At 36.1% G+C, this 143,068-nt stretch overlaps 11 protein-coding genes and 5 long non-coding RNA genes across 33 annotated transcripts in view; 7 read left to right on the forward strand and 9 right to left on the reverse strand.

Moving 5' to 3' along the window:
* Nucleotides 1–2,909: 2,909 nt before the first annotated feature.
* LOC147549529 (S-type anion channel SLAH1-like) lies at nt 2,910–5,423 on the forward strand. Its single transcript, XM_086667493.1, has 2 exons — nt 2,910–3,874; nt 4,861–5,423. The coding sequence occupies exons 1-2, from the start codon at nt 2,957–2,959 to the stop codon at nt 5,092–5,094; spliced, it is 1,152 nt and encodes a 383-aa protein (XP_086523619.1). The 5' UTR covers nt 2,910–2,956; the 3' UTR covers nt 5,095–5,423.
* Nucleotides 5,424–6,905: 1,482 nt separating this feature from the next.
* On the reverse strand, nt 6,906–8,752 carry LOC147549530 (uncharacterized). Its single transcript, XM_086670583.1, has 2 exons — nt 8,467–8,752; nt 6,906–7,647 (listed from the first exon to the last, which is right to left on the reverse strand). The coding sequence occupies exons 1-2, from the start codon at nt 8,750–8,752 to the stop codon at nt 7,271–7,273; spliced, it is 663 nt and encodes a 220-aa protein (XP_086526709.1). The 3' UTR covers nt 6,906–7,270.
* A 6,525-nt stretch (nt 8,753–15,277) lies between these two features.
* LOC147549531 (uncharacterized) lies at nt 15,278–16,123 on the reverse strand. The gene has a single exon (XM_086667494.1). The coding sequence runs from the start codon at nt 15,998–16,000 to the stop codon at nt 15,407–15,409; it is 594 nt and encodes a 197-aa protein (XP_086523620.1). The 5' UTR covers nt 16,001–16,123; the 3' UTR covers nt 15,278–15,406.
* A 144-nt stretch (nt 16,124–16,267) lies between these two features.
* Nucleotides 16,268–22,617, reverse strand: LOC147549532 (protein SKU5 SIMILAR 14-like). Of its 2 annotated transcripts, XM_086667491.1 has the most exons (7): nt 22,163–22,617; nt 21,952–22,061; nt 18,470–18,740; nt 18,081–18,183; nt 17,641–17,986; nt 16,893–17,258; nt 16,268–16,784 (listed from the first exon to the last, which is right to left on the reverse strand). In XM_086667491.1, exons 1-7 carry the CDS (start codon nt 22,301–22,303, stop codon nt 16,493–16,495), a joined length of 1,629 nt encoding a protein of 542 aa, XP_086523617.1. In that variant the 5' UTR covers nt 22,304–22,617; the 3' UTR covers nt 16,268–16,492. The 2 variants fall into 2 exon arrangements, with proteins under 2 accessions (XP_086523617.1, XP_086523618.1); XM_086667492.1 differs by lacking the exon at nt 16,268–16,784 and having other exon boundaries at nt 16,889–17,258; nt 22,163–22,537.
* Nucleotides 22,618–47,146: 24,529 nt separating this feature from the next.
* LOC147549533 (uncharacterized) lies at nt 47,147–48,680 on the reverse strand. The gene is made up of 4 exons (XR_015238362.1): nt 48,605–48,680; nt 48,392–48,417; nt 48,190–48,283; nt 47,147–47,402 (listed from the first exon to the last, which is right to left on the reverse strand). It is a non-coding gene; the product is annotated as an uncharacterized LOC147549533 (long non-coding RNA).
* Nucleotides 48,681–58,927: 10,247 nt separating this feature from the next.
* On the forward strand, nt 58,928–64,880 carry LOC147549534 (uncharacterized). Its single transcript, XM_086667934.1, has 9 exons — nt 58,928–60,221; nt 60,583–60,628; nt 60,720–60,774; nt 60,859–60,904; nt 61,017–61,115; nt 61,945–62,013; nt 62,098–62,557; nt 62,735–62,880; nt 62,957–64,880. Exons 1-9 carry the CDS (start codon nt 59,703–59,705, stop codon nt 64,340–64,342), a joined length of 2,826 nt encoding a protein of 941 aa, XP_086524060.1. The 5' UTR covers nt 58,928–59,702; the 3' UTR covers nt 64,343–64,880.
* A 4,874-nt stretch (nt 64,881–69,754) lies between these two features.
* LOC147549535 (F-box/WD-40 repeat-containing protein 1-like) lies at nt 69,755–71,733 on the reverse strand. Its single transcript, XM_086669566.1, has one exon. It carries the CDS (start codon nt 71,020–71,022, stop codon nt 69,835–69,837), a length of 1,188 nt encoding a protein of 395 aa, XP_086525692.1. The 5' UTR covers nt 71,023–71,733; the 3' UTR covers nt 69,755–69,834.
* Nucleotides 71,734–75,202: 3,469 nt separating this feature from the next.
* On the reverse strand, nt 75,203–77,621 carry LOC147549536 (uncharacterized). Its single transcript, XR_015237342.1, has 6 exons — nt 76,816–77,621; nt 76,598–76,696; nt 76,103–76,448; nt 75,921–75,966; nt 75,693–75,779; nt 75,203–75,592 (listed from the first exon to the last, which is right to left on the reverse strand). It is a non-coding gene; the product is annotated as an uncharacterized LOC147549536 (long non-coding RNA).
* A 15-nt stretch (nt 77,622–77,636) lies between these two features.
* Nucleotides 77,637–80,273, forward strand: LOC147549537 (uncharacterized). Of its 5 annotated transcripts, none has more exons than XR_015237346.1 (5): nt 77,637–78,227; nt 78,649–78,769; nt 78,932–79,579; nt 80,028–80,143; nt 80,251–80,273. It is a non-coding gene; the product is annotated as an uncharacterized LOC147549537 (long non-coding RNA). The 5 variants fall into 5 exon arrangements; XR_015237345.1 differs by having other exon boundaries at nt 77,637–78,223; XR_015237347.1 differs by lacking the exon at nt 77,637–78,227 and having other exon boundaries at nt 78,234–78,769; nt 78,893–79,579.
* A 640-nt stretch (nt 80,274–80,913) lies between these two features.
* Nucleotides 80,914–82,458, forward strand: LOC147549538 (uncharacterized). 2 transcript variants are annotated; one of them, XR_015237348.1, is made up of 2 exons: nt 80,914–81,548; nt 82,120–82,458. It is a non-coding gene; the product is annotated as an uncharacterized LOC147549538 (long non-coding RNA). The 2 variants fall into 2 exon arrangements; XR_015237349.1 differs by having other exon boundaries at nt 82,144–82,458.
* A 3,388-nt stretch (nt 82,459–85,846) lies between these two features.
* On the forward strand, nt 85,847–86,639 carry LOC147549539 (uncharacterized). Its single transcript, XR_015237656.1, has 2 exons — nt 85,847–86,118; nt 86,245–86,639. It is a non-coding gene; the product is annotated as an uncharacterized LOC147549539 (long non-coding RNA).
* Nucleotides 86,640–87,726: 1,087 nt separating this feature from the next.
* Nucleotides 87,727–89,527, reverse strand: LOC147549540 (autophagy-related protein 8C-like). Its single transcript, XM_086667935.1, has 5 exons — nt 89,393–89,527; nt 88,751–88,806; nt 88,609–88,661; nt 88,004–88,122; nt 87,727–87,895 (listed from the first exon to the last, which is right to left on the reverse strand). The coding sequence occupies exons 1-5, from the start codon at nt 89,517–89,519 to the stop codon at nt 87,801–87,803; spliced, it is 450 nt and encodes a 149-aa protein (XP_086524061.1). The 5' UTR covers nt 89,520–89,527; the 3' UTR covers nt 87,727–87,800.
* A 2,264-nt stretch (nt 89,528–91,791) lies between these two features.
* On the forward strand, nt 91,792–95,093 carry LOC147549541 (iron-sulfur assembly protein IscA-like 2, mitochondrial). 3 transcript variants are annotated; one of them, XM_086670931.1, is made up of 5 exons: nt 91,792–92,191; nt 92,335–92,740; nt 93,783–93,913; nt 94,234–94,342; nt 94,813–95,093. In XM_086670931.1, the coding sequence occupies exons 2-5, from the start codon at nt 92,564–92,566 to the stop codon at nt 94,873–94,875; spliced, it is 480 nt and encodes a 159-aa protein (XP_086527057.1). In that variant the 5' UTR covers nt 91,792–92,191; nt 92,335–92,563; the 3' UTR covers nt 94,876–95,093. The 3 variants fall into 3 exon arrangements, with proteins under 3 accessions (XP_086527057.1, XP_086527056.1, XP_086527058.1); XM_086670930.1 differs by having other exon boundaries at nt 91,846–92,112; nt 92,496–92,740; XM_086670932.1 differs by having other exon boundaries at nt 91,885–92,112; nt 92,505–92,740.
* A 2,218-nt stretch (nt 95,094–97,311) lies between these two features.
* On the reverse strand, nt 97,312–104,139 carry LOC147549542 (uncharacterized). Its single transcript, XM_086668319.1, has 4 exons — nt 104,001–104,139; nt 103,612–103,942; nt 97,698–97,764; nt 97,312–97,401 (listed from the first exon to the last, which is right to left on the reverse strand). The coding sequence occupies exons 1-4, from the start codon at nt 104,137–104,139 to the stop codon at nt 97,312–97,314; spliced, it is 627 nt and encodes a 208-aa protein (XP_086524445.1).
* Nucleotides 104,140–110,905: 6,766 nt separating this feature from the next.
* On the reverse strand, nt 110,906–113,157 carry LOC147549543 (uncharacterized). Of its 5 annotated transcripts, none has more exons than XM_086667936.1 (3): nt 112,531–113,157; nt 112,058–112,119; nt 110,906–111,811 (listed from the first exon to the last, which is right to left on the reverse strand). In XM_086667936.1, exons 2-3 carry the CDS (start codon nt 112,059–112,061, stop codon nt 111,237–111,239), a joined length of 579 nt encoding a protein of 192 aa, XP_086524062.1. In that variant the 5' UTR covers nt 112,062–112,119; nt 112,531–113,157; the 3' UTR covers nt 110,906–111,236. The 5 variants fall into 5 exon arrangements, with proteins under 5 accessions (XP_086524062.1, XP_086524064.1, XP_086524063.1 ...); XM_086667938.1 differs by having other exon boundaries at nt 111,972–112,119; nt 112,531–113,007; XM_086667937.1 differs by having other exon boundaries at nt 112,262–112,928.
* A 28,489-nt stretch (nt 113,158–141,646) lies between these two features.
* Nucleotides 141,647–143,068, forward strand: part of LOC147549544 (DNA-directed RNA polymerase II subunit 4) — a 3,157-nt gene continuing 1,735 nt past the window's right edge. Inside the window, exons 1-2 of one of the 6 annotated variants that reach the window (XM_086669108.1) lie at nt 141,647–141,916; nt 142,715–142,805. In XM_086669108.1, the coding sequence (XP_086525234.1) occupies nt 142,757–142,805 (49 nt within the window). In that variant the 5' untranslated portion in view covers nt 141,647–141,916; nt 142,715–142,756. Of the gene's footprint in view, nt 142,241–142,704; nt 142,806–143,068 lie in introns of all 6 variants that reach the window. The other 5 variants (XM_086669109.1, XR_015237592.1, XR_015237593.1 and 2 more) reach the window with 5 other exon arrangements.

A 143,068-nucleotide genomic window follows, 5' to 3' on the forward strand; every position in this document is an offset into this window, starting at 1 on the left:
GCAAATCCGTTAACTAAACCACTACCTCAGCCCAAAAACGAGAGTCACATGAGGGGCATTGGTATAAAGTGCATCGCAGAATGGCTTTAGTTTATAATAATAGAGTTTTATGTAATTAATTACCTACATTCAATAAAAGAAATAAATTAGTTATTTCGTCGATTAAATCATGGTTTAGTATTTAAACGACAATCTAAATATGATGAAGCATTCTAAGTAGGCTTATCAGATACGTGATCTGGTAAACGAAACCCTACTAAGTGTACTTAGAATAGATTCCTCATAAATGTCCCTCGTCCAGGTCGTTGAAATGGACAACTACGACTCAAGAAGACTAGCCAGTAAGATTGATCGATATCGCAGTTTCATAGGCTATAAGGATTGGGAATTTTAGTCAATTATATGGGTGTATAATTGGGAATATACACTGGATAACCCAACATGAGAGTTCTTCAATGAGTAATGAAATACATCATGAACTCTCTTAGGCAAGATTGAGAAGATTCCTTAAACATGAATGCTCCACTCATCTTATGTAAGGAATGTCAAACTTTGGTACCGCCAAACGTTGTGCCGTAAAAAGAGGTTATAAAAGCGGATTACCGGAAATGACATGATAGACATGAAGTTAAGTGGGAGCACAAGACTGGATTATGTCCTTCTAACTAGGTTAGGATTAGTATCTCCGGGCCACTTGAGGAGAAGCAGCTGAAAATGTGTGGCCACACTCGAATGGATTAAAAGTTAATCATTCGCTCAGTCAGTTGTTATCCTACTCAAGAAAGTCTGAAAGGTATGACGTATCAGATGAGATGCGAAGATACATGGGAATCAAGCATTACATTTGTTCTAAGGACAAGTGGGAGACTGAAGGATATATCCATTCGGTCTGAAGGAGATGTCCTTCTGAAGGAGTGTCCTTCGACCAAGGTAACAATGCGATCAATCTGTCAGCTAGAATAATGATGAACTAATCATGAAAATCATTCAGTCCGGTCCAATTAGGGGACGCAATGCTTTGCTAGAAATCGTTTACGATCATCGGATTACTTCGGTTACTCGCGACTAACGTAGACCGAATCCTACAACGGGTTACACATAAGAGGGGTAGCTTGATCAAAGAGATTTGATCAGTGAGATCTAGGCTAAAGATGGTTTGGATCCAACTAAATAAGCCAAAAAGGTTCGAATGAAGATTCGAAAAAAAGATGGAGTGAACCGGGCTTAAAAAAGAAGCCCCGAAGAAGGCTCATGAGGATCGGCCATAAGATGGCCGACCAACATAAGTGGGCCGGCCAAGCCAAGCCCATAAGGGGCTGGTTTGGACGTCCACACAAGGGGAAACCCTAATTTCCGTTAAAAGGGTGTTAAAGGAAATTAGGGATAATTATCTTCTCTGAGGGTCTTTAGGAATCCTTGTTTGGGTGAAACTCTTACTTGAATTCCCTATATAAGGACCAGTCAGGGTTCAGAGAAGGTGTGGAATTTTCTCAGAAGAAAATCACTCTCTTCAGACAACTATTGGAGAAAGAGAGTTTTCGAAAAAATGCTCTCATTCTTTCTATCTAGTCAAGAAGAAAGGTTCTTCTCAACCTTCCATTAACTTCTAGCAGATATTAAGGAAGGGAGGTCAAGTTAACCTACTCGGTGTCTCAAGTAGAGGAGCGAAAATTGGAGCTCTTGATCTTCACACGCGATTGGAAAGGTTCGAGGGAAAAATTGCGTTTAAGGTTAGTTTTTCCCGATTCTAGTTCTTATTAGGTCTTGCATATGATCATGGTTAACTATTGTTAAACATTAGATGTTTCAGACTCCGCTTACAACATTTGTTAGAGTATTCGATACATACAAAACCCAATAAAGCTTGCTAAAGGCAACTTCTGAAATGGTAAAAAGCAATGTATGTAAAGAAGGCAATGCCTCAACTAACATTTGCCTAATGACATAATTGACGACGCTAGGTTGTTGCGTACTGGCGACCGTAAAAAAACTTTCTTCTTCTTTCTCCTTCCATTTTCTTCCATCTCCGGCGAAGGAAAACAGTCGTCGACCGGTGATCTCCGACCGGCGACTTTAATGTTTTTTTCTTTTCCTTCTTCTTCCTTCTTTCTTTTTCTTCTCTCTGTAACATCTCCGTCGAAGGGGTAACCCTTCGCAGGAGATGTTATAGAGAGCAGAGCGAGAAGTAGAGAAGATGAAAAAGAAAGAAGGAAGAAGAAGGAAAGAGAGAGAAGAAGAAGAAGGAACTAATCTCCGGCCGGCGACTGTTTGCCGGATGGAGAAGAAGAGAAAAAGAGATGGGTGATAGACACCCTCAAATTGGGCATTGCCTCTAACTATACTTGGTCAACTTCTTTTGACTAAGTGATCATAGGTGGAAATACATTGCCATTCTTTTAACAAGTTTGGGCATTGCCCATAAAGTTTCCCTTAAAAAAATGGCAAATATTGTTGTGGTTCTAAGTTTGGGTCAGAACTAGTTCTAAATAAGAACCTACCTAGTCCGACTGAGCTTTTTTCACTTCCGAATTAAAAAAAAAAAAAAACGGGTCTAGTTTGATCTAGTCAACCAATTGAACACTTTTAGTCCAAGCTCCGGACACTTTTGTGAGCGATGTGAGACTATTTTTATCATAGTACACGGTTAGTTTGCATAGTACTATATAGGTATACTTCGCTCTCAACAAAAAAAAATATAGGTATACTTTGATGTATCTGTACCATATCATGAAATTGATGTAATAACCCTTAATATAGAGGTGAAAGTGAATGGAGCTTATTAACATACTTAGGAGGTGGAGAAGGGGTTGTGTACTAATTAGGATTATGTATTTATATTATAATCAACCTTATCTTTCTTAACTAATTAAAAAAATCTATATAAACCCTTCTTAACTAATCATAAAAATGTAAATAAACAACATTCATTGGCATTTAGCTACTATCTTACATAAAAATGGATGTTGATAAGCAATCCCAAGTCCAACTTGAGGTTGTAATAGATTCTGCTTCCACCTTAACAACAACAATCACCAATCAAACACCACCTCAATTCAAAACCTCCCCCATTTACACTAAAGAAAATACTTACTCTTCTTCTTGTTCTTCCTCATCCATCTTAACTAAAATTCATGCTGGTTATTTCAGAATAAGTCTTTCTCTTTGTAGTCAATCTTTGTTATGGAAAATATTTGTTGATCAAATAATTAATCATAATATAGAGACGACGTTTCATAGGTTATTTCATGTGTTTCCTCGTATATCTTTCCTTCTTGTTTGGTCTCTAGCTTTCTTAACACTTCTATTAATCTCAATTGTTTACGCCTTAAGATGTTATCATCACTTCAAAATGGTGAAAGATGAGTTCTTGCACCATATAGGAGTCAACTACTTGTTTGTTCCTTGGATTTCTTGGCTTTTCTTGCTTCAATCTTCACCTTTTTTAGGTCAAAAATCTATTTACTATCCACTCCTTTGGGTTTTTTTTGTAGTACCTATTATAGTTCTTGATGTTAAGATTTATGGGCAATGGTTTACAAAAGGAAAAAGGTTTTTATCAATGGTGGCAAATCCAACTAGTCAATTATCAGTTATAGGAAACTTAATTGGAGCTCAAGTTGCAGCTGAGATGGGTTGGAAAGAGAGTGCAATTTGTATGTTCTCATTAGGGATGTCTCATTATCTTGTTCTATTTGTTACATTATATCAAAGATTATCGGGTAACGAACGATTACCTCAAAACTTAAACCCTGTCTTCTTTTTGTTCTTCGCTGCGCCTAGCATGGCTAGCTTGGCTTGGAGCTCGATATGTGGATCTTTTGATATTTCCTCGAAGATGCTGTTCTTTCTCTCTCTCTTCCTCTTTGCATCACTGGTAAATATTAATCATCCTTAATCTTCAAATCTATCTTTTTTTGAAGGTTTTGAATCGTTCTATCAACAATATTAGCCGGATTATCGTAGTAAATGCTACGTCATTTTATTTTGTTAAACTGTTGTAGAAGTTTATCCGAACTGTTAAAGTTGTTGGCCGGTAAAGATTATGTAGTAAATGTCTATAGTAACGCAAACATCCCTTAAGTTGACAATATCTATAGTAAAATGATTTGCGCACACGAAGGAGTCTACAAACGAACACAAGATCTTCAACCTCAATGTCTTTATAATAAGAAATTGATAGAAGAGACTACAAAAGTACACCTCTCCAAACCTAAGTAGGAATCAGTCGTCTATCAAGAGAGTGAAAAAATCCATCAAGAAATAAGAAAAAGAGTTGACCAGAAATGAGGACCGTTGATTTTGTTTAGTGAACTTTGGGTTGGATGTTTGTCCCAGTCATAAGTTCCTTTGCTTACAGGAGGTTGTCTACTGCTAAGGAGAGATCAATTGATTGTTCTAAAGAGATAGATCTGTTTTTTGCCAAGTACACAATTAATTCTAAAGAGATAGATCTATTTCCAGTGTTGTCTAGGCACGATAATCAATATATTACCTCTTTCTCAAAAAAAAAACAGGAAATCAACCGTATTACTTCATACCACACTTGAGCTAGGCAATTGTCCATATGTAGACACATGTCATGCCTTTCTTCGACTACTTTCTTACGCTATTGGAATTAATTGTGTACTTAGCGAAAAATAGATCAACCGTATTACTTCGCAACACACTTGAGCTAGGCAATTGTCCATATGTAGACACATGTACGCCTTTCTTGGACTACTTTCTTACGCATTAGACAGTAGTGTCTTCGCCTTTAATTAGTGCACAATTTATGCTTACTTTACATATATTTCGTGTGGCAGATGCCAAGGATTTACGAAACTAAATTAATATTTAACAATGGATGATATAAAATTGCAGGTAACAAGGCCAAACATGTTCAAGAAATCAATGAGAAGGTTCAATGTGGCTTGGTGGGCATATTCATTTCCTTTGACAGTGTTAGCTCTTGCATCAACAAAGTATGCAGGAGAAATGAAGAATGGTGTTAGTAATGGATTAATGCTGGTTTTATCTTCAATATCAGTAGCCATATCTCTAGGATTGCTTGTTTTCACTTTACTCAACATTAATATACTCCTATCACTACCCTGATCAATATCATGGAGTCGATGATTTACAAGTTACTTATGTGTTGATTATTTGGATTTAGGGTTTAGTGAAACAAATCTATATTCACAATCCACTCACTTGAATGTGAAAGTGGTCAAGTACGAAATTGAAGTGGGAGTCGATAGAGCATCATTTTTATGAAATTCGACGTGAAGTGATTAGTCACACCCCACTAAAATCACTCTTTTTTCTCTAATTAGCTTGTACGGCAATGCCGATTATTTCTATTTCATACGGCCAACTATAAATTTATCATATCCAATGCCAAAAGTTGTACTAAATTATTATTAAATGGGGAATTACTTCTGCACTGCCCAAATTATCATTTAGATGCCCGTTCAACAGGCTTGTCCAACTCAAGTAGATAAAATTACAACTAGACTTTGGATAAAAAAACAACCTTAGCTCAGTTGGTTGGAACAAAGTTTCTGTGGTGATAGGTAGAGGATTGAAAACGCCTTCAAGCAAGATGAAATTTTTTGTTTTGTACTTTTCCTTATGTACCTAAAAGGGCCCCCATTTTTAAATTGGCTTTGGGCCTCAAATCAACTTGGGCCGCCCCTGCAAAGACAAGAGGCAAAACCGTAATGCACACCTGTGAAATGAAAAAATTGCCCCTTGTTTTTTATGAGACTGTTACTTAAGCAGTAAAAAGGTGGCGTTACATGTATCAGCTTTGTATTATATGGAAGCCATAAGGTACGAAGAAGTGTCTCACTACAGAAACTTAGATCGTTCAGTCTTTTATCCGACAACTGTGAAACTAGAGGAAACTAAGGATGGGCCTGTTGGAATCGAAACTCAAGCAGGAGCGTTTTTTGCCTTTTTTATAAGTTTTCCATTATGAAACAACTCAAATAATGAACCATTGCGTTTGTCTCATCGAAGGCTTGAATTCCAGGCTTTGGTTTGCTCAAAACCGATTCCGTATGAATAAGATACTAGTTTTTACAAGTTTAGGTTTAAATATGGAAAGATGTGAAATATTTAAGGAAAGTCCCATATCGGGTAAGTTAAAGGAAGATGAAGGGTTTATAATAAGATGCTCTCTCCTACTATAATATGAATGAAATAAAGGTCCAACGCTTTGCGTGATTTGCATTGTGCACACGCGTGGGCGTTTAGGGCGCTTTAGAGGCGCCCGCCCGCACTTCGCTAGGAGCATAGAAGCCTTTGATTTTATGTTTATACCAAAGGCAATCCGACGGACAAGATTAAATCTAGATCCGACGGACCATATTAAACCAGTGGATTAGTACTTCCTCTCCTCAAGAGGGTTGTGATTGTTTGCTAATAGTCACCTCTCACCTACAAATAAGTCATGAAATCAGACTTCAAGATTCACTTCGAATTAAGAGAGTTTAAGGCATTCAAGAATTTTCAATACTTACTGACGTTCGAAAGATTTTCAGATCCAAGTACCTCCGATCCGAAAAGGTAATATGTTGTATCCTGGGAGACAAATCGCCTATACTGTTGGTACATTAAACATAGCGAATTATTGTCTTAAGGAAAGAGATCCCTCGCCTCGGTTCTAATCAAACTATTTTCTGTTCTCTACCCATTTTCTTATTTTATTATTTAAAATACGATTCGTATTTGGAAGTTAAAAACAGTAGGCACAACAACTACTGAGGACTAATTGGTTATAGGTTGGAAGCTCATAGAAACTCAATAAGTGTGCAATATCATACAAGCAAGGCGACACCTTCTTCTCTTCTTTTCGTTTCGCTAGAATGATGCAAAGAATCCTGTATTAGACTCTCTCTCTTATACCTTAAGAATCCATGTTATCAATAATTTTCATTCTCACAAAAACTCTTAGAAAATTGCATAACTTCACAAATAGAAACCCTAAAACAGATTACAAAGCAAATATCCAATCCCTTCTTATAAACAGTTTTGTCATACATCAGCCACTAAATTTTTTGTTGTAAACTCGTCGGCAAAGCTGGAGCAGAGGTTTACTTCAATTAAAATAAATAGTTGGTCGGAAAGTGAGGCCATATAAGGCTCTTCGTAGAATTGGCTGGGTCACAAGGCTCACATCCAACTCGAAGCATTTTTCCACCCCCTATATCTATCAAAATATACAAAAAAATGATCACAAGAGAATGAATTATATGTAGTTCAAAGGTTAGTGGTATGTGGATTATAATCATTTTTTGCTATTTGAACGTGACAATTTCCGATCGATTGATATTAGTTGGCTTCGAAGGTTCTGGTTTTCCTCTTGTAATCTATCATACTCAAGAAGGAAGCCTTCTGTTTGCTTCCACAAAGCTACTGCATTTGCTTCTGCACCTTTAAACTCGTGTACCTTTGCCTCGTAATCTGTCTCGAGCTGCCTAATTTTTCTCTTCAAGTCAGTGATTTCTTTCTCCAACAGTTTCACCATGCCTCCTCCCAATATGTTTTCATCCTCGAAACATCGATGCTGTTTCTTTACTGTTTCCATACCTTTTCTTAACAAACAAAGCTCTCTTATGTAATGGTGTAGTCGGTCTATCATCCAAGCCAGGAAAAGGGAGAATCCTGAAACCAATTAAACCCAGAAAGTGATAAGAAAAACATTTTAGAAACTTAAATCCTATTTTATACTTTTGAACGCGATCATCCTATTTTACTTCCGAGAGGTTTTCCACTCAATATACATTTGCATCCTTGTTCTCTTCGTTACCACAAAGAATCCGTGTTACAAACAGGATGGACTCTTACAGAAAGAAGCTAATATGTACAAAACAGTTTCTTCGGGTTCAGAAGGAGGGATTGTATTCATCTACTACAACCATAAGCATCAATTAGATGTCTATCTAAACTAGACTACTCAAACTCCAAGCAAGTATCATCTCTGCAGTCTAGCAAAGCAGACACTAATATAGACCAAATTCTTGAAACTACTAACAGATTCAACCAAACTTCGGATCACGCTAGTCCTTAATATGATATAAATTACATCAAAATTGATTTGCGGAGATTAAATCAAACACGTTTTCAGACAATATCGTGAACAAGTGTGAGAATAGTCCCTACATTGAAGAAAGGTGGCATAGTAACCTAGAATATAATGTGTAGGTCATCTCCACTCATTGCCAATTGGTTTCGAGTTGGACGGCCACAACTTTAACATGGTATCAGAGCTAGCTCCCCAATTCATAGGTTTAAAAGCCGCATTGCTTCACGTCACCCAAGAGGGGCGAGAATAGTCCCACATGGGAGAAGGGTGATCTAGTAACCAGGAACACAACAACAACAAAAATCCAACTCAAAGTTCAACATTGAACTAAACTTCTATAGATTTGAATCTCAAATAGTTCAATAATAGATTGGGTAAGAACTCAAAATTTAAGTTACCCATTAGAGATGTTTGAAGAAGAAGCTTTCCCAAAAGAACCTGATCGGTTGGATTAACCACAGTGGCATGAATTAAACGCTTTCGGATCTCCTGCATACTATACAAACTCGCCATTAATACAAAAAACACAGTCCCTGCAACTGTTTTTACAATCATGGGACCTCGACGACCTCGTTTAACCCTATCCAACCCCATAATTAAGATTTTTCTGAAAGGTGTTTTAAATAACAAGATCATAACCAAACCCATTTCTGCAACTATTATGGTAAATAGAATTTGAATCATCTTTACCCACTAAATCAAAAAATCTCAAAATTGAATAAAAACAGAGAGGGTATAAGGATGATGAAAAGAGACAGAGAGAGAGGGAATGAATTAGTGATATTGAATGAGAGAAGAAGTGGGGTTAGTTAGGAAAGTAGTGAGTGTAATTATGGTAGTCAGTGGAGTTGCGTAGGAAACAAAGAAGATGATAGTTGAGAGAAGTAGGAAAAGTTTAGAGAGAGAGAGAGAGAGAGAGAGAGTGGGTTTCCATTACTGGTGGGGTAGTATACTAGTATGTATGGTTGCACTTTTCTACCGACTTTTCTTCAAAGACTTCTGAAACTAATTAAGAAAATCCAGATCCTGTACTTCCAATGTTAAATTGCATATCCTACTCCTCCATTTTTACTCGTGCCACGTGTAACAAAGAATGTCCTCTTAAGTTGGGCCTACAGAATAGATAAAACAAAAAATAAGCGTTAGGTCCAAAAAAAAAAAGGGGGCGAAACCAGCGTGAGGACCAAAAACGGCCAAATATACATTTCCAGTCCAAAATGTCAGGCCAGCTCACAATTTTCTGTTCTTTTTTTTTTATTCCTCTTTTACCCCTCCGTGATTTTGACGTTAAACACTCATTCCATCTCTCTAAATCCCGCAAAATCTCACCTAAATATCTCTAAACTTCTCTTAACTGACTCTTTCTCTCTCTAGATTATCGCAAAACAACATCTTTCTCTCTAAATATATCTAAATCCCGATAAATACTCTGTTTTTTTTTTTGTTTCTCTCTCTAAAACCTTCTCAAAAACGCTGATTCTTTCTTATTTCGTTCAAATTTTGAAAATTTGGGATTAAGTTTTGGCGAAAATTAAAACCCCCGCCCAGATTTTTGAAAGATTCCATCTAAAGTAATTAAGCCGCCCAGATTTTGGAAAGATTTTTGAAATCTGGAATTTTTTTTTTTTCTTTCTCTCTCTAAATTTTTTAGAGAAACAGAAGAAGAAGAAGATAGGTAAATTTTCTATCTATATATAAATATTTCGAAATCGATTATATTCTTGCCATCATCTCTATCTTTTTGAGAAAAGAAAAGTAGTAAGATTGGAGAGAGAAAACATGTTTAAACAGAAATGAAAAGAATAAAAATAAGAAATATGGGAAGAGAAAAATCTGGAGAGAAAATGTGAAAAAGGAATAAAATTTAGAGAGAGGGAAAATAGGAAAAATCTAGAGAGAATTTCGGTGTCTATTACATAACCCAACAAAATTCCTAGTAAATAAAACAATTCCCGGTGAACAAGTCAATTTCGAGTACAAAAGTGTCTAGTATACAAGAAAATTCTCAGTAAATAAAACAGTTCTCGGTAAACAAGAAACTTTCCAATACAAAAGTGTCTAGTACACAAGAAAATTTTCCGTAAATTAAACAGTTTCCGGTAAACCAAAAAATTTCCCAACACAAAAGTGTCTAGTACACAAGAAATCCCCAGTAAATTAAACAGTTTCCGGTAAACCAGAAAATTTCCCAACACTAAAGTGTCTAGTACACAAGAAATCCCCAGTAAATTAAACAGTTTCTGGTAAACCAGAAAATTTCCCAACACAAAACTGTCTAGTACACAAGAAATTCCCAGTAAATTAAACAATTTCCGTAAACAAGAACCAATCTGGAAAAAAATTGAGAAAAATTAGTTAGAAATAAATTCGAAATTAGTTAGAAATTGGTTAAAATTTGAGAGAAATTAGGAATTGGTTAAATTAATAAATCTGGAAAGTTAGAGAGAAAAATTCGAAATTTGAACCAATCTTGAAAAATTCGAAATTTGAGATAAGAAACAAATCTAGAAAAAAAAAAAAAAGAATTTTGAACCAATCTGTAAATATTTGTTTAGATTGAAGAGAAAATTTTGAAAAGAGAGGAATTTGTTGAGATTGGAGAGAGAATAGGAATTAGAGAGAGAGAAAACCTAAATTAGTTAGAAATTGGTTAAATTAGGAGAGAAATTAGGATTTGGTTAAATAAATAAAGAGAAATAAATCTGGAAAGAGAATTAGGGAGAGAAAGTAAAACAATAGAGAGAGAAAGTAAAATGCGGAGTGGAGAATCCCGTGATTTTTCAGAGTAGCAATTCCGTAAATTTCTGGATGGCAGTTTTCGTAAATTTGATGGAAAATCAAGGGGGTCACGGTAATTTCTCGTGGGTGGCTGACACTTTGGACTGGGTTTACATATAAACCTGGTCATGGACTGGGTTTATATTTTGGGCCCAGTTTTGGGCCCAACGCTCATTCCCTCTAGATAAAACCCTCAGAGCAGTCCTTAGTTGGGCTTAACACGGACTCAGCACTCAAGATTTCAGGCCCGCGGCCCCTCTCCATGAACCTGTCATTTTCTACACAGGAAATTGGTCGCAATAACTAATGGTCGTTGTTTTGAGAAAACAAGAAAAGTTTCCGGGAAAAAAGGTGGTAAACCAAAAACACTCAAACCAGGCGCGCCCTACAAGTCACCGACAGAAAGTCGGCGGTCGGCGACTTCATCATCTTCTCTTTCTCTTTTCTCTCTCACTCTCTTTCTCTCTTCTCTTCTCTCTCTTCTCTCTTCTCTCCCTCTTCTCTGTCTCTCTCATCATAGCCTCTCCCTCTCTCCTCTGTAAGTTCTGGCGAAGGGAATGGTCCCTTCGCGGAACCCTTCGTCTGGCAAACCAGACAAAGGATGGATTCCTTCATAAGACGGCGCTTTGTCTGGTAAAACCAGATGAGGGTTCCGGCGAAGGGGTCTCCCCTTCGCCGGAACTATAGAAGAGTAGAAAGAGAGTGAAAAAGAGGGAAGAAAGAGAGAGGAAAAGAGAGAGAAGAGAAGAGAAGAGAGAGAAGAGAAGAGAGAGAAAAAGAGAGGAGTGAATGGTGATGTCGCCAGAATTTTGGTGGTGTCGTCGGAGTTAATGCTTGCCGGAATTGATTGTGGTGGGAGGGAAGATAGAGGAAGAAGAAAATAAAAAGCTTTAAAAGTGGGTAGTGTTTGGAGGAACAAAAAAGAAATTGTTTCCACCCAAAATTTTCTTCCCCGAAATTTTTTTTTATTTCTCCGAAACACCGACCATATCTAATTTAAAGATTTTTAATTTAAAAAGACAATTATATTTTGTTTCGTTAAAAACTCAACATTTGCTTTTGTTTAGCTAAAACCCTTAAATATTTATATTTGTTTGGTTAAAAACTCAATATTTTTGCAGTCCTTTCTCAAATTTTTACTACCCTTTCGTAAGCAGTTGTAATCCTTTTGCAAGGACGCGGCTTTGGGGAATAAAGAATAATCTCCGGGAAATAAATTCTCTAGGGAATTCATGTTTTTTTGTACATTCTCGGGGGAATATTTTATTTTAGTTCAAAAATTCATTTGATCTAACATTGCCCCCTAATCTTCATCTTCTTTATCCCCTTCACCACCACAAGTTTACACCACCACCATTGTCTTTTCTCTCTTTCCTTTCTTCTCCTCTTTAACTCACTGTTACCCTATCTCTCTCTCTCTCTCTCTCTCTCTCTCTCTCTCTCTCTCAATGACTATATCTATGTCGTTCACACTCTAGATCTCCCACTCTCTTTCGTTGTAGATCACTCCCGTTATTTATCTTGGTGTATACATTTCTTTATCTTTCTCGCAGTCTCTCTCTCTCTATCTCGGTCAGTGTGGAAATAACAGAGTTCGTAGCCACGAAACGTTTTGTGGCCACGAAATGATCATGGGCACAAAATGTTTTGTGGCCACGAAACGTTTTGTAGCCAGGAAATGTCATCGTCACAAAACGTTTTGTAGACACGAAATGTCATTGTCATAAAACGTTTTGTAGACACGAAATGTTTCGTGGTCACGAACTCATCGAGGAAGATCTCACCAGAAACCCTCTTCGATGTCAAATTCCGACGAAGTGAACAATTCCCTTTGTTGGAACAGTGTCTGTGCGAGAGAGAGAGAAAGAAAGAGAGAAACATGAGAGATTGATTGAGAAACAGTGAGAGATTAAGAGAAAAATAGTGAGAGATCGAGAGACATAGATAATGAGAGAGCAATAGAGAGATAAACAATGAGGAGTCGAGATGAGAGACTAAGAGAATAAGAGGGAAAGAATAAGACAATAAGAGAGACAGTGAGAGAGAGAGATAGAGAGGGAAGATGAAGATTAAGGGGTAATGTTCGATCAACCCAATTGTTGGACTAAAAGAAAAATATGTCCATGAGTCAATATTTATTTACTAAATTTTTATTCCCTGGAGAATTTTTTTTATTCCCCAAAGTCGCGGCCTTGCAAACCAGAACTGTGCAAACCTCTTGCAACTAGTTGGAAATTATGAAAATAACTAGGGAAATGAATGGGCGCACTATTGTTATATCAACAATATCAGCCGCCGTACCCCGATACCAAATGCAATGCTTTACCATTCCTAAAGGCATCAGCAAAAGCATTACGACTATTCAAAAGTCGTTCTGGTGGGGTAAGTCTAGAGGCATCTGTACGAAATCGTGGTCGTCCATTTGCCTTCCTAAAGCCTTAGGAGGTTTGGGTATTCATCGTACTGAGCTAGACAACTCCGCTATGCTCAGTAAATTAGCCTGGAGGCTTAAGGCGGAACCTAATGCTATGTGGGCTCGGTTTCTGAAAGCTAAGTATTTTCCTCGTACAGAGTCCCCAGGCCCAGTAAAATCCCATCACTCTTGGCTTTGGAAGACTATTAGTAAACACCTATATCAGATTGAAGAGTTAACGACTTGGGAGGTCCATAATGGTAATCAGATTAATATTTGGTTAGATAACTGGATCCCAGAAAATAAACTTCCGCAAAATACAAATAGTGAGATTCATATAACGAAGGTGGCACAGTTAATTAATAATAACAGATGGGATGACGAGACCCTTAATAATATATTTGATCACCAGACAAAAAACCTAATCAAATCTATCCCTATTTGTACGGTAGGAGAAGACCAGCGGATGTGGAAACTAACAAAATCGGGTAAATTCACAGTTAAATCTATGTATAATCCCTTTGCACTAGTATGAATTCCCCTACAACTTTTAATCCAAATTGGAAGTTTATCTGGAATCTCCCTAATGTTCCTAGAATTCAAATCTTTATATGGAAGATCTGTACTAAAGCCCTCCCAGTTAGGAAGAGAATCGGAAAATTTATCAATAATAACCTAATTTGCCCAAATTGTAATGAGATTGAATCTATAGAGCACGCACTCTTACATTGTCCCTTAGCAAAGAATATTTGGTTCTATTTAATATTATCTCAGAGAATATAGTGAATTTGACAGAATGGATTTTTTCTTGGGAACACACCCCTCAATTTAGCGATGCGGCTTATCAGAACCTGCTATCCACTATTCTGTGGATAATATGGAAAACTAGATGTGATCATTGTTTTCAATATGAAATTACTGACCTCTCCCATATCATCAAAATGATCTATAACTTTCCTAAAAAGGTGCTTTTAAATAATAACAAAAACAAACCCATACAAACTAAATGGAATCCTCCAGATTATTCTTGGTTGAAAATTAATGTAGATGCATCGTTTATTAATGTGAATGAAATTACAGGTACTAGTTTAATTATTCATGACGCTGGAGCAAATTTCATAGAAGCTCATACGTCTATATCCAGGAACAAAAATAGTGAAGAAGGCGAGGCTGTCGCTATTCTAAATGGCCTTCTCTGGGCGGCTGAACATAACTATAAAGATATCATCATAGAAAGTGATAACATTAATATCATCCGACATATCCAGAATTCCAAGCACGAGGTTCATTGGCAATCGCGAGTTCACATCAAGAAAATCCATGAAATCAAAAACCAGATTAATAGAGTGAAATTTAATTACATTAGCAAGAAATTTAATACGCCAGCGGACAAGCTCGCGAAGCGGGCGAGGAAGAAGAACAAATCTGAATCTTAGAGTAGAATCCCTTTCTTTTTAGTTCCTTTGTACTGTAATAACATTTTAATTTCTTAATGCGATTAGAACCTCTTAACAAATAAAAAAAAAATAGGGAAATGAAGACTAAAAGAATTGACTAATCATTTTTCACTAAAATTCTCTTTTCTAAATCCCTCTCATTACACATTCACTTTTTCATGACTTTGGGGAGTCTTGGTTTGAACTTTTTCTCAAAATATTTACATATACATGCTGACATGCATGTTACCCCTCTGCGAGATGTACCACAAAATACAAACATTAAAAATGGAGGCATACAGAATTACTGTAAGTCAGGTTGATGCGAGAAAAAACGATATCATTTCATGATTTTGTCAGACTTTAAGAAATTTCTCAAGCATTTTCTACGAATGAGCTTGATCTCGATGATTGATGATTTGAATGTGTTGACCTAATTTTCCCAAAACCAACAACTAATGTTTTCGCATGACAACTTGAAGACTAATAAGATCATCTCCGTATCCCCAGGGGAGTTTTACTTGAAGAGGGTTGGTGGAAGGGATATATAAGTAGACGTGCAAGTGGTAAAAGAGTGCAATATTAGAGAAAGTGGGAAAACTCAAAAATAAACATGGAAACACTTAAAGCATACAATTACAATATCTTCTTCATTACAATTAAGACCCATACATAATATTTGGAAGTGTTAATTAATCATGTTATGTGTGATCAAGGAAGTCCACCTCCAATTCCTCCTCCAGCTCCTCCTCCTGCTCCAAACCCACCACCTGCTCCTCCACCAAGTCCACCCCCACCTCCTCCACCACCACCACCACCTCCTCCTCCTCCACCACCTCCTAATCCTCCCCCAAGTCCAGACCCGCCTCCAAACCCCGCTCCACCTCCAAAACCCGATCCAGTCCCACCGCCTAATCCACCACCACCACCTCCACCAAACCCTCCGCCCCCGCCAAGACCACCACCTAATCCTGATCCACCACCAGCTCCAGCCCCAGCTCCACCACCAAAACCTGAACCCCCACCTAAACCACCACCACCTCCACCACCAAAGCCACCACCACCACCAAGCCCACCACCAATACCTCTCTGGTGATTAAAGAACTTCTCCTCCTCAAAGGAACCCTTTTGCCCTAGAAGGCTTCTAGCATTAGTAATGGTGCAAATAAGAGAGCCAAGAAACACAATGAGGAGCAACTTTGAAGTCATGGCTTGAGTAGTTGTATAGTAGTAGTATGGTGGATTTTGATGAGAAGTGAGAAAGGGAATATATAGTAGTTGAGTGATAAGGAAACTCTTTTGCATGAGTTAGGTGACAGTTGAGAAAGTTTAATTACATGCACATTACTATCCACAATCCATGTCTCTCTGGGTATAAATAATCCAACTGTAAGCCCTTCTTTTTCAAAAGAAATCCACTTGAAGTTTGACTAAGTACCCTACCCGGCCCCACTCTTTATGAGACCCCACTTGTAAATAGAGGACTTTTTTTTGCATCTCTTGGAGATGTCCTTTCTTTCCTTTGGAAACTATTTTGAGTGAAACAAAACAAATTGAAATTGCCAACTCATGTGAGGAAATTCCTCCAATATATCAATTGAATTCATTATAGGTTATAAGTACCATAATAGAACAAGTGTGAAACAAAACAAAGAAAAAAAGAAACGAATTTAACGAAGAAATCAAATGAAAATAATGCATATTTCTTGCTCGAGTTGAGCAATAATGAAGTATCTAGCAACCAAAGAAGGCTGTCACCCAATCGTGACGGACTTGATGTTGAAGAAAATAAAAGAGTTAGAGTGGTCTAGTATGACGTCCCGATGCTTGGCCACATAGAAGAGCATTCTTTGGGATGGGATATTCATCCCTCCATGAATTTACAGGAGAGTACACTCGAAGATACAACTGCTGACCTAAGTATTGTCTTGCCCAATTCTCCGACCTTATATTCCACATTCCTACATTGTCCAATGACATGTAAATCGCAGTCCATGACTTTGGATATACCTGGGTGGTGCATCGAGCAACTGTGTCTCTCAAATTATAACCAAGTCTACTTGCCGGTGACCATGAACCTCCATCCATCCTGCTCATCCCATAAAAGATATACGTAGTCAATATCTATTAAGTTCAGAATATTGGAAGGAAGAAGTTTGATTTTGCAACTTGGTTACCATAAACTAATAGAACTTACCCGACTACGAAAAACGAGTAACCATCAATATGCAATGACTGAACTGTATCTTCCCAGTTCTCAAACACAATTTCTACAAAAGATCGATAATCGGCACCCATGACAGACGTTTGGAGGTAACCACCACCTCCAATGGGATGATCGGGAATCGTATTAAGGTTGAAAACGCCTCCAATCTTGAAGTAATCTGCAAGCTTCAATGGTGTACTTGCCTGTGTGTGGGACACACTATTGACAGCATACCTCTGCTTACCATTGATTACAGGAGCATTGTTTGCGAGCCTGATCGTACGGGCTGGTGTTATTAACCCGTAATGGTAAGAACCTTGGGGATTTGGTCTAGGCCCACTCGCTGTCAGATTCCACCTGATAATTCGAAGATAATGAACAAATACATTAGAGACAGAACTATGAGTAGGATAGCCCGGGCTATACCCGGGTTAGGCCAAGAGCTCAAACATATTTGCCACTACAATAAATGGCCCACGTCAACCCATCCTCAAAGAAAAGTTTTTAAATAAGTCGTGCTCCATGTAAATTCTTAGGTTGGGCCTGTACCTATTACAAGTCCGATTATAAATGTAAAATTTTGATATGCAGAATTGATGTGCTACTCTGGCCTTGTTGGATGATAACAACTACCGTCTTGATATTATTATTTTTCCATAACTATATACGAGAATTAATCTAATCGTATTTGTTCGACATATTGAGTAATTGCTTAGGTAATGAAGTTTAAGAAAAGTACCTGATAGATCTAGCCTGGTTGAGCGACCAATCAATCTGAATGGTAGGTCCACCAGGAATAGGACCAGAAACACTTCTAAATGAATTGCTGTAGTGCAAAACTGCGGTAGTTGTGAGAACAGGACTAGTGAATCGCGTGGAAGTAACAACATAATAATCCATTGCAGGCTGATCCGCCGTGACCAAGACAGAATATGACTGTCCTAGATGAATGTCAAGTGAAGAATAGGTGTTTTGGATAGTATGAGACCCTTCCGCCTCTATTAGCTTCAATTTATGTCCTTGAATTCTAAAGTTGATTGATGTTGTGAGCCCAACATTTGATATTCTAAACCGATACGTCTTACCTGTCGAATAAGTTACATCAATGAGAAAATGTAAGAAACTAGAATGATATAAACGTCTAATAAGGATAAGACGTCGAAATTCATTTATAATTACCTTGATCGACTGTGAATGTGTACCCATTCCATCCACGGCCATTGATGAGAAGCCCGTCGGGAAAGGGAAGGTTGTGGCCTCTATCTAAGATAGTCCTCAAATACTGTAAACACAAACAAGAGTTCCATGAATCAATTCCTCTGCTATAAAGATACCAAATATTATGTTTATAAAGTGGTCTAAATGATCGTAGATATTTTGAAAACGACATTCATGATTCATCTCTGTCATCCTAAAATGAATAACACCTCTGCTGCCAATAATCCATTGGTTGTTAAGACTTACAGAAGTTGTCTAAATGATCTTAGATATTTTGGAAGTAAGGGTTTACTGGCCTCTTATGAGTTGAAATTATAGCATACTCTTTTTGGATTATCTGGCCTACTTACAGTATGACTTCTCTTGTACCAGTCACCAGCCAATACAGTGAAATCACCAGCAGGTGAAGGAAATGGAACAGGAATTCTTGGTCGACTCCAAATGGCGATACCACCAAACCCTCCTGAAGCCTTGTGGAGACCAACCGATGGGAAGTAAAAGAAGCTACCAATTTGATCCTTCACTTGAAGAACATAAGTGAAGTTTTTGCGTGGTGGAATCGGACAGTTAGTTCCTAAGGTACCGTCCTGCCATGAATTTCTCCTGTGCTGTAAGCCATTCCTGCACAAGAATCACAAGCAACAATAGTTCAACAAAAATGATCAAATTTTCGTACCATCATTTTTTATTTTTATTCTAGTTTTATGCACCAAGCAGCTATCAGTAATCCCATCTAACATCGAAAGTTTCTCTCGGAGTTTGGTAATAAGCAATGAAGAGTTAGTTGAGCTAGTCGAAGCCAATGAATGTTTATGGGAAAGCATGGGACTCAATTGGCCATCTCCCAAAAGTGCACCTCTTCAAAGAACAAGGGGATCCCATCTATTGTTGACATTTGTGCTTAACTTTTCTGTTTTTATGAGTCTGATTTTGCTCAAACATCAAGTCGAAATTGTGGTTCTAAGGAAGCAATAAATTTTGTCATCTACGGACAAAAGTAGATTAACTAATCACTAATTCACCACATTACAAAAGGTGATTGATACCTTAGCTTAACTTCTTCGACTTCATCCTACGTAAGTGCATAAATTCGTTCTTTTTTATTGCGGGGTTTTGTTACTGTTTTGGAAAAATTAAAGAGAGTAGAAGACCATTTGTTGTAGAAGATTAAAAGAGCTTATGAGAAATCGATGGGTGTTGTAGAAGACCCTTCGATGTGAAAGGACTATCGAGTCGAATTGGCACTTGCAATTCTTATGTTGGTCTTGGGTGTGCGGATTTGTGCCAAACATAACCGGAGCCTAATGGGTTGGTGAGGCTGGAACTTAGTCCAGCTTACCCTTTTGGCAATGTCCGGCCATTTCTAGGCCAACACATCACATTGGCAATTGTAGAAATTCAATATAATGTGATAATTGGAGATAGATGAACATAAATAAAGGACACCATATTTAACGAGGTTCAGTCGGACGTTCACGACCTACATCCTCGGAGAAAGCCAGAATGGCTACATACTTTATTAACCACAATTTTGGTCATTCGTTACAATGATTGATTAGTAATCGAATAATTTAATCCTTAGAACTTTTTCTTATTCAAAAAGTACACTCAGCCCACCTCCAGGGACTCCCACTTGAACCGCATGTGAGAGAAACCCTTGTTTCTCTCTCCACGTGACTAAACATGTGAGATGAGAGAGAAACTCTTGTTTCTCTCACATGCGGTTCAAGTGGGAGTCCCTAGAGGTGGGTTGTGTAGCCTTTTTGTTTCTTATTTATAGAGAAATTAGGGTCACGGTTTCCTAGTTTCTCCTAACTAAACTAAGAAACAATATAAAATATATCTAATAATAATATTAGATATATTACAAGAAATATTCTAAATATATGAAACTGAATATTCTTGATCTTCACATATCTTGGAATAGTCTTGATCGTCGGATCTCCTCATTTCGATTCGTCTCTTATATCATGTGTTTACACACGTATCTCGACAACAATCACTAGATAGAACTATTACCTTAAACCTAGACCACCTTATCTGACCACATGATGTGGCATTTGATGTGTTCATACTTTTTTTTTCTTGTTGCAAGGTTTATGCTACTCTCCTAGAACACATATAAACTCATTTCCATGTAAACCTTAAACCTATTCAGACCACATCATAGTAGAGATTGTTTTACAACACAACCTACTTCGTCTCCCACTGATGTGAGATTGTTTTACAACACAACCTACTCAGACCACATCATAGTAGAGATTATCGTGTTGATAACGTATTATATATATATATATATATATATATATATATATATATATATATATATTGTGTTTATTAACCATCTGGACTGCTAGGATACAGTCTTTTTGGTACTTTGGCGTCTTACGACTTTTAAAACACATCACTGAAAAAAAGTGTGTTTAAGCCCTTATAAAGGACACCACACTTCCTCTTCCACCATTCATTTCTTTACAATAGATAGCATTATATACCAAATTTTATTGGTGGGAGGCGAAGTTTGGTGTTCTTTATAAGAGATTAAGCACCATTTTGCTAGCGACGCATTTCAAATCTATGGGGCTTCAAGTACTAAAGCAAACAATATCGATATTAGTTCAGTAGGTTGGTCTTTCAATCCTGTAACACGTTATTAACACGATAATCTCTATTTTAATGTGGTCTTAGGAGAGTGTGTTGTAAATTAACTCACACTAGTGAGAGAAGAAGTGTGATACCGCTTACTTATAGGAAACTGAGCATTATTTTCTAATTAATGACGCGTTCTAAAGTAGTGAGGTTCTGACGTGTCGAAAGACAGTAGCAGCGCTAACAACGGTAGCCTAGTTCCATAGTGATCTTCACAACCCTATAACAACAATCATATTTTAATATGTTAGGAAAATTTTCTCTACTTTCTCTTTTGGGTTAATTCCTATTTGGCTCTCTAGAGGAGACCGACTAATAATTTCAGTCTCTCAAATTGTCTAGCACGCTTTTTAGCTTCCTGGCTAACAGTTGTGTAAGCTAAAAGTTAACTTTATCTTTATATTCCAACTTCGCCATTTTTCTTTCCCTCTCTTAGATCTGCAGGTAAATATAAGCGATAATCCGTTTAAATTCGTTTTGTATACTTACACAAAGAAAGGGGTTCCTCCCCCCTCTCTTTTGGTCAGGGTTGACTAGTCAGACTTTTGTTTCCATAGACGAAGTTTTGAACATAGATCGCTTAATATAGGAAAGAATGAGAAAATAGAAAGGAGAAACACAAAAAATGTGAGAAATTGGAAAAAACTTGAAAGACGAAATTGAATAAGGAGCAAAATTAAGTTTTGGTTAACAAAAGAATTAGCTAGGGTACTTAAGAAAAACATATGGGACAGTCTTAGGGGCCAAAATATTGAGTTGGTCATATTCGGAGATTTCACATGAACAAACCTTTTTTTTATAATGATAAAGATATCCTCCCACCTTACCTCCTATCTTACCTCATTTCATACGTACATCAGTACATGTTAGAATAGAGGAGAAATTTATGAGATTGTCTTCAAAATCATCTTATTCGCTCTATGTCAAATTGTCCACGCGTTAGAAAATGAGATAAGATAAAAGGTAGGGCGGAAGGTTACTTATCATTGTTAGATTAAGAGATACGAAAATTCGGTTTGAGCTTTTATTCAACTAGAAGTTTACCATTACCAATTAAACTAAAGTCATCACTTATATCTTCTTCTAAAACTAGTAAATTAAATTACACAAAAAAAGAAGTGGTAAAAATACTATTAAACTGAAAGAGTTAAAAATGAAATGGTTTAATGGATATATAGTTTACCATGAGATGAGGAAAGGTTCATTCAAGTGGTTGAAAACACTTATAATCAAATTATCATTTGTCACAGCTTCAATTCTTGGTCCAGGAAATTGCCCATTTATTAATATCCCCTGCAAATACAAGATCAAATCACAAATATAAAGAAGAGATGTAACAAAAAAAAAAAACTTTCTCTCTCTAGCTAGATTTGTTTGATTGATTGATTGATTACCTTTTGTTTAACACCCATAGGATAAATATCTCCATAAGTGACCGTCCATGTAAAGAATCTGTAAGGATCTTCACTACTCACATAAGAAATAAGAAACAACAAAGAGAAAAGTAATGAAGAAAACACCCTTTTCTCTCTCATTTTCTCTTTCTTATCTCTACAACTCTGTTTCCTTTTTTGTATTCTCTCTCTACTCTATCTCTCTACTAGTGTATAGTGAGATTGAGAGCAGGAAGAAGAAAGTGATCAAATCTTGATCTGATTATTACACTTGACAGGCTTTTTGTAAGTGAAGTGGCCACTGACTTGCAGGTGGAGTTGTGTATGGCATACTAGTTTTGATACAGTACTCCAGCAGATTTTACACCTTAGAAACCTACTGCCACGAAACTATCTTCCAACTTTTACCCTTCTCTCTCTAATGAAAAACAACCCTTAGAGCACTGTCTGGGAGTACTCTCCGGGCCCGGATACGTGGTTGGACAAGATTTAATGAGATAAAACTATGGTTTTTCTTTCACTAAATTTTGTTTGGCCACGTACTCAGACCAGAACTCTATTGGGAGCGCGGTCGGGCATAAGGTTATTTTACAATGAAAATTTTTATTATTCACCACGTATCTACGACTAACCAAAGGAGCGCTACCACAACATCTATTGTTTTTCATAAATGTTACTCCCCCTAAAAATCTGGTAATAATCGAACATCAAAATTGAATTTCATCCAAATATTCTCTTTCTTGAAGGCTTAGGCGAAAATCTAGCCATCTAAGATGGATTCCAACTAAATTTCGATTTAATTTTTCTAGCATAGCGTAGTTGTTGATTGTGTTTTTCTCTTTCGTTTGAATTTAGGTACGTACTGTGTCGGTGAGCTTTTGAGTAAAAAGATAGTTAAGAATTTGTTTTGAACTCAATATCCAAAACTTACTTGTAATGGGCTGAATGACACATATATTCTGCAGCGTTTAACAAAAAAAACAAAGTTTGAGCTCAAAATAAGAACGTCTTTATATTGGTCAAGGATATTCGCATAACAATAATATATATTTAATCATATCCATTCATTTTCAATTGATTTTGAATGAGATGGATGCAAACTTAACATGTAACTCTTTTTTGTCACATTTTTCTCTGCATCTCGAGTGTACCTAAAATTGTATCACATAAATTGTGTTTATTTATACTAGTTAAACCAAAGTTATTCCTCCCTCAGTTAAAAAGAGGAGTATAGCTCACAAGGTTTTATTCTAGTTAACGGAATCACACTTTTAATATGACATGATTGTAATCAAACAACGAAAATATATCTCTTCAAATTTATTACATTGTTGATAGAAAATTACAAACAAGTTACTTTCTTTTTCACACTAGTTTGTAGCCCAGTTGGTTGTATATTCATCTAGGACAATAGAGATTTGTGATTCGAGTCTTGAGACTGATTCACCTCAAAATTTTCACCACGTTACCTAACCGAGATTCAGCGGAAGAGGGTTGGACGTTCTATCAGGATGGTAATATAATTACTATTGCAGGACATTATCTTAAAGAAAGGTTGACCTCATTCACGGGTTTACCTATTGTCCTATTGAGATGCTGGTTCACGTGGTGTTAATATTAAGACAAAACAATATTGTAAGTACTGTCCTAACATGACATTTCTCTTTCAGGTAAAATTATATTGAATCACATCATTGTTTTCATTATTGTCCGGTTGCATTAAGTTGGATCATGGGATTGCGACATATAATCACCGGGCAAAAACGAGCTCAATGCAGAAATGTTATATACACTTATCATTTCTACCTGCCACACTTACATCTCCTTTGACTTAAACAAAAATTACCTAGGGCCGGCCCAAGTATATCGGAGGCCCCAAGCAAAATTAAAATTTAAACAATGTTTGGGGTAGGAATTGAACCCTTGACCTTTTATCCAAGATTTAACCTCTTTACCACTAAGCTATGCCTTAAATTATCTATGAAATTAGTTTAAACTTTAATTAGTTTTTCGAAAGTTACATACGAAATAGGAAACATGAGGCCCTTGATTATTTGGGGCCCAAAGCGACCGCTTTGGTGGCTTTAGTCACGGGCCGCCCCTGAAATTACCTTAGATGTGAGTGTATATAACAAAAATGGCTGAGTGCATTTGAAATTTCTCTACTCAAGGGAGGGTGTTCTGAGATATTTAAAATGGTTTAGGACACCCATATATGAAGCTATTAGAAACTCCTCCCATTTCTCATTAACACACCCATATATCTACATTACTTATCTTCTTCACTTCACGACCACCATGTCCACCACGAGATACGAGCAGAGAGATTCTATTAATGACACTGCCACGTAGCCTTTTTGAGTCGGTCATTCACCACAACCATGGAAGGTTATATAAACGGCAGAGGTAGGTCCTGAAAAGAGATCTGATTTTTACTCTAACAGACTCGAGCGTTGGAGTGTCTTTTAGGAACCATTAGGCATTAGCCATGCATGTTCACTATCCTTTTCATAAACTACTATCATATTTTTCCATCGACAAATCCTTATATAATAAACATTATTTAGCTCATAAATTATATATCTAGAAGATCCCTTAAACAAAAAAGGTCCATTGGAAAGGTGAAAAGTACAGAGAGGATGGCAAAAATCCAAAAGCATTAGTATATGTCCTTTAAAGTTGTCCTAGATGATCACATGATCACATGCACAGCTTTAGAAAAGAAACCCTCTCCTGCTCAACATTTTTTCATCTATCCCATTAAAATAATCCAACTAACAAGTTCAACAACATAAAATAAAATAACAAAAAAAAACAACATAAAATTTAATACAAGTAAAAAAAAATATAGCATCAACACCATCAGAGTTCAAGGACAAGAATATTTTTGCATTTTAATTAAACTATTTTGTTATCCCAAAACAACTGATAAAACTACAGGCAGGAAATAAGGCCATGTTTGGTGCGCGAAAATGGAATGTGATTCCTAGGGCTGCCCTTCATTTTACCAGGCTTTCCTCTCTTGAGACCCACAAATTGAGACGATACAAGAGTAATCAGACCGAACCTAATTTTTGTTAGGTTTTAATAAGAAATTTTACAAATGGGCCCAAATCGTGAATTAAACCCACCCAGAATTATTATTATATAAAAAAAAAGAGTTATTTCCTTTTTAGCCCCCTAATTTGTGACCAGCTTCCTTCTTGGCCCCCTATTTTTTTATAAATTCAAATTTGCTCCCTATTTTCAAGTAAATGCCATAACTACCCTTCCTGATTTCAAAATAAAAATATTAAAAAAAGAGATATATCCACCCCACCTCTCTCTTCTCTGACGAATGTCGCCGGTCGAAAAAAAATTCCGGTCGGCGTCCTTCAAACATAAAGAAAAAAAAACTCTCATCTCTCTCTCTCTCTCTCTAAATACTCCGGCAAAGGGGTTTCTCTCCGCCGGAGTATTTACAGAGAGGCAGAGGAGATCTTTTTTTATGTTTGAAGGTGGTGCTGGAAAAGTTTTCAACCGGCGACCTTCGTCGGAGAAGAGAGAGAGAGAGGTGAGGTGGAAATATCTCTTTTTTAATATTTTATTTTGAATTTAGGAAGGGTAGTTATGGCATTTACTTGAAAAATGGGGTCAAATTTGAATTTATGAAAAATATGGGGTCAAGAAGGAAGCTGGTCACAAAGTAGGGGGCCAAAAGGAAATAACTCCAAAAAAAACTCAAAATTTTAAAAACCCTTTACATCAAACCCTAATAAGGACTCGAAACTCTTCTTTCCATCTCGAGGCCAGAAAACTTTCCCTTATTTCCCAGTTTATCCTTCCATATATACGTATAACCTTGTTATTCTCTCTAAAACAGATTTCTCCTCGACCAAAAACTCTTTATTCTCAGAACCTAGTGTAGGGATTTACACCCTTCTACTAGTGTTTATAGCGGAAATATGACATCTAATGTCTACACTAGTATTCCCAGGATCACATGCAAAACTAGTAATTAATCTAATGGAGATAGTAGATTACCTTAATCGCTTTTCCCTCGAACTAGTTGAATTGATTGAAGAAGACCAAGAGCTTCAAGTGTAGCTCCTCTACTTGGGACACGAGCAATCAATTTGATCTCCCACCTTGTTGTATAGCTAGCACACCAATGGTGGTTGGAAAAGAAGAACACCTTCTTCTTTGACTAGATTGATAGTAATGGGAATTAGCTCACTTTCTCCTCTCTACTTGATGTGGTAGAGTAAGAAAGCTTAGAGAGAAATTCCACACCTTATTCTCTGCCCTAAGAGTGTTTATATAGAACCCTAATAAGAATCCACCTCCTTTTAGGTTTCCTAAAACACCCTTTAGAATAAGATTTAGGGAAATAGTCGAAAATAGCAACTATTGATATTTTCTCAATTCCCTAAGGAGGAGGTGCCCAAACACCACGAAAATTGGCAGATATAATGTTTATTATATCAGCAACTAACCCTCCAAAATTCAGCCCAATCCGAGTCATAGAAGTACCCGAACCGGTCTAGGCCCAAAAACCCTGTTTTTGGCCTTTTTGTACTATCTTTGCCTAATTCCTTTTTAGGCCTATGAGATATGTTTATGGGACACTCCCATGATTATATCTCACTCCCACTAGTCATATCCTTGATCAATTTGTCACTCTTATGTGTAACCCGTTGTAGGATCCGATCGAAGTTAGCCGCGAATTACTTCGTAATTCGACGATCGTAGTTGGTCTCTAGCTACAACTCTACGATCCCTAAATCAATCGGACTTGATGATCTTCCACATCAATTGTCCTATCCGACAAATTGTTCGCATTGTCACCTTGGTCGAAGGACATCTCCTTCAACTCCTTCAGACTCCCACTTGGACTTAGAACAAGTGCAATGCCTCGATTCCCGTGTCAATTTAGTATCCCATCTGATACGTCACATCATTCAGACTTTCTTGATATCCGAGTACAACTGTAAAAGACAAACGATTAACTTTTAATCCGTTTGAGCGCGGCCACGCATTTTCAGTTGCTACTCATCAAGTGGCCTTGAGACACTTTGTACCTAATGTGATTAGGGTGACACAATCCATTCTTGCGCTCCCACTTAACTTCATGTCTATCCTGTCCTTCCCAGTATCCGTCTTTATAACCTCCTTTTACGGCGCGGCGTTTAACGGAACCAAAGTCGGGCATTCCTTACATAAGATGAGTGGAGCACTCATGTTTTGAGGAATCTCTCCAATTGTCTTTATGAGAAGTATTGACGTTCATCACGAATGATGTACTTCTCATTTGAGGGTTATCCAGTGTATAAACCTTTTATACACCCACGTAGTCGAATAGAATATACTATTCCTATAGCCCATGAAACTGCGTTATCCCATCGACTCCCATGCTAGTCTTCGTGAGTCATTGTTGTCCATGCAATGACCTGGACCAGGGATTTTTGATAATAAATATTCCAAGTTCACTTAATAGGGTTTCATTCATCAGATCACGTATCTGACAAACCTATTCGGAACGTTTTATTATCGATGGACTGTCGTTTAAACACTAAACCAAGTTTAGACGACTGGTGAAATAATTCTTATTATTTCTGATAACGAGAGTTGTAAATCTGAGCCTCTTCCGTAAAACTCCTTTTACCCACTCAGTTTTACTTGTCGAGGTTTAAAATTTATACCTCATGCCTTAGACTGTGTATGAATCTCATACTATGTCTTAGGTGACAGTTTAGTTTGACTACCGTGGTAGTCGGTTTTAAACTTTGCTTATTATCAATTAATTTGAAGATTACTATCTTCAACCTTGATAATATCTAGTAATCTTTACTAGAGTTAAGGCCTTTAATTCTTTGTGTAGTATTTGCAACAGTTCCCGGCTTAAAACACTTTTAGCCTACTTTCCTTCCATGTCTGGAAGTTTGCTACGATGACATGTTCAACTTTGTACTACTTCATCCTTTAGCCTTCTAGGATGTACTAAGTAGTGTTTCGGTTTTCCAATCCGAATTCGGATGTTTAAATGCTAATCATGTCCAACACGATTGACTTTATGTTTTCGAACATAAATGTCTCTCTCATGCGTGCTAGCTCATCGGTGTCTTTTAGACTCCGAGTTTTGCAACGCCCTCTGTCATGAGTTTTTGGGTCGAAATTCTTTTAGACTTTCCGAGTCTTAGATTTTCTGTTTCGGATCTCAAGCATCTCAGCGTACTGAGTCTCTCTAATCCTATCATCCTTTTGATCTATGCTTATAGATCTTCAGATGCCCAAAATGGCATTTTATCCTTTTGTGTGTGGTCCTTTATTGAGTCAGTTCGTTACTGTTATACAACACCTTATGTCGTACTCAATCTTTTGTATGTACTCTGCATACGGACCCGGAAGGTTTGTTTACTCCCACTTACCTTCTTGAAACTCGTGATTCAAGATTTTCTTCATTCTTCAGGAATCAAATTTCTCTGATTGCCTTTTGAATCGAAGATTCTAACTCTTGCGTGCTTTTAATCCGTCGATAGATTTCTGAAGCATGCTTGTGAACATAACTTGATTGGAAGAATCTTTATTCTTCTTGTCTCGTTTCGGGAAACACGAATGTTTCCATCCTTCTCAGTTTTCTATTTTGGAAAACCAATTTAGGTCTTTTGTTGACTTAAATTATCAAGCTTCATGTCTTGACGAGATATGGATTCCACGATGATTTTGGGTTCTAGCCAAAATCTAGAGTCAGTTTCCGTTTCTGCGCAGGTCTTTTATCTCTTCAGAAATAACCTTTATTTTCTGTGTCTTTGAGATTTGACCTTTTAGGGCTTTTGAACAACAATTTGGAATTTTCTCAATTACTTTAAGATATTCCTTTAGAGACACTTTCACTTGTTTTGAGAGTTCTCCGGCGAATGACATTCGCTTTTGTGCGGTGGGTTTATAAGATCATGTCTTTAACCTTTCCTTTTCCGAGGAGCCGCAGTTTGTTGCTCTTGGTCGACTTTAATCGTCGTGTACAAGTTTCATGATTGTTCTTCATGACCCTCCATGATTTTTCTCATGATCGAATTAAATCGACTTGTACTTTTCTCCCACTTATTCTTGTAATAATTAGTGTTTTTCTCCCAGACGACCAGGTGTGCTAATTATTAGAAGAATACTATCATGAGCAACAAACACTTTGTTCTCTTGATTGGTTGTGGAAGAAGCCCAAATTTCTTTTAAAAGAAATTGCGTCAGATATTAGCTAGTTTTGTAATGCTTTTACAAGCTTAGCTGTTAGACGGAATTTTGGTAGTTTTGTGAGAAGCTATGTCTAGACTAAATGGATTTTGGAGGATAGAGTTTGATTCGTGTTCTTCATCTTAATCCTTTTGGACACTCCAAATATGGATAGGTTAGAAGTACGTTTGAAGATCAATCTCTGTTTTTGACTCAAGGCTTTCTTTCTTGTCAGTTTGATTCATGTTTTGGTTATAGTGGACTTGTTGTCCTCATCCCTTTCCGATTGGGATGAACCTATCTTATAGGTTTTTGACCAATTTTAGAATCTTTTGGTATAGTTTGTTAAATTTAGCACTTATTAACATCTCAATTTAGAAATAAAGTTCTTTATTGATTCTCCATAATACTTAGTACAGAGATGATGTTAAAAAACTAGAAAACGATTAATCTAGAATAGTGCCTAAAGTAGACTTCGATCCCTTTCAGCATCCTTAGCAGTCGAGGCTTCTGCTCCCTCTTGGATCTTGTCTTCCTTAGCCAAATACTCAGTTCCCAGCTGCGCCTGTACATTCACAATGAAAGGGCAATTTTAGGTATCATATACCAAGGTTTGGGAATTTTCAGTATTTGATAAGTTAACTGTTTATACCTGAATTGGAAGCTACTGTTCCATTCTTTTTGTCCTCCAAGAACTTAGGGCAGTTTCTTTTCCAGTGGCCCTTGCCATCACAGTAGAAACATTTGGTGTCAGGAGGAGGACCTTTGTCTTTAGGTTTGGCAATTCGTTTGCTTTTACCTTTTGACGCGGTTTTCTTCTTCTGTTTTCCACCTTTCTTGAACCCTTTGTCCTTTTGTACCATAAGAACGTCCTTCTTAGTCTCCACTATAGCGACGTCCTTTTCGGCTGTTAGAAGCATAGAATGAAGTTCCTCCAACGTTTTATCCCATCCATTCATGTTGTAGTTCATCTTAAACTGATTAAAACCACTATGGAGGGAGTGAAGGATAGTGTCGGTAGCCGTTTGTTGGCTATAAGGGAAACCTAGTTTAGCCAGCTTGCCTATGAGCCTGATCATTTGGCGAACATGAGGCCCAACTGGTTTTCCCTTTTCAAGGCGCATGTCCATAATTGCTTTAGAGGTTTCAAACCTCTCCAATCTCGACTGTTTCTGGAACATTTCCCGAAGTTGTCGCATCATGGAGTAAGCATCCATGTCTATGAACTGCTCTTGCAGAGTCGGTTCCATGGTTGCTAGCATTAAGCAAGTTACAGGCTCTGCCTTTTTCCGCACACTCCTTTCTTCATCTATCTCTTCTTTAGTCGAATTATCATCCAATACAGGAATTGGAGTTTCTAGTACATGTTGCTTTCCTTCCATCCTGAGAACTATTCCTAGGTTCCTTTCCCAGTCAAGGAAGTTGTGCTCATTCAGCTTCTCCTTGTCGAGAAGTGAGCGGAAGTTGAAAATATCTTTTGTCATCTTTGAACTACATAAAAGAAATGGCAAAGTTTTAAAACTCGTTATCGTTTTTGAAAAACATTAGTTTTCCCACATTATTCAATATAAAATCGTCCCCGATTGAATAAGTGATTCCAAGACCCCAGTTCTTCGAAGTAAAGCGGACGAAGGCCCTACCCTTTGACTCCGTCGTTCCGGGTGAGCGAACTACTTCACTGATCATACCTTATGACTCTTGGTTGATAGATTTCATTAATGAATGACTAATCTATCCTTTTGCCTCGAGTATCCAAGACTCTCTTGCTGATCTCGTTGAGTAGAACCATTTAGACGTGTAGGCCTCTTCTATAGACCTACCCGCATTGTCCCAAGGTAGAGGAGGTACTCTGCGAAGGCCGACCCACCTTCCTCGAACAAGGGCGCAACGAGTGTCTTAATCTGGATAGGCGATTACTCAAGATTACTTTTGGGGACTTTTACGCTAGTCTGGCGTTTGTTATAGTGAACTATTTAGCCTAACTAACATCCACGACAAAAAGCGTAAATAAGTAAGTAAATGCGCGCGAGAAAGTAAATCAAGCAGACATGGATCCTAGTATGGCCCCTAACCTAGAAGATCTAATCACCCTTGGTTTTCTTCTTGTCTCGCCTTTTGGTTCGTCTTAGATCGCCATCTTTGAACCTCCATTGATTTCTCCCACTCGCCTTTGGATTTCATCCTCGAGTTTCTTCAATGGACTCATAGACCCTAAACTCTAATTACAAGACTCTAACGATTCGCAGATCGTATAAACTTGAAATTAAAATTAATTACAAAGCATGCACCCATCCGTGCTTAAAACAAGAATAAAGAAATAAATCTATGGCCATACTAGTTTCCCGCATTCACATCACATGCAATCATATAATATATCAAGGCTAAGAATTATATATGCATGATTATCTTGGGAGATACTTTTGTTGACATCACATGTCACATTACGGACCTTAAGTCTAAATTCGAAGAATTCTACTAGTGGTGCTTTCCGGTTTTATCTTTTATGATTTCTAAAATCATCTTTAAGAAAAACTCCGTTTTGGGCTCGAGAAAGCCCGGGTCAATTTCGGAAAAAATATTGGTTCGATTCTTAATGATTTCATAAATCAATTTAAAGAGAAATCCGTTTTGGGCTATTGGATGGCCCGGATTGATTTTGGAATTATTTGGTTGGAATCGGAAAAAATTTTGGCAAAAACTCCCACTCGAATGATGGTCCCTTTTCGTGGTCCGAAAAGCCTCGAAAAAGCCCGGGACAAGTCCTAGACAAGTCCCGGCCCAAGCCCAAAAAGGGCTCGGACAAGGTCCGGACATAGCACGGCCCATAGGGCCGGCATGTCCTGGCCGAGGCCTATCAAGGCCTGGTCTCGTCCTGGCCGGAGCCAGGACGCTAGTCCCTGTACCAGACGCGTCCTAGACGTGTCTGGTACTGGACCGGACCAGCACTAGGTGTCTCGGACTAGTCCGAGACACCCAGAACCTCCCAGGCGCGTCTCCAAGACGCGTCTGGTCGAGTGCTCTGGACGCGTCCTAGACGCGTCCAGGAAGCTCCTTCGCAGCTGCTGGTCGCGTCTTAGACGCGACTTGGACGCGTCTTCAAGACGCGTCCTTAGTAGCTGCTCTGGGCGCGTCTCAAAGACGCGTCCAGAAGCTTCTGTCGCAGCTGCTGGTCGCGTCTTCAAGACGCGTCTCAGCAGCTGCTCTGGACGCGTCCAGAGGACGCATCCAGGAGCTTCTGGTCCGGCCAGGAAGCTTCCTGGCCGGACACTAGGGTTTTTCAAAACCCTAGTTTCCAAAAAGAAGAAAATTTTTTATTTTTTATTTTTTATTTTTTCTTATGCAACTCTAAGTTGCTATTTTCCAATTTTAAAACTTTTCTTAAATTTTTGAAATTCCTTTTAGAACACTTCTAAAAAAAAATTTTAAAACTTTTAGAAACTTTTAAATTTTTCCAAATTTGTTTTGAGAGCTTCCTAAAGTCAAAACGGGGGATGGGTTTTAAGTCCAAAATCGCATGATCAATGAGTCTAGAGACCAAAGATAATTTGAAATAGAAAATAAATCCACTCAAAGTAAATTACATGTCTATCCACTCATTCTATTTTACTACCTAACTTATCCTAAGCTTAAAAAAATAACCCAAAATAAAATATACCATAATATTTAGAGATTCATTAAATGATTTCCTCAAAAACAAACTTTCCTTCCGGAAAAGAGTTGCCTTTTCTGTTTAGCATAATACTTTGTTTTAGATTTCTCATCTCTATTAGAATTGGGCTAAATCAAACCGAGGAAATAGAGAGAGAGAGAGAGTTTCGCCACTTTCTAATACACAAATTAGGTTTTGATTTCATTCATCATCGACGCCCAAATAAAACTCAGTGAAAAGGTAAAAGCATCGAGTGAGAGAGACAGAGAATCGATTGTTAGTTTCATTCATCATCTACAGTAGTGAAGAGTAAGTAAATTGCATTTAGGTTTTCATCCTTTTGGTTGTTCCTTCAACTTTTCTTATGATTTAGATTGATTTTTACACCACAAAACGAATCAGGTTTTGATTTGTACCACTTTTCTTATGATTAGTTTTTTGAAATTGATCAGCTACTAAGAAAGTTTAGTGACTACTACATTTTCTCTAAAAATTTTAATTTTAGTCCGACAATTTAGGTTTCTATCTAATTTAGGTTTTTGTATTTTAGTTATAATGATTATTTCAAGCATAGTTTTAGATATAGAATATAGTGACTTTCAATAAAAAGTTAATATTTTGTCTAGCATTACGAAATTTCTTATAAAATTTTATCAATGGTTACAACCCAAACCTGATTTTTTGACAACCATAGAACATTATATGGTGTAATATGGGTAATAGTTCCAGAATATATCGGATTGCATAAACAATTTCCTTTTTTTGTTTAGCATTTTTGAAGTTTATCATAGAACCTTTTAATGGTTACTACTCAAAACTAGTTTCATAAAAAAAGCTGACTTGTTTGACTAGCATTTTTTAGTTTCTTATTGAAATACATAAATTATGGCTACCAAAACTTGTTTGTATGTTATTTTGGTTAACACATATTTATAATTTAACTAGTATATATGTTTTTTGTTAGTCATTTCGTAGATTCAGACAAATGGTAAGATTAAAACTTCAGACCGACAAGAAAGTCGATTGTCGAACTTCGGTGGCTGTAAAGGATAGCGTAACTCAAAAATCCGAGGTCATATAACTATGGAGAATCAAGTGAAACCACATCGAGCAGTGTTTGAGCTTCTATGCTACTTCAACACTGATAAAAAGAAATTTATATTTGGAGGAGTGGAGTTAGAATTTACTCCTGTGGATGTCAAAATGCTAGTAGAATGTAAAAAAAATGCTAGTAAAATGTAAAAAAATTCATTCAACAGATGCTAGTAGAATGTAAAAAATGCTAGTGTTATCAATAAGATATTAGCAAAATATTATTTGCTTTTTAAATATGCTCCTGTAACAAATTCATTCAAACAGATGCTAATAGAATGTAAAAAATGCTATTAGAATCAATAAGATGCTAGCAAAATAGTATTTTCTTTTTAACCTACTGTAACAAATTCATTCAACAGATGCTAATAGAATGTAAGAAATGCTATTAGAATACAAAAAATGTAGCAAAAACAATTTCACTCTACATAACTTTTTTATGAGATAAAGATTGTAAGGATAGAGATTTCAACATTTACTTTTTACCAAAAAGTGATAAAAAAATGTTACACTTAAGTTTTTGGTTAGAATAAAATAATTTTTGTAAGAAGATTGTAGTAATAGAGATTCTGTTAATAGAGATTTATAGATTCTAACGATCAATTTAAGTTGGACATACACCACAAACGAATTTGTAGATGTCTAATTTGATCGAGATAGAGATAAAAAGCAAATCACAAATTCATACTTTCTTGAAGTTCATAGAATAGAGAAACTCGTTTTTGGGAGAGAGCATCTCGTTTTAGGTAAATATCCATTGATTTGGTAGGTTACATTAGACAAATACAAGTTTTGGAAATAATATATTTTCTTGAATTCAAAGAACATAGAGTTACAGAAAGAGAAAAACGAATTTTGGGAGAGAGAAACTAGTTTTAGGTAAATATCTATTGATTTGCTAGGTTACTTTAGAAAAATATAAGTTTTGGAAATAAAGATTGACATTAAATATCTACCATAAATATTCTTTCATAAAATTTATGGAAACAACAATTTTATTAACTCAACCATTAGAAACCTTTGGTTTACCAATGGTAAAAAAATATTTATGAAAGGGCAAAAATGAGAGAAAATTAAAGGATTTGTGCATGGGGACCACCAAATAGTTAATTTTTGGACTTATTTTACATTTTCAGTTTATTTTGGTTTTATTTTATTTATTGATTTAGGAGTGGATATATGACTCATTACCCCCCATATTTTTGGACCTTAAACTAAAAAATCCAAGTCAAAACTACTCTTTTTAGAACACTTCTAAAATTCTAAAATTCCAAAATTTTGTTTTTCAAAAGTTTCCAAAACTTAAAAACAACTCTTAATCAAACCTATTTTGGATCAAAATGTAGGTTTTTGAAATTTTTCAAAGAACAATTTTGAAATCAATTTTGAAAAATCTTTGAATCCAATTCAAAATTAATCAAATTTTATGTTTTAAAATCTTTTTAAACATAACTATCAATTTAATCAAGCATGGATTAGTTTGAAATTCAATCAAATTGAGACTTTTAAAACACTTTTAATCATCAATGTGATTCTCAATTTGAAAATTTATTGAATCCTATCAAATTATGAGTTAAAAATACCTTTTAAAACACCTTTTAAAATACTTTTATAAACTCAATTTTCAAACTATCAAGCATATGAATTAGTTCGATTCTTAGCAAAAACTAGTTAATAGCAAGAGGCTCCGATACCACTGTAGGGATTTACACCCTTCTACTAGTGTTTATAGCGGAAATATGACATCTAATGTCTACACTAGTATTCCCAGGATCACATGCAAAACTAGTAATTAATCTAATGGAGATAGTAGATTACCTTAATCGCTTTTCCCTCGAACTAGTTGAATTGATTGAAGAAGACCAAGAGCTTCAAGTGTAGCTCCTCTACTTGGGACACGAGCAATCAATTTGATCTCCCATCTTGTTGTATAGCTAGCACACCAATGGTGGTTGGAAAAGAAGAACACCTTCTTCTTTGACTAGATTGATAGTAATGGGAATTAGCTCACTTTCTCCTCTCTACTTGATGTGGTAGGGTAAGAAAGCTTAGAGAGAAATTCCAAACCTTATTCTCTGCCCTAAGAGTGTTTATATAGAACCCTAATAAGAATCCACCTCCTTTTAGGTTTCCTAAAACACCCTTTAGAATAAGATTTAGGGAAATAGTCGAAAATAGCAACTATTGATATTTTCTCAATTCCCTAAGGAGGAGGTGCCCAAACACCACGAAAATTGGCAGATATAATGTTTATTATATCAGCAACTAACCCTCCAAAATTCAGCCCAATCCGAGTCATAGAAGTACCCGAACCGGTCTAGGCCCAAAAACCCTGTTTTTGGCCTTTTTGTACTATCTTTGCCTAATTCCTTTTTAGGCCTATGAGATATGTTTATGGGACACTCCCATGATTATATCTCACTCCCACTAGTCATATCCTAGATCAATTTGTCACTCTTATGTGTAACCCGTTGTAGGATCCGATCGAAGTTAGCCGCGAATTACTTCGTAATTCGACGATCGTAGTTGGTCTCTAGCTACAACTCTACGATCCCTAAATCAATCGGACTTGATGATCTTCCACATCAATTGTCCTATCCGACAAATTGTTCGCATTGTCACCTTGGTCGAAGGACATCTCCTTCACCTAGTGTCGGCCGTGATTTTTGGGGGGCCTTAGGCGAACGTATCGACGGGACCCCTACACTTTAAGTTGAAAAAAATGATTCATCAACCAACACTTCATTTGGATTATTAGTCTCTGCTTGTTTTTTCTTAACAAATATATCCATAACCCCCAATTGTGATTTAACCAAATAATGATCTAATTTCTTTTCTTTCCTCTTTTGGAGCCGCATAAATATTTTTTTGGAGTCATAACGATCTAACGACATAATAACAAAAACATATACTAATCAACATAAATATTCTAACTTACTAGAAGTAGCAATGAGAATCTAAACATCAACAAAAAATAAAAAACGAAGAAAAATTAAAGGAATAAGAAGTTTACCTCTACGTAATTGTATAATAAACCCTTGTAGAGAATGAAATAGATTGAAAATAAATATATATCTAATTTGATTTTTGTTATTTCATTTTGGTGTCTTTTAGACTTTCATGAGTCATTAATTAAGTTAAAATGTTAAGATTTTGTTTTTGTCTTGAAACTTCCTATTAATTAAAGTGTGTTGACACTTTAACTTTAATTGGTTTCACTAAACCACATATGAGGATGTCTACATTTGTAATTTTAGTGCCCCTTTTAAAAGAAAAAAATATTTAAAAAATGATGTAACTCACAAGAATCAAACCATTAACCTTAAGTTCTCTAATCAACCACTCTACCAACTCTATTGTCCAAACAAACCTGATATTGTTTGTGAAGGATGTATCCGTTCGGCCTGAGGAGATGTCCTTCCGAAGGACTGTGCTTCGACCAAGATGACAATGCGCTCAATTTGTCAGTTAGGATTACGATGACTTTATCCGGAAGATCATCTAGTCCGGTCCAATTAGGGATCGTAATGCTTAGCTAGAAGTTGCTTACGATCGTCGGGTCACTTCAGTGATTTGTAGCTAACATAGATCGGATACTACAACGGGTTACACCAAAGAGTGGTGGCTTGATCGGAGAGAGTTGACTAGTGGGAGCTTGCCTATAGATGGATATGATTCAGTTTGATAGGCGCAAAAAGATCAAAAGAACTGGACTCAAAAGGGAAGCCCAGGATGGCTAAAAGGGAAGTTATGGGTCGGATAAATCAAGCCCATTAATGGGTTGGTCTGGCCGACCACATAATAGGAGTCGGCCGACCAAGCCAAGCCCATTTATGGGCTAATGTGACAGGCCACACTAAGGGGGGAAACCCTATATGAGAATCCCTCCCATTTAGGATTCCCAGTCAGAAGGGGTTTCTGACTTATCTTTTCTGTGACCCATATTGAAACCTAATTGGACTGGGATTCTAATTATGGTTTATCTATATCAAGACCATTATATAACAGAAAAGGTGTGGATTTTTCTCAAGAGAAAACATCCTCTCTCTCTCTCAGACTGCTAAGTGGAGAGAGAGGGTTTTGAGAAAAAGCTCACAATCTATCTACTCAGTTAAAAGAAGAATGGTTCTTTTTCTCACCCTTATGGAGTTCTATCTGACATCAAAGAAGGGAGATCAAGTCAATTGCTCGGCAAAAACTTGATGCACCCGAAAAGGTTACACACCCAAGCGGAGGTATCAAGTAGTAATCCGGCAAAGCCGGAGTCGATCCAAGGATAGGAAGGTGATTCGGATAACGAAGGAGTCTCGTTCGCCGGCCTAGGTATCACTAGCTAACTTAGACTAAAAAGGAAAGAAACAAGATAAAAGTGGGAGGTTTTTGATGAATAAGCAATAAAGAAGAAAACAATCAAAACTACACTAAACAATCAAAGTAAAATGGGCGAGAGAGATTCGAGAGAAGTGTCGGAGGAACAAGAGTCGGGAGACGGTAAGACTCGATTCGGGCAACAAATAAGCGAGAGAGGTGTCGAAGTCCGGGAATCCATAATGATAAACCTACGACTACGTATGATCCAATCTAATGTGTCGAAGTATAATCGATGTTCGACTCCTAAAGTAGATGTTTCTAAGTACTACGTATATCCGGAGATCATACTTAGTCAAACAAACGCCTAATTCGGTTAATCCCGAGTCATCGAAAGTGTCGTCTAGTCGCCTAACTATGTGAAGTGCATGACAAGACACATGAAATTATAACTTAGACTACGATCGATATCGAATACTTCGTTTCGTTTATTAACTATGCGAAGTGCTTGACAAGACACATGAAAATACGATCGAAACGATAATCGAAATAAATGAACATCAATTTATAATCAAAACATCAAATCACATTAAACATAATCACAAATTCATCACATTTCATCTCATATAATCGACATACTTGATTTAGCTAACATGGTGAATAAGTAATAAATGAAAAGAAGGTAATGAGAAATCCCCCTTTTTCGATGTGGTTCGAGGCTAGGTTCGTCGAGAAAATTGAGTCTCTAAGTGTAGTCGATCTCCACGTAGCAATTCTCTGGATTTCCCTTTAATAGTGAACTTTGGGGGTCCCCGAGCAAAAATCAGATCTCCCCTTAGCAACCAGACTCATCTTCTTCATTTAAAACCCACCACCATTAAAGCTTCACCAAGCTTTCTCTCTCTTATCACTTTTAATCAAAAACCAAATCAAACAACATGGGTAGCTAGCCAAGAGGATGGGGAGTAAAAGCCCTAAGTTTTCCGGCCAAAATAATGGCCGGAAACCTTAGAAAAATCCGGCCAAAGATGGTGAAAATCCGGCCAAAAACAAGATCCGGCCAAAAATTCTTCAAAATCAACCTCAAAACCACTCGATTTTCTTCAACAAGTTCCGGCCAAGCTTCCGGCTAAGCTTTTCGAGCTGCTAGCATGAAGTTTCATGCACATCCCTTGCCGGGGCTGCTGCTGTCCCGGCCTTCTTCTTGTTGCTCCGGTCGGTTCTAGCTTTGGCCGGCAAGCTACCTTGCCGACTAAGCTAGAACCGACACCCCTTCTCTTTCCCTCTCTTTCAAGCTTCTTCTCTCTAACTTTCTTGATTAAGAACAAAGAAAAACTTCAAACCCTAGGCTCTCTCTCCCTCACTAACTTGTTGGGTGTTGTAGAAGATGATGACCAAGACCCCTTTAGACTTTTTTTTCTCACTTGTGTATACACAACCCTAGACTTAGTCAAGACTTAGTCAAACTTGACTAAGTCTTAGGCCATTTTTACTTGGACCAAAAAGGTGCCCATAGAATCTCTATTATTCTCTTCCTCTTTGGGCTCTTGGGTTGGGCTTCTTTCTAAAGCAAGGGAGTGCCTTCATGGAATCCTTGTTTCAAGACCGAACCTCGGCTTCTTTCCTTCACAACTTCTCCGTCCGAACTCCGAATCGACTTCCGTTTTCACCGTCGGACTCGTCATTGACTTAACTTGTTGTTTGACTTCTGATATTAACCAAAATGACCAAAATACCCCTGGTTCTCTTTTCTTCCCTTTTGCCGCATAAGATGAAAATGTGATAATTCGCTCTCTTTATTCCGAATTACACGCCAAACCCCAAATAAACTACCTAGCAATAAAAACACATAAATAATTAGAAATACAACTCGAAAAGAACTAACTAATCAAAGTTAAATGACCTAAATGTGGCTTTTTCACGCCACATCAGTGTCTCAAGTGGAGGAGCGACAATTGAAGTTCTCATATTCGGGATAAAGGAGTTGGAATCTTATTCGTGAAAGGGAATTCAAGTATTCTCTTTATGTTTCTAGTTCATTATTAGTTCTTGCATGCGATCCTGGTAGACTAGGGTTAAACATATGATGTTTAAGATTTCGCTTACAACACTAGTTAGATGGTTAAGTTAGTCTTAGAGGCATACAAAACCCTACAGTTTGGATTAAAAAAATACATATAGTAATACTATCTGTATATAAATGTTACATAAATTGGGGGCCCTAAATTTGGGGGCCCTACTGAGTCACCTAGACCCAGGGTCGACCCTGTCAGAACCAAAAACTGTCTCTAACGCAAAACTCTCTCTCCTTTCTCAAAACCAAAAACTCTCTATTCTCCTTCGAACCTTGATGACCTGACATAGCATCCCGCTGGAAAATCTCGTCGGAGCTGCTTCTCCATGAAGGCACGTCTCCATCTTCTCTCTTCTATTTTTTTCAATGTATTTTCTATCTCATATCTTCAATCATCATCTTCTATCTTCTTTAATGATGGCTGAAAGAATCTTCAAATCTGGTTTTAGGGTGTTTTCATATTGTTTTAAAGAGATAAATATGCAAATTTTAGATCTAGTTATTTGAAGCTCCATTGGTGAGGTTGGTTTTGGTGTTTCTTTATCTTATAAGGTTCAATCTTATTATGAAGTTTTTTGGTTTTACTTCCACATTATATAAGTTCTTAACAAGTGAAAAAGCTTAACACACATTTTTTTGTTTTAAGAAATCAAAAAGTACTATTTCATATCTATTTTCGGTTTTTCTCTCTAGAACTACGTTTTTAGCATATGTTGGTTTTTAACAGACAAATTGACTGGTGTTTTAAGCATTTTAAAATATGTTGTAAGTACGATGCTAATACAACTTGCAAACTAAAAAAATATTTAGCTATTTTTATAGAAGTTACCATAATAAATCAGATTTTGTGAAATTGGTTGGTGTTTTAAGCATTTTAAATTTGATATAGAAACGATGTTGATACATCGAGTAACCTTGAAAATTCTTTATTTATTTCGTTAATTTTATTGACATTTATGATTTTCTTCAAACATAACATTCGTTTTTGGTAACAAAACAGAACGTAAACCACTGTTATCAGAGCATTCTGTTACATGTTTTCAACACAATGTGTTGGTTAATCAACTAAATATATATGGTTATAGCAACTATGTACATGTTTTGAGCACGAGGAATTATGTTTTTAGCACACATGTAAATGCTCAACGAAATCATTAAACACTATCTTCCTTTTTTGTTTAATGTTTGCAACTCATCTTCTGAGATACCAAACAAACAACACTGTGATTTTAGCATATCATCCTTGCTTCCAGCACTATGTGTTTGTTTATTACATATGTGTATTTTTAGAGCGAGCACTATATATTTTGCATTATTTGTTTATAATTTTTGGACATATTCCTCTTTGTTGTTAAAGTTTTTAGTCATTTTTTCAAGTATTTCTCTTTGTTCATTCAATTAGTATGTTTAGCATATGTAGTGCCCCTAAAAAAAAAAATTAGGTGTAAATAGCAATAGGCATATAACCCATTTACTAAAACCTAATCCCCATTTTGTTTCTTCTCTAGCCGTGGGTTGTAGAGTGAGAAAGTGGGATTTATTCCCTTCCCATCCCCCAAACCACCTAAACTCTTAAATCCCTAAAACCCTACTCCCTTCTTTTGGTTTCTTTATTTTCTCCTTGTTCTTCTTGAGTGTAGTAGCCAAATAGTGCTAGAGAGAGAGGGATTTTGGTTCTAGAGAGAGAGAGAGTTAGGGCAAAGGAAGGAGAAGAAGAAGGGATCAAGCTTGGTGATTCTTCTTTGTTGTTCTTGGTGTGGAGTTTGTTTGCTTTGGATCTAAGGTAGATTTCTACTCCTCTAGGGCTTGAATAGCCATTTTTATAGAAAACCTAGACAAACTAGATAACACCACAAACCCTAGATTTTAGTATTACTTGAACATAGATTAGGGTTCTTGACATGAATATATATGCTAGAAGTAGTAGATCTATATTTGTACAAACTCATTTCTTGGTCACTTTGAATCTCATCTATGTGTTAGATTTTGAGGATATTTGCTATAATGACATACTTGATGAACCATACAACCTTCATTTACATTTCCATGCTAGATTCATGTATTACAATGATATTTAGGGCTAAACCTCTCTATTTGCCATGATTTTAGTATATAGCTCTTATAATTATATGTCTCTCACTATTGGACAACACTCTTTATATAGATACATGAACATGCCCTAGAACTCAACATGATATGAGAATTTTAGGCTATTATCATCATTGATTCATTACTTGCAAAATTACAAATATGGAACTCGTATGTCGTAATATGCTATCGAATATGATTTTGATTTATGTATGTTGTGGTGTGATGCTATTATATGTGTGTGATGTGATGGAGTTGGTGGAGAGTTGTGAGAGTTTTGTGGTTGGTTCGACCCTCTCTACCGGATGTGATATTGGTATGGAGCGTATGGGGTCGGCGCTAACACAATGGATGACCTTGTGGGCCACACTCTCATACAACGTGGATACCAACTTGTCATATTGCTTTTGGTTGTTTATTATAAATGGTGTGATATTATGTATGTGTGACGTGATGGAGTTGGTGAAGGGTTGTAAGAGTATTGTGGTTGGTTCGACCCTCTCTACCGGATGTGATATAGGTATGGAGCGTATGGGGTCGGCGCTAACACAATGGATGACCTTGTGGGCCACATTCTTACATAAGGTGGACACCAACTCGTCATGTCGCTTTTTGTTGTTTGTTACATATGTGGTACATTTTATTTCTAATGGTCACAACTCGGATACTATACTTGGACATCTTCTCATGATATGTGGTTGTCTATTTGTTTTGGTAGCTCTTGAAACTGTCTATTGAGGCTTTAGAGGTTTCGAAATCTACTTGTTGGGTCTGACCCAACCTTTTATTTTTCAGGACAAGGAAATCGGGAAGTGCCACCTGCTTGAGTCATAGTTAGCCTTGGAGGAGTTTCTTTAGTGATTTTTCTTCCTTTCTTTAGGTAGTTATTTGGAGTTGTATCTCCTAAACACTTGGTGTTATTTATGTTTTATCTTATCTGACATTTGTGTCGATGATTTAGAGACATCCTATGAGTTTTGAGAAACTTGGTAAAGTTTCAGTAGTTGAGTTATTGTTACTTTTTGAGCTTCATGTTCGATACTATTTGTCTCCTTGATGAGTATATCGTATATGTTTACTGTTCTGCGAAGGAATGCTTTAAGTTTAGGTTTTCATGGCGGCCGACGTGGAAATCTGGATTTGGGGTGTTACAGCATAGCACACAAGTAATTTTTTTGATTACAAAACTTTAATTTTTGTACCATTCACGTTATTATTACGTATAGTCAGACGTGTGTTAAACGCATTTTCTTAGTGCCTTGTGCATATAACAATTTGTTATTGAAATTCATAAATCCGTACACATTTTGATCTTCCATTCGTGTTTCTCTCTCCTATATTTTTTTTACGTTTTCACTTAACCCATAACACAATCAATGTTTTGACAACATAACTCTATGTGCATGCAGGCGAAATATTTTATATGAACACGAGTTGTTATGTTTTCAACACACTAGTAAATGCTCAACGTTACCATGAAACACGATTTTAAGTTCTTTTATATTTAGAGCTAAAGTATTATGTTCTAAACTCAGAAGCCTTAATATCAACATAAACAAATGTAGTGTTGGCAAATCATCTACTACTCTCAACAGTTTTGACACTTCATTACATAAAAGTTGAACTCTATAGCAAACACATGTCGTGTGTGCTTTATGTTTTATTAGTTTTGAATATATTCCTATATATTCTAAAAGTTTTGCACTATTATTCTTTGTTCATGCAATTCTTATATATAGAAAATATATATAATTGTTCCGAGATCAAGCACTGTATTTATTTTTGGGCTCTGGACTCATTGAGCCTGTGATTTTTGACCTAAAACTCATCCCCTTTTTTTTTAACTGTTCACAACAAAACATAATTTACTGAAACCAACGTAAAATATGCAACTGAATAAACCTCAATGTTGTGAAAAGTTATTAACATTAAGAGCCACCATGAAATACCAAAACATTTTTAAGTATGCTCGCAGCAAATGTAAAAGGACTAATACCAACCACAAAATTGCATCAAACTAGGTAAGTCTAAAATATTTTGAAAAATGTTTATAACAAATAAAAACCAACTTTAAGCAATCCAATATATGCAAACAAATTATCATCAGTGCTAAAAAAACAAAATAACTTCGACGCCGACGAACCTCTTGAGGTTTACTACCTACCTTTGCACCCTTTAGTTTCTTTAGTACGATGGATGAAATGATGCTACTCGATTTGAGTTGATGCACTTGGTGGTTTTCGAAATGCAGAGAGAGAAGAAGAAGATGCACTTCTCTGTGAAAGAAATGTAGAGAGATCAGAAGAAAATGTAAAGTTTCTGAGTTTGGGAAAGAATGAAGAGAAAGAAAGTGAAAATTTGCCTTAAAGATGTGTTAGGTTTTTTGCATCATCTTTTTTGTAAATGGGGGTGTAAAAATTGGGCTGGAATTCGGGTGGGGTATAAGAAGATATGATTTGTGTAAGGAGGGGTAACATGGTACTTTCATGTATTGAGTTTTATTTCAATTATAATTCTAGATTAGGCCTCATTTCCTATTACCCATCACATTTTGGGTTTTATAATTATCCACTCTCTCAATAACATAGAGGGTGAGCTAAGAGCAAAAAGACAAGCCACTTTAGGCACCCTTTATTTTGTGACAGGCACTACCAGATGAAATAGATTAGAACCACTCAGCCTTTTTTTTTTTGGAAATCGACTACGATCTACGATAGTCATTACATTGGAATTGATATATCAAAGACGTGACATGCACGAAACTGCCGAATTCAAACTCTTACAAGGAACGGGCCTAAAGCCGAACCAAACTATGACCTAAAGTCCAACGACATTATTTATACCTTAATAACTCAAGTTCAATAAACCATGGAAACCACCTGATTTGGGAATCGAACCTGCGACCTCCGAAAATTTGGAATTTATGTCAACACATTAGACCACTCGGGCAACCAATTGATGACTCACTCAGCCTCCTTAGTTATAGTGTCACTTGTTAATTGTTATATTAATATACTTCAAAGATGGAGATTGTAGAAAAGGAAAAAAACAAAATCCAAAATGGTTTTGTATACACAATAGGGAAGTAGGTAAATGACGAAACAATACTATTTTCTTTTGGAGAAATGAGTTGTTGTAAGCTTTGGCACTCATCTAATTCCAACATGTTACATGTGGAATTGCTATTTTGGCAGATTATTTGTTGGATACCCCTTCTTCTATGCTGATGCAGGACTGATTTGACTTCACTCCACAAATATATAATTTGTTTTTCCAATTGCACTTGGCTACCATCAAGGTTCTATTTTGACTCTTGGATAATGGACAATATCAACTTTGTAACTCAAGGTTGATTCTTCCTTTAGAGACTTGGTGAAGGGGTACTCGTCAAGATACTCCGACTTGTATTCTAACAAAAAAAATAGTCCCACTCCTAAGTGAGTTCAGTGGGGAGTATAGAAACCAATTCAATTGTAAGAAATTGAATTCAAATTCCTCGTTAGAACAAATTGTGTATGATACTTATAGTCTCTGAAGTGGTCTTTGTTCGCTAATGGATAGCCACGTGGTATGGTCCTACAAGGCAAGAATTGTTGATCGTGAACGTCCAAATCTGACGGCTCAAATCACACCCAAGCAAAATAATCCTAACCCATCCTAATGGGTTGTTCCTTTAGTGGGTGGTCAAAGTGGGTTTGAAACTCCCTTAATTTTGAGATTTGAGATATCTTTTGGGCATGAACCAAATCCAAGTGATCAGATTCCTTCTGCCTTTTCTTGAACATCCAAGAATCCAGATCGCAATGGATACTTCCCTCCCTGAACTGTCATCTTTATTCACTTAATGATCACTAGATGCAGGGGCGGGTCCATGGGGGTGTGCGGCCGCACCCCCTGGGTCTTCTCGAAAAAAAAAATAGTAGTAGTAATATTTATATATATATACTAGGTGTCCATCGCGCTCTACGAGCGCGGTAGATCCCTTTTGGCTGACGCCTTAAGGATAAAACGTCGCGGTCAATTACATCTTAGTGGTGCACGTATATCGGGACGGTGTATATTCCGAGAATTTTATGCGTCTGAAAATTCATTTCCAAACCAATCCCACATTATACAGAGACCTGTAATTCGCATTTGCGAATCACAGCTCTCTGTGTGATCCTAAATGGTGTAGGCATGAATTTCTAGATGCATAAAACTCTCGGAATATACACCGTCCCGATATACGTGCACCACTAAGATGTAATTGACCGCGACGTTTTATCCTTAAGACGTCAGCCAAAAGGGATCTACCGCGCTCGTAGAGCGCGGTGGACACCTAGTTTAAGAAATAAAACTCATACGAAATATAATTGTGAGAATTAAATCATTTTCTTTTCGATAACATTAATATCTTTGAAGTGTCTATCCAACTTTTACTATCTCGTGTATAAAGAACTAAATCATTTTCTCCATCTTTCTATCTTAAAACACAGACCAAACATATAAACCAAACAAACACTCATATTCTCTATCATAACACAAAAACCAAACACATATATAAAAAAGAAATTGAGATGAAATATTAACACCATGATGACTGCTACAATTGTTACCTTCCAAGTAGTTAATATACTTTCATCAAAAAAAAAAAAAAAGTAGTTAATATAGTTATTTCATCAAAAAAAAAAAAAAGTAGTTAATATAGCTACATGAGAAAACAAAAGACAAAAAAAGAAATGCAAATGAAAAAGATCACATTGACATGGTAATTTGATTTAATGGGGAACACGGGAAGCAGTTCGATTCTTATCTCTCCATGGAGGACCCGGTTTGCTTTAAACCTGAGATGAAAATAAAGTCATTTGTCAAAACTAAGAAGAAAATCAAAATCTAAAAAGAACAAACAACCAAGAAGGGAAAGGAACAAATAATGCACTTAGCTAATTGAGAAAATCAGAATCTAAAAAGATAAATGAGAGACTAAGCTATTGCAGATTTGAAGAGAAAATTATAGTAAATAATGCAATTACAAAAACAACAATCTAGAGAAATGCAAAGAGGGGAAATGAGAGATTGAATCAAGTATGAAATTTAAAATAATGTGATTATCGTATTACAAATTCAATCCAAACCTTAAATAATATTTTTATCAAACTATCATAAGTGACAAAGATATTGAATCAATTCTAAATATACTCTCAAATTTTTTTTTTTCTAAATATACAAATCTTAATTAGATTAGCATCTTTCTTTCTCTACCAAAAAAAGAGCACAACTTACCCGTTCAACCTTAAATTATAAGACAACATGAGAACCACATACAGAGAAAGCCAATGATAGCATCAAACATAGTAATCTGGTTAATTAGATTATCATCTCTCTAAAAAAAATTAGTGAACATAAGAAATGCACAAAAAGTGTGAGAGTAATGGATTGAATCAAACTTTCAGAAATAGAGGAAATGAGAGAGAGTGTAATCTGGTTAATTATATTATGATCTCTCTAAAAAAAATTAGTGAACATAAGAAATGCACAAAAATTAAACACAAACAAACAAATAAATTTATTGTAAAAAAAAATGATCGAACATAAGTAAATAAGAAAACCCATAACAGAATGAATCAAAACCTTGGATCATGTGAATCTTTTCTTTTCCCAATCTCTTTTCTATCTACCTTAAACCTTTTTGAATCATCTACACCTGCAATATGCATTATATTTTCTGTTTAACATATCAAAAGTAAAATCATTAGGCTTTAGAAAGAGGAAATAAAAGAGAATTAAAAAAAAACAAAGAGATAAAAAAGGTGGAAAGGGAGAGAGATATAACCTATTGATTCTACCATCTTTTAACACCTGCAATGTGCATTGTAAAAAACACTAATGAGAAGAAATAGAGATAAAAAAAAAATAGAGAGAGAAGGATAAAGAAATCAAACAATTGTTGAATGGGACATAGATAGAACTTGTTAATCTACCATCTTTTGAAACCTGCAAAATTGAAGAAAACATGATAAGCACACCACTAAGAAAAACAACTTACAAGGGATTGAAAGGAACCAAAATCTTTAGAAAGGAGAGGAGGGAGATGAAAACCTGCAATATATGACTCATTCTGTAGAGATAGAGGGAAACCGAAATGAAAAATAAATGAAGTGATGGAAAAGAAGAAATCAGATAAATTGTTTTTTTTTTTTTGAAAGGTAAATCAAATAAATTGTTGGAAGAGTTCGGTTTTAGTAAAGGGTAATTAGTTATAAAATGAAACCGATTCTCAGATGGTTGAGACTTTCATGGGTAGCTTTTTTTTTGGACGTGACATGCAAGTGGGAAAAAACTGAATTAGAATGTGGGTAGTTTTTACAAACTTGAGATGTATCTTAGTCGTTAAATTCCGTAACTCAAGATTATAATCTAAGGGACACGAATATCTCAGACATAAATCTACGGCTCACCTCAAAAAACATCATTGTGTTTTATATAATAGACTAGGTATCTCCCGCGCCCTGCGGGCGCGGTCAATCCCTTCGGACTTACGCCAGTCGTGGGCGGAAATTTTAGTAGTACAAGTACGGTGGGTTCAAGCTTTCGCTCGAGGTGCACGTACTAAGTTGTCTACGTAATCGTCGTCTTATGTCGCACGAACCGAGCAAAAACCTAGACGTGCTAGCACCACATAATATTAAAATAAGCAAAAAAAGTGCTAGCACGTCTAGGTTTTCGCTTGGTTCGTGCGACATAAGACGACGATTACGTAGACAACTTAGTACGTGCACCTCGAGCGAAAGCTTGAACCCACCGTACTTGTACTACTAAAATTTCCGCCCACGACTGGCGTAAGCCCGAAGGGATTGACCGCGCCCGCAGGGCGCGGGAGATACCTAGTTAAATAAGAATTTATCAAACAATAAAGCAAGAAAAAAATTGTAATAAGAAGCAACCAATCGTCGAGGTTCTCATTCTTCATTATCTTCTTTAGTATTCAATTGATTGGGTTATTCTCCGTAGAATAAGGAACTGAAAAAAGTTAAACACTAATTACAAATTTAATTTCTAGATTGCTCTAAATCTTATCTATTCATCTCCTTCGTTTCCGTTCCTCTCACCTCCTCACTCTATCCCTCAATTACTTTTCAATCTATTATTGTACTTTCTTATCTTTTACCAAGTTAATGGTTGAAGAAGTTAAAAACAAAAAGAAAAAAACGAAATTAGATACATTAAATTATGAAAGTAACCCAACATCTAATATGTGATCAATCTTTAAAACTAATTTTTTGAAGTACGTTAAAATGAAATTTACACATCAGCAAATGAGGGGCATATCGAATTAGAGAAGGTGATTCGAACATATTTAACAACAATGAAAAAAAAACATATTTAACAACAAATTCACATTCTTCATTTCATTTAGTTCTCTTCAAGCAATAATGCCTCTCCTACCTTCGAAAATAAAATAAAAAACTAAGTTAAGAGCAAAATATGAGTGTAGAGATTTAAAATTCACTTTCTTCCTCTCCTTATTTTCTCTTCATGGAGTAATGCCTCTCCTACCTTCCAAAAAAAAACCAAGTTAAAATTAGGGATTCAAACATATTTAACAACAATGCAAAAAAAAAAACATATTTAACAACAAATTCACATTCTTCCTTATTTTCTCTTCATGCAGTAATGCCTCTCCTACCTTCCAAAAAAAAAAACCAAGTTAAAATTAGGGATTCAAACATATTTAACAACAATGCAAAAAAAAACATATTTAACAACAAATTCACATTCTTCCTTATTTTCTCTTCATGCAGTAATGCCTCTCCTACCTTCCAAAAAAAAAAACCAAGTTAAAATTAGGGATTCAAACATATTTAACAACAATGCAAAAAAAAACATATTTAACAACAAATTCACATTCTTCCTTATTTTCTCTTCATGCAGTAATGCCTCTCCTACCTTCCAAAAAAAAAAACCAAGTTAAAATTAGGGATTCAAACATATTTAACAACAATGCAAAAAAAAACATATTTAACAACAAATTCACATTCTTCCTTATTTTCTCTTCATGCAGTAATGCCTCTCCTACCTTCCAAAAAAAAAACCAAGTTAAAATTAGGGATTCAAACATATTTAACAACAATGCAAAAAAAACATATTTAACAACAAATTCACATTCTTCCTTATTTTCTCTTCATGGAGTAATGCCTCTCCTACCTTCCAAAAAAAACCAAGTTAAAATTAGGGATTCAAACATATTTAACAACAATGCAAAAAAAAAACATATTTGACAACAAATTCACATTCTTCCTTATTTTCTCTTCATGCAGTAATGCCTCTCCTACCTTCCAAAAAAAAAAACCAAGTTAAAATTAAGGATTCAAACATATTTAACAACAATGCAAAAAAAAAAAAACATATTTAACAACAAATTCACATTCTTCCTTTCGTTATGTTCTCTATTGCCTCTCCTACCTTCGAGAATAAAATAAAAAACCAAGTTAAGAGCAAAATATGAGTGTAGAGATTTAAAAGTCACTTTCTTCCTTTCCTTAATTTCTCTTCATGCAGTAATGCCTCTTCTACCTTCCAAAAAAACCAAGTTAAAATTCTTCAATTTTGAACTTGCTAGAAGAAAAGAAGAATGGAAGAAAATTATGTTGCTAGAGATTCAATTCAACCACTAACATAATCTGATGGAAGGATGATTAAATTCAACCGAGATATTTATTATTTAATAAGGACGGTTTTGATTTTCTCCTCACTAATTACTCTGCATCCCACGATCTACTCCCATGATTTTCTCCTCGTAATTCAGTCAACTAAAAAATTACATACAAAAGATAAACAGTGTCAAAGCTATTTAAAAAACATGCAATTCAGTATAGAAAGGAAGATTAACACAATTCATTAATGAGTAATAAGAACATTGGTATATTTTTGATAAATCTATAAGACGACCAAACACCTAAAGCACACAAAAAAATATAAAGAAATAATAAATGGGAGCAAGAAAGAGATGTTGAAGTGGAGAAGAAGATTAAAATGACAACAGAACAGTGGGATGATCGGTTTTGAGGGAAAAATAAAGGGAGAGAAAATAGGAGAGTTAAGAGGTGGTTTGTGACTCCCACGTCCAATTATTATTTTTATTTTTTTGAAACCATTGAAACCCTTTTCATTCATAAGTGAATAAATCACTGATTTACATGGATAATGTTAATTATTTCTCTCTTCAAACATCATGAGAGTTGCATACCTTTAAATGCAAAGTGTCTCATAATGAGAAAGAAATTGGACTCCCACGTCCAATTATGTGACACATATATGAGAAGTTAAACTAACTAAATTTCAAGCAATTTTAAACCATCAGATTAAAAGACTAAAAACTATAGATTGCAATCCTCCCCACTTAATTTTGTTTCTCCCACAATCTCCTCCAATAATTGACTGTTAAATGAGAGAAGAAAGGGTAACCTTGAGAAAGCAATCGTTAAATGGTAGATATTCAGTTTTTGTGGTGAGAGAATTTAAGGAAAAAAAGAGATATTGGGAGGAAATAATGGGTAGTTTGTAACTACTCTATCTAATTACGTAAGTATATATAATTATGTGACATGAATATAGCCTTGGCTTAGTGTTTAAGACAAGGGTAACAAATTATCATGATAGTAAGGTCATGAGTTTAAGCCCCTCCTTGGGCATTTTAAATTTTATATATGTGTGTGTTTTTAATTGTATATCAAACTGTGCATGTATAAAGATAACTAAAACTAGAGTGCGGCTTAGTGGTAATGACGGGCAAGGTCTTGTGGACGAGTGACCTTGAAGTTGTGTGTTCGAAATCCAACTTCGTAAATTTTTTATTTTATTTTGAAAATATTAAATTTAATTATCTTAAATTCAAAAGCTAGAATCTAATATGTACAAGACCATGAGTGTTCATCATTGGTTTGGAATGTTTCTACTTTGGTGGGTGATTGGGAAAATAAGAAAACTATCTGGGGTGCAAAGACTTTCTGAAAAATTGGTCAATTTTAATTGACTCGTTTTTTTTAATTTTTCGAGGGAAACCATTTTGGGTGAAGACTTTCTCATGCTCTCTCTCTCTTCCCTCTTTGTTACTTTCTAGCAGTTTTCCGACGAATTTTTTTGCTGGAAAACGACATTGGTTTGGGAGAACCCAAAACCTGTGACTGGTTGGGGAAACTCCCAAAACCGGACTAGTTTCGGGGATCCCCCCAAACCAGTATGAACTGGTTGGGGCAAGCCAGTATGAACTGGTTGGGGCAATCTCCAACCAGCATAGTGGTTTGGGGTTCTCCCAAACATGACCCAAACCATAGCCGGATCTATCGTCTTTCCAGCGAAGGGATCACCCCTTCGCCGGATTAAATAAAGAGAGGGTGGAATAGAGAGAGAAATTGAGAGGGAGGAATAGAGAGAGAAATGGAGAGGTAGGAGTAGAGAGAAGAAAGATAAATGGAGGTTGTAGTTTTAGAGGAAGGAGAGCGGATGAAGAAGAAAAGGAAAAAATGGTGGTGGTCGGAGTTAGAGGTAGTGAACGAAGTTTATAGTGGTAGCCGGCGTCGGTGATAAGAGACGAGGAAGAAGAAGATGACTAGTTTCCTTTTAGAATTTTGCACCCCAGAAAATTCGCCAAAATTCACATCTTCCCTTTAAAAAATTTTACCCTGGATAATTTTCTTATTTCCCCAAATCATCTACCATCTACTTTTTGTGAAAAACGTAATATTGGAGGTGTTGGATTTTAATGGTTCGTTCACTGTCGGAGAAGCAGGAGGAATGCACAACAAATTACAAATTTTTATCACTATCAAGTGGAGGTTTTCAATACCGTTACTGATATGCAACTTCAAGAATTAAATGCTCATTTCACTGAGAAGAATATCGAGTCTCTCCGTTGTATGGCATGTTTGAGTCAATCTAGAGGTTTTGCCCTTTTCGACAAAAGTAAGTTGATGCGTCTTGCTGAATTTTATCCATCACATTTTAGTAGTCTTAACACTATGCTACTTAGTTCTCAGCTTAAAAATTACATCTACAATATGAGGTGGAATGATGATTTCTCAAATATAGATGGAATTGGAGCTCTTGCTAGAACATTGGTGGAAACTAAGAGGGATAAAACATATCATTTAGTTTATTTGCTTATCACTTTAGCATTAACTTTGTCAGTTGCAACTGCCTTTGTTGAAAGAGTTTTTTTAGCTATGAAGATAGTTAAAACACGCTTAAAAACAAGATGAGTGATGCGTGACTGAATGATAGTTTAGTAGTCTTTATTGAAAACGAAGTTTTTAGTGAAATTGACAACGAGCCGTTGATCTGTGAGTACACGCAAGACGTAGTTCGCCTTTTTTTTTGTTGAAAGACATAGTTCCCCTTAACCTAAGAGGTTTATCTCGTGTAGGCCTTCTCCATATTGGATCTCCAAGTCTTGTCTTTATAAAATAAGTGGTAACTAACGGCTAACCGTTCGATAAATTTTGTGTGTACATATACTCCCAGAAGAATACTCTTAAGCAACCAGAACTATAAGTATATAATATATGGTTATGGGTATATCCTTTTATTAGTTACTCAAGAATATATAGATGTGACTTTTTGGAGATAGTTGAGTAAGGTCTTACCAGGAGTTGCAATCAAATATTTTTTTGTGTTTCATGACTCTCATTTTTTTCCTGTGTACCATAACAGTAACACTGAAGTTGTGTGAAATATGTTCAATTTAATATTTAGATATACGAAGTAAACTATGATTTTCGACTCAATTACCCAGTTATTATTTTGGCCGATTCAAAATTATACAAAATACACATTAATTGATTGGTCCATTAGTTTGTGGTCTGAATGGTGGTTATATTACTTTGCTAAGAGTAATACTGAAACAAATCTAGTCAAGTCGAGCTGGCCCTTTCTGCAAATGAGGGTATGTTCATTTCTGTTTTACCCGTCTCTTTCTAACCAAGCTCCATCAAACCCTACGAGGAGGAGCAGCTTTAACCTCTTTCGGTGGACCTAAACAATTGGCCTAGCTCTCCGAGGTGCCTTTAAATTTCCTACTCCTTTCTTGGTTACTCTTCACACTTTCTTAAACAGCTGACCTAGTTGTCTTGCATCCTTTTCTCTTGTGGGTGCTTCTAAAAGAAAATATTCACAACAGTTCTACTTATATTTCTCTTTCAACAACAAAGACCTATGATGAAAACAAGCAGTTGTCCACCACCCTTTGGTGTAACGGTTGGACACCCCTCTTAAGCCCACGAGGTCGTGGAATCGAGTCTTGGTGGAAGCAGTTTGTCATCAAGATTTGTCTCATGTAATTTAAGCAATATATAAAGTAAATATTGTAATAAATTTGTCGGGCGGTTATCGTGGTCATCACATCTTCATGATGTATCAATGCCTTGTAACGACTAACGTATATCGTAGTCGATTTCTTACAAAGAAAATAAAAAACACAAACAATTGGCCAAAGACCCACAAGAAATCAAGTGATTCACCAAAAGACAAGAAAAGTTGCCCACAAATGGTTTTCACGTATACATTAGTTTGGGGGAGAGTGCTAGGACATAACCCAAAAATGATTAAATTTTTCATAAGCTACAAATATGTCAATAAAATAAGGATTATTTCCTAAATAGCCTCAACTTTGTGACCACCTTCCTGCCTATCCCCTACTTTATCAAAAATACCCAGATGGGCTCCTTTTTAAGTTAATGTTATAACTCTGGTAACCAATCATCATTTATCTCTCCTCCATCTCATTACCTCTCTCTACCACTTCACTTTCTCGCCACCTTATCGTCTTCACCGGCGAAGGTTGCCGGCCAATTTTCCGGCCGGCGACCTTCAAACATTAAAAAAAAAACTTTTTTTCCTCTGTCCTATCTCTCTCTCTAAATTTTTGTTTCTCTCTCTCTCTAGATCTGGTTCATGGTGAACCAGATCTGTCGAACAAACCTTCTTGAAACCAGATCTATCGAACAGAACTTCAAGAATCAAGAAGGTCTGTTCGGACATTCAAGAATGTCTGTTCGGACCATCAAGAAGGTATGTTCGACAGATCTGGTTCATGGTGAACCAGATCTAGAGAGAGAGCAGAAAAAAGGTTTTTTTTTTAATGTTTGAAGGTCGCCGGCCAGAAAATTGGCCGACCTTCGCCGGATTAGCCTATGAGATGGCGAGAATTTGAGGTGGCAGAGAGAGGTAATGAGATGGAGGAGAGAGAAATGATGACTTGTTAACGGATTTAACGGTAACTCAACGGGGGGCCATTTGGGTATTTTTGATAAAGTAAGGGGCTAGGCAGGAAGCTGGTGGGCGATTTGGGAAATAACCCATAAAATAATCAACATAATATGAAAATCTCATGGCTATTGAGGAAGATATCGATTGGATCTATGACCACTTTAATTTTAGAGTTATTTAGACATTGACCCCCAATCATTTAGTGATATTAGGACTATGTCCCAAAATGAAAATATGTATCGTGTTGACTCCCATTTTTTATTTTTCTGTTAAATATTAGTTAAATGGTACACGTGTCAATCAAATGCGTGACTTATGACAATTGTTAAAATAGTGGGTGCTTTTATAGCATCCCCGATTTAAGCCCCAACCCTAAAATCTTTCACTTTTTGGGTCATGGTGGGAGAAATGGGGATATAAGCGAAGCTACAAGTGGGTGAAAGTTGAAGTAGAAAAATAGTGGGCACTACAGGATGTGAAATATTGTAAAGCAAATTTCACAAAGTATTTCGCAGATGAATTATGGTTTTACCCAATGTTATTTAGGATTTTTAATAGAAGAAATCCAAGTTATTTCAACGCAGGAGTAGTGGTAATGGACTTAGTGAAATTTAGAGATGAGAATTACAGAATCAAAAGAAGATATACGAAATATGTTCACTTCCACCAATTTTATAAAGTTTTGGGGGTGAAATTGAATCAATTGATCACAGATGGAATCAGCATTTACTTGGTGGTGATAATGTTGTTGGAAGTTATACATCTTTACATCTTGGTCTTGTCAGCTTGTTTTATCGGAGTGGCATAAAGAAGCCACAATCAAGACTTGATTCTTTGAATCCTCGTCCATTAGATCATCATTGGATCGACTTCTCTAGGTAGCTTAACACTCACACCAACAATACAGTCTCTGCCATTTACATTATTGTTGCTCAAGATCCTACATATAACATAAAGAGCCCTCATTGTATCACCATGATGAATATGATGATACAAAAAGTGGTCATCGGTTGACTAAGGTCAATGAGTCAAAAGAAAACCAAAAGGTCGTGGGTCAACCCGGGTCACGTCAGCAAAGAAGGTCGAATCCGAAGGAGGTCTGCCACTCAAGCCTGAAACTGGGATCAACACGATTGTCCTACGAGCCTAAGCCCTGCCCTCACTCAAGTACAACCAAGTCTGCTCTGGGATTCACGAGAAAGATAGATGGTCCACATAATCAAGACGGATACCTTAAGCCCTAAATATGGGAAGGTGGAAGCGTGCCAAACGCTTACTAACTTAATCCCGAATCTAATCAAAGATATCAGTCGGTGAAAATCTTAAGTATTTGCCTAACTTGGGCGCTTCAAGAGTCTCTAAAGGAGGAATTATCTTCTGGACTTTGAAAGGTATCTATTGAGGATCCTTAAACAGAGGAACTCCTAAATATATAAGATACAACTAAGCTCAAAAGGAAACCCTAAATCTCTTAACTACGAAGTAGTAGTCCCAGTACAATACGGAGGATCTCAACCGTCTCATCATCACCGTTTATCGACATTCAGTCAAAAGCAGCCTATAAAAGGGCATCAAATCACCTCGAACAAGGTATAAACTCTAAATTTCAATCAATACTCAATCTTTTATCTGCAAGGGGAATCTGACTGTCTTGAGCGTCGGAGAGGTTTGCGAGCTCCTTTCAAATCCCTCATAGGTTTATAGGTGTAGAAGCAGGAGCAAGATTGATCGTGGAAGGAATCAACAGAGTAAAATCATCTACTCGGACTTGATCCAGCATCAAGTCATCTTTGTTATGACTGATAAAAAGTTGACAAATTTTGACATCAGTATGTAGTGGTGGGAAAAAAATCTGGAAGACTGCTACCCGACCTGTTCGCCCGAGAGAAAAAAAGGCACGTGGGCACCCGACGGTCAAAACGGTCACTACCCAACCTACCCGAAAGAGTAGGCGGGCCGTTCTCGGTCAAAATTTCATGTTAGGAGACCGCTCGCTAATTGACCTTGTCAAATGGACCGACCGAATGATCGACCATTTCAAATAGACCGAATGACCGTGGGTACCCAAGAGTTTTGTAATGTTGTGGGTACTTGTTATATTTTGAATGATGACAAGATGCTACGACATTCAATGATGTGGAAATGGATGCAATCCCATAACATTTGATTTGCAGACTTCCAAACTTGTGACTTTTTGATGGTGCATAGTGCCTACTGCTGCATCTTTTGTTATTCATTTTTTGATAGTTCACTTGTATAATTGCACATATTTTGGATTTATCTTTGTGCAAACAAAGTCAATATGTTGATCTGATGCTATTTCTAATGGCTTGGTATGGTTTTGTCGTGGAGCGAACCTTGAATCAACAATATACGGTCCACGGATGTGCTTTGTCTTGGCGATTATAGTGACAGACAATGTATGTTATCGAAAATGTGAAGGTAGATTCAACGATTATCACACATATTAATTATATCTTGCCAAATGATGATCAAATGTATTTTTATAACTATTTGTTTTTTTAGTTATTCTTTTTCATTTGTAACTTGTAGTTTTGTTTGTCTAGTAATGAAAATGATTTATAAGTTTTGCAAGCTTTTGATTGGAAAGCCCGTACCGAGACCTTCCGGTTTAAATTGGCCCAATAAAATAAACGATCTCGGACAATCAATGGACAAATAATTTTTGAAAGTGCTTGCTCGAGTAAATATGTGGTCACCAACATTTTATGTCTGAAATCGACCGATCCGATGAAGTTAGAGCCCGGTACCGACCCGAACTGATTCCCACCGCTATCATTGGGGTATTGTTCGATGGAGGTTTAGAGAGAAAGAGAGATGAATCCAAAGTTTGAGAGAGAAAGAAAGGTGGATGCAGGAGGAGCAACTGTATGTCATTTGGTGAGAGTTGTGAAAACCGTTTTCACATGTAGTGAGTGGGGAAAAAATTCAGACTTTTTTCCTACCTTTTCCCACGGAAAATCAGTATCCCCCTTTTTTGATTGAATCAAACACTAGAAAATTGATTTTCAAATAAAATTCAAATTTTATGCTCTATTTTCACACATATCAATCTAGTCCTAAGAAAAACTTGGTTTACTTTTTTTTTTTTTTTTTTTGTTGAACTAAAAACTTGTTTTACTTTATCAGAAAACAAATGATTTTCGCATCAAATATTTTCACACACATCAAACAGATAAAAAATCTAAGAATTTGTTTGGCCCATAAACCAAATCTCACGTGAGACATAGAGCATCAAATCTCATATAGACAAGTATGTATACTAGTTTTCCTCAAATAAATAATAGTCTCAGAATGGCAAACACGCAACAACCCGACCCCACATTAACAAAAGCTACGGGCAACGGGCAGCACTTTCTCTCTCCTCTCTCTCTCTTGCTTTGTTGAAAAAAATACAATCAAAAGCATTTTCAGTCCCCAATCCCTTACGACTTTTATACAGCTGCCATCTTACTCCTGGCCCACCGCACGATTTTTCATTTACATTTTCAAACCACAATCTTGTCGGCCGAATATCTAATCAACGGCTCTCAATAAACAATCTAACTTTTTAAATTCAGCTAGATGTGAACCACCGAATGATGGCCGTACACGTGGACAGTCGCAGGTCCACTCAATAGCCCTCGCGTAGGATAAATTATTTGTTCTTTCAAAAGCAGTCCAAAGCTCAGGTTCAGTATTAGGTTCGGAACTGGGAAAGGCAAGAGAAAATAATTGCAGTAGAGAGAGAGAGAGAGAGAGAAGAATCGAAAAAGCCAAAGAGAAATCGAGAGAACAAAATAGAAAGTAATTACAGTAGAGAGAGAAAGTGTTTGTGTGTGTGTGTGTGAGGTTGGGGTTTAGATTTGGAGGGGGGAAAAATGGGTAAGATCTTGAAGAAGAAGAAGAAAGGTCGGCCATCAAAATCTGATCTTTGTCATAGAGTTGGAAGAAGATCTAGAAATCCCTTTTCAGAATCTGAAGATCGACGAGCTACCCGTCACCGGAATCTGACATACGGTTATGATTTTGGTGGTGATGATGATGATGATGATGGTGATGAGGAAGATGAAGTTGAAGAGGAAGTTAGAAGAAAGAGAAGAAAAGAGAAGAAGTTGAAGTTGGTTTTGAGATTACCTAATCCAAGTAGAAGAAGTATTAATAAAGATGAGGGTTTTAGTGGAGTTGACTCAGTAACGAGTCAGTCTAACTCAGAAGGAAGACAAAAAAGGAAAGTTCTTGATAAAATTTATGAACCCTCTTCTGATTATGGAAGTAATAACCCATCTAATAAGAAAAGAAGAATTTATGACTACCATGATGACGATAATGAAGAAGAAGAAGAAGAAGAAGAGGAAGAAGATTTGATCGAATTTAGGGATCTGAAGAAGACAAGAAAGGTAATTGAGATGATGATGATTTAGGGTATTTATTTAGAAATGGAATTGAAGTGGTAGTAGTATTCATTCAGTCCACCTCACCTCACCTCATCTCAGCTCAGCTTGTTTAGAATTTCTTTTAAAATTGGTCCATTTTCTCTCTCTACAATCTCTTTCTCTCTCTACAATCTCTGTCTTGATTTTGTTTCATGATATTAACTGTCGGGTCAACTATTAACCCCACTACAGAATCTACTTCTCTCTCACTCTCTCTCTCTCTCTATCTCTTGTGGCATTCCAATACATAAAAATGCTATCTTTATCTTGTTCTAGCTTGTGTTCTTATGTTGATACATTTTAACTTTATGGTGTTTGTTTGTAGGAAAAATGGCAAAATGTTGATTCAAAAGGGATTGATTTTGAACAAGGTTTGGTTTTTTATGTTTGGGTTGTTCTTGATTGCTCTATTTTTTTCATTTTTTTTTTGTTATTCTAGCTCCTAACTTGATTTTCAATCAGGGTTTGAATTACCTGACAGACAACAGTTGGAGTTAATTCTTGATAATCTACAAAGGTAGTGAATTTTATCTTCTTTGTCTTGATTTTGCTCATTAAAAGATTTCTGTAATTCGAGTTTCATTTTCTCGGATTGTGGCAGGAAAGATACATATGGTGTGTTTGCTGAGCCTGTTGATCCTGAAGAGGTATTTAGATAGTTTTGGGTTTAATTCATTTGAAGTTTCTTTATCTTTCTTGTTGATAAGAACATTTTGTGGGTTTTCTTTAGACTTTGTTGTTAACCGATCGTTTTTACAGCTTCCCGACTATCACGATGTAATTGAAAATCCAATGGACTTTGGAACAGTGAGGAAGAAATTGACAAATGGAATGTACTCTAACTTGGAAGAATTGGAGGTGAGTTCTTAAACAAATACTAACTTTCAACTTCTAATATTTGAGCAAAATGGAAAGGATTTATGAAATTGTCATTTTCTTTAATGCTGAAAACGATTTCATTGAGGAGGAGGAGGATAGGGAAGGGCAAGATACTACCTCTTTCCTTACTTTTAATCATGACTTCTTAATGCTATTGCTAGGCTAGTCGGTACTTCCATATACTTGATTGAGTCATGCTATCTAAGACTTGATTTCTTAAACTGTATATGTTCTTCTTTAGCTTGCACATTATCTCGATAAGTGAAATGTAGGAGGTTTAAGTACTTAAATCTCTTGTCGTACGTCAATTTGCTTTCCGTGAGATGTTTTATTGAAAATCTAAAGAGTCTCGGAAGTCGGAAGGATTAGTGATGTTAAAAGAGATTAGAAATTGTTGGCCTTTAAGAGAACCTTTCACCGAAAATGCCCCGAATGGTGTTTTCTTGTCTTTCAATAAATTCAGGCAAGTCAATCACCCCATGACCCCATTTTAGATTTGTGTCTTATTTTTAATCGTGTAGCTGAGGTTCGAGTAAGTATATCTAGATAGTCTATTCAGAAATACGAATATGTCATCAATTGAAACTTGAAAGCTGTCCTCAAAACGCGATAATCTTGCCTCGGGGAACTTTGACCTACTGTTATCTAACTCTTCTCATGGACTTGGAGCCAGACACCTAGTTCAGGATTTAAAGTGCTATCATAAGTTGAAGTAACAGAACAGTAGAAGTTCATTCGGGAGGAATTTCGTAGATAAGTCATCCAAAGTTAATCTACTGGCTTCTAAAGTTCACCATCTTGAATGCAGGATGATGTTCTTCTGATTTGTTCAAATGCAATGCAATACAATGCCCCTGAAACCATATACTATAAACAGGTAACTACTTTTAATTCCTACTATCTCTCGGTTTCTTTTTTTCCTATGTTATATGACGTTGATATCATGCTTCAATTTGGAAAGGCAAGCACAATTCATGATTTGACAAAAAAGAAGTTTCGGAGATTGAGAATTTCTATCGGACGAACGAACGAGGAGCTCGAGTTAGAGCAGAAAACCAGATTACACACTCCAATAAAGACGCCGGTGAGGACTCCAGTAAATACGCCAGTTAGGACTCCAGTAAAGACGTCAGTGAGGACTCCAGTAAAGACGTCGGTGAGGACTCCAGTAAAGACGTCAGTGAGGACTCCAGTAAAGAAGTCCTCGTCTACCTCCGTGCAGGAACCAGTTTGCTCTGATTTGTCTTCGGGGGCTACTCGTGCTACTGTGGTGGATACATGTACATTATCAAATCCAATACAACCCGATGAATGTGAGGAGCCTAACAATGATGAGGTGCCTAGCAATGTTGAGGGTCTCGTTAATGAAAACTCTTCACTCACAGAGAATTTACCAGATGAAACTGAGGAGCAACTGTCAGGTATACTGGTGAAGGGTGTCTTGAATCTTGATAAAGCTTAATTAAATGTCGGCTATTTCAGAAATCCTAAGCTTATGGCTGAGGATGTTTAGCCTTTAGGGGTTATGGTTCAAGGCTTAGGCATTGGATAGTTTATAGTTTTACCTACAATTTGACCTCAATTGTTATATTTTACAGATAAAAATCTCCCATCTAAGACTGAAAAGAAGCATTTGGTGATAGACGAGAATCGCCGTGCAACTTACAATATATCTGATCAGCTAGAGGTCTTTACAGAGTCGATTTTTTCACCTTTTGAAGATGAAAGCAGGCAACTAGTCTCTGTAAGTAACAAAAAAACTGAATTTTCATATTCTTTGACTGATATTGTATTTATCTCCTTTTATTCTGTTGAATCAGGTTGGGCTTCAAGAAAACCATTCTTATTCAAGGAGTCTGGCTCGTTTTGCCGCAACTCTTGGGCGTGTTCCCTGGAAAGTTGCTTCACGGAGAATTAAGCAAGCACTTCCTGAGGGAATGAAATTTGGTCGTGGGTGGGTTGGGGAATACGAACCCCTTTCTAAGCCCATTTTGATACTGGCAGACCAGGGAAAACAACTTGCAGATATACGGATTAAACCTGAGCCATTAAATGATTGCAGGATTCATGACGGGCCGAAGGTTACACAAGATGAAATCAGTCTGCTTAGAAGTAGAAATTTATCAGCATTGGCTACTTCTCCTGGTGCACTTAATCCTTTAAAGGGCTTCCCCTTGAGTAGGTCCGTTTCGGAAAAGAAACCGCCTTTGTTCAGTGTTCCGGCGAAGCCCATTTCTCATCCCACTAATCAGCTGCAGAACCAGTTAACAATGAATTTTGCGAAGCAAGATAACGGCTTAAAGCAAATTGAGCTGAATCCTTCATCAAACAACACTAACCGTGTCGATATTTCTTCAGGAAATCCACTTAAGCACGACTTTGAAATGAAGAATTCAAGGCAAACTGAAATGGCTTCAAGGAAAGTTGGTCTTGCTCAGTCTGTACCTCACATGAATTCCGACATTCACAGGGTTGCCAGCGGAGAATTGCTAAACAAGAAAAGCATTACGGATACAGATAATAACAGAGCGAATAATTCTTATGGTTTTATCTCTAACCTACAGGCCAGAGCAGGTACTTATGTACAAGATGGAAACTATCTTCAGAATCTTAACGATCCAAATCAATTGAGAATGTTGGCTGAAAAAGCCCAAATCCAGCAGAGGCCCGCAAACTTACCAAAAATGGGCCCTCAACAAATGAGGGTATCAATTCCATCTTCCAGAAAAGAAGATTCAGTAGCCGCTAACAATGCTGCTGCTCGAGCATGGATGTCCCTTGGGGCTACACATTTACAAAATAAACCCTTGGCAAGTTCAAATCAAACCAACATGCAGATTTCAGCTTCTTCTCTTTTCAATCCAACTCGAGACTTCTCTCAATCTGTTCAGCAATTTCATGGGGTAATTCCCCCTGGTGGTTTACAGTTCCAGTCGATAAACAGGTTTCACCCTCAAACTCCAAGCAATGAATCACATTTCCAAAACAACAAACATATGGTTTTCCCACAGCTACTAAGTACAGACTTATCTCGCTTTCAAGCTCAATCTCCTTGGCAAGGGTTTATGCAAAACCCTCAGACGAACAAGAAAAGAGATATGCTTCCTCCAGATCTAAATATAGCTTTCCAATCATCATCACCAGTTAAGCAGTCTTCAGGTATTTTATCTGATTCTCAACAACCAGACCTGGCTTTACAGCTCTAAGTTTTTGTGATCACAAGAGATAAACAAGGGGACAACGAAAATGAGCGAAGAATCACCCGCCCCTATTAGTATGGGAAGATAGATCTTCATCTTCAAGATCGAATTGCTCGACAATATGACCCATTAATGCATTTTGGATTCCGACATGAAAATTGATTGTCACAATTTGATTTAGATTTCAGTCTCCCAGGATCAGTTCCTCATAGGCCCACCATCGTGAAGAAACCGTACGATGTGGGTGTAGTTTTGAATATTAGAAGAAGTGGTTCAGTTAGATGTTATATATTTGCTTGGCCATGCAAGAGTATATTTATATATACAGGCAAGTTAGCACAGGTAGAAGTAGAAAAGAGCCAGCCAAGTTTGAATCATGTGTACTACTTATATTATCTTCAACTTTTGGTTAGTATTATATTTCATCATCTCTCTGTTTTGTATTAGTAGGTGTTTACTGTACATGTAAATCTATTCCAAGTGTTGTTCATATCTGAGATTGTAAATTATCTGAAATGGAAACGGGGTTGCTTTTCGTTTCCAATTATCTTCTTTGATCATTTTCTTTGTTTTTTTACCCTTGACTACTCTGCTTTTACCTCCTATGAAAATCTGCAAGTTCGAATATTTACATTGTTCCATTTTCCGGGTTTGTATTATAATTGAAGTGTCACCAGATTTTTATTCCCTTTTAAATAACGATCATATGGCACTCCAATTATACTCCGAAAAGTTTTCATAAAATAGCACCACAATCACACCTTTGCATACAAACAGTAAAGGTGTAGTTCGGTAGAGTCATAGAGAGATGATTATCTCTTTGTGAGAATGTTCGCTGTAGTCGGATGGCTCAAAGAGAAACTCTAATTTTTCTTGAGCAACAATTTCTCTTGTGAAATGGTAATCGTTTTCAGAACATTTATATAGCTTATTGTGAACCATATGGTTCCAGACAAGACATTGGGAGCCACTGTTATTGAACTATAACTCAAAGGCAGCCACACAAATACCAATAGCTTGAAGAAGATGAGAGAGCCTGAAAGGTTTGACAATAGCTCTAGAGATGGCTCTAAAATCATAAAGCAATTTAAAGATACAAATAATCCATTATTGTTAAAGTTTTGACTGGTTAAAAATAAAAAAAATCTTTTAATAGACTAAACAAAATGATGATGTGCCACTCTACTTTGGCAATCTTTTTTCGGAAATGATAGAGTGACTTAGAAATTGGTACTTAGAGGATGACATGTTTCCTCATTTAGAAACAAAAGCGGTCCCCACAGTAATCAAATTTCGAAAAAAAATCTTTTGTTTTAGCGAATTTCACGTCATTATGTCACCCTTTTGGTCACCGTCTAAACCATTCTAGCATCTCACATCTTTTCTGAGTACGTGGTTCACACACAAAGTCAAAAAGAGAGGTTTTCTAATTAGATATGGAGTAAAAAAAATAGCATTCTTAATTAGACAGTAGCGTTAATGGGGCATTGCTAATTACTTAGCTATATAAGATGAAAAATATGAAGTTTCGCGACTAAGTTTAAGTTTCGATGTTATTGCCAACGAAGTGAGCAACGAAGTGAGATTAGATAGAATATAAGACGGAAAAGAAAAATTAAATGTCTAGAACCATCTTGGTCATTTTTTGCAAGTATGTGGTTCACACATACAACTAAAGAGCTTAACATTAAAAAAAATGTGTATCTGGAATTGGACATTAGCGGTGAAGGGCACTATTAAAGGGTTTTAGATACTTGAGCCCCAATAATAGGTAAACGAGCAACATACGTTTCATAATTTTTGTTTAGGTCATAATATTTACGAAGACTAAATTATCTCTTTGTGTAAATAACTTCATAATATTTACGAAGTACTTGGGAGCACAACTCTTCATTGGAACCCAAAAAACTACAGTGTTTAAAGACATTCTCAATCAGATCAAGAATAAGCTTAACAAATGGAATTATTCCTTCTTATCTCAAGCAGGTCGAACTGTGGTCATCTCAACCATAGCAGCGGCCGTACCCGATATCAGATGTAATGCTTTGCTATCCCTAAAGGAATTAGCAAGAGCATCAAGTCCGCTCAACGGATTTTCTGGTGGGGTAAGTCGAAAGGTATATGCACCAAATCATGGTCGCATATTTGTTTGCCGAAGAGACTGGGTGGACTTGGGATCCATCTACCTGAGCTTGACAACACAACTCTCCTCACTAAGATGGCATGGAGACTTAATACAGATCCGGATGCAATGTGCGCTAAATTCCTCAAAGCTAAATACTTCCCACACTCGGATACCCCAGGCCCAGCAAAGGGTCATCACTCCTGGACCTGGAAAACGATCAGAAAACACTACAATGTTATAGATAGTTTACCCACATGGGAAGTACAATCAGGTAAGGATATCAACATTTGGTCGGACAATTGGATCCCAGAAATCAGTGGTACAATCCCGTACAACAACAATTCTGATCTTACCAAGGTGGCCCATCTAATTATGAATAACAACTGGAATAATGAAGCCCTCAACGCCAATTTTGATGCCAATACTCAGAACCTCATCAAGGCCATCCCGGTGAATAGCGAAGGGAAAGATCAACTTAAATGGAACTTAACCAAGTCGGGTAAATTTACGGTAGCATCGATGTCCCAGCACCTTAGTACCACGAATATCAATCAAAATCCTAATACTCAGAACTGGAAATTTATCTGGAATCTCCCGGTAATACCGAGAATCAAAATCTTTATATGGAAAATCTGCACTAAAGCTCTCCCAGTGAGAGAGAGAATTGAAAAATACATAGACAACAATACTAATTGCCCAAATTGTACTAATACTGAATCCATAGAACATGCATTGTTACATTGTGCTCTGGCTAAGAATATTAATTTGGTTCAAGTTCAATGTCATTTCTGAGAATATTTCCTCCATCTCGGATTGGATTTTCTCATGGGAGAAGAATGTTGATTCTTGTTATACTAAAGAGAATATACATTTTACGTCTATTCTCTGAATCTTATGGAAAGTTAGATGTGATCACGGTTTCCAGCATGAAATAAATGATGTTCTTACTATCATTAAAATGATAGAAAATTTTCCTAAAAATCAATACTAAACATCAGAAGAAAAATCACAAAACATACGTAAAATGGCAACCTCCGGAAAATAACTTTATTAAGATTAATGTTGATGCATCTTTTACGAATATATCATCCAATATGGGAATTAGTTTAATTGCTCATAATGCAGAATCAAAATTTATAGCAGCACAGGCAAAAACCGCAAGAGCTAGGAATAGTGAATAAAGTGAAGCTATGGCAATTTTATTCGCCTTAGAATGGGCGAACGAAAGAATCTAAAATCTATTATCATTGAAAACGACAACATGAATCTCATCAATCATCTGCACAATAAACGCCATTCAGTTCAATGGAAATCACTTATCCACATCAAGAAAATCCGAGAAAGCAGGAAAAATTTCGAAGCGGTGCAATTCAAATACACCAGAAGAACTTCCAACTCGAACGCAGACAAACTTGCGAGATGGGCAAGAAAGAAGAGTATGAGCAAGAAGTGGAATATTATTCCTTGTATGTTAGTTGATAAATACTGTAATAACGCTTTAATATTTTAATGAAAATATGGTGCAACAAAAAAAAACGTAACTTTTATGTTAGATGTTGGATTTTGATTAAACTAGTAGTATATATTTAGAGATGGATTCTCATTTTCTTTATAAAAAGACCCACTTTCATAACATTTTTCTAAAAGAAACTTAGGAAATCGACATTTTTTTCTATTTTCTTTCGCAACCTGGGTTTGCTCAATTGCGAACCCGATCGACTAATTTTGCAAATTCGGTTTGTAGATCTCGTAACCTCGATTGTGTATGTGGAAAAAAGAAGACAATTGAATTTTTTTTTTCTTCCTGTCCTGATGTTAATGGACAATGAAAACAAATCAATGTCTTCATACATGACCCAATATGAAAATCAGACATAAAAAACAATGAAAACAAATCGAAGTATAAACCTTTCATACATAATCAAAATCTATGAATTTGTAGTACTGAAGGAACCACTAATTTACTCGATTGAATTGAAGTCACCTCATGTTTTCTCCTGGAGAAGAAGAATCGGATCTACAAAGTTCAATGCAATAAACAAGTTAGAAAAGAGAAGAAGAAAAATGAAGCTTCATTTTTCTAGATTTTAATGATGTTTTGTCTTCCTTTTCGTTTCTAAAATAGATCTGATTTTGATGAAGCTTTACCTCTTCTTCTTTTTCTTCTTTATTTCTTCGTCTTCCTTTTCATTTCCTAGAAGATTGTTGGCTTAAAATTTCTCACCAAAGAAGATCAATTTTATTGATTACTAGTTTATAATTACTACACGTTTTAGATTAATCAAATAACACGTTTTAGAGATAAGATTGTTTTATAAATCCCTAATTAATCGTCCCCTACTTTGGGTCAAGCTCTTGGTACACTACACGGCCCATTTAATAGGATTTGGTCAAAGAGAATAATTAAGGTGGGTGATTTGGGGAAACAAAGAAATTATCTGGGGTACAAAGTTTTGAGTGGAATAATATTTTTTGAAACTTTTGTTTCTTCCAAACACTTAGACCTTTATACTTTAGGTATAATATTGAAATCTTATGTGAAAAAATTCCAAGGGTAAATACTCTTTGCACATAATACGTATTTTGGGCATGGGGTTGGCGGATGACAAACCCAAATAAAAGACGGATCATCAAATAGGTTATTCCACGACTTGCATACACATTTAAATCTAAAGATATATTTTACTGATAATTGAGAGAGTATATTAATGAAATCTACTTGTGAGAGATTAGACATTCTTCCCTTTTCTTTTCTTTTCTTCTGTTGAGTTTTGATGTGAAGACAACAAATAAAATAAGCTTGGTTTGAGATAAGGTTGTTTTATAAATCCCTAATTAAGCGCCCCCTACTTTGGGCCAAGCTCTTGGTACACTACACGGCCCATTTATAGGGTTTGGTCCAAGTGAATAATTTTTCTTTTTTGAAAATTGTGCAAGTGAATAATTAAGGTGAGTGATTCGGGGAAACAAAGAAATTATTGAGAGTGCAAAGTTTTGAGTGGAATAATATTTTGGGCATGGGGTCGGCGGACGACAAGCCCAAATAAAAATATAATGAGTTTAATTATAAATTTAATAAAAAAATTAATAATAAGTCAATTTTTATGAGTCAGTAATTTTTTCTCATGCAAATACACAAATAGGTCGGCTTAATTGTGTAGTGAAGATGTAGACGTGTATAGGAACATATTTATTTTTTTTTTTTTTTACGCAACACAAACCTGTCTGCCCAAAGCGAAAAAACTAAAAAGTAACCATTAAAACCCAAAAAGCAGCACCATAAAGGCTGGCAATGAGGAAATAATCCAAAATATAGAAAAACTAATATTAAACCAATATTAAATTTTCAACAGTAGTCATCCTTTTCTGGCTTTCATATCATTATGGCAGGACGCCAGGACCTCTTGTTGTTGTTGTTGTATTCATTCATTGTCTTCAACTTCTTTCTTACTGGTTCTAATGGTTCCTCCACATATGTATCCGAATGAACTGAAACTAGGCTTTCCACATAAACAAATGTATCGAAGCCGATTGCACCATATACTAATTGTACGACGTTTGTAACTCTTTCTTTATTTTGATCATATGTAACTAAAGCATTACCGTGATAGTCCTTTGTATATAAAACAGTATCAAATAGGATTTCACCATTATTATGACACAACAATGGCCTTTTGAAATGGATTGGTTCAGTCAAAACTTTTGATTGGGAAATAGTTATCAATTTACTCCAAGACACGTTTGCGCCATAAGCCTGCTTCATAACCCATACGTCAACTTTGTAGATCTTATACAAATCATGACATACAGAAAGATCACCATTCAAAACACTCAAAGTTGTTGAAGAATTCTCATCATAACAATAAGGTAGTGAAAGTTGGTCGAATCTTTCTTCACTAAGGTTGAAGCCAAGTATAAATTTTTCTTTGTCAGACATCCAATAAAGAGATCCATTAGCAAACAAACCGGCTACATCAATTTCATTATACCCATTATCCGGAATCTGTTGAACGATTCTGCTCCATGAATTCGATCGTAAAGTATAGACTTGAACATCAAAAAATCCACTACCATCATCAGGCCAATAAGAACCTAAATCCTTCTCTATATCTTTCTGTATCACAGGCACAATTCTTACCAACTTGTAATCATTCTTCTGATTATCATAACCAAATCCATATGCCCCTCTTCTATAAGGATTTATAATTCTAGGTGGAGATGGTATTTCCTTGTATTGCTTTGTTGATGGGTTCCAAATACAAATTTTATTTCCAGGCATGTCTTCTATACAAAACAAGCCATCAGTAGTACCGATAAAATCAACCCATAGATAATCAAACATCGTTCGGTGAACCTTAATTGGATAGTATAGATTTCTATCATCAGTTATTAGATTAAAGTCCTTCCTTTCTTTCGCTAAATTGAGGTGCATTTGAATAAAAAGCGGATCATTAAATAGGTTATTCCACGACTTACATACGCATTTAAATTTAGAGATAGATTTTACTGGTAATCGTGAAAGGATATCAATTATGAAATCTAGTTCTGAGAGATTAGACATTCTTACCTTTTTCTTTTCTTCTTTTGAGTTTTGATGTGAAGACAACAAATAGAATAAGCTTGGTTTGAGATATATATATATACATAGACTTTACTACCTAAAGTTTCTAAATTTGAGTAAGGTGAATCCAAGTGAAATTCGTATTGGAACTAGTTTCTAATTTACTTTCAACAAAAAAAAAAAAGTAGTTTCTAATTTTTGTTGTTGTTGAACAGAGTAGTTTCTAATTAAGAAAACTCAAATAACAGGTTTTAGATTAATCAAATAAAACATTCTAGAGATCATTAGGTTGTTTTATGGTCGGTGGTGGTTTGGGGAAACAAAATACGAAATTTTATTAACAAAATACGAATAAGAAGGAAGGATAAAAAGTGATTCAGTAGAATTTTTACTAAACAAAATGTGATTCCTAATGATAACAAGGATAAAATGTTGTTATTGAGGTTATTAATAAAGGCAAGTATGAGGAAGAAGATGAAGTTCTACCTTGATGGGAGGAACAGAAGAGGAGGCACCACCACAACCACCACCGAGGGTAGAGAGATAAACTAAGAGATTGTTAATAAAACTGAGTCTTGTAATTTTAGCAGAGAGACAAAGAAAGGCGAAGAGAGAGAGAGATGAAGGCAGAAATAGGGTGGGAATCAGTCCGGATCGGGCCGGTCGGGTTCGTGTCATTCATCGGGTCGGATCGGTCGGGCTTTGAAACTCTCGGTCCACTCGTGCTTTCGGGTTTAATCGGGCGGGTTATTTAAAAATCCTAGTGTCCAAAACCCGTCCAAGCCCGTCAATTTTTTCGGGTTTCTCGAGTATCGGGCGTTCGAGTATCGAGTTTTCACCAAAGTTTCAAAATATCTCGGTCGAAATGACCAAAATATTTTTATTTTGATGGTATCGAAACTAAAATTTAATTAAGTTTCTCCTCACAATGTTGTGTCAAAGGCACTCCGCACTTGGAGAACAATATATGTATATATCTATATTATACACTTCAAATACTTTAAAAACTAGGTTCCCACCGCGCCCTACGGGCGCGGTAGATCCCTCTTGGCTAACGCCGTCGAGATAGATCACGTTCCCGTGTCGAGCATACATCTACACGTGCATGTTCCAATATGTCTATTTTCACACCTTTTGGCGACATGTGAATACCTGTGATCTGAAATCAGTACACGATTTCATACGAAATCGGTACATAATTTCAGATAACCGATACTCTCTTGACCCCACATGGTGTGAAAATAGACATATTGGAACATGCACGTGTGTATGCTAGACACGGGAACGTGATCTATCTCGACGGCGTTAGCCAAGAGGGATCTACCGCGCCCGTAGGGCGCGGTGGGAACCTAGTTAATTATACATTGGTGTCGTCAGTTCGATTTGGTTTGTGTTAATTTGGCCACTTCGATGGGGTTTCACCTTTTTACATTTTAAATGCTAGGGAAATGGGAGATTTGCTGTTTGGACCCCCTTTCATATAATTGACTTGCTGTTTGGACTCCCTTTTTCCAGTGTTGCACTTTGGACTCCCTTTTGACGGAATCACTCGGGAATATTCCGTCTCTAACATTATACTTGAACTAATTCCTAGTTTACCCTTATATAATCAATATTGCACTTTTGACCCCCTAATTTTATTTTAAATTTTCTTTTTCTTTTATCTTTAAATCATCTTCTTCTTTCATAGACCCTGATCACTCAATCACCCCAATTAGATTATATACTTATGTTGGATTTTCTTTTGTGAGTTGCTGCCTTGTGATAACTTTTAGATGATAAATTTGGGCTTAAATCAATATCCCTAAAAAATGACTTGATAACCATTGTTATTGTTACCAGATAGATCTAGAGAGAGAGACAAGGCAGTAGGCTCTTCTTACTCAAGAAACCAATCTACCCTCATATCTATTTCTTTCTAATTTCCATGGATGACTAATGACTAGCTTGTGATTTCTCAACTTAAAAGAAGGTGAATTAAAACTACAACTCTCCGGGTTAAGAAATTAATTTGGTGGAGTTTGATGCAACTAACAGTTTATTAATTTCATGCCCTTTCTTTGGTACCAACTTGACATTTGGATTACTTAAACACAATGGCGTATTCATGGGTTTCCAAATTTTGATTACAAAATCAAAAGTTGAGATAAACCAGAAGATGGAGCAAATTAAGAAATGGGTGTTAATTTCTTTTAGTCGGAGAAGGATGCTTGAACTATGATTTCAGGATTCTCTTAAAAAAAATTTGGTAATCTCAAACTCAACTATGGAAATTAATATGTAGTAGAATTTCATTAATTAGAAGATAAGCATTGAAGTTCTTATAACAATAGATTGATCAATAAATCTGTACGAAGAGTAAAATAGAAGAGGAGCATGTGTTTTGAAATGGATAGAGAAGAAAGATTCTGTTTTTTTTCTTTTTTTTATAAATGAAATTGGAAGAAGATTGATTGAGTTGAAAAAACTAAGAAGTCAAATAAGGGTAAACTGGGAAATGGTTAAAGTTTAACTTTAGAGATGGAATATTCCTAAGTGATTCCGTCAAAAGGGAGTCCAAATTGCAACGCTGGAAAAAGGGAGTCCAAACAGCAAGTCGATTATACGAAAAGGAGTCCAAACAGCAAGTCGATTTTTTAGGTTTGTCTAAATTTGAAAGATTGATGAAAAACAGGAAAAAAACACCTAAAGAGAGAAAGAAAAAAAAAAGCTATAAACCGTGAACTGTATATTATTAAACTCTTCAACATATAACACAAACAAATACATTATTCCTATAAAAAAAATAAATACATTAAACTCGTCAACATTAAGAAGAAAAGAATTAATAACTATTCTTTTGAATATTTTCTCCAAACGCATTTAGTAATGTATTCACATACTAAACCTGTATGTAAGAATCCCAATTTAAAATGAGAGATTACTTCAGGGAAGGAAGAGAGGTTGCAATTGACTTTAGTCTCTAAGAAGTATTTTCTCAAACAACTTGTGCACCATCATAACTTAATATCACCAAATCTGCAAATTTCCACACAAATGGAGGGGAAGATGATCATCTAGAAAATCGAAACATGGAATAAAAATAGAATGTCATTACCAAGCAGGAAGATAATAATAAAAGACAAACCCTGAAGAGGAGAGGTAGAGAGCAATGAAAACAATGTATCTTCAAGATGTAGCGAATAACAATCTGAAAACAATATATTGGATAGAAGAAACTACAATTTCTACTTTCGGACCTAGGGATCAGAGCAATGAAACTTCAACCATCTCCATTAACAATATTTCTCGCACTTGTGTGAGAAAATTCGGAGGGAGAGAAATAACAGCAAGAATAGTAGTTTGTATGAGAAAATTGTAAACCAAAGCAAAATGCAATCAGATAAAATTGGAAATCAAGAACAACCAAAAATCCTAAATACTAACACCCATTAAACATATGATTTTGATCTACTTGCCGATTAAACATGGAAAATTTCTTCACCCATGTGAGTTTTCCTACTGAAGTTTGCAACTTTGGAGTTAAAAGGAACTTAAGAGTTTCCCAACCAAGCAAGAAAAATGGAAGATAAGGAGAAGATGGATAATATGAAATAGAAGTCGAGGAGATTATGCATTAGAATTGTAGAAATTCAACACGCAAAAGCAAACAAAACTTCGGTGAATAAAACTTAAGTAAATGAAATTACTCACTTGTAGCAGAAAAATCTAACGAAAAACAACCATAGAAGATCGTTTGAAGTCAAAATAAATTACTTCATCTTTAGCCTGAGAAGGAGAAGAAGCTCTGACTGCGAAAAAAAGGTAAAATGTAGATGAGTTTATTAACTGGTTGTTTTCAAACACATAGAAGTCATATGAAAATTTAGTCAGCCATAGATGAAATTGAACAAACACAAAATCCAGTAGATAGTAAAAAATTCACCATAAAACCATAAGAAACATAGAAAACAGAGATCTTTAAGCAGATTTCACTGTTAAACATTACAAACATAAAAAACACAAATGTTTAAACAGATTTCAAGTCATGGTTTAGGTTTTAGTCTGTCTAAACTAAAAAAAAACTTGAGTGAAGCATTTGTGATTACTTACTGCAATCGATAGTTAGAAAGAGGATATTGACAATGAAGGTGCTGAATATTTACGAGCAAGACAGCAAAGCGTAAAAAAGCTATACTTCAAACTATAAAAAGAACAAAAATGATAAAAAGTTCTACAAAAGCATAAAACTTATAGGACTCTCTCCATTACCTTATACCTGCTATTAAATCAATTAGACAGTATCAAATGTTTCAAGCATTTCTTCAGACACTTTGTGAGCAAACTTTCACAAAACTTCAAGCATTTCTTTACATTCTTCAAATACCTCCCTGCAATTTAGAAGATCAAAGATTCAACCAAAAACAACCCACCCAAAAGTAATCAAATGAATCATAAAATGAAACTCAAATGAATCATAAACTAAAAAGAAAAAGTGGAAGAATAGGAGAAGTATAACACAAAATTTCAAGCCTTTCTACAAAACCTCCCTGATTTAGAAGATAATCAAAATCAAATTACTGAAGCCAACCTAGAAAGATCATTAGAAATCAATTTAGAACTTAAAGAATTTTTACAATACCTCTGTGTAAATCGAAATCAAACAATCACGAAAGAGTTGAAAAAGATACCAGATTTCGATGGAGGTGCCGGAAAGATATAAACTGCAAGAATAACGCAAAACTATTGCCAGAGAGAGAGAAAGTCGCACGGAGAATCTGATGGGGATAACAATGAAAAACTAAACAACACACCAACGACTACGATCTTTTAAACTTTTTACAACTACCTAAAGGGGATAAAAATTATCTCTAGTGTGTTATGGTTGATGTGTCACTAAGGGGTAAAGCAAAATATACCTGCTAATTAGAAAATAACCATTCTGGCAAGGAGATAAGAGATTACCTAGCACACAAAACCAGGAATTGACAATGATGATAAGCTTCAACTCACTTGAGAGGACTTAACATTAACAAAACTCAGAAGTTAAGGAGAAGATGATAGGTCTAAAGAACAACCATTAGAGGGCAATAATAGTTACCTGCAAAACAGAAAAATCAGTGCCAAAATAACCTTCACAATAAATATAACCATTAGAGGGCAACAAAAATCCGAATCAGAACACCTTAGTCGGGCATTTCTCCAAACACCTTAAGTACAAAACCTATGAAAACTGAAAGACACAAACTAAGCAAGAAGAAAGTATATAAAGGTTAGACAAATTCAAACTATTAGAAGGAGGGAGAAAGAGGGGATTTTAGGTTGTGATCAGATGTTTCCGTCATGACTAAAATAAGATTTTAAGATAAACCCTGGAACCCTCTCTTCGACTGCATTAATTCACCATTGAACATTATCGATGGGCATTCATGAAGAACAAAATGTAACTGGTAAGAATAGATAATGAGAGGTATATCACCAAATTATAAGAAAAAAACTCTATAAGCACATATATATATATATATATAAATATATATATATATATATATATATATATATATATATATATATATATATAGAGAGAGAGATTGTATACCTCAAGGTTGATTAGATTTGAGTATGTGCCTTCCCCAATAAGAGTGTGATTCTTTTGATTTTGGTTCTGTGTTGTTGAAGAGAATTCACTTGCCTTCTTCTATCAATAAGATTCAGAAGTAGAAAACTTCAGGTAATACAACTCTAAACAGACAATACAAAACCAAAAGGTAAGAAGTGAAATTTGGTTACTGTGTCCATTACCATCTAGGCATGTACCTGCTATTAAATTTAGAAGCAATTTGGACAACATTGAAGAAGACCAACTTGCTTTTATAACCAAAGACTTTAGTGAGGCATTTCTTCGAACACTTCTTCACCAAACTTACACAAAGCTTCAAGTGTTTCTTCAGAGCTTTAAATAAAAACAGCCCACACAAAAGCTCTTTAAATAAAAATAACCCACACAAAAGATCCAATTACCTTCCTGCAATTAGACTATCATAAAACTTAAATTACTGAAGCCAACCAAGGATTAAATAGAAATGAAACAACAATGAAAGAAGAGAAGAAGATTTCAGAGAGAGCAGATTTAGATGAACAAAACCGAAGTTGAATCAGAAAGAGAGAAAAATAGAGAGAGGGAGAGCAGGAAAGATAAAAACTGAACTTAGAACTAACTGTTTTGAAAGAAAGAGGAAGTATGGGTAGAGGGATAGTCGGAGTAGAGGGAGAGAGACACGAAGTTGGGTTCGGTGAAGCCAGAAAACGTGGGAGAATTTTTCTTAAATGACCAAAATAACCTGTATTGGGGAACTTAATTACACGAATTTTAAATCACAGATTTTGAAATATTTTCACCCGTCGGATGAAAAATCTACACGAAAAATGAACGGCCAGACTTATACCTTGAGTAACCGACCGAGCTGTTTTACTATAATAGATTAGAGATCTTATTTAATACATAAGTAACAATTACACATAATAAACATGATACTTTTTGTTTATTCAAAAAGTCCATTTTCTGCTTATTATGTCTCATATTCTTTTTCATTTATTTATATTGACTGCTAGTAAATACAAATCTATATAACAAAACACAATGTTTTGTGCTGACTGGGACAAGCCGAAACACAAATCCAGTCGTCCGTTGCGTTTTTGATGCAATCCACACCCTTTGATCCGTTACCCTCCCAAATTTATTCACCCACTACAAGCAAGAAAGTAAATTAGACTCTGAATCTAGACCGTCGAAATTCCCCGGACTGGTTCAACGTTCAGATTAAAATAACTCTCTCTCTCCACCAAGTACCTGCAACGCCCAAACCCCTTCACTCTCTCTCTCTCAAACGCCCAGACCCCTTAATGAGATTTCATTCTCATTCTCTCTTTCAGTTTAAGTTTTTCCCATCAATCTGTCTGCAACGCCTAAACCTCTTAATGAGATTTCATTCTCATTCTCTCCCTCTCTCACTTTCTGATCCAAAAACGTTGAGAAGAAGACAACCCTCCACCTTCTCTCATTATACCGTCGGTTGTGTCTCCACTGGAAGAGGAGTGACTCTTCCATTCCATCAGCATTACAAATTCTCTTCGATTTTTCTCTCTATCTCTACATCGGTTTCTTCAATGAGAGATTCATCAGATGTTTATGGAACTTTCGTATTTGGGATTTGTTATCTAACATGTAGGTATTTCTTCCCTCTTCTTTTCTATTCTTTTTAAAGCTTCAAATTTGATTGTTTTGCATTTAGGTTATTGACTTTGAATTATTAGTATTGATTAAATCATTTTTCATTACTCCATCTTTTCGGTCTCACTCAACCTCCACTGATTCCGGTTAGAGAGAGTGTGTATAGGATAAGAGAGTGACAGTGAGAGAGAGCAGGCTAGGATTAGGAGCAGTTCAATTTTGTGGAAGCTAGGGTTTATGAACCCTTATGTACCTAAAGTTGATTTTGTAAAATGCGAATGCTTGGGTTTATGAACGCTGTTCCACCGAAGGCAAATCAAAAGTAAAAGGATTTGATCTTTTTTGTCCATAATACAAATTTTTCTGAATTCACGTGTTTCATGTTCATGTGAATGAACTATGAAATGGTGGTACAACAGAAGGATTAGGTGATACACAAACAAATGGTGGTTTGGGATCTGGATCTAATAATGTGGAGGATTTTCTTAGTGGTTCAACAGGGATTTGGCTGCAGATTCTGTTCCAGATCTTCAAGAACAGGTAAATCTATTTCCTATAATATTCACATATTTTAGTTTATGTATATGAAAAATAGCCTTCTGATGCGTCTATAGGGCTTAACTTGTACGATGTGAATATTTGCGAATACTTTTCACACCTCAGAGGTCTTGCTGAAGCTACATCTGCTGTTGGCTACTTTAGGTGCATATGGCGCCCACATAATTTTCGTGACGCCGTGACGTTTGCAGTCTTTTTAAACCGCAAACAATCATACGGTTTCCCTTGAACTAGCATGCAAGAGCATAACGAGGACTCTAGGTTCATGGCTTACACAAGCAGGGATAGAGTGCTCTTCGAGGAACTTGTGTACTCGAGAAGTTGATCAAGGAAATATTCACGAAAGGTCAATTTAGGCTGTTTCTTGGTAACTTGAACTTTGGGTTATTATTTGGCCTAAAGAATATAGTGAAGTTCTCTTATTTTGCCATATCATTTAAAGTTTATCCTTCCTACTGTTAGTACTTATTTATTATCTTTGATGCTTGGTGAAAACGACATCTTTTTTGCATGCGATCTTTTATGCAGCCGGCATTATAAGTAATTGTTATTTTGAGACATTCTTCTTGAGTACATATTCATTAAATGCACTTTTCATGTTGCATGCCCGCATGGTGCGTAATCAGTTGACAAGCTACATGGATGTTTTACTTCTCTTGCGTAATCAGTTGACAAGCTACTTGGATGTTTTACTTCTCTTACTTTTAATGGAGAAACAACTTTTATCTAGGTGGTTTGGTTGAAGGTGGAATTATGTCGATTGTTAGAGGAGAAACGAGCTGCCATTCTAAGGTTAGTATTTCAGTATGACCCTGATGTCTGATATTTTCTATTGTTTGAGACATGTTAGTTATTAATTTTACTCAACTTAATATTCACATCTATTATATGCCTAAGAGGCTAAGACCTCTCACAAGCGTTTAAGGTGGGCAAAAGTTTCGCGAAATATGCATTTGGAAAGCCTCTAATGGCTTCCATTTTGTTTTCCCTACTCTGCAGCGTGCAGCTTTCGCCTATGATAATTTTTTCCTGGAATTAGGAATCGTTTCTAACGTTATCATAGCCTACAATGCCTGAAGTTTCGAGATTTTTCCTCTCAATTCTTCTTTCATAGGTGCTGGAATAGTGGCAGGATAAGATGACTACTGAGTAGGATTTAGGGTTTGTTTTGATAACTCACTTGGATTAAATTTGACCTTATAAGATGACTTTCTGTTTTCTTCTCTCTTTTAATAAACAGTTACAGGAAGAGCTCACAAAAGAAGAAGATGGGGAAGAAGAATAAGCAATTTATGTTTGTAACCCGAGAAGAAGGACTGGAGTCTTTCGCCAAATCCAAAGCTAAAAGAAAATTAGGTATCAACATCAAATCCTGTACTCCATTATTACATTTACACTATCAACCAGTTTGTAATCAATTTGAATTTCATTCCAATGATCTCAATTCGACCGATCATATGTAGAGAAGAACAACGAAAGAAGAAGACAAGAAGAATAAATAAAGGTACCTCATTTGCTGCCAATTCAAACCTTGTTTCGTCCAAGTCAACCTCATACTGCAGAAATTATTGGTAGTCCCACCTTTTCAACTTTATTATACATTTCAGTTGAAATGATTTTTAAGAATTTTAGGTCCAAAGTCGAATGAAGCTATTCCTATCAGTCCGACCAAAGAGAGGCAAGTTACGATTTTCGTTGGTCTTCTTATTCAAACTCTGTGAGATGGAGATACTAATTACTCTACCTCTATATAAAACTCATACGCTTCATGGTTTACATCGACCAAATTGTCTCAAGTTATTAATAAAAAACGTCAGGTTCTGATTTTCTTTTTCAATTTTGCTTTCTTTCTATTAGTAATTTGTCATGGTGGGTTGTTCATATTCAATTTTTATAAATTAGTTATGATTTTAGTGAGTAATTTGTCGTGGTGGATTTTTTCATATTCAATTTTGATATATTCATATATGGTTGATTGTTGCAAAGATGAAAGTATACCATCATTTATATGCAGGTTTGGTTATTTATTCTTTATAATGTTTATGCAGGTTTCTTTCATCTTTGTTTGAAATGTATGTTATGACTAATTTTATGTTATGTTGCAACAGGTGCATACATAAGGACCTTCTATATGCTGAAAAGGAAGAAAGAACATGCATCAACATAGAAAGATAATATTGTTTAATACTGCCAGAGCGTAGGCATTGTCTCTTGATAATATTTATGAGTTGAACCGTAAGGAGAATATTTTGTTCATCTATGTCGTCGAATACCAACCTGGTTAGTGTAAGTTGGATCTTCTTATAAGCAGGTTTTGGTCAATCAGTGGAGGTTGGATGATATCTTCAACTTCTTTAGACTTGATTATGCTCGACTGTTGGCGATGGCTTCAGCTAAACACCGTCTTCTGTAGGGTGACTATGATGAAGATGCTTTACAACGCGACACTTTTTCCTTCTAATCGTCAATATCACACGCTCAGTTCTTCGTTTTTCACCAATCGTGTCCAAGAACTATCACCATTGAAGGTAAATGCTCAAACAAGTTAAATGTTTCTGTCAAGGTCAATGTTGAAGAAAATATATTTGCAATGCATTTGTCGAAAAAAGTAGTAGCTATCTATAACTTCTTAAGCATTCTCAAAGATGACCAGGTCAAAAGCTTGAACTTTATACACCACACAATCCTCGATTTCAAAGGCACACGATTTGCCAAATAATCTTAAGGTAGAAACCGAAAGCAAAATCAGCCGAACAAAGAGGTATGTACTTTACTCTTACCTGATATGAACTAAGGTTTCTACGAAAATTATAAAAACCAACCAAATGTATTGACTAATGGACTCCTATTCTTTTCTTGTTGAACTAATGGACTCCTATTCGGTTAAGGAAATGTTGATATCAACATACATTAGTTCTGAAGAGATTCAAACAGACGAATTTGCTGGTGATAGTAAAATAGTGGAGCACCAGGGAGTATGCTATGACACTGACAAGTTAGGAGTTCAGGATTTTCTTCTGAATCAATTTGATTGATCACCTTATCATATGTTAACTAACATATGGCAAAAGCTCTCCACCATAAATTAATAAAAAACGAAAGGAAAACTTTATACAACTGAAGCTTTAATGTTAAGTGTGTAATGACCATTTTTCATTAGGTCTGAAATACTATTAGCAAATGAGTGAAATTAATCATTACAATTTGAATACACATACAAGTCCCTTTAGAAAAATGTGAAATATTAATAAAAAATTCAAACCTTCTTGAAGACTTGAAACTTATCCAGTAGAATTTGTTGTTTATGTGGTCTTTGTTCAATATACTTACAGGTAATTCTCATCCAATGTTCACAGGAGAAAACACATGAAGAATATAACAAATACATGTTGAAAGGTTTCGCCCACTCTTGAGCAGAACTCAAAACAAAATGAAATACAAAAGTGCTTGGCAGAAAGTTTCAAACCTCGCCAAACCGAGAAGTGTTCGATGAAAGGTGTTTATGGTGAAAAGCAGGAGAAGAAAAGCTCATATATAGGAGAAGAGTTGTGTATAAACCAAGTTACTATTGACACTAACGTAACTAAATGATCTACGAATTTAAAGACCAGGAATTTCATTGTTGTTTTTGTTGTTTATTTTAGTTGTTAAATATTCTGCAAATTTTGTTATGACATTGTTCTTTCTGCAAGTTTTGAAATTTCAAGAAATTTGGTACGACCAATTTACAACAAATAATTTGTTTTCAACTTTTTTAACCCTCGTTCTTCATGACATTTTTTTTCTGAAGATTTTAAACAAGTTTGTAGTTGCGTTTGTGCACAAACAACATGAATACGGTTGAGAACTTTTGGTGAAATCGATGGACGCACTATTTCTAACCCAATTTAATTCCATATTAGTGAAAGAACTAGAAAAGTCTTCTCTTTATTTTCTTTGTGATGTAATTTTTTCACGCTGAGAAACAAATGTTAAGATGAAGAGACATTGTTTATAGTGCATGGCTCAACACTGAAGAAAAATATCGGTTAAACAATCAGAATAGTACATATTCGCCACACAACTGCCCGTGCCCTTAGGGCACGGGTTATACCTAGTCTATTATATAAAACATAATGTTTTATGCTGACTGGGACAAATCTAACTGTTCGTTATGTTTTTCATTAAATCTTAGACATTAAATCAATTACCTACCTCAAAAACGAAATTTGATCTCACTCACTTAATCTATTATACAAAACGTCATGCTAAATCATGACCATCTGATTCATTATCATCAAATCTCAACCCTAGTACTTCAATACCATGTGTAATCAAGATAACTGTTGAATTTAAACTCTTATATAATTGGCCCAGTAGGCCAACTAAATTACTACCTTAAAGCCCAAAAAAATTAATGACCTAAAGCCCATCTAACTACTTAGTTATAGACTTATTTTGCAAACATAAGTACCAGGTGATGAGTTTGGGGCATGAACTAACTTTGACTAACTTTAGCATCCAAAAACAATGACGTCTAACAAATCTTAACATTAGTTAACTCTACTAACAAACGTATGATGCCCAGACACTAATTTCTTTAAACTTTTGATGCCCCAAATACAAATTTTTTAAAATCAAATGGGCGTACCAATATTCTTGCAATTTTTTTTCCAAAAAGATCAAAAGAAGATAAATTTAAGATGCGGTTCTTGATAATAACGTTTTGGTTCAGGAGAAAATCTTGGATGCCCATAACCATTGTCACTCTTTTCTCTCATTATTTTTGCAAAAGGAAGGATATTGTTTTGCTAAAATCCCCTTCGTCTGACACAAAAGAGACAGGTTTCAAAGAAACCCTCCTCCAGAGTTGAGAGTTTTAGACCCTCGGAGTTTTACAGTTTCAAGCGAAATCATTTTCCTTCGTCTAAGTGAAGGGGGTTTCAGTGAAGTGAAACATTTCCTTCGCTGAAATTGTGAGAAGAAAGATAGATAGATGGAAAGAGGGCGAAAGCAAGAGTCGTGGAGGGTTTATGAGGAAATCCCCCTTGAGAGTTTTAGACCCCCTTTAGAACCCTCGAGTGTTTTAAAGCTTCAAGTGAAATTATTTATGATATTTTCTCTTGATATCTTTTGCACTCGTTTGATACGAAGAGAATTTTATTCACTGATACATGAAAATATATTTTATTAATGTAAATAAATTTTTTATTTTCATTTTAATATTTATGAAAAGTTTGCAAAAATAGTTTTAGGGGATCTAAATTTAAGAAATTAATATTTGGGATATAAAAATTAGTGTTTGGGGCATCTTAAATTTGTTACTAGAATTAACTAACGTTAACATTTGATAGACGTCCTTGCAACAAAAAAGAAAACGTTTGATAGACGTCATTATTTTAGGTGGGTGATTTGGGTAAATAAAAAAAGTATCTGGAGTGCAAAGACGGGAAACTATTTTGAGTGAAGTGTTTTTCTCTCTTTTGTTCCTCTCATTCTCTCTCTTTGTCTTCCCTCTCTTTGTCTTCCCTCTCTTTCTCTTCCATTTCTGTTTCTCTTTCCTCTCTTACTATCTAGTCGTTTTCCGGCGAAAAAATAGTTGGAAAATAGCAGAGACCCCAAATAATTAGCCGGAACTTGTTCGGCTTTTCGGCGAAGGGGATCCTCCCTTTCTTTGGATTAAATAAAGAGAGAGGGGAGAGAGAGAAATGGAGAAGCAGAAGTAGAGAGCAGAAAGATAAATGGAAGTTGTAATTTTATTGGAAGGAGAGGAGAGGAAGAAGAAAAAGAAAAAAATGATGGTGGCCGGAGTTAGAGGTGGTGAACGGAGTTGGTAGTGGTAGCGCGCGTTGGTGGTAGATGAGGAAGAACAAGATGACTTATTTCCCTTTAAAATTTTGCACCCCGAAAAATTCGTCAAAATTCACATCTTCCTTTTTGAAATTTCCTACCCTTTTTTTATTTTTCCAAATCACCCACCTTATTTTAATGCCCCAAACTCACAAGTCCGACACTTAGAGCATCTCCAATGCAAAACTAAAAAAAACTCTAAATGACTTATATGTCAAGTCTCAATTGAAATTCTCTTTCCTATATGGCGAAATTGAGTGTCGCTAATTTAGAGAATCTCTAATGCAAAACTCAAAAAAACTCAAATTGTCCTATGTGTCAAGGCTCACTTGAGTTTCTCTTTCCTAGATGTCAATGTTGAGATCCTCAATTAAAAAGACATCTCCAATGCAACACTCTAAAAACTTAAAAATAACTTAGGTGGTATTTCCTAGATGGTTAGATTTGCTTTTGATATTGAGTGACCAATTGAGATCCTCAAAAGAAATCTCAAATATTGAGTTTCTTCTTGAGATATCTCAACATTAAATGATGTCACGTCATTTTGAGATCCAAATTGAGTGTTTGCATTTGAGAGAGTTTTTTATAAAAAAAAACTCAAAAAATCTTAGGTGGCACTTTGAGTTTTTCAATTAGAGTGTGGCATGGAGGTGCTCTAAAGATGTCAATGTTGAAATCCTCAATTCAAAAGACATCTCCAATGCAAGACTCTAAAAATTTAAAAATAACTCAGGTGTTATTTCCTAGATGGTTAGATTTGCTTTTATTATTGAGTGGCCAATTGAGATCCTCAAAAGAAATCTCAAATACTGAATTTCTTCTTGAGATATCTCAACATTAAATAATGTCGCGTCATTTTGAGATCCAAATCGAGTGTTACATTGGAGAGAGTTTTTTACAAAAACTTCAAAAAATCTTAGGTGGCACTTTGAGTGTTTCATCAGAGATGCTCTTAAGTACTTTTCCAATGCAACAAAAAAAAAAACTCTAATAGTTACACAAGTCACACATATATTTAATAGGAAAAAGTGGTTGAGAAAGAAATGTTTTCTATTAGTCGGAAAATTAAATTTGATGACTAAAACTCTCGAAAGAGATCTCAAAAATAGAGTTTGTAATTAAGACGCTCAAAATTAAATGCTTCTACATTATCCTAAGATTTCAATTGAGTTTTGCATTGAAGAGCTTCTTTTCTATAATAAAAAAATAAAAAATAAAAACTCTAAAGTCACTTAATATTTTAAGATTGATTGGAGATGCTCATGTGAAAGAAAATCTTAGTGATTTTATGAAAGAGAATTTCGAGTAAAAGAATCATTCAATTGAAATGGGGAGTACACCTCAAACATCCCTGGTTTTTCTCCCTCTATCTCTAGTCTATACCCTCTTAAAATCTTCCCTTAAATATCCGGTTTTGTCCATACAAACTCTGTCTCTATCTCTTTCTATATATATATAATATCTTCTTTGCTCCTCCATTAGGGTTTAGGGAATTCAACCAGGTATTTGGGTTTCTTTTTTCTTGTATGATAAGAAGAATTATCTCAGAATCTTAGAATTTTTTTTTGTTTATCTCGTTCTGTTATATAACTAAAACCCTAATTGTTTATCTCTTGGACGAAAAACAGGGAAAATTGATATGGCAAACAATGAGTGGGCAGATCAATGGGGAATCATTGGTAGCGAGGATGAAGAAGAAGATAAGAAGATGAAGAAATCAAATAGCAACAAGAAAATGGCAGAGATGAAAGCAACAGCAGCTGTAGGATTGGACAAGGCTAAAGCCGCTGCTTCTGTAGGCGCAAACAAGGTTAAGGCTGGTACATCAATTGGTGTCAAATGGCTCAAAACTCAGTACCAGAAGAGAAGTTCCTCCTCATCTAAGTAAAATTGATTTTAATCACCCATCCCTATCTTCTCTTGAGTTTTTAGATGTTGGAATAGAAACCCTAATAATTTTAAAGTTTGAAATTAGACTCTTCTTTTTATGAATGGATTGTTATAAATGGGGTTTGAGTATTCAGTTGTTTGTATTGATCTCTCTCTCTATATATATATATATATAGAACCCTAATGATTTTTAGCTATGTTAATATCAAATCAAGTCTTGTAAGGGGCATCATTCAACACTTTTAATTTGGTAATGTGGTATTTTTACTGGTTTGTGTAGACCAGTCATAGACAAACCAGTCATCCCCTTCTCATCAAAAAAAAAAAAGTCATCTCCCAAGTGCTGGTGGTAATGGCCCATTTAATAATGTAGGACCCCACAACTTATCACCATGCAAAATGATATCTATAAATCCATTTAGAATGGGCTTAAGAACATGGCATCAAGAAAGTTATTTTAGAATTCAACAAAAAAAAAAAAAGTTATTTTAGAATTCAACAAAAAGAAAAAAAGTTATTTTAGAAGGGGATTGGACAAATGGTTGTAACTTTTTGAACAAAAGGAAGAACTTAACCCACTGGACGTCAAAACGCTCTCCCAATGAAGTAAGGAGGTTGCCTTTATCTTTCGATAACAATTTCCTTTTTGTATGTTAATAGAGAGTTTAACAGTAAAGCTCTTGTTGTAAACTGTAGGAAAAAAGAAACTTGTACTGCCTTTTGTTTTCTTTACTTCTCTATATCTCATAGTAACATCAATGATCCTGGATTAACTATCAATCAATAGACGTTATTTTGTCTCAAAATTTAGAATGTGTCATTACAAAAAAGTGCTTAATCCCCTTATAAGTCGTGGTACCACACACTCTGTAAAATGTGTCTCTAAAAGGGTGTCCAATCCCCTTGTAAGAGGTACCACATCTTATACCCACTGATATGAGATTGTTTAACAGTTTAAGGCACCTTCGAGAGGCTACCAAGCTGATAAGTGATAACCTAGTGTTATTGTTCACTTTAGTACTTCAAAAGTTTCACCGTTTTAGGGGGAAAGGTGTCGAATCTCTTATAAAAGTTGCCACACTTCCTCTTCCACCAATGGGGATCAGTGTCAAATCCTTTCTAAAAGGTACTGGGTGGAAGGGCGTCAAATCTCTTATAAGATAAGCCATCAGGTTAAAGTCTAGAGCCTGAACAAGAAATAGAAGTTATAGAGATGGGTGGATTTTACAACTTTCTTTTCATACAATCATTATCAGTCGATTTACAAAGATATTTGGATGAGGAATGTTTTCTTTTAATAGAGTCCGAACGTGTTCTCGCCACTGTAAGTCATGTAAAGGAATCCATCTTCATCTTTGTTATCCTCATAAATGGCAGATACCACAGCAGCTGCAACAACAAACAACATGTTCTCTTTAGTTTAAACTGCAGGAAACCTTTCAATTTTGAAGTATCTAATTGCAGAAGTTCCCAAGTGACATTTGAGTTTGATATTACCAGTCGGTGGTAATATGTTCTTAACAAAGATGAATACTGCCTTCTCAGGACTAAGCTTTATCCTCTTCCTCACAACATAAACAAACTGCCCCACAGTCAAATCAGCAGGAACCAGATATCTGCATCAATCCCGACAATGTAAGATAAAGTATATGATATTGGGTCTTTTTGCATTTGGTTCGAGGAGTGATACACGGTATATCAGTGACCTATCAACAACATGTTCGAGATTAGGTACTACATAAACAATGTCAACAATATATCACTGATTACATTGACAGTTACAATGGGAAATATCAGAAAATTCTAGTTGACCTATTTAAATTCCTCGAAAGAGCATTCGCTGTAGAAGTTATAGGCAGGGAGAGAAATGGGTAAAATTGTTTTTTACCTAGATCCGCAAGTAACCCATTCGAAGAAGTTCACATAGGTATACATATTAATATATATGTGTGCGTGTGTGTGTGTGTGTGTGCGCGTACATGTTATCAGTAACAAAATGGTAGAAAGGGAGTTGGATATAAAGAGTAAGCAAACCATATAATTAGACAAGAAAGATTTATAGGAAGTAGTTATAACATAATAGAAGTTTCGGACTGACTAACTTCTTCTTGTCAATGTCCGGTATGTCACTCCTCTCAGCCTTCTCCACAATTACCTATATTATATAAAAGAAATTACGGTATTAGAAGCCAAATCGCCTAAATGCATGAGCAATTGAACAAAGAAGAAATACAAAGTTCGAACCGGAATTCTATCAGGATACTTCTCTCTGATGCGAGATGATTCAACTTGTCTCCTCTCTGGTATGTGAAATTAACAAAATTTAACCCAAATACACAACAAAATTAAAACAAGACTCGTAACAAACAATAATCTGCATACATTGAAAAGGAATACATCTAAACAAGATGAGGTGCAACTACAGAAGCAAAATTGTTCATTTCCGACGATATCAGATGACACAAACAAGTATCGAACCCTTTTTTCCGTAGAAAACTTAAAATTTCCAAACCAACAATTTAGATTTCGCTGCGGAAAAATACATGATGTTATTAAGATACCATCATGCCTTTAAAGTCATCCAAGGGTTTTTCATTCTCAATCTCAACTAGTTCAGTTGGGATCTGTTCTTTTTCTAGGGTAAACAAAAACAACAAGAAAACAGATTGAAAGGTCCTAATTCTTGATTGAAATGATCATAAAAAGAACAACTTGTTGGAATTAAAATTCCCTTTTTTTTCCCAAGTGTTTCCCTAAATATAAATGAATCATAACAAATATGTACCTTATTAAGACCTTGATCATAAAGTAGAGTGTTCATTTGATCAAAAGAAACACAATTCTAACAAGAGAAAACAAAAATTAAAAGTAAGGAAAAGAACAAACCAAAAGGGTGTTCCATCTTGAAGGAGCTTTTTACCGACATTGTGGAAAGAGGCATTCTGCAATTACACAAAAACAGCAAATGTGAGAAGAGATAAATAGAAAACGAAGGTGCTGTTTGTTTTCTCATTAATTCAGATCTGAAATCTGAATTGGTCGGCAATTCAGATTTCAGACTTTTTTTTTTTTTGACAAAATCTGAAACAATGTCTGAATAGTCCACATATTATCAGACTTCAAAACAAGTCTGAAAATTGTGGACACCATCTGAAATTGGTAAAATGACGAATGTAACCCTCTTCTTTGAAGTTTTGAAGTCAATTTAGTAGTTTTGTAAGAAAAATGTTTGATCTGATATTTGAAATGGGGTTTGGTTCTTCTTTAAAATTTTGAAGGTCTCCATTGGTTCTGTTTTTTTTAGCATACTATACTATTTATATGCTAGTGCTAATATAGTTTTGAGTTTAAAACCTATATTCATATTGCTCTTTGCTCATGGTTCTACCAAAAGGGCTTATAGTTTAGCTCAATTAATTGATATTGTGCAATTCAATCATGTTATCACGGGCTAGGTCGCTTCTTTAATAGTATTGTCAATGTTAAAACTTTCTAGCAGGCCTGAATCAAGGGAGACAAACTCTAACAACTCATCTGATAACGTTATCCAATACGAGATGCTTAGGGGGCTAAATGACTTTGTCATTGGCAGTAGTAATCTTCTTCATGAGTATTGAGTCGAATACTCACTCTATAAATTTTATTTGGGGCAATGAATATTGAGTCGAATACTCACTCTATAAACATTACTACTTGCAGTAGTAATCTTCTTCATGTGATCCAAAAGACAATAAAGGGAGAAACAAAAGTGAAGCTATGAAATATAAAGTAGTAGCATTAGGATCAATTTTGGTAGCAAGTTTCATAGAGGTGTTTGTATACCAATTGCGGGTAAGAGAATTTCAGTATTAAGACCAGAGAATGATATAATTTTCATGATAAAAGCATTTGCAGGAGGTGTTATATTAGCAACTGAGTTTATACATATATTACCAAATGCATTTAAGAATTTAACATCTCCATGTTTGAATGGGAACCCAATATGGGGTTTTTTTTTTTTTTTTTCGGGGTTTATAGCAATGATGTCAGCAATTGGTACATTAATGGTGGATACATTTGCTACAAGTTATTTAGATGATGGTGTAATGATCTTTAATGAGTTAAACATAATGTTTAATTCATGAAATTGACGAACTAGTTTGGGTCCATTTTTAATAGAATCGAGATTGCCCTTCTTGTACTGTTTGAAAATTTAAAAAAAAATAGTTTGGGTCCAATGAGTTGCTGAACCATACAACTCAAATCAACTAATACGCAGCTGCATTTACATACATCTAACAGGCATGCCAGGATCCTTCAACTCACTGTATGCAGGGTCGTCTTGGACTATTATACAACCCTAGTCAAGCTAGTCATTCTTTACTTGCTGATTTGATTTCAGCTTGGTCAGGTTACCCGTTCGACATTTGCCGACCAATTAGTATGGAACAACTCGCCCGCTTTACTTCCACTTCACGAAGAAGTTAATATTACTTGATTACCATAGACCTATTATGCCTAATTACTAGAGAAATCTTAGCAGAAGTAAAATTTATATTACCATAGACCTTTTATGCCTATTACCATGATTCATATAACCAAGAATACTGGAAATTATGTTAATATGGCTTCATATCTCCAAAATTCTCATGTTACTAGTTTACTTGAAGAAACTGAGTATTTTTTTACCTTTCAACTTTTAATTGAAGAAACTGAGTATCTTTTTATCTTCTGAAAATTCTCTACCTCTTTAGAATAATATAAAAATTTAATTTTATGGAGTATTTGAAATTAATAGTAATTTATAGTTGAAAATAGAAATCAAAAGCCCGCCGCACACATACACCACACTGTGCGCGTATTTTGGATTTGGGAGCCTAACGTTGGAACTAAGACAAAGCCCCAGAGCTCCCAAATTCAGGGGATCCCAAAATTGGGAGTCCGAGCCCCACAATGGACTTGCCCTTAGTGTTGTAAAACAAAACTTATAACACCAAGGGAAAGACTAAACACTAAGTCAGGAAATGTACTAGTTAGGTTATTTGCTGCTGCTTACTTTTCGTAATGGTAGGAAATCTTAAATCTCAACAAAATTGTGTGATTCAAGGTGCTTCGCACTTTCTAACTGACCAAAGTACGTTGTGGTCAGAGACACATTCTTATCTCAATATGATCCTATATGTTTCTTGTAAGAACCGAAAACGGTATTCTTAGTTGAAATGCTCTATTTTCGGTTTCAATGCATGAACCAGATCAAGTAATATTGAGACACCTTGGAGAAATCAATAGAAATTATTTTCACATGAGTCTCATGTGTAAATTGGGTGTCTACATCAATTATATTGGGCGCTTTTAGCCTCAAATTGAAACGTAAGAGAGAAATTTTCTGGTTCAGGTTTGTTCTTCACGTCTTCTTCTATCGTTTCTTCTCTTCTTCTTCTTCCACTCGAAACCTTTGGGTTTAGAAAACAACCCTAGGTCGAAGAATTAAAATTGTTGCCATTCTTCGTTCTTAACTCATCTCTTTTGAGATCTCGATCGATTTACCAAAGACCCTCTCTCTAGGTCGAGCCCTAGATCCCGATTTCTTTGACGATTTTCAATCTGAAATTAGCTCATGATCATAGGTATGTATTATTATGGTGCTCCTCTGAGAAATTTGCTTCCTATTATTTTGCATATGCTTGAATTGATCATCATGTAAATGTATTCCTGGAATGTTCAGAATATTGTTTATCCATGTATATGTTTCAATTTCATTTAAGCTTCTAAATAGACAAATCACTGTCGAAATTTTTCTAGGGTTTCATATTATTGTCTGCAGAGGTTTACACTCTTATTTGACATAGACACTAGCTATTTGATTAATTAATTCATCTTGTTCTTTTTTTTTGAAACCAATTCAAATAGGAATAGTTCATTTACTTTTAAGGGTATAAATGCAAAAAATCATTTCAGATTTAATTATTCAAGTTGAGAAACAAACATGCTAACTTGTAAAACTATTCAGTCAATTCAGATTCAACAACAAAGACAACCACAACCGGGTTCTAAGTTGTAAGATGCTTTGAGAGGTTAATGATGGCATCAAGATCTCTTCTTCACCGACTAACTCCTTTCATCACTAATCGACTCCGACAAAATCAGAGACTTCTTAGCTCTGCTCCTCTTATACAAGATTCTCCATCTCCATCTTCATCTCCATCTCCATCTCAATCTCAAGATGCTGTTCAAATGACTGATAATTGTATCAAGGTAACGTTTTTGGTTTGTCGTTTCCTTTTTATTCTTCTCATATATGTGTTAGATTTTACTATTAGGGTTTTAGGTTTTCGTTTTATGTCTTAATGTTAGTTTTTTGGATTGTATTATGATTCACAAGCAATTGACTTCAATTAGCGTTTATTATGTCATTCTGAGAATCGTTTTAAGTAATGAGTGATTAGTAAGCTGATCAACATGCATCAGATGAAAGATTTGTTCTTATCGCTAGGTTTCTACCTCTAGTAATTGTTGAGGTAAGATTTTGGAGATTCTCAAAGAAGAAGTTGAAGTAGATTGTCCAATGAAGGAAGGTTTCAACAAGAGTCATAGCGGGTGAGATTTTTGTTGGTTGCACATATAACTAATTTCTTTTCCTTGAAACTTATTAACTAGGTTTGATTTGGTTAGGGTCATCAAATTGTATATCATGGAAAACCCTGAAACCTGTCTAAGGCGAGTTAGTGTTTCATGGTTCTTAGGCATCCTTGTAGCGAAGACAAGGTATGTTGATGACATTGGTGCATTACAATGTCAATCTACAGTCGACCAAAGTTTATAAAGTTGTTATTTGATGTAATCTTTTGTAGGTGCTTGAGATCAGTAATGAGGTTAATAGCTGAACTAGTCTAACAGATACTCGATATTAATTATATGAACTAGATAAGAAACTAACAATAATCCTCTGGTGCACAAGGGGACTGTTATATTTAGTTCTTTTTATGCTGTCTAGAGAAATCTCTAATCGATAAGTTTCTTAAAATCTATGAGTCAATTAGATCAAATGTTGGATAAATCATCACGAGTTTTCTGTCACCCATTCCAGGAACAAAATGTTCGTAAATGACTAACTTTTCAGTTTTTTTTTCCTGCGGAAATTCATTCTTTTCTTGTCACTGAATCTCAATGATTGTTTAATCTCACATTTAAAATGTTGTTTTATTATATTGTGTAAATGTGTACACTGTTAGTCTATATCTATCTTATCCTTTCTAAGTATAATATAATTATTATCATGTTTATACTTTTCCTGCAGAGACTGAAAGAACTGCGCTCAAAAGAATCATCTGCTGAGGGGAAAATGCTCCGGTTGAGCGTGGAGACTGGTGGATGTTCTGGCTTTCAGTATGTTTTCTTGCTTGATGACAAGACAAATTCGGATGACAGGTTCTTCTCTAACCCCTAACCCTTACAAGGTGTATTAGGATTTTGTATTTGCCTTCGTGGGATGCTCCTTGAACTCCGTCATAACACTAGGTGTTCCAAAGGTTTTATCTGGGAACTACTTGTCCGAGTCATGGGTGACTTTGCTTGGACTGTCAACAATCCCATTCCCGTGATCTCACATATTTGGCATTTGGGAAACAAATATAGGATGGTTTACCCATGGATAGCCGCTCACCTGGATTTTCTTATAAGACACTGGACATCTTTTAAAGTTATTAAGTTAATACTAAACGTTATTTTTCCTCTTTTGATGCATGTAGAGTTTTTGAAAAAGATGGGGTCAAGCTTGTGGTCGATAAAATCTCACACGATTTTGTTAAAGGTGCAACTGTTGATTATGTGGAGGAGCTCATTCGTGCCGCTTTCCTGGTCAGTTACATTTGCCCTGTCTCAATTTACTCTTTCTTTTCTCAAATTGGAAAATTCACCAAAGTAAACAACCATTCCATATTGTCAATAAATCTTGACTAATGTTCTTGGATGGTAATTGATTAAAAATTATTTGAAAACTATGTTAAGCCAATTAGTAAACCTAGCTTCTATTGGATCAAACTGATCTTTTCAAGCACCGCAGTTATGAAATTCCAGCACGAGTTTGACAAACTGCAGATCTGTTATTTATTTGTGTGCTTTAAAAGACTCAGGGTCGTGGCACTTAATAGTCTTCCAGAGAGCAAAATAGGCTTGATGCCCATAAAGAATTTTTTTTTAACTCAAGCCTTATTAGTTCTACTGTCTTATCGACTAGCCATAGAACTGACAGTTGTTTCAGTCTACTTATATACTTAAAAAAAAGCGGACAACAGTATACAATAAATGTTTGTTATTATTATTTGCAGGTAACTGAAAATCCAAGTGCCGTAGGCGGATGTAGTTGTAAAAGCTCTTTTATGGTGAAGTAGTTTATTCTTTTGCTAGTTGAAGTCTTTTTCATGGAACTCCATTCTTGCTCGTGCCCCATTGAGGACTTACTTCATTCCTTCATCTTCGGCTTCTCGAGATTCATATTTTATATTTTGGCTTAAATAAGTAACTGAAGTTTGTAGTCTCAGTTATACAATAATTTCACATTTGGAAAGAAAAACAGCTTAATATATATTTCATATGTATCTTGTGACCAGAATATCTCTAGCTCTTTAAATCTTGTACTGCTAAAATTTTCAACTACGAAAAGTTCGCGTTCTCATTTCTACTAAACGGGAAAGCTTCTTTTGTGTTGAGCTGCTTGATAATTGGTTGTTACTTATTGTAATGATAACTGTACAAGACTTATTTCTGACAAGTTTTCTTATTCGTTGGTTGAAGTTTGCTAAAGTCCTAGTTGAGTAATACAGATAATATGTGCTTTCTTTGGTGGCAAGAACAGGATCCCAAAATGTCTTTAACCTAGGTACCTTCGATCCGGTTGAGCTACCAAATGAAGTGCCGATGAAAGATGATTGATGGTGTTTTCTTCTCTTTTTCGTTGTTTGACTCATCTGAATCAAATGGGACTCAAAACAGCTCTCACGAGTTAAATGAAATAAACATTCTGAAATTTAACTCGAGTTAATTCGCAGTATTTAGAGAAAGAACAGACATTGTTGATCTCTTAAATGCGAAGGACTGTAGGACACAATACCCTTTGTAGACGTGACTTATCGAAAAGATAACTTTTTCTGTTCTGAAAGTACAAAATGTGTAGCAAGTTATGCCGTGGGAAGGCCAAATGAGGCGTTCGGTCCCTCTTTAGAAGCGGTACGTTTGGGCCCCCCTGATTGTCTGCTAATTCTGTTTAAACTCACCAAATAAGAAATAAAAGTAAATTTCCAGATGCCGGAGAGACTAAAGTAGGAATAAAAAGGTCAAACATGAATAATCTATTATATAAAACAGAAGGGAAAACGATGACTGGGACAAACATCCTTATTTAATTATGTATATTGTTTAGGAGTCCCTCCCAAAATTTAAAATATAGTCCTTGGTAGAAATAAAGTTACCTATTTAAAAAACAATAATCGTTTCCTTCTTAGAAATAAAATAACTAATTTAAGAAAAAAAAATAAATAAATTTCAAGGGTTAAAAAAAGAAATTAAAATCTCTCTCTCAATAAAATATTAACTAATTTAAGATAAAAGAAACAAAAAAATAATACAAAAAATAATAACTCATAAAAATCTCTTGAGAGATTTTAAAGGGCCCCCTCATTTTTGTTAAAAGGCCTCCCCTTAGTGATAATTTAGCAAGTAAAATGGTTCATGGGGAGGCCTTTTAACAAAATTGGGGAGGCCTTATAAAATTTCCCAAATCTCTTTCTCTCAATAAAATATAACAATAAATTTCGTAACATTTGATTGATACAAGTGTCCGTGCCCTAGGGCACGGGATATACCCTAGTCTAAACCTAAGTTACGAATTCCAACATGAAGAAGCCGAATTTATGTTTCTACAAGTCAGTAAAACATTCACGGGTGACCGTCAAAAAGTGAATGGACTAACATAAAACTTGAGCAGATTAATGAAAGAATTGGTAGAAATCTAGAGTTGCCCCTTAATAAGAAAGCCAAAATCATAGAAGATGAGTTCTTTGATAAGATGGAACAATACACATGAGTCTTATGATGACGACGATGGTAGTATAAGTGAAGCAAATACTTTATTCGATTATACCCCATATTTAGTTTCTGAGCAGAATATTTGTGAACCATAGAGTCGCCACTATCATCATATGAGTCTATTGTTAAGGAAACTCTTGAACCACACCTTCAGAGAAACCAAAAGCTGAGTCTGTGTTGTCTTCCGAGTCTAAACCTTCTACTCATCTTATGCATAATAATCTTTTGGATCAAACTAGATATCTTACTAAAGATGAAGATGAACAACAATGGCTAGTAAAAACGTCTAAAGAGAGTGATGAGCCACTCGACTTAGGTGAAGTTCTAGACACTAATGAGATCATATATAATAAAAAAAAAGTGTAGAATGTTTGTCTGAGTCTTTACCCTTTGAAAACCTGAGCATTTTTCAGCAAACAATTGGGAACTTCCCTGCATTTAAGATAAGGTTTAGTTACTCTATGTAACTCGAGAAAACCAACACAGACAACAACTAAAAACTAGATGTTGTAGTTGTCCAACTTAAAATAAATGCCTGCCTTGTTACGACCACGACCGAGCAGCCGTGGAATTAGCTTAAGCCAGTAACTTCCATAAGTTCCCGCTTCAGAATTAAGAACATCTTGATGAAAACCATGACCACTTTGACTATAAATTCATGCCCTTGATCAGGTGCCATGAAAGTTCTTGGTGGTGGTGGTGTCTTCAGAAAGCGATTAGTGTTGGTACCTGTAAAATTGCTATTATTGCTGAAATGGAGGCGGCAACAGTGCTGCTGCACTCACTTGAGCCGCAGTGATGCTACTGAAATGGGCATTCTTCAACATCATCTGCTGTAATTGCATGGAGTGCATAACAGAATTCTAATTTCTAAGCAATTCATCACAAGCAACAGATAAATGGATTCAAACAAAGCAATTCATCACAAGAAACTGAAAAAATATATTCAAAACAAAAACAAGAAAGTGATTCATATGGCGTAACAAAATTCTAAACATTTAAATGAAACATCATATAACTAATCATACTTAAAAAAGCAAATAATTAGGTTACTTGAGTGCGTTCTTGACAAAATATAAGTTTCAACATCTAACTTGTTGTTATGGAAACATCTCCAAATAAGTCTTACTTCCTCTTCCCATTCCTTCTTTATTTGAGTTTGCATTTTTTTTAAAGAATCTTGTAATATAGGTTGGAGGTATTAGGGTTATGTATATGGATCGGCCACCCGATCCATATAACCCGGATCGACCAACCCGGTCGACCAACCCGGTCGACCAAGAGAGACCGGTCTCTATGTTCCAGAAGTCTCCATATTGTATTTAGATAAACACCATATACTTGTAATCTTTATCCTAGATTTACCCTAATTGTATTTCATTAGTCTATAAATACCTGTAACCCTCATTGTTGTTAATACACAAGAGAAATATTAATCTCTACCTCTCTATCTTCTTTACTATTGTGAAATATATTTCTATCATTCGACTAATACTCGAATTATCTGAACGATAATTCTCACATGGTATAAGAGCCACTCGTTTTTTTTAACGATTTCGATCTTTCTCTTTAATCATCATGTCTGTACCTACTGAATCTGGTTCGGATTACAATCAACCACTCCTCCACATTCTTCTGCAATCTATGATATTCATCATAGTGACTCACCTACTACTATATTGATCACACCTCTTCTTTCTGGAGATAACTATGCCTCCTGGTCAAGAGGAATGAATATGGCTTTAAGAGCCAAAGATAAGTTAGGGTTTGTCGATGGTTCAATCTCTAAACCGACAACTCCAGTTGAATTACATGCATGGGAGAGATGTAATGATCTCGTATCCAGTTGGTTAGTCAACTTGGTTTCTCCTGATCTTCGTCAATCCATCTTATATGATGAACCTGCTGTTGAAATTTGGACAAATCTTTATGATAGATTCCATCAAACGAATGCACCAAATTTTTTTCAACTCAAACGTGCAATCTCTTCAATGAAACAAGACGGATTAGACGTCTCTACTTACTTCACTAATCTGAAGTCTCACCAAGATGAGCTTCAATCTCTCCTTGCTATCGAACCATGTCAATGTGGTCACGGTAAAGCTTTAATTGATCGATCTAATCAGGATCGGGCCATGGAGTTCCTTCAAGGACTCCATGATCGCTTCGCTGTTATCCGAAGTCAAATACTTCTTATGCATCATTTCCCGTCTGTTCTTAAAATTCACAGTATGGTTAAACAAGAAGAGATCCAACAAAATCTCACCAACTCGGATATGGTCACCACCGACGCCGCCGCCTTAGCCGCCGGACAGCCATCGGGAGGACGCTTTAATAAATCCGATCGGCATGATCGTCAACGCCCGAAACGGGCTCGGCCCTATTGTGAACACTGCCACCAACATGGGCACGTGAAGGATACATGCTACAAATTGCATGGCTATCCTCCACGTACCCGACAAACCCAGCCCGCAGTCTCGGTCTTGACCGGTTCGGTCTCTGACCCGACGCAGCTGGGGGTGCCTTCAGCCACCACGATGACTCAAGACCAATACCATCACTTGGTTCAGTTGTTTGAGAATAACCAAGCTGCTGCAAGCACCCTCCATCTAGGCACCGATCCAACGGTCAACTTCACGGGTACGTCTTCTTATATCCTTCCATAGATAATCGATTCGGGCGCCGCAAAAAATATATGCGCTTCCCTCTCATCTTTTTCGTCTTATACAAAGGCACCACCAAATTATTACGTCCGTTTACCGGATGGTTCACGTTCGCAAGTTATTCACATTGGTTCCGTTCCATTTTCTAAAGATTTTCATCTTCTTAATGTCTTACATATACCGACTTTTAAGTTTAATCTTATTTCGGTTTCTGAAACCACTAAATCTCTTGATTGTGGTTTTTATTTTAACAAATCATCTTGTGTCTTTCAGGACCCAATAACGACAAGGACGATTGGACTTGGTGATCTTCATGCCGGCCTCTATCACTTTCGCACGGAACCTAGGATTTTTTTCATCTTTTCTTTCTAGTAGTTCTAGTAGTTTTAATTTATGGCATTGGCGATTTGGCCACCCGTCTTTAGAACGTTTGTCTTTTATTTCTTCTAAATATCCATGTATTAAGAGTGGTTTAATCAATAAAGTTTTGTGTGATATATGTCCTCTCTCTAAACAACCACGTCTTTCTTTTCCTTCTAGTTCATCTAAATCATCTCATATTTTTGAATTAATACACGCCGATATATGGGGACCATTCAATATACCATCAACATCCGGTTGTCGCTACTTTCTCACATTAGTAGACGACTTCTCACGGTGTACTTGGCTTTATCTTATGCATTCCAAATCGGAAACTTTCAAACTTCTTTCTAAATTTGTGAATTACACCATTACTCAATTCCAATCTAACATTACAAACATGCGTTCGGGTAATAGCAATCTCTTATTCCCGTCTTTACAAACGTTACGATCCGATAACGACTCCGAATTTATTTCCAATGAAATTCAAAACTTTTTTAATAATAAGGGTATTGTTCATCAAAGAAGTTGTATCTACACCCCTCAACAAAACGGGGTGGTAGAACGAAAACACCGTCACATCCTGGATGTGGCTAGGGCACTCCGCTTTCAAGCCAATCTTCCACTCAAATTTTGGGGAGAATATGTTCTAACAGCGGTATACTTAATCAATAAAATTCCAACACCCGTCTTACAAGGGGAATCGCCTCATGAGATACTCATGGGCTCCCCCTTCTCTCGACAACCTTCGGGTTTTTGGTTGTCTGTGTTACGCTCACAATACCAAGATACGTCATAAAATGGATGCCCGAGCTTCTCCTGGCATATTCATTGGTTATCCTTACGCTCAAAAAAGTTATAGAATCTATGACCTCAATACTCATAAGATTTACACATCTCGTCATGTTACTTTTCAAGAAAATCGGTTTCCGTTTGAGAAACTTGATCAACAATCCTCTCGGTCATCCCGTCCGTTTCTATCCATATTGGACGACGGGACGTTCAATTTTCCACCTTCCGCCTTCTCCAACTTACAGGCACCCATTGTTCAAACGAACACGGGCCTGACTGACTCCACCGATCGGCTACAGCCGAATCCCTCTCTATCGGCAACCCGGTCAGATTCGTTGACCCCAAATCCTAGTCAACCTGTTGCTCCTACTATACAGGCACCCTCATCCTCGGGTTCAGCTACAACAACCCCTGACCAAGCATCCACTCGCCATCTGCAGGCACCTCCTGGTATTCTTAGTCAGGGATCTATTCAGTCTCTATCGACACCTCCTTCTCCGGGTACCCTTCAACAGGGTTAGGGGTGGCAATTTGGTCCGAACCGGTGGGTTTTTTCCCGAACCCGCCCCTAATGGAACGGGTTTTACCGCCCCGTTTATTAAATGGGACGGTAATGGTATGAAGATAAAACCATTTACCGGGTTCGGGGCGGGTTTGGTATTAGGTAGTAAAACCCGCCCCGCCCCGATTATATATGTTATGTATTATATATACAATAGGTTTCTAAAACTTTTTATCTTATATCATCAATTTAACTATTTTATATTTTATATTATGTAATAAGTTGTAGTGTTTATAGTTGATAAAACCAAAATGTTATAAAATTTTGTTCATAATATTTATATCATTTTGATTAATCTAACTTATTTGAAATAAAAATATGAAATTTATATTTAAATCCGACCCGCCCCGCACCGTTTCATGTTAAACGGGGCGGGGCGGGGCGGTAATGGTTAAGTAATTTCTAATCGGAACGGGTATGGTAATTAAATACCCACCCCGATTAACTATTGGGACGGAAATGGTAAAACCCGTTTACTAACGGGGCGGACTTGGGAAAGAGGTAATCCGTCCCAAACCCGCCCCGTTGACATCCCTAAACAGGGTGCTGGTCTCACCGACCAGCAACTCGACACCGTCCCACCTTCTTCGACAGAGGTGCCCACATCAGTCTCTATGGGCGCTCCTCCTCCTAATCAGCGTCTGACACGTGATCGACGCCCTCCACCTCATCTGGCAGATTACGATTGTAACAATATCTCCCTGCCATATTCAAATTCTCGGTCCAATACTCCTTATCCTCTCACGGATTATCTCTCAGTCGCACCTTTTTCTAAGGACCATAAGATATTCCTCACATCGGTCCTTTCACATGAAGAACCCACTTCCTTCAAAGAGGCTATGACTTCCCCTCATTGGAGGGAGGCCATGGCCACAAAAATCAAGGCCCTTGAATCAAACAATACTTGGACCTTGACTCATCTTCCAGCTGGAAAGAAACCCATTGGGTGCAAATGGGTCTACAAAATCAAATTCAATGTTAATGGTTCAATTGAACGCTACAAAGCACGACTCGTTGCCGAAGGCTATACTCAAGTCGAAGGACTTGACTACATCGATACCTTTGCCCCCGTCGCGAAGTTAGTAACAGTCAGGGTTCTTCTGTCCATTGCCGCAGTCAAGGGTTGGTCTCTCCAGTAATTGGATGTCAACAACGCCTTTCTCCAAGGAAATTTGGACTAAGAGGTTTACATGAAATTACCACCTGGCTTTTCACCTCAGGGGGAGACACGTGTCTGTCGCCTTAAAAAATCTCTTTATGGCCTAAAACAGGCATCTCGCCAGTGGTTCTCTAAGTTTTCCTCCGTACTGCTGAAACGAGGTTTCGTTCAATCCCTTTCCGATTACTCTCTCTTTACATATCGCAAAGGTTCCACATCAATATACGTCTTGGTTTACGTCGATGACATCATAATCACAGGGAATAACAATTCAGCCATATCTTCCCTCAAGTCCTTCCTTAGCTCTGCCTTCTCTCTCAAAGATCTTGGACGCCTTCAATACTTCTTGGGTATTGAGGTATCCAGATCTTCTAAAGGTATATTTTTATGTCAACGCAAGTATATTGTTGACATTCTCAAAGACTCGGGACTCACCGCTTCCAAAATTTTCCCTTTTCCTATGGATCAAAAGTCAAAACTATCTACAACATATGGTCAACCTCTGGAGGATCCCACAGTATATCGTCACCTTATAGGTCGCCTTATTTATCTCACCGTAACTCGTCCGGACATAACTTTTGCAGTCAACAGTCTTAGTCAATTCATGCAAGATCCTCGTTCCTCACACATGGATGCTGCACACCGAGTCTTGCGGTATCTCCAAGGTTCCATTAGAAAGGGAATCTTACTTTCTTCAACTAGTCGTCTTCTAGTTTCTGGTTTCTGTGATTCTGACTGGGCTGGCTGTCCCACAACAAGACGACCCACCACTGGCTATATCACAATGCTTGGGTCCAGCCCACTTTCTTGGAAATCCAAGAAACAACACAATATTGCTCGATCTTCCGCAGAAGCTGAATATCGGGCCATGGCCACTCTCACTTGTGAGCTTCAATGGCTCAAATCTCTTCTCTCCGATCTGGGGATTGATCACTCTTCCCCCATGCCGGTCCACTGTGACAATCGTGCGGCTATCCACATTGCCGAAAATCCAGTTTTCCATGAACGAACCAAACACATAGAGATCGACTGCCATCTGGTTCGTGAGAAGATTAAAAACAACTTGATCACTCCAACATTTACTTCCTCCTCGGAATAACTCGCTGACATACTTACGAAGCCACTAGGTGCAGAAGCTTTCAGATCTATTATTGGCAAGTTGGGCATCATTGACATTCTTGCTCCAACTTGAGGGGGAGTATTAGGGTTATGCATACCCGATCCATATAACCCGGATCGACCAACCCGGTCGACCAAGAGAGACCGGTCCCACCGGTCTTTATGTTCTAGAAGTCTCCATATTGTATTTAGATAAACATCATATGCTTGTAATCTTTATCCTAGATTTACCCTAATTGTATTTCATTAGTCTATAAATACCTGTAACCCTTATTGTTGTTAATACACAAGAGAAATATTAATCTCTACCTCTCTCTCTTCTTTACTATTGTGAAATATATTTCTATCATTCGACTAATACTCGAATTATCTGAACGATAATTCTCACAGGAGGTTGCTAAGATCAGTGTTCATAATTCGTTCTTGCTCTTTTCTCTTTTGTGCTTTCTCCTTTCGCTTTTCTTTGCGTTCCTTTAGCCTCAGTGCTTTCTCCTTCAACTCTAGGTGTCTCTCTTTAAGTTCTATATCTTTTCTCAGCAGCATTAGTCTAGCCTCCATATATCGTTGATTAATAGCGAATTGTTTTTCTAAAGTGGATTGCAGGTTCCTCAACACGGTAATCATTTCATTGTGCTCACCTAATGTTCTCCTTTTCTCTTTACCACCTTTTCGATAAAGAGGCCGGGTAATATCTTCCCTGTCATCATTTTCAGTAGTGGCTATATCCAAATTGATATGATTATCTTCAGATAAAGGAAAAAACTGAAATTGAAGAACCTTCATCACCATATAATTGTTCATTCCTAGGAGGATGTGCAGCAAGAACTTCATTTGAATAGTCTGTATGTGTCTCCATCTGGAGAGAATCGCTAACCCTAACTCTCTTGTTGTTCTTATCATATTGTTGAGACTCCATGACACCGTAGTCTTTTGAATCCAAGAGTACATGCAATCAAAATAAGAAACAATTGTTCATTACTTATTATTTATGATTTCAGACATGTTAATAAGTAATAACAATACAAAAGAATTCACTATTACTTATGAATCAAACGAATTCGTTAGGGTAAACAATTGATGAGCGGATCTGATGAGACATGAAAATGTCCCATCTGAATCTCTTAACTCGGGTTAGTTAGTCCAGTTCGAGCGGTTACTCTGATGATTTGTTTAATTTTCTTTCTCAGGTCTCATTTACGGAGTTCGATGCGAAAACATCATGATAAAGACATATTTGAGGGGCATTTTGGTCATTTTAATGACAAGGGTATTCTGGTCAATATTAGTGCTCATGTGAAAGTAGAGTCCAATACGAATCCATCGGCGAAAGCGGAAGTGGAATCGAATTCCGGATGTAAAAATTATAGCTAGTCAAGTGCGGGTCTTAATCTGTTGACCAAAGGTCAACCCGGATCCCTCTACAGACACGTGGCGCAAGAGATGGAATCAGATCCAATGGTGCCGATAAGTCTCGGTATAGTCTCGGGCGTAAAGGGTGTGTTTCGGGCTTTTTTCAGATGCACTAGAAAGATCGACGGTTGTAGCTATTCCTGAACACATGGATCCATCTTAAAATGTGTTGCAAATTTCCTTCACTGCCTCGAGAAGAACCGTATCAGGTCCACTCTATTGCCAGCCGGTCAATCCAACAAAATTGGAAACGAGTATCCCCTTCCCAAATGAAGACTGTTCCCAAATTAAGGATCCTTCCTTTCTTTCATCTCTATCAATAATACAGTAGAGAGAGAAGGGGTTGGAGAAATACAGAGATGGAAATAAAGAGATAATATGGATGGAACTTCATCAGATATGGAAAGAACAGAGAGAGATTAATGGAAGATATTTCTCTAACCTAAAGAGGATTCGATTGAGGAAGACTTGGCTGGAGTTTTATGCCTCTGTTTTCTATAAAACAGAGAGTGGTAGAGGAGTTTGATCATCTCGGTTGGGAGCTCACGGCTGAAACCAGAGAAGGACCGACCACCATCATCTCTCCATTAAAAGAGATAACCGAGAGCTAGAGAGAGAAGGAGAGTTTTTGGGAACCGAGAGCTAGAGAGAGAGAGTTTGGAAGTCTTTTCTGTTTCTTCTTCTTCTTTATTCTTCTCTTAGTGACAGAGAGAGGTTTATATTGAAATAAGAGAGAGAGAAAGCTATTGTTTGTAGAGAGAGAAAGAGATTGAATTATTTATAAACTCCATTAATCTCATCTTTTTCTTCTTCTTTCTTTATCTTTACTGTTAGAGAGAGAAAGAGAGTGTTGCTGGTTTGCTTAGAGAGAGGAAGAGAAAGTTTAGAAAGAGAAAGAAAGAGAAAACAGAGAAGGAAAGAGAAAAACCAGAGAAGGAAAATTATTTTCTCACCTGGAAATCGTTTCCGGGAAGATGAGAAAATAATTTTCCCTAAGGTTCTGTTTGGCTGCGCAGAAGGAAAAAAAAACGAAAAAAGGTGTTTTCTTCTCCGAATCTTTTTCTTTCTTTAATGTTATTAATTTTTATCTCTCCCACCATGATTATGATCTCTTTAGTGATGAGTAGCTAATTTATCTAATCTAGGGTTAGGATGAAACCTTTGTATCGCGTAAATGTCTGACTTTTTCAACTCATACCTAATATCTTCGAAGTACTTTTAAATGATAAATTGATTTTTCTTATTTAAATTCATGATATGTCTTTCATTAACTATACTTATATTTTGATGATTCATGTTTAGACTAAGTGTCTTTAATGTCTCATGCTTAGGATTTGATAGTTAATAGTTAGATTATCACTTGAATATTTATTTTTGAAATCAAAACATTATATTTTATTTTAAGAAAGTTGTATTTTCCGAGGATGATAGATTTGTCTCTCCTTGAGTTATAGAAGATCGAGTTGTCACTAATTAGGCAATAATTTACGCATATTTAGGTGGATTATGAAACCCTAGACTTTCTCCACATAAAACTTCTCCTTACACTTTATTTTCCCGTTATTTTGGAATTATTCATTATTTTTCCCACCTCAACATCTTACGCCAAAGTAAATCCAAATTAGTTATAGGAGTCAGAATAGATTGACTTAGTCTCTGAGGAACGAACCGGTCTTACCGGAATTATCACTTGACGCCCGTATACTTGCGGGTTGTGACCTATTTAGGAAACTTCCTAGGCCCATCAGGATCCCAGGAGTTGCACATGGTTGATGACAATGATTAGGATTAACAAATTCAGTAGATATAGTGATAGAGAAAAAACTAATGCATTTATCTAAAGATTTAGATGATGAATAAGATCAGAAATTAACAATGTAATCAAACTTATATATGAATCTAGAGATTTTGAGAAAATATCACAAATCTCATTTCACTATCACAAAATTGCAAGAAAATGTTACTTTGTTGCAATTGATGATTCTTCTCGCTATAATCTTCAAAGAGAAACGAGATTCAGGAGAACCCTTGGCCAGAAAATTTCATTCACCACAAAAGGTGAACTTATAACCAAAAGCTCCCCCCCAAAATTAGTGAAATTTTAATTTTGGCGGGACCACATATTTTGGGTTTTTAATAAAATTTAATTTCGTTTTATCCCTAATTTGAGACCCCCCTCACCCTTTTGGCTCCCGTATATGTCTGAGAGTTCGATTTGCCCCCAAAACCACTTTTCAGTTAGTTATTACGTCAGCAATTTCTGACCTGTTTTTACTACTCAATCTACCCCTCTCACCAAATCACCTCAGACCAGGCCAATCTCGAGACATCACACCAGAGCGGTTAATAAATGTTCAAATTTTCATTTATCATGAGATATTTACTTTAAACCTCATTTCTCCCTCTTCTTCTTTTTCCCGAATTCAAGTTATCTTCTTTCTATTTATATCATTTAAGGCCAGTTGTCTTTGCTCTATAACCGGATTTCATTTCTTCTTCAAGTTCGTTTAACCGAAGCCACGACTTCTTCTACTTAGTTTTTTCATTTTCATCTTCGGTCAACCGACACATGTTTTCAATTTATAGAGCTTTTGTATGTGTTTACTGTTGTTTATTTTTATGAGTTTAAACTAGAGAAGCTTGTCACCACTTTTTTTAATTTCAATGGGGGGTGGTGGGAAAATGTAGTTGAGATTCAAGTGACTTACAATCACGCGTTGGAGCCAACAACCCTTGGTTGGAGTCGTAAGAGGTATAATCTTCCACCTTAGAGGTCAAGGGTTCGAGGCACACGCTGAACAATTCAAAAAAACAATCACGCGTTGGACGATTCCAGAGAGTGAAAATCATGTTGATGTATTTGAACACAATATTCATTTCGGTTGTAGACGATATTTTGTTGGATACCCTATTTGAAGGTGGAACGTCAATACCTACATATTTGCCCCAAGTGTTTACATAGACTAACCTGAATGTCCTCTTGCATGCACGAAAAATACCCAAAACAAAATATAAGGCTACGATGAGACAAAATCACTTGTGAATTGGTACGGGAGTTCAATTTCCTAAAAAGGATGTTGTAAAGAACTGGAAAATAAGGGCAAATGATGAAGTGATAGATCTTATTGATATGCTTGATGAGATTTTTCACAATTTTGCTTTTAGATTCTTCTTTCTTTACTTTTCATGCCTTAATTCTCGGGAGTCATATGATGAACGGATTGTGGAGTATTCGTCTTCCTAAAATTGACACTATTATCGGGTTTTATGGACTACAAGAATAAAGTTTATTCGATATCTTGATGTCCCTCCTAGTGGTTATGGAAGTTGAGCACACGAGATTAAATGCGCTTTTTTTTTAAGAGTTACGAGGTTGAGTAGCTTTTCATTCTGCTCAGAATTAGCGCAGAACAATACCCTCAAAGGTAATAGAAAAACTCAAATATATGGCAAGAGTTAAGTCTCCACTAATGATTAATATAGATTTCTCAGAACCGTCTTCCCTTCACTTCCATAATAATCACATGGCTAATGCATATACGACTTCACGCTCGAAATTCATGAAGAACGTTTTAACAACCGGATATTACGATCATCTCGACTCAATAACTATTAACAAGCAAAAACAACTACTAGACTGATATTTTCAGTCCAAAATTTAAAAAATTTAAACCCTCTTGAAGTTTTTAAATGAAGGAGTTAGCAAACATTTTTCTCTATTCCCAAACTTAAACCGGATATTGTCTCAATGTTTTGAAGACTATGCCAAAGAACAATGAGACAAAAGATATTATCAGACTCCACTTTCCTATACCAGATGCACCGCGAAAGACTTGGGATAAAATTACCTACGAGATTGAAGACCGGGTCTGAAATAGCTGAAGACGCCTTGGAAGGGATTTTTCGATCAAGTAAGTTCACGAGGTAGTTGTATAAATCGGTGGACAGACTTGTAGTAAATGGCATAGTGGATCCTTGGTCAGAGATGGGAGTGTTGTTTGGTGGTTCACGATTTTTAGATGAGAGCCATGAATCTTGTAGAATGTAGTTTTAATGTACTTGTGTATCTTGCAGTGGTCGCATGCAGTAGAGTTAAACCCTCTTAGCCTGAGGGGGTCCTCTCAGTCTGGTCGAGAGGTGTCAATGGCCAAGTGTTGTGTGACGGCTAAAACAACCGACTCCATATAGAGGGCGCTCGAGCAAATTTTGTTGGGCCATCTCTTGGTTAACGAAACTATAGATACATTGGATAATTGGGAAATGATCTATCGAAAGTGTTCGACTCCTATTAGCAGAGAAACGATCATGAAGCCCTCGTAAAAACTCCATGACACGATCTTGTATATGTACAATAAATAATAAATTTACCATGACAACTAATGCATGGTCAAAAGAGATGAAATATTTCATTTTATCTTGGAGGGACTTCAAGTGAGTAAAGTAAGAAGAGATGTCAGAACCCTCTTGTTTGAGGTTGGCAATTACTCCCTTGAGTTGTAAAACTTTGGGATCATTAGTTTAGTAGAAACCAACATGAAGATCAGTCTAAATATGAGATGCATTGTCAACATAAAGGATGCATTGTCAACACAATTAAGAATCCAACTATAGACTGACTCATTACAACATTCCTATGAATGGATTTCGAAAGCCGAAGTAGGTTTTGCAAAAGAACCACCGACAAAATCAAATTTATCTTTGGCTCTTAAAGTCATGTTCTTTTATTTAGACCAAGAGGCATAGTTATCTCTAGATAAAAGAGGATTAATATGAACAGTGATTGGAGAATCAGAATGATGAACATCGTACCCTCCAATAACTGGGGAATGAACAAAAATATCCGAAATTGATCACTGGAAGAACCCATTAATGAATCTGTTCAAAGAATTATAGGCTCTTGTACCATATGAAATTCTACTCGTGATGGGTACAAATTGAGAAGGGAGAATTAAGTTGGCCGAGAGAGAGAAGAGAAGTGAGTTTGGAAAGTAGATGAAAACTCTTCTACCATTGATATTGTTTTATAGGTATTTATAGACTACGTTCCAAAATGATAACCAAAAAAGAGATTACAAGTAGATAAACACAAAAGAATATAAATAGTTGTCATAATCAGTAAGGGATTTATCATAATAATTTGAAGTGCAACCTAGGTCCCCAGTAATAGAAACATAACTAATAATAGTACTACCATTAGTTGGGTATCTCAAGACTTCTAGCTCTGTGATAAAACTAGTGGTTTGAGGGGCCTGGTATATCCACACTGTTCACAGACCTCAAGCATACCCCTGGTTAGGGGTGGAATTTTGCCCATGGGCCGAACACGCTTACGGGCACCTAAGTCCGACAAGGACATGGACGCCCGCGCCCATCTCGAACATAACCCGCCAACCCATCAAGATTTGGTGGACGGACATGAGTTAAAACTTCTACCTGCACACCCCGTCACGCCTGCACCCACTTAGCGTCACTCAATGGCAACCAGATTACATCAATTTTTTGGGCTGATGAAGCCCAACCGTCCATTGTGCTATTTCTAGTTGAGATGGTAAATAATATGTTTAAGGGCAATCACACGAACTCAATTCATTGTTTTGCAATGACCCAAGAGAAATCCTAGTGGGTTAGTGAAGTAGTGTTTGGGCCTAAGGAAACAATTAGTGGGATAAGTTTATAGTATCACAAATCCATATAATTATTCATTAGTTTTCAATGTGGAATTATGTTTCTAAAAGAACAGTACACATAACTTCTAGGTCTGGTCTCACATTGCCTCTTTATAAATGTTTGGAGACTTTATAAATGGAGAGGAATAAGTGAGCCTTTTCAAGTCATGACTTATCCACTACCAATCCGCTCATACCCAAATTACCCGAGCTTTTTAATGGACTTAAGCGGGCAATGGGCAAGACTGTAGTTCAAAATTGTCTATCTGATTAACCCACTAACCCTAATAGTCATTTGAGTTTGGTGTCTGGCCCGCTGACCCGACGCTTCAAGTGCCCCTCGACACCCGATTACCCCCCTGCCCACTAAAGAGGTCCTCTACAAAGTCTCCCATTAAAATGTATATCCATTTGGGCCAGACATAATGGATCTTATCTCGATAAATAGGAGTAAACAATAATACAAGTTCCTTATATTCTTCTCTCTCTCTGATGATGTCCTAATAAAAGTAACTAAACCAATAAAAAATCAGATATTAGGTTTCTTATGATTTAAGTCTGATTAAAATGAACAATTGGACAAAAATCAACAAATAAAAAAGAGAATGGATAAGAAACTATACCTAATATTAATTGATTTTATACTTGTCCAACAACAAACAGAGGTAGCTAGGACCAAAACCCAAAAACACCCACAAAAACAAAATTTCAGAGGTTGCTCAACATTATAGAAATATTGAATCTCTCTCACCAACAAAATGCACCTCTGATTAATCCTTTTACTAGACCCCACATATTCCTACTTTCCTTAAAATATACCATAGAAAATCTCATGAACAAAAAAAATAAAAGAAAAGAAAAAGAAAAAGATGGAGTCCATGAACTTCCATGATGATGATGAGAAGATGATGATGGTGATTGGGTTGATGCTAATGGGTTACTCAAGAAATCCAGTTTTAGTGAGAACTGCCTTTCTCACCTCACTGAGATCTCTTCCTTTCAATGTCCTTCCAACGCCTTCACAAACAGAAAAAGATGAAATTTGACTTCTTTCAAGCTTCTTAGCAATCCATTCATGAGGCTGAATTCTATCCTCTCCATCTTCATCTTCATCATCTTCATCTTCATCATCATCATAAGAATAACCATTACCATAACCAGAATCTTCATACCCCTGACCAAATGATCCTTGCTTTTTTGATGAGGTTTTTTTGTAAATCTTTGACCAGTCTGGAATATTAACAGGAGCTGATTTTTGATGAACTTTAGTTTCATTAATGGAATTATTTGTTTTTGGAATCATCTTTGAAGCAGTTGGAATACCTCTTGGAGTTGAAAATGAAGAAGAATCATTTGATTTTCTAACTTTTTGAGCTAAATCAGTTTTCTCATTAACCATAGCCCAAACATCTTCTTCATCAAACTCTTCATCAAATTTTGATATTCCATCACTTGTACTACCCTTACTAAAAAAACCATAACTTTCTGCCATTGATGACTGCAACCTGAACTCTGTAAACAAAATGGGTATTCAACAAAATCAACAAAGGAAAGGAGAGGAAGAAAGGGTTTTTTAGAATTTGAGTTTAAACAATGGGTTTGATGACTTTTGATCTTCTAAGGAAATGTTTATATAGGGGAAAAACCCTAAAATGGGGTGTTCAAAATATACCTTACTTTTGGATGATAATCTCCAAACTAATAACAGGTTTGATTTACAGAGTTTCTTCAGGAAAGATCAGTGAACTTTACACCTACCCATGAATTGGAAAACTCCAAAAAAGAAACAGCTTTCTTCAGACTTTTATCAAATGTTTAATCTACAAAAAGACAAAGAAAGAAGATGATGAGATTCTATTAAAAGGAAGTTTTTTTCTGAGAATAGGGTTTTTATTCAGAGGATTAAAAAGAGAAAAGAAAGTGACATTAAACAAGAAGATCCTCAAGTAGTCTCTGTTTTACCTTGACATAGAGTGATGAAGAGTTTTCAGAGTGTGATGGGAAATTGGAACAAACCCCAATACCATAAAACCTCTACAAGATCCAAAAAACTCCTAAAACAATTTCCCCCTCCCCCTTTAGAAATCTTTTATTAGAAATCAGTTTTATTTCACATTCTGAAACTTGGGTTTTGTTTTGTTTTATTCATAATTAATTGTAAGAATCTCTGAAAAGTCAGACTTTAATCAGAAGAAAAAAAGTGGATAGAGAGGTGAGGTGATTGGTCTGACCTGATTCTTTTGCTGATTATACTGTAATAACCTTATCCAACTGAACTGAAAATTCTACGGATTTACAGAGAGCATTGAGAGAGTAAAGACTAGAGAGAGAAACAAAGAGTAGTCTATCTCTATCTCTTTTAGCAGATAGAGATTGAAGAGAAGAACCAGAAGAAATGAAGAAGAAGAAGAAGAGAGAAAAAGGAAGGAAGATGAGGGTATTCATGGAAATTTTTAAGAAGATCTTATCTTGAACTCCATTGGACTTTGTGAGAGGAAAAGCTTATGGTGTGGGTGATGATACAAGCTGTTTCTCTTTATTCAATGCTTACTGGGGTTTGGGGTACCAACTCTATGAACAATATTGAGAAGACATTGCGAAACAGAAGCAGCTACCAATTCGTACCTCTGTAGAGAGAGAGAGAGAGAGAAGAGAGGAGAGATTTGTAGAGAGAGAAAGTGAAAATAAATAATGATGGACAGATGGGCGAATAACTTGGTGGACACCTGGATAGTTTGTGTTTATGACGGGCCCTTCCTTATCATGATGATACTTTACTGAGTAAAATGATAATAGTACTTCCCGGGTGAACTTTTGTTATGGTTCATTACATCCATCAACTTTTTTTTTTTGTGTGTGAAAGATTATTGCGTTAAAACACACGTTTAACACCACACAAGATTTTTCATCAAAAGAAAAACACCACACAAGGTATAATTTTTTTTTTATTTGATGAAATATATTAGAATAAAACAACAAGTTATTCTTTGAGATTCTTAGGGGGGTAGTGGAGCGGGACTTTCACAGACTTTCATAGACAAAATGTCCCGTAGACATTTCAAGACATTTCGGATGAGTTATTATAGACAACATGTGTTCATAGATATTTTCAAGACATTGAGAGTTTGTAGACAAAATGTCTTTATAGACATTTCAAGACATTTGATCCATAGACAAAATGTCCTGGGGACATTTTAAGATCTTGAGTCAATTGACAAAATGTGTAATGCATATTATATTTGTGCTAATCAAAAATATATTTTTCGACTTTTGTAGACATCTGTGAATATTTGTGGACATTGATGGACATTTGTTAGACATTTATTATTTTAATATTATTATTATTATTTAATCACATGAAATAATATATTAATACTAACATTTCAAAAATATATTTTTCGACTTTCGTAAACATCTGTGAATATTTGTGGACATTGATGGACATTTGGTAGATATTTATTATTTTGATATTATTATTATTTTTTAATTACATGAAATAATATATTTATACTAACATTTCAAAAATATATTTTTCGACTTTCGTAGACATCTGTAAATATTGTGGACATTGATGGACATTTGGTAGACATTTACTATTTTAATATTATTATTATTGTTTAATCACATGAAATAATATGTTTATACTAACATTTCAAAAATATATTTTTCGACTTTCGTAAACATCTGTGAATATTTGTGGACATTGATGGACATTTGGTAGACATTTACTATTTTAATATTATTATTATTGTTTAATCACATGAAATAATATGTTTATACTAACATTTCAAAAATATATTTTTCGACTTTCGTAGACATCTGTGAATATTTGTGGACATTGATGGACATTTGGTAGACATTTATTATTTTAATATTATTATTATTGTTTAATCACATGAAATAATATATTTATACTAACATTTCAAAAATATATTTTTCGACTTTCGTAAACATCTGTGAATATTTGTGGACATTGATGGACATTTGGTAGACATTTATTATTTTAATATTATTATTGTTGTTTGATCACATGATGGACTTCAAATGTCTCTTGTTGTTTGAAAGACATTTTGGCTTCCAAATTTGTCCCAAATCCTTCACAAATTCATCAAACTATGAAGTCCACCAAAGTCTGGGACATATTTTGTCTACAATCGAATGCCTCGGACTTTCATAGACTCTCAAATGTCTGGATTTGAATGCCTCAGACTTTCGTGGACTCTCAAATGTCTGGATTTGAATGCCTCAGACTTTCGTGGACTCTCAAATGTCTGGATTTGAATGCCTCAAACTTTCGCGGACTCTCAAGAGTCCGCGAAAGTCTTGCTCCACTACCCCCCCTTCCCCTTAGTTTAAAGCAAAAAATAAAAGATGGTACTACATTTTATATTTTTTTCCTGAATATTATTTCTACCTCATTTAACTTGAGCGTCGGCTTTGGAGTTGCATTCCCTGGGAGCATGAGTGAAGATTATATCTGTGAATTGATTCTTAAGATCTAGAGACTTTAAGATGATTTGTCTAGACTGCCAATGTAAAACGTCGCTTTGACCATTAATGTACTTGATGATATTTTGATTGTCACTTTCGATCTGAACATGTTGTACTTGTAGTTGGATGGCCCATAAAATGCTGTAGTGTATAGCTAGACTTTCACATTCTTCTGCATTTTGTCCCCTGACTGTGTCTGTTGTCGCTTTGATAAAATTTGCTTCTTCATCATGGATAATACAACCTATTCCTGCAGGTTTTGTAAGTTGCGTAAAGGATGCGTCTACATTGATTTTAAGATATGGTGTTGATGGAGGTCTCCATTGTTGTTGACGTGGTTCATCCCTGCATTTGTTAGTAATTATGGAACCAATTTTGAGTGGCTTTGTTGACATGTTGTTGATGTGATTGATCATCTGCAAAGGAGTTTGTTTTTTAGCGGTAAAGCAATTTTCGCACCTAGCTTTCCATATAAACCATAGGATTTTGGCATATAAATTAGTAATCACCTCATCCAAATTTTCCCACTGCTGAATCCATTGTCTTACCGTAATTAATTGTTCCTATCTAACCTGAAAATGAAACCATATCACTCTGGCGTAGTTGCAGTGTAACATCACATAGTCTAAAGTTTCGTTATCATTACAGTTTATACAAGTATAAATGTTACCGATATACCTCCAAGTTTTATCCTTTACTGGTAGGCTATTCGTACAACATTTCCAAAGGAATAGTTTCATATGTGGTATGGTATTTAGTTTCCATATGAAAAACCAGTCGTTAGAGTCATGCATAGGTCCATTGCTACCTGTTCTTAAATAATTATACATTGATTTAATCGAGAAATTACCAGCTTTTGTGAGTGTCCATTTTGTTGTGTCCTCCTGATCAATCTGCAAATTAATACTCAAAATCGCACTGCAAGTATCACTATCAAAACAATTATTAAGCAAGTCAGTATTCCAGGTATTATTAGTAATGAGCTGGGCAACCCAGTTGAGGCTAGAGTTACTTTGATTAGTGATAGGTGGGGGATGGTTCGGGAACTAGAAATCGTGCTAGATACTAATATGAGTGCCTTTGTTAATATCCCAGAAGACTAGACCGTCCATTTGACTAAACTATTTACTTATAGCTTTCCAAGGCCATGAGTAGTTAGCTTTAGGAGGAGAGGGTTTATGCGATTTAGGAAAATATTTAGCTTTGAAGACTTGAACCCAAATGGCATGAGGATTATTGAGCAGCCGTCAGTTAAGTTTGTTGAGAAAAGCTTGATTATCAAGGAAAGGAAGTCGAAGCCCTAGCCCTCATAATTTGCGTGGCTTACAAATGGCGGACCAGTTGATGGTATGGAATGTTTTGGATTTTCCCCACCAGAAAGTTCTTTGTAGGGACTCGATGATGTTACAAATGCCTTTGGGAATGGCAAAGCACAGTATTTGGTATCGGGGAGCGGCTGCTGCAATCGTTGAAATAACTATCGAGCGACCAGCTTGGGAAAGAAGGTTGGTTTGCCACTTGGAGAGTTTGTTTTTAATTTGGGTGAGAATGGATTTGAAAGCTTGATTTTTATTTCTGTCAATGAAAAGATTTGTACCAAGCTATTTGTCTCCGGACGAAGATTGATGGACTTTGAGGTTACGAATGATCATTCTTTTGAATTTGGGATGCGAGTTTTTGGAGAAAAATATGTTGGATTTAGTATAGTTTATCATTTACCGGAGGCCTCACTGAATTATTTCAGAATTTGTTTGAGGTTGAGCACATTCTCGAGAGTATTCTGACCGAAAATGATGCAATCATCCGCAAATAAGAGGTGCTTAATGATAAGATTTGAGTTGGGAATAGGATAACCAACGAAAGTGTTCTGGTTGTTGTTCTCCAGTAAACGACTAAGACCTTCCATGACAATATCGAACAAGAAGGGAGAGAGAGGATCACCTTGCCTAATTCCTCGGCTAACCTCGAAAGCAGATCCAGGTCGGCCATTTATAAGCACTGCCATTGTGCTGGAGTTTAGACAAGCTTTGATCAGATTTATCCATTGAGAAGAGAAACCCAAGATACCCATGATTTTCTCCAGATAGCTCCATTCGATGCGGTCAAAAGCTTTAGACATGTCAAGTTTGAGTCTGAAGTAGCTTTTAGACCCGCGAATCTTTTTAAAGGAATGGACAAGTTCTTGGCTTATGAGAATGTTGTCAGTGATCTGCCTGCCTGGAACATAAGCTGCCTGAAATCTGACAGAATGATTTTGAGACGATTCGCCATGATTTTGGTGATAATTTTATATGTTGTATTGAGAAGGCTAATCGGTCTGAAGTCAGCTGGGGTTTGAGGAGTTTTAGTTTTAGGGAGAAGACAGATGTGAGTGTGATTGGACTGGGGCGGGAGGGATGCAGTGCTAAAAAAGTGAGTAACCATATCTTTTATGTCCTCCTGCACTGTTTCCCAGTTGAATTGGTAGAAGAAAGGGGGGTCCATCTGGACCAGGGGCTGCCTCTGGCTTGAGAGAAAAAGTAGCCTTCCTAATCTCCTCCATAATTGGGATAGAGATAAGAGACTCATTCTGAGAGGACTGATTTGGTGAGAGAAGCACTCCAGAAGATTGGTGGAGAAATAGGAGCCAACCGAGGTGGAGATGTTAAGAAGATGATTGGAAAAGATGGAAGAAATTTCCGCCTCGTCGTTTGTCCAAGAATTATCATATTTTTAATGGAGTAAATTTGATTTTTACGATTATGAGTGGCAGCTCTGGCATGGAAGTACTTTGTATTTCTGTCACCCAGATTAATATTGGCAATTCTGGATTTTTCTTTCCAAGGATTCTCTTGCTGAAGAAGAAGGGTTTCGATTTGAGCGAACGTCTCTTTAAAGATTACCGGGTCTTGAATGTTCTGAATTTTATTAGTAAGTTGCTTTATGTTAGTCTCCAAATGACCGAAGACCTCTTTGTTCCGCTTCGATAAGCGAATGGCCAGAGAGTTAAGTTTGGATTGGATATGATTAGGAAGAGAGGCCCAATTGGTTTTGATAAATTGAGCACAGTTTGGGTGAGACATCCAAGTGCGGATGAATTTGAATGGTTCACGCCCCAAAGAAGAGTTTGGTTTGGTGGTTAGGATGATGGGATTATGGGGTTATGGTCAGAGCCAAAAGTGGGGAGGTGGGTGAGCTTGGAATGGGGAAAGGTGGATAGCCAATTGTGATTAACCAGAGCATGGTCTAGTCTCTCCTGAAGATTGCCCTTAAATTGTTTATTAGTCCAAGTGAAAGGGTGGCCCGAGTAGCCAATATCATGGAGGCCCATCCGATTAATGGCCTTCTTGCATTTGATCATGTTAGAGCAGTGGGCCTCTTTCCCTCCTAGTTTTTCAGACGAGTGCAAGATACAATTAAGATCGCCAATGACTAACCAAGGGTACTGATTGTCCGGGGTGTGGCTTGCAAGGGTCTCCCAGGGTTTCATTTTGTTGTTGCTATATAGGCACCCATAAAAGCCAGTAAGATAGAATTCATTTTTGTTATCTACTTGGGTGCCTTTAGCGTGAATCATGTTTTGGTCTGCGTATAAGATGTCGATGGAATAGTTGGGAGACCAGTAAAGAGCTAGCCCACCAGCTTTGTTAATGGGATTAACTACATGGTGCTTATAAATGTTGCCCAGATTTAAAATCTTGTCTAAGTTAACATTAATACATTTCGTTTCAGACAAGAATATAAAATCTGGGTTGTGCTCTTTTATAAGGCGCCACTAATGTTTTCTGTTGGTGAAATTACCACAACCCCTAACATTCCAGGCCAAAAATGCCAGGTCCATTGGGGTTTGGTTGTCTGTTGGGGATTGAAAGTCCATGGGCTCACTTAGACCTAAAGGTTTCAGGCAACACCAAGATCAAAACAAAAGGGGACGGAATACCAGACCACACCAATGCAAGTAAGAGGGAACGGAACACCAGACCACACAGCCACAGCAAAGCCAAGAAAATAAAAATAAAAATAAACGCACCTCCAAGAGAAGAGCCCTGCTGGCTAGGTGCAACCAGAATATCACTATGACTAAAGCACACAGGTTCTTACCCTTAAGGAGATCAACACAGAGATCTAGCTGAGGGAAACAGAAGAGAGAAATACTAACACAAAAGTGAAAGAAGCAGAAAAGTAAAGATGAGGACAAAAACCAAATCGAACAGAGACAGAATAAAAAACGACAAAGATCCCAGTATACAATAACGAACAGAGGAGAAAAAAGCAAGAAATCTCCCAGACACAACCAAAAGTCCAATAGGTACAGGGGGTCACAGACTAAAAAAACTAGATGCCTGAATATCAAGATTACAGTGGAACCACAAGATATAACTTAAAAATAAGTAATGAAAAATTAAGAATTAATCTTCGATTAGTAAAGTATTCTTCATTATGGAACTTGCAAGTCTGTCTGGTTGGTTCGATAATGATTATGAATTAGGAGTCCCTCTGGATATCTGTAAAATAAAACGTGTACCTAACATCTTGTGACATTGAAGATGGATAAAACAGGTATCTAAAATTCCAATAAGAAACAAAGATGTTCGTGGGATTGTATACCGGGACACAATTTTATTTCGTGGCTTGCTGTTCATCGAAAACTTAGAACTAAAGCACGAGTGTTTAATTGTGTATTTTATAGAAATGAATCTAAAACAGACTACCCCCTCTTGTTTGGTTCTGTTCTATCTAAGGTTGTGTTTGATATCAAGGAAATAATTCCATAGAAAGAAAAGAGTTCCATGGAAAGCCTTCCACGAAATTTATTCTGTGGAAATAAGAGTTCTTTCGTTTGGTAGTCATTTATTATTCCGTAAAAATACGAACTTTGTTATTTGACTGACAACTAACTTCTACGAATATAAGATTTAATTAAGAGTTTTTATTTACTCCTAATGTATCAACATGACATTTTCTACTTTTATGTTACCAAAATTACATTTTCATCCTTATGCTGTCTAACTTATATTTTTACCCTTATGTTTTGAAAATTATATTTTTACCCTATGTTCTAAAATTATTTAATCTTGTGTCATTTTGCTAATTTAAGGGTAAGAATGTCAAGCTGCGAATAAAACAAGATAAAAATGTAAATTTGACAACATCTATTATATTAAAACAGATCAGTCGGTTATAGAATAAGTCTGGCCGTCCATTTTATTTTAGAGATTTAGTTGGAAACACATCCAACGGATAATATAAAATCTTTTTATGTAAATACATTAAAAAAAAGGGTATCTATGTAAATCAGTCAAAATTGGTTAGAATAACTACCCACATATTTCTCTCCCTATTTTTTTCTCCCACTGATTACATAAACTACCAACTTTACAGTAGAAAATCGTGAGAAAGATCTAAATAACTAACCCACTCTCCCATATCTTCCTAATTTCTCTCCTAACTATTTCACTTAAAATAGAAATTAAATCTCCCAATTTTTTTTTATCAAATCTTTTCTGTTAGTGATATTTCTTCCATAAATACAGTTTTCCCTCTCTCCTCTTTAAACACACGGTTATCTATCCTCTATTGATTTTGGAATATGATTTACAAATTAAGGAAGTTAATGTAATTTATGTTGTAATTTAAATTTATTTTTCTCTTCCTCAAAGGCGTTAGCCAAGAGGGATCTTCCCCGTCCTACGGACGGGGAGGAAACCTAGTATTTATAAAAAAGAGATTTTACTAATATAAAAGGGTAAAACTGTCATTTCAATGTAAAAGTGTAGACATGCCATTTTTGACCACATAAGGGTAAAATGTCAATTTGATATTATAAAAAGGTAAAAAAAAATTTAATTTTGGCTAAATAAAGCCAAAATTCCATGTACACAACTTTGTAAACATGTCATTTGGTAAGAAGGGCAAAAATGTCATTTGCCCAATGTATATGTAAAAGTTTATTTTGCTAAATTTTATAGATAAAAATGTCATTTAGAACATATATGGAGATAAATATTAGGTTTCAAGTTTTCGAATATATTAAAATATTTTTATTTTTATTTTGATTTTTGACTTTCCACGGAAACTAATTTCTAGTGTGGAGCAAGAAATTAAAACTGGGATGTTTCATGGAAATAGATTCCCTAGGGAATTAAAACCATAGAATTATACTTCGAATCAAATGGAGGAAACACCTAATTCCATGGAAATTCTTTTATTTCCATGGAGATAGAAGATATCAAACACACCCTAAGAAAATATAAGTGATACTTCTAGAGTCAATGGGATTAGACGACAACGAGTGACTAGCTGGGAGGAGGAAATCCAGTGGGGTTTGAATCACTTTCAAGAAACCACACTACAAGTTTTTTCGGGCCGGCTAGTCATGAAGGTCTACATTTATCACATATAGCAGGAATGCAATAGGAGAATCTTTAAAAGGACTACCAATACTGTTGCTAGCATTATTGGAGCCATCAACGAGGAAGTGGGAATTAAGATAGCATTTAGGTCTATTGACTACAGGCGTACTATCAATTTTTTTGAATATGGGAATTTTTCTAACTCATCCTACAGTTTTATGCGCAAGTGGTTTGGCCCAAACCCAGAGACATATCTACTCAATATGGATAGAGCACTTAACAGTGAGATAACGGGATATGGTACAATCTTAAGAAACTCGGAGGGTGAAGTGTTGGGGGCAGGCACAACCACAGTGGCAAAAGAATCAATTTTTGTTCATGGACTCCAAGGCGTAGAAATGGGGCTCAGGTTGGCTTTACAGAAGAGAGTCCATCACATTCAAATTCAATGACTATTAAAGGCCTTCTCAGAAACCAAATCAGAAGGTACCTTGGAAGGCCAAACGAATCTTGACACGTGTAAAGAGGTTACGTGCTCAGCTCGGTAGCTGCTTAATACGACATTGTTACCGCGAAGCAAATCAAGCGACGAATTTTTTTTTATCCAAAATGAAGATCCGACCAGGCAAGACATTCCTAGATAATAATCAGTCACCGATAGAGATGCAACACATTCTAAACATGGAAATTAGGGGGCTAAGTGAGAATGAGAAGAGGATGGGGCTAATAACCCTACAATTTTGAGTTTCTTCGATTGTTTTTGAGTTGTTTACTTATTTAGTCTCTTTTCATTTTCCTTGTATTGGGTCGGGTCTTTACTCCGCTTATCAATAAAAAAAATATATATATATCCAGGAGGTACCAAAAGATGATTCTGAATCATCCCGCCAATATTCTCTAAGTAAAGAGACCATGCCCACTCTAATGTTAGAGAAAAGAATATAGTTAGATACTTGGTAATTGGGATCACTGTCAGTCTGTCATACCATGGGTATGAATACCCGAGCTAAGCCAACAAAGAATCGCAAATAAATTTTGAATAAGAATGGAAGTGAAAATGTTAAAGAATTTGAATAAAATGATTGATTTATTAGATGACCAAAGACAAAATAGGATGACAAAAAAGTAAATGAAACACTAAATACAAACGAGCAATAATAAGGATAATTCAACTCAGGTATATAGTATCCTCTATGTCGAAAAGTAAATAGCAATTTATACTGTAGTTCCCTATGAAAAGATGACAAGGGCCCTTGAGTCACAAGCACAAGCAAAGATCCCAAACCCCTTTGAGAATAATTGGCCCGTGTCAATGCTATGAGATTCTATCAAATTTCGAAATTCGATAGATAAAGGGGATTTAGTCAATGAGGATCTCGGTTGATATACTATGTTTTTTCCAACCTCACAATTAGGGGTGCGGCTAAAGGCTCCCGACGAAAATGCTGTAGGTTCCCGGATTACACACAAATTGCGAGAGGTCCCATGTGTAATTGGGGGCTTAACATTTTCGTCGGGGCCTTTAGCCCCTCCCCACAATTAGATGCAAATATCCATAATAATCATAAAATACTCGGATCTAATAACTATGCTATAACATATTGCTTAAGCAAGTTCTTCAATTTGAATAACACTCGAGAATGAAAGAAATAAAAAACTCACTTTATTACTTTCTGTAAAGTTTTCACTGTAATGTTAAGATAAAAGTAATTCACACTACTAAAGGGTGTGGAGGTTAATGCCTTATATACTAGTTAGTTTGAGAAGTGGGATTGGATAAGTTTGGGTGGGTAAGTTTGAGGTGGCAACCCTCATCTAAATCCATCTTCTAAATACGCCACATGTAAGAACTTAGCACCAAAGTAACCAACATGCACCACCTCTATAGAGATTGCTATAGGCACTCTTGGTAATATTAGAAACACCCATAAGATATGTGTGGGCAGCCATAATATTATAATACTCCCCCTTGGATGACCACAATACGATAAGCAAAATGCTACCTCGTTAAAACCTTGCCAGAAAAATTACCCATTGGGATAAAAAACTGGACGAAGGAAAAAGAGTACAGAGCATAGATTTCCAGTAGTGATGTGAAAATCTTCATATGATGATAGAATCCCCCTGATGAATATCGTATTTTAGACCGATGTAGTCTTATATCATAAGATTATTCAAACTCCGCATTTCAATGCCTTGTACTAGTTTTCAGAACGTTGTAGTAGGCAAAGACTTGGTAAACAAGGCAACATAATTCTCAGATGATTGTATCTTCTGAATATCAATTTCACCATTCTTCTGTAGATGGTGCGAGAAAAATAATTTAGGTGAAATGTGTTTTGTTCTGTCACCTTTAATATATCCTTCCATGATTTGAGCAATGCGAGCCGCATTGTCTTCATAAATAATGATAGGTGACTTTGTAATTGCAAGAAGATCACATGAATTATAATATGACTAATAATAGGCCTTAACCATACACATTCTCTGGTAACTTCATGAAGAGCAATAATCTTTGAGTGGTTAGAAGATGTAGCCAACATACTTTGCTTATTTGATCGCCATGAGAAAACTATACCACCACTAGTAAAAACACAACCTGTTTGCGAAACTCCTTTATGTGGGTCACAGAGATATCCTGCGTCAGTGTATGAAGCATTGGATAAATTCTTCAAATAAAATAACCCCATGCCAATAGTTCCTCGAAGGTATCGAAGAATATGCTTTACTCCCATCCAATGTCGTTTTGTTGGTGTGGAACTAAAACCTGGCTAATAAGTTTACCGCAAAAGAAATGTCAGGTCTAGTACATTGAGCCAAATATAATAAAGCACCGATTGCACTTAAATATGGTACTTTAGGACCTAGTAGTGTTTTATTATCTTCTTTAGGACTATAAGGATCTCTTACAGTATCTAAAGATCTGACAACCATTGGAGTACTAAGAGGGTATGCAGTGTTCATGCAAAATCTTTTCAAAACTTTTTCAATATATAAGTTTTGATGGACAAGTATACCAATTGTACTCCTCTCAGCTTGTAAGGCAATACAAATTTTTTTTTTTCTAAGATCTTTCATCTCAAATTCCTTTTTCAAATATTTTTGCAGTTTTTGAGACATCTTCAACTGTTCTAATTAGATTTATATCATCGACGTATATTTTGATGATGGCGAATCCAGTATATGATTTATTAATGAAAACACATGGACAAATATGATCATTTTCATATCCTTCCTTGGTCAAGTATTCACTGAGGCGATTGTACCACATTCGCCCTGATTGCTTTAAACCATGTAAAGCTTTATTAAGTTTTAGCGAATACATGACACGTGGTTTTCCCTCAGGTAATTTGAATCCTTCAGAGACCTTCATATAAATATCAATATCTAGATTGCCATATAGATACACAGTAACGACATCTGGTAGATGCATATCAAGTTCTTCTTGAGCTGCCAGACTGATTAAATATCTAAATGCATTGCATCCATAACAGGGTAATATGTTTCTTCATAATCTATTCCTGGTTTTTATAGAAAACCCTATGCCACAAGTCGTGTTTTATAGCAAACGATCTCATTATTTTCGTTGCATTTTCTTACAAAAACCCATTTGAACCCAACTGGGTTTACATCTTTAGGTCTGAGAAACAGTAATCCAAAAACACTACGCTTATTGAGTGAATCTAGTTCAGCTTGAATTACGTCTTTCTATTTCGGCTAATTAAGTATTTTTCGACATTCCTCGATAGAGTGTGGTTCATTATCATCATTTTCTTTCAGAATTGAGGTTGCCACCGTAAAAGAGAATACCTCTTCGACAATTGTTTCATTTCGGTCACACTCTTCTTTCAAACATTCATAATTTATAGAGATTTCCTCATTGTTCTGTTTTGTAGCTTCTTCAGAGGCTTCACTCTCGTCAAGGGCTTCATTATCTTTAGTGGGTATTGGTTCAGTAGATTTTCCATTAATACTCTCTTCTAGAGTATTATTACTCCGTAATTTATTATTCCTTCTCCTAGGACCAATATCTTTGGAGCCAATAGGTCGTATACGCTTCAGACGTGTTTTAGAAGATTCATTTGCTATAATAGTTTCTCCTGGTCCTGCATGAATATTAATTTGGGCACGAGCATTAGCAGCAGGTATATATGATTCTGTTACCCTGGTTGCATCTGGTAATCTTTTTGCTATGCCTTGCAAATGTATTATCCTTTCTACCTCTAGCTCAGATTGATTTCTATAAGGATCAAGATGAGATAAACTTTGTGTACTCCGACACAATTCAATTTGTTTGTTATTCGAATTTTCTCACCTAGTGGCGGGAAAATTGTCTCATCAAAATGACAATCTGCAAATCGTGCGGTAAAAATGTCACTTGTCGTAGGTTCTAGATACCTGATAATAGATGGTGAATCAAAACCAACATATATCTCAAGACGTCGCTGAGGTCCGAATTTTATCCGTTTAGGAGGTGTAATTGGCACGCCACACATAAAAAAATACACAAATGCGTTGTGTTTGGTTGATGGCCCGGAACAAGTTGCAAAGGAGAATGTTGATCATTTGCAGTAGGTCGTAGGCGGATGATGGGCCTAGAAAGTTTCCTAAATAGGTCACCACCCGCAAGTATACGGGCGTCAAGTGATAATTCCGGTAAGTCCAGTTCGTTCCTCAGAGACTAAGTGAAACCTATTCTAAGACTTGGAAGTAAGACGGGTTTTGTAATGATTTGGTTTTGGTTTTGAAATGAATAAAATATTAAAGTAAAATTACGGAAAGAAAATAATTACAAATGATACAAGGAACTCAAATGGGGGAGAGCCTAGGGTTTTCTGAATCCGTTCTCCTAACAATTCTAACGACAATTTATTTGGACTTAATTAGCGAATTTTATATATAACTCAGACTCTAGTCCATGAATGGTCTAAAAATCCGGAAGATTTTATCATGAAAAGCAAAAAATATTAATAAATCATATCAATAAAATTACTTATGAAGAACTTCATCTAAAACCCTAGATAGAGAATTAGTTACTCATGGACATTATATAAAAGAAATTGGAAAATAAAATAAAGAGAGGGAGAAGAAAACTTAACTTTTTCGCTTTTTTTTCCTTCTGCGCAGCCAAACAGGACCTTAGGGAAAATTATTTTCTCGTCTTCCCGGAAACGATTTCCAGGTGAGAAAATAATTTTCCTTCCTAGGTTTTTCTCTTTCCTTCTCTGTTTTCTCTTATTTCTCTTTCCAAACTTCTCTTTCTCTCTCTAAACAAACTATTCTAAACTCCCTTTATGTTTATAGCCGAGATAGATGAAGAAAGAACAAGAAAAAGATGAAGTTTTAATGGAGTTTAATATTCAATCTTTCTCTCTCTACAGTATCTCTCTCTCTCTCTCTCTCAACTCTTTCCATCTAACTTTCTCTTTCTCACTAAAAGAAGAATTAGAAGAAGAAGAAGAAGAAAAGAAACAGAAACAAAAACTCTACAAATTTCTCACTCTCTCTCTAGCTCTCGGCTTCTCTCTCTGTTAATCTTTTCTCTCTCTCACAAAAAGAAACAATTACAGGAGAAGAAGAAGGATAGGTGATGATGATGAATAAGCAATCTCCTTCTCTGTTCTCTGTTCTTAAACCCGAGATCAGATGCCAAATAACTCACACTCAATTCATTAACCTCAATTGCTTTCTGTAATTTCCCTCTCTCTCACTAAGAAGTCAATTCCAAAAACCCGAGATGATGAAGATGATAACAATGGGTCTCCTCTGTTTCTGATATTCTGCCGTGAGCCTCCCTATATTCATCTCACACTCTCTCTCTCTCTCTAATCTTTCTTTCCTGGTCGAGCTTAAGAGAAGTGATCCCCCAGCCGAGATGCCCCTAGTATGTCTTTTGTCCGATTTTAGCCACTTTTCGCGCATAATTCCTTATAAGATACCTGGACAAGAGAAACAAACAAATCATTAGAGTAACAGCTCGTACTGGACTAACTAACCCGAGTTAAGAGATTCAGATGGGACATTTTTATGTCTCATCAAACATCCCCAAACTTAAATTTTGCTAGTCCTCGAGCAAAACAGAAAAATAAAACTACGGCCAGTTCACCACTTTCGTAGGGAATCACGATTGCACTTAGCACGTGCAACAAGCCGTTAAACCTCTAGGTTACCCAAGAGGACGAGTTTTGTCTCGTGAGGGTTTGCAGTGAATATACCCACAAAATTCAAAAATCTCAAAATCCAGAAGGGTCCAAATCTAATAGGGACTGAAAAATGTTTATCTGGTCAAATTTTTGAAAGGTAATAGAAACGAAATCTAAGTCGACCAAACCATACAAATGCTAAAAATTCCTTCACTAGTAATCAAGACCCGAAGCGCACGTGACCAGCCAATATGAGTATCATTTCGGTTTAGAACAGACAAGACTTCGGTTACTTTCTCGATACATTTCGTCTCGACTACTGCCTCACGGTTATACACTCAAAAATTAAAGTCACTCAGAAATGGCTCACTCAATGTGCGAGTATGAGTATGAAAGAAAACTCAACACATTACAAAAGATGGACTAAATTTTTCGTAAACGACTGATCTCATAGAAAGGAAACAACCACTAATATGAAATGGGGAAGCTTACCAACTCTTCTCACCTGATCAACTATCTAACAATGCTTCCTAGAGGTCAATAGAAATTAATGAGGATATGACTAGAACTCCTGAGAACTCGACGTCTTCAAATCTTCAAAGGATAAACACTTAAACTAAACAAACATTTTTTTTTCTTTGCTTTGATTTTTTTTTTTTTTTTTTTTTTTTTTTTTTTTTTTTTTTTTTTGCAATACACTTCTGGTAATAAAACTCAAATACACAAAGAACTTTCTTGACATTATTCTTTCCTTGGGTATAATTCTCTTCATTTTGCTTCATGCCTTATTCTCAGGGTTCTAAATGATGAGGTCCCTATCTTCCTCTAGTTGACACTGTTTTCAAGTTTCCAGACTACAAGAGAAAGGTTTACTTCCTGATGACATCCCTAGTGGTTGTAAAATTTGAACTCAAGAGATCAACTGAGCTCCAATGAATGTTGCGAGGTTGAGTAGCTCTTCACTCTACTCGGAGTTAACGCAGAAGAGGTCACTCAAAGCAAAAAGAAAGGTTCAGAATCTCACATTGGTTAAGTCTCCACTAATGATCGATTAAGTTCTCTTAGAAAAGTCTACTCTTCACCTATCTAACACTCACATGGCTAGTGCACAGACAACCTCAAGACTCGAAATTCGTGAAAAAACCTTTAGCAAAAGTGTAGTACAACCAACTAGACTCTATGACCATTAACAAGCAAAAACAACTAGACTCACATTTTCAATCCAAAAATTTAAAATTTTGAAAAATTTTGAACCCTTTTGAATTTTTGAAATAAGGACTTAGCAAAAAATTCATTCCCCTATCCCCAAACTTAAACCGAACATTGTCCTCAATGTTCTGAAGACTATGCAAAAAATAACAGGGTGAAGGGAAAGATATTACCTGATTCCGCGTCCTCTCCATGGGTTGCCTCCCAAAAAGCGCTAAATTTAACGTCTTCAGCCAGACGAAACAGATGACTTGAAAAATAGGAAGAATTACACCTACTGGATTACAAAAGTGGAACTAACTGTAAACCAATAATCGATACATCTGTGGGTCCACCCAAAACACAAAGTTTTCAGTGAACGATAGTCTCACATTTTCGTAACTTGGTGATAGTGTAAGTGAGACTATCAAGAAAGAAGGGCAATCCCCAAACTTAGACGACAATAAGGTCGTTAAGTTTGGCACTGCACTAGAGAGAGTACAGACCGGATAGAATGGGTCTTCATATAGATGATCGACAAAGGGAGTGAGTGCTTCAAAATCTACAAATGGTTTTGAGGGACAAAATGCAAAGTAATCTAGAGGACTATCAATGACACCCGGACTTAAACTAGGGTTCTCTAAAACAGGTACTTCGGGTTCCTTCAATGGAGAAACCCTACTATCAGACTCACAATCCCTAGAAGTCGAGTTAGATAGTCCTTCTATAATTTCTTTTATCATGTTATCATCGGTGTCCCTAAAGAATTCTAAATCTTCGCCTAAATCAGGCGAGTCAATCCTCTCATTTAGCAAATTGGTCAACCATGATTCATCATCCTCAGTTGAGTCAAACGACTTCAAATTATCTTCAACTCTAGTGAACTCTTCATTATGGTCTGAATGGATCTCAAGTTCGGTACAATGAGAGGATATCTCTATATTGGGCTCCATCGTTTCTGAGACTTTAGTCTCAATAACGATGTTGTCGGGAGAACTGTACTCCTCTAAAATTGTATCCTCGTCATCATAGTACACAAGACATTGTGGACCGTACTCTACATTCTCATGGTGATCTTCTTCTATAATACTAGTTGTTATTTCTTTTAGAGTTCTATAGGTATTGTCATTCTTTTCTTCTAAAGTCTGACAAAACTCGAAAGTACTCTTTTGAAGATCACTAACAGTTTCGGCCAACGAAGATGATCCTAAAGATGGAGAGTCAATAGTTTCACCGTTATCCCACTGAGGTTGAGACACGTGTGGAGCAGAAGATTCTCCATTAATCCTCCTTAGCGCACTCATAGACTCTTCATGAACCTTCTTTAACATACTCATTTCTTCGGCCAACGAAGATGATCCTAAAGATGGAGAGTCAATAGTTTCACCGTTATCCCATTGAGGTTGAGACACGTGTGGAGCATAAGACTCTCCATTAATCCTCCTTAGCGCACTCATAGACTCTTCATGAACCTTCTTTAACATACTCATTTCTTCGGCCAACGAAGGTGATGCTGGAGATGAAGGATCAATAGTTTCACCGTTATCCCATTGAGGTTGAGATACGTGTGAAGCATAAAATTCTTCGTTATAATGCATGTAAGAGTCATTAGTTTCAATGTTTTCCCATTGAGGTTGGGACACATTTGGAGCATAAGACTCTCTACTATAATGCATGTAAGATGATCTGTCAGGATATCTATAATATGGTTCATAACCTTCTTGAGGTTGATAATAATCCCTACGACCATCATTATGCACATTGTCTCTAGGATGACTACTACTATTTTGCTCATTTGCTAAGTACCACCATGGTAGATTTGAAGAACTCTCGTCCCTTCTGTCATTATGTTGGGACCACGATCTATCCATTTCTCATCAATATTTTATTTTATTTAATTTTTTATTATTTTATTTTTTTTATTTTTTTTTATTTTTTTTTTTGAAATCGAAAACCGAGGAAGCACTACGAAGATCCTATAGAAAAGTACCCACTAACAGGGGATTCGTGGGTGATTAGAAAAATTACCTCCCGTTCAAGACGGGCGACGACCTTTGTAGACGACCCGGGCCACTCTTCCCTCAAGTGTTCGAACCCGAGGCTTCATTTGATTTTCGGTTACAATTTAAAAGCCCTCTAATTTAGGGTCAAAACTTTAATCCAAAAATAAAAACTAGAAAGTCTAAAGTCTCTCTTTCTCACCAAAATAAATACAAAAAAAATAAAAACTGTAAATTTCTCCTTTTGAGGTCCTCCTCCTTGTTGCGCCTCCTCTTCAGCTCCTTAGTGTTCTGCACACCAAAAACAGAGAAGCAAGTCAAAGTATCCAAAATTTAAAACTTACCAAAAATAGAACTTTCCAAGATTAGAAAAAATTTAAAACTTAGTCCCCGGCAGCGACGCCAAAAACTTGATGGGCCTAGAAAGTTTCCTAAATAGGTGCACCCGCAAGTATACGGGCGTCAAGTGATAATTCCGGTAAGTCCGGTTCGTTCCTCAGAGACTAAGTGAAACCTATTCTAAGACTTGGAAGTAAGACGGGTTTTGTAATGATTTGGTTTTGGTTTTGAAATGAATAAAATATTAAAGTAAAATTACGGAAAGAAAATAATTACAAATGATACAAGGAACTCAAATGGGGGAGAGCCTAGGGTTTTCTGAATCCGTTCTCCTAACAATTCTAACGACAATTTATTTGGACTTAATTAGCGAATTTTATATATAACTCAGACTCTAGTCCATGAATGGTCTAAAAATCCGGAAGATTTTATCATGAAAAGCAAAAAATATTAATAAATCATATCGATAAAATTACTTATGAAGAACTTCATCTAAAACCCTAGATAGAGAATTAGTTACTCATGGACATTATATAAAAGAAATTGGAAAATAAAATAAAGAGAGGGAGAAGAAAACTTAACTTTTTCGCTTTTTTTTCCTTCTGCGCAGCCAAACAGGACCTTAGGGAAAATTATTTTCTCGTCTTCCCGGAAACGATTTCCAGGTGAGAAAATAATTTTCCTTCCTAGGTTTTTCTCTTTCCTTCTCTGTTTTCTCTTATTTCTCTTTCCAAACTTCTCTTTCTCTCTCTAAACAAACTATTCTAAACTCCCTTTATGTTTATAGCCGAGATAGATGAAGAAAGAACAAGAAAAAGATGAAGTTTTAATGGAGTTTAATATTCAATCTTTCTCTCTCTACGGTATCTCTCTCTCTCTCAACTCTTTCCATCTAACTTTCTCTTTCTCACTAAAAGAAGAATTAGAAGAAGAAGAAGAAGAAGAAGAAGAAGAAAAGAAACAGAAACAAAAACTCTACAAATTTCTCACTCTCTCTCTAGCTCTCGGCTTCTCTCTCTGTTAATCTTTTCTCTCTCTCACAAAAAGAAACAATTACAGGAGAAGAAGAAGGATAGGTGATGATGATGAATAAGCAATCTCCTTCTCTGTTCTCTGTTCTTAAACCCGAGATCAGATGCCAAATAACTCACACTCAATTCATTAACCTCAATTGCTTTCTGTAATTTCCCTCTCTCTCACTAAGAAGTCAATTCCAAAAACCCGAGATGATGAAGATGATAACAATGGGTCTCCTCTGTTTCTGATTTTCTGCCGTGAGCCTCCCTATATTCATCTCACACTCTCTCTCTCTCTCTAATCTTTCTTTCCTGGTCGAGCTTAAGAGAAGTGATCCCCCAGCCGAGATGCCCCTAGTATGTCTTTTGTCCGATTTTAGCCACTTTTCGCGCATAATTCCTTATAAGATACCTGGACAAGAGAAACAAACAAATCATTAGAGTAACAGTTCGTACTGGACTAACTAACCCGAGTTAAGAGATTCAGATGGGACATTTTTATGTCTCATCAGCGGATCAAAGCAGCATCATGTAATACTGCAGATCCCCATGCAGAAACCGACAACTTGGTTTTCATCAACATTGGGCGTGCAATCAGTTGTATATGTTTTATTAATGATTCTGCCAGACCATTCTGTGTATGAACATAAGCTACAGGATGTTCAACATCAATACAAACTGATATACAGTACGCATCAAAATCCATTGATGTAAATTCGCCTGCTCCATCAAGGCGTATGGACTTAACCAGAAAATCGGGAAAATGAGCTCGTAATATAATAATTTGGGCAAACAACCTTGCAAATGTATTATTACGAGTAGACAGAAGATTAACATGAGACCATTTAGTAGAGGCGTCTATCAATATCATAAAATATCGAAACGGTCCACATGGTGGGGTGAATAGGACCACATATATCTCCTTCGATCCTTTCTAGAAATTTAGGAGATTCAATATGAACTTTTGTATGAGATAGTCTTACAATTAATTTCCCCAACGAGCAAGGTGTACAAGCAAAATCCTTACTTATTATAATCTTTTGACTCTGTAGTGGGTGTCTTTGAGAATTTTGAATAATTAACTCATCATGGTAGATCCTGGGTGTCCCAAAAGGTTATGCTAAAGTGTCGTCACACTTGGATCATAATCCTTTTGGTTTATGACAACATAAGATTCAACCAATTTTATCCTTGTAATATACAATCCTAAGGAGAGAGTCGCCAATCTCTCGAGATCATGCTTCTGAGTTCTGACCCGAAGCAGTTGAAGTAATATATAAATATTCTTCATTATTTTCATCTCTAGTCTCAAGCAGAGGCTGCCCAGGCCCAAAGCAGCCAAAACGGCTGCTTTGGGCCTCATTTTTTAGAGGGCCCCAAAATACTAGTTGATTAAAGGCGCCTCCAAACCAAAACTTTACAGCTTTGCCAAACGCCCAAACCCACTTGAACAGTGGCCCAAACACTTCACCGTGCTTTTCTTTTGATTGCAAGGTATTTATTTGTTTGGGAGGTGGCATCCCATTAATGAGTGGGGTCCACAAAAACAACTAAGGAACCTAATCTAGCCTTGAAGTCTAGCTTTGATTCGACCTTAAAGCTTTCAAAACCCAATGTATTTCTCAAATCTAAATAAATTACTATACTACATATTTGCTTCTTTCTCCCTCTATGAATTTTTGTGTCTCCATTCTCTCTCGTTAGTTGTGTTAGAAGCCTAGAACCAACCCTCTCACACTTATCCCTTTACACTCTACAAACTATAAACTTTCGATACCTTGCAACTTCGCAGCACCGTGCGACAAATTTGCAGCAGCTTTGCAAGACCTTGCAACAATTTTGTAAGACCATGTAACAACAAAGGTTGTTGGTTTTTTAACTAAACAAAGTATAAATATTTGAGTTTTTGACAAAAAAAATATAAATTTTGGATTTTAAATTAAAAAAATATATAACTTGTCTTTTTAACTTAAAAAAGTTTAAAATTGGGTCTTCGACCTAATTTCCTTTTATTTTATTTAACGTTATCTCCGTTTAAAAGAATTAATTGATGTCTTATTGTCAGAGAATATTTATTTTGTTAGTTTTAAAATTAGATCTAGACGAACAACAATTACACTCTGATATAAATTTAACTGCATATTTTTTTCAATAACAAACTTTTTTTACAATAGTACAATACAATAATAATTGAATTGTATTATTCAATTAGATTCTGCGTATTTGATTAAAATTTAATGTTTCTATTTTAAGTCCAAATTTTTGTATAGCATTTCAATTATTCAATTGAAAATAGTGTGAGAATAAAGCGTACATATCAATTAGGTTTATGAATCTGATAAGGCGAGAAGAATTTTTTCCAAACATATTTAGGCTCATTTCTGTATGTAAATTGGATCTTCTTATGTAGTATATAGCTCAGGTTTATGCGTCTTAGTTATGCTTTTCATACTAATTTATCAGTCACAACGAAAAGTTAACTTTTTCTATAGTGAATGTGAGGAGGGGCTCCAAATTTTTCTTCGCTTTAGGCCCCCAAATAACTTGGGTCGGCCCTGGTCTCAAGGTGATAACCATTTCGACGTATGTCTTTAAAACTTAACAAATTCTTCAAAGATCTGTTTGAATACAATGCATCGTCAATGGTAAACTTCGTACCACTTGGTAACATTATAATTGCTCTACCATAGCCATCAATGAGACTAGATGAACCAGCGATAGTAATCGCATTAGCCTTAAATAATTTTAGAGTCAGGAAGTACTTTTTACTTCGAAAGATGGAATTCGTGGTTCCACTGTCTACCAGCCAATTTCTTCATCATCTCTCATAAATGTACTTCTAGAATTCATACCTTAACGAACATAAAAATAAACATAAGATACTGATAGAAAACATGTAAGTTTTATATATTACATTGCTATACAATAGTCAAAAGTAAAACATTAATATGATACAAAATTTACAACAACTGGAAATATTATAAAAACATTACTGAGGAGAGTTATGAATTCGATCAATCATTTCGTCAAACTCATCATAGAGTAATTGATCAAACTCACTACAAGTAAGATTTTCATATTCACTACCATTGATATCATTTTCTTCGATGGAGTACTGCATCACCGATGCAACTCTATTCACATTAATCCCATAATATGTTATTGTTGACTAGATCCTGACTTCAGTAAGATCTATTTCAAGATCATCAGTCAAATAGTCAGATATATCCAATCTTGTGTTACATGAAGAATCATTGATTTTCATATGATTTGTTTCTATACTGACAGTATGTTTCTTTAAGAATGCTTGATAAAGATCTGTTAGATGTTTAACAGTCCTACATATTCTTTGCCAATGCCCTGTTATACCACATTCAAAACTGGGTTGATTCTTCATTTCAGATCATTTACCACCTTTTTTCCTTTATTCTGCCGATTATACGGCTTGTGTGTTGCCCAAGTTATTTGTCCATCGGCCTCGGCCATTGCCACGACCGCGCCCCTAGAACAGTAACCACCACTTCTGGTATCTTTATTTTGATCGTCACCACGACCATGTTCCTCCAAATTTTTAGTTACCACAACCACGACCCTCATGATTTTGTTCCCGTCTCTCAGTAGAGACGGATGTGGAATAGGTTTCTGAAAAGTTAGTATATCCTGTCGGACGGGTTTCTTGATTTTTTATAATTACTTCCCTATTTTATTCTGCTACAAGAAGACATGAAATTAACTGTGAATGACATTTAAAATTCATATTTCTATACTGTTCTTGCATATTCATGTTGGATATATGAAACGTGAGAAACGTTTTTTCTAGCATTTGTTCTTCAGAAACTGGATAACCACGACGACCCAATTTTTAGTTATATTAACTAAGACATAATTATATTCAGAAACTGTTTTGAAATCCTGCAGCCACAGGTTTATCCAGTCATTTTGGACCTTCGGTAAAATAACCCTTTTTAAATAACCGTATCAGTTCTCTAAACATTTCCATAGTACAAGTGGGTCTTTTTACTTAAACATTCCGATTTAAGTTCTTCACATAAGTGATGTCGGTTCACAATCAGAGCAACTGATCGTTTGTAAATAGGTTCACTATTTCCATCGCAAATTGTTTTATCAAGTTGTTTGGCTTCTAAATGAGCTCCGATTTCAAGCTTCCATGTGATATAATTCTTCCCTGACAAGTCAAGGGTTGTAAAATCAATACTTGTTAGATTCGACATATTAAACTTGAAAAATTACGAATTACCTGTAGATTTTGATAATCTCCTTGAGTTGGATGAAATCTCCTCTATAGCACGGCTAGAGACTATCGTGCTGATAACGTCTAATAACTATGCTCTAAGATATTGCTTAAACAAGTTCTTCAATTTGAATAACACTGAAGAATGAAAGAAATGAAAACCCCACTTTATTACTTTCTGTAAAGTCTTCACTTTAATGTTAAGATAAAATTATTCACACTACTAAAGGGGTGGAGGTTAATGCCTTATTTTATTTTTTTTTTGATGAGAGGGTTAATGCCTTATATACTAGTTAGTGTGAGAAGTGGGATTGGATAAGTCTTGGTGGGTAAGTTTGAGGTGGCAACCCTCATCTAAATCCATCTTCTAAATACGCCACACGTAAAAACTTAGCACCAAAGTAACCAACATGCACCACCTTTATAGAGATCGTTATAAGCACTCTTGGTAATATTAGAAACACCCATAAGATATGTATGGGCAACCATAATATTATAATATCGGAAGATTTCTTTAAAAATTGGATTCTTTTTTGTGGAGTAATCAATATACCACCATTAACTAACAAACCATTAAAGCTAGAAGAAATAAAACACATGCCACTAAAAAGAAGATAAATAAATAGGACTACCTAGATTCAGGAATCCCTAAACAAACATAATTTTCAATTCATCCAAGAAAGGTTATAAGTTTAAGACATTTGGTTATCTACAAAAACTACATAATTCAGCTGTAAATCAACATTACTATTGAAATTTTAAATGCTCGGAATCTGATTGTGTCTAAAGCTTAAATCTTTTCGAATTTGATTGGGAAAAGATTAGTGAAGGAGGAGGAGGAGGATAAGAGCAAAAATAGTTTTTATATTTTATAGTTGAAGGTCGCTCGCTAGCTGGAAGATTTTGGCCGCAAACCTTCCGCCGAAGAAGAATGTGTGAGGTGGAGAGAGAGAGGTGAGATGGAGGTGAAATATGGTGAAGTGGAAGAGAAATAAGGAGATGAGGTTGCTTAAAATAGAGAGAAAGGGAAGTTAGAGAAATCATTTTTATAAGAAGGATAATTAAATTATAAAAACAAAAAGGTTAACAATTAAAAGTAAACCCGCGTAGTTAACAAAAAGGAGTCAATTTTGAATTTACGGAAAACAAGTGGCCAAAAAAGAAACTAGTCACAAATTAAGGGGGTCGAAAATTAGGCCAGTCAGAGGCAAAGTTACCAAGAAATCTGACAAGTTAGCTTCCTCGCCCCAAATTTCCTGGCGAATTCTTATATGATTGACCAAAATTTTTGTGTGATCCCTCCCCACGAAAATCGAGCAAAAGCAACAAATTGGTTGATTTCTTGGGTTCAAAACCTTTCAAACTAAACCCAAGTTTTTTTTTCTCAAAATCCAAGATTTTTAAAACACTCAATAAAACTCAAATGTGTTGATGAAGAAAAACTCTGGCATAGTAAAGTTTTGGGGTTGAATAAAATTTTCTTTTGTGAAGGTTCTTCAACTATGAGCGCCTTTGATTTATTTGATTTTGTCATCTTCAACAATGCTTTCTTCACATTTTATCTCTCTAAAAAGATAGTAACTAGAAAAGAAGAGAAACAACAAGAAAATCTAAAATTTATAAATAGAGGAGGGACTTATTTTGAAATAAATCTTCGAAGAATATCAGTTTAAATATAATATATTTGTGGCCCTACAACTTTTTTTGTCCATATAAGACTTCTAATTTTTTTTATTGTCCATTTAACTTTTTGTCTGGATTAGACTTTTATTTGTCCACATATATCCTACTTAAACTAACATTTGTTTAAGAAAAAATGCATGAAAAACCCAATATCTAGACCGAAAGAGGAAAGAAGAAAACCCACTCAAAAAATTAATGTAAAAACCTATTTTATAACATTTTTTAAACTATTGACAACATATATAATTATGTTATTAACAAGACAATCTTATTTTTCTCATAGTCTCCTTTTTACCCTTCTATGTTGACAACATATAGATATGTTGTTATAAACTGTTGACAACATATATAATTGTGTTGTTACAAACTGTTGACAACATATATAATTGTGTTGTTACAAACTGTTGACAACATATCTAATAACGTCGTGACTTGTTATAAAATGTTGACAACATATATAATTATCCTGACTTGTTGATAAGATATATAATAATGTTGTTAACAACATATATAGTCCATTAGCCAAAATATTATTTGTTTGTTAATGAGTTTGTCAAATACAAAGATTAGTATGCATACCATTTTAATTTTTGCAAAAAACAAATAAAAAAATTCATTAGTCTAAATGTTTCTGTTGGTAGCAAAAAGAAAAATGCGAAAATCATTTCTTTCTTCACAACACAAATCGACAAATGCTTTAGCCAAAATGTTAGTGTCAGTCTGGATTTTCAAATGCAAAAGACAAAATGGAAAACATTTTTGCAAACCAATTTTTAAGCAAAAACAGTTTGGTTCAGAAATTTACAAAATTGTTGAGACAAACTAAAATTTGTTCAGAAATTTTCAAAAATGTTTTTCACGTTGATTTCGGGGTAAAGTTGTACTTTTACAAAATGAGTAATGTTTCAAATATTATTTCAAATTAGGTCTGGTTTCCTATTATCCCCCAAACTTTGGGTTTTTAAATTATCCTTCCTTTGTTTAAACTAATTAAGTCATTTGTGCAAATTGGATTACCTTAATCTTTATACCTCCAAACCCATGGGCGGAGCTAGGGATGGGTATCGGTCCAGACGGGCAGTCCACGGACAACTACCCATCCGGTTCGGGCAGAACTTGCGCTAGGGGTGGGATTTTAACCCGAGAGCCCGCTATCCATTACAGGCGCCCGAGTCCGAATTGGCCCATGGGCGCCCACACCTGAGACGAGCATTACCCGCCCAACACGACGAATATTAATGGGCTGATGCGGGTGAAAAGGCTTACCCGAGTCCCCGCCCACTCTCGAGCCCGCATGTTAACGGTCGATGGGCGCCCGTAACAAATGGTATATTATTTCAATAGTTGGGATCAAATAAGCCCACCAAAGAGTTATTTTCCACAACTCAAGAAGGCACTCCATTGAAGTCATGCCTCTTACAAATTCTAGTGTTAGGGTAGTTGGTTTTATAACTCCAACTTCATCCAAGATTACCTCTTTGTTTCCAATGTGGTAGTATATTCTCAAAGACTCAAGTTCAACATAGCTTGTTGCATAGTCCCACATCACTCATTTACCGAGAGAATGAGACTGAAAGCTTTTATATGTAGGACTTGGGAGGTTATAGCTTCCATGTATCGAGTTAAGGTTAGCTAAATTTGGTTGTGCACTAAAAGGTGCCTAATACTTTCTAAACTGGATGCCTGATTCACCCGAACCTGGAATGCCCGAATGTATTGATGGGTATGGGCGGGCTATGGGCAGAATAATTTTTAAAAGTATCCGCCCGATTCGCCGGACTACCCTAATAGCCAAGCTCCTAACTTGCTCGACCCGCCCGAGCCCGATGCAAGTCTTCTACCCGTGAGCGCCCAAACAAAATAGACGGTCATTTTGTTTTTTTTTTAAAGTGTCCGCCCGTGTCCATTTTTCTTGTCGAACACCGATAGGTCGGGCCCTGGGTATACATCGTAATTTATCGAAAAACTAAAGTCACCAAGTTTATTAACTCTGTGAATCATAACAACAAAATTAAAAACACCGAGATAAAGGATCGTCAATTGAAACAAACTTCTAAGAGGATAATCAAAAGAGAGGGAAGCATCAATTATGATTAAGGGTTAGGTTTCGCCGTTGAGAATCAGAAGAGACACGAGTGGAAGACAACCGAAGATAAGAGGAAAGAAAAAGGTTGGGCTTCTCCTAATTTCGTGGATTACATGTCACAGTGTAAACTAATCTAACACTATCATCTTACTCTAAACATTTAATGGTTCATATTTATAATGTGCGGGTATTATAGACTGGTAAACGGACAACCTAAATGGATGGCACGCTTGTAAAAAAAGAATGGATGGTACGCCGGTTAGGCCTCCTTGCCCGCGTTCGTCCGCTAAGCATCTATCGGGCGGGTTGGTTTTGACCGCCTCGGTTACCGAGCGTCCACGGACCTTTCGAACGCGGGTAGATGTGGCATATGGGGAGGTACCGGGCGACGGGCCAAAACCACACCCCTAGGCGGAGCCATGTAAAGAGCGACCCAGGCTGGTTTCGTAAATTGTTTAAAAGAATAGGGGTTATTTGGGTATTTGACTTCTTGTATAACTTTAATTTTGGGGATTTTGACATTGACTCCCACATTTATATGAATATTAGGAGTACACCCCTATTTTTTTAACTTTTGATTTACTCCCTCACGTTAACGGAAAACGTTCACTTTTAGTTAAATGTCAGTTGTGTGAATCAGGACAAAAATGTCCTTATTTATAATTTTGACATTGACCCCTACTTTTATATCGATATTAAGACAACTCTCTCGATTTTTTTTAACTTTTAATTTACACCCCCTACGTGGACGAAAAACGTTCGCTTTTAGTTAAATGTCAGTTGTGAGAATTACACATGTGAATCAGGACGAAAATGCCTTACATACATTTAATTTCCATCTCAATACCCTCTTCTTCTTTCTTCCATTAATTAACTTATCAACCACAAACAACCATTCCCCTTCATCGACTACCACCACCATCATCATTGCCTTCATTTTTTTTTTTCGACCTACACAACCACCACCACAATCTTCATTTTCACAAGCCACCATCACAACCATCATCACTCTTAGGGGTCTTTAATCAGTGATTAAAGTTGTATGCCTTCTTTGGTTGATTTGAGTCAATTAACTTAGAGGTGTGCTCATTAATTGAGAAATCAAATTTGAGAGTTGATTAAGAAGATGATGATGGTGGTGGTGGTGGCCATAGTCGAAGATCGTCATGATTTCAAAACAAAATCATTCTGGTCTATGTGTTTTGGAAAAAGATGACTTCATTTTAGGATGTATAAGTTGTTGATACTTTGGTCCATGTGTTTTGAAATTAGATGCCTCGATCTTAAGATGTATAAGTTGCTGATACTTCTTTTCTCAAAATTAGCAAAATCACTGTCTGGGTTCAATAAAATCTCAAGTGCATCACCCATTCCATGTTTGATGATTTACTTCATTAAAATATTCTTCCTTTGAGCATTAGAATCAGTACATTATGATGCACAATTTTCGCGATTTCAATATCAGGATAAACAGAATTAGCGGTTTGTGAAGATGAAGATTGTGGTGGTGGTTGTGTGGTCGGAAAAGATGAAGACTATGATGATGGTGGTGGCAGTCGATGAAAGAGAATGGTTGTATGTGGTTGATGAAGTTGGCTAACGAAAGAAAGAAGAAGAAGGTATTGTGATGGAAATTAAAATGTAAATAACGACCATGTGTGATTCACACACCTAACATTTAACTATAAGCTAACGTTTTCCGTTTATGTGGGGGGTGTAAATCAAAATCTTTAAGAAAACGGGAGTGCAGTCCTAATATCGATATAAAAGTGGGGGTCAATGAAAATCATAAATAAGAATATTTTTGTTTGATTCACACGTGTGATTCGCACAACTGAAATTTAACTAGATTCCGTCCAGTGGGAGCTTAAATTAAAAGTTTTAAAAAAACGGGAGTACAGTCCTAATGTCGATAGAAAAGTGGGGGTGAATGTCAAAATCCCCAATAATTTTTAATATTTTCTCTCTCAAGGATTTGGTTGGTTTATTTCTAACAAGAACAAGGATCAGAGCAGACGAGCAACTAGGGTTTTATCCTAAATCTTCACTTTTTCTCTCTTGATTGATCTTTCACAATCAGATTTCTGGTGAGTACTTATACTTGATTTTATTCTAACCACCTTGATGGGTAATTTATAGAAGTTTCTAAAATCTGAATTTTCCGATTAATAGAGATTATTGATCCTTACTCTTTAGGGTTTTAGAAAGTAGGAGATGTATCTAAAGTTGTGATCTTTTCAAGCAAATCTTCCCCAAATTTACAGTTAAGCCGAACTTAGAAGTTATATAAGGAGTATTATTTTTTGGTTTGAGAATCTCGACGACAGAGGAGTTTTTGAGTTGGAGTTCTAATTATCTGTGAACGAATTTTGGGGAAGAAATAGGAAGTTTTTAGGGTTCCAGTTTCAAAGGTAACGGAGGAAGATCACAACCCACCATCTCTATTTCATTGTTCTAACAATAAGATTTCATCTTCCTTTTATCTTAATAGTTGCTTCTAGGTTTAATTAGAGGAATTGCTTTTTCTATTAGGGTTTCGGATTTCTCTCTTTAAACAAAATTTGGCATCTTTTCATCTCGTTTTTGTCTTCAATTTGACTTCCATATGTATTAATCATGATAATTGATATATTGTTCCAAAAATTTCTTCAATGATTTGCTTTTCTACTTAATTTTATCATAAACAGTGTTGCAGGATTAGTTTCGGCTATTAATGTTGATTACAGAAACCCTAAAAAATTTTCAATTTTTCTAACAAAATAAAGAATTTATTTCATTAATGTCATGTATCCAATCCTAGTGAGGCACAAAACCTAACAGTTAATAGATATTAACAATCGTCTGATTTTTAGTTATTAATTTGTGGGTCATAAAGCTTTTTGCAGAAATTTTTGAAGAGGAGGATATAAGTGACTGCAATTACAAAGATGTCAGGAGAAGAGGAAGAGAATGCTGCAGAGCTTAAAATTGGAGAGGGTAAAATCAACTTAGTTTTTCCTTATATTTTCGTGTATGCTATATTATTACGACTTAATTAATGTTAATTTAAGATTACTGTCGGCGAATGCTATTAGAATAGGATAGTACTGTTCTGCCTTATGAGAACAAATGCCATTTCCTTCGCTATTATGTTTCGATGCTTGTTCGGTCTAAAAGTAAGTAGCTAAAGGGATCAAGGGCAATGGATTAGACGATTAGTAATCTACTACTACTGGTCAAGAAAAAGAACCTTAATGAGT

The sequence above is a fragment of the Eschscholzia californica genome, unplaced genomic scaffold (assembly GCF_041429995.1).
Source record: "Eschscholzia californica isolate CP2 unplaced genomic scaffold, dmEscCali1.0.p SCAF_3, whole genome shotgun sequence".
NCBI lineage: Eukaryota > Viridiplantae > Streptophyta > Magnoliopsida > Ranunculales > Papaveraceae > Eschscholzia > Eschscholzia californica.

Excerpts from the sequence above, each read along its gene's own strand:
- LOC147549541 (XM_086670931.1), top strand. The coding sequence starts at position 92,564 with ATGATGGCATCAAGATCTCTTCTTCACCGACTAACTCCTTTCATCACT. Across the intron at positions 92,741-93,782 it reads TGACTGATAATTGTATCAAG|AGACTGAAAGAACTGCGCTC; the intron begins GTAACGTTTTTG and ends CTTTTCCTGCAG. Across the intron at positions 94,343-94,812 it reads TCATTCGTGCCGCTTTCCTG|GTAACTGAAAATCCAAGTGC; the intron begins GTCAGTTACATT and ends TATTATTTGCAG.
- LOC147549542 (XM_086668319.1), bottom strand. The coding sequence starts at position 104,139 with ATGGAGTCTCAACAATATGATAAGAACAACAAGAGAGTTAGGGTTAGC. Across the intron at positions 103,943-104,000 it reads ACAATTATATGGTGATGAAG|CCACTACTGAAAATGATGAC; the intron begins GTTCTTCAATTT and ends ATTTGGATATAG. Across the intron at positions 97,402-97,697 it reads AGAAGGAATGGGAAGAGGAA|CAGATGATGTTGAAGAATGC; the intron begins GTAAGACTTATT and ends ATGCAATTACAG.
- LOC147549531 (XM_086667494.1), bottom strand. The coding sequence starts at position 16,000 with ATGCAAAAGAGTTTCCTTATCACTCAACTACTATATATTCCCTTTCTC.
- LOC147549532 (XM_086667491.1), bottom strand. The coding sequence starts at position 22,303 with ATGAGAGAGAAAAGGGTGTTTTCTTCATTACTTTTCTCTTTGTTGTTT. Across the intron at positions 22,062-22,162 it reads CTATGGGTGTTAAACAAAAG|GGGATATTAATAAATGGGCA; the intron begins GTAATCAATCAA and ends TTGTATTTGCAG. Across the intron at positions 17,987-18,080 it reads CACATTCACAGTCGATCAAG|GTAAGACGTATCGGTTTAGA; the intron begins GTAATTATAAAT and ends CTTATTCGACAG.
- LOC147549535 (XM_086669566.1), bottom strand. The coding sequence starts at position 71,022 with ATGTCTAATCTCTCAGAACTAGATTTCATAATTGATATCCTTTCACGA.
- LOC147549534 (XM_086667934.1), top strand. The coding sequence starts at position 59,703 with ATGGGTAAGATCTTGAAGAAGAAGAAGAAAGGTCGGCCATCAAAATCT. Across the intron at positions 60,775-60,858 it reads ATTCTTGATAATCTACAAAG|GAAAGATACATATGGTGTGT; the intron begins GTAGTGAATTTT and ends GGATTGTGGCAG. Across the intron at positions 61,116-61,944 it reads CTAACTTGGAAGAATTGGAG|GATGATGTTCTTCTGATTTG; the intron begins GTGAGTTCTTAA and ends TCTTGAATGCAG.
- LOC147549529 (XM_086667493.1), top strand. The coding sequence starts at position 2,957 with ATGGATGTTGATAAGCAATCCCAAGTCCAACTTGAGGTTGTAATAGAT. Across the intron at positions 3,875-4,860 it reads TCTTCCTCTTTGCATCACTG|GTAACAAGGCCAAACATGTT; the intron begins GTAAATATTAAT and ends ATAAAATTGCAG.
- LOC147549530 (XM_086670583.1), bottom strand. The coding sequence starts at position 8,752 with ATGATTCAAATTCTATTTACCATAATAGTTGCAGAAATGGGTTTGGTT. Across the intron at positions 7,648-8,466 it reads TCTTCAAACATCTCTAATGG|GATTCTCCCTTTTCCTGGCT; the intron begins GTAACTTAAATT and ends AATTGGTTTCAG.
- LOC147549540 (XM_086667935.1), bottom strand. The coding sequence starts at position 89,519 with ATGAGAAAACAAACAGCACCTTCGTTTTCTATTTATCTCTTCTCACAT. Across the intron at positions 88,807-89,392 it reads CAAGATGGAACACCCTTTTG|AGAGGAGACAAGTTGAATCA; the intron begins GTTTGTTCTTTT and ends TTCACATACCAG. Across the intron at positions 87,896-88,003 it reads GAACATATTACCACCGACTG|CTGCTGTGGTATCTGCCATT; the intron begins GTAATATCAAAC and ends TTGTTGTTGCAG.